The sequence below is a fragment of the Dendrobates tinctorius genome, unplaced genomic scaffold (assembly GCF_039654945.1).
Source record: "Dendrobates tinctorius isolate UK_male_01 unplaced genomic scaffold, ASM3965494v1 ptg000512l, whole genome shotgun sequence".
Taxonomy (NCBI): Eukaryota; Metazoa; Chordata; class Amphibia; order Anura; family Dendrobatidae; genus Dendrobates; species Dendrobates tinctorius.
Window position 1 is genome coordinate 389,763 of NW_027362171.1, and position 144,179 is coordinate 533,941.

The 144,179-nt window shown below is 45.2% G+C and overlaps 1 protein-coding gene across 1 annotated transcript; it reads right to left on the reverse strand.

Annotated features, from left to right (window-relative positions):
- Positions 1 to 6,726: 6,726 nt before the first annotated feature.
- Positions 6,727 to 109,606, reverse strand: LOC141078144 (vomeronasal type-2 receptor 26-like). The gene is made up of 5 exons (XM_073564974.1): positions 109,602 to 109,606; positions 109,038 to 109,329; positions 30,421 to 31,449; positions 20,903 to 21,014; positions 6,727 to 7,631 (listed from the first exon to the last, which is right to left on the reverse strand). The coding sequence occupies exons 1-5, from the start codon at positions 109,604 to 109,606 to the stop codon at positions 6,727 to 6,729; spliced, it is 2,343 nt and encodes a 780-aa protein (XP_073421075.1).
- Positions 109,607 to 144,179: the final 34,573 nt, after the last annotated feature.

A 144,179-nucleotide genomic window follows, 5' to 3' on the forward strand; every position in this document is an offset into this window, starting at 1 on the left:
CAATTCTCTCCTGCTATTGAGTACCCTAGGATTTGCGGTATGGCTGGTGATTCTGTTATGAATGAGTCACCGAAGGTGGATAAAACAAAAATACAAGCTAAGTCCAGAAAACCGGAGAGGTTGGTAGCTATCGGATTGCAGACCCCTGATCCTATCCACAACAACTAACAGTAGCCGTGGGGGGTTCCTACGATGCCCTAGACCCCTTGATCACAGCCGGAGAACTATATAGGCCTAAAGAAAGAAAAGGGAAATCTAAACTGCCCCAGAGCAGACCCCAAAGCAATAGGCAGCCCCCAACATATAATGACGGTGAAGCAAGATGAAAACACCAACACAGATAGAAAGATAGGTTGAACAAATGATGGGACCCAAGCTAACTAAAAAGGACATGAAAGAAAAGCTGCTGTCTGCAATCCGTGAGAAACCCTGCCAAAAAATGTCCCAACCGTCTGATAGGAAAAAAAGGCCCTGAAGTCGCTAGGACTTCAAAAAGACTATATCAACACTCAGGTAAATTCTGAAGACAGAGCAAAGAGACAAACTGATCAGAGACAAAAATGGAACTCAGCACACCCCCGACCGGGGATGGCTGAACTCCAAAAAACAAGGTAAACAAAACAAAACTAATAAGTTCAATAGCATAGCAAAAACTTATCTTTGGGAAGCTGTAATCAGACTGGTCTCCAAGAATCCAGCAGAGAAATCACCAGCAACTCAGAAGGGCGTCGGCTGCCTTTTATCCAGTCAGAATTTCCTGTTACCCAGTCATCATCTACCAGATCAGGTGTTTGGTAATCAGCCTCACTACCTTCCTTCACCAGAAGAGGGAGTTCATCAGACATCGACCGTGAAGGGGAAAATGAACTCACAACACCAGGGGAAATACTAGAGACAGTAGAGCCAGAGGCCTAAGTGGACCACGGTTACAATCAGTAGTAGTGTATAACCGATCTAAAACTTGCTCCAAGTAGGCCTTAGCCTGCTCCGTGATTGAACCTGGGCTCTAACAATGCCAGTTGCTGCTCAGAAGTGTCTTTGGCACGGGTACTCCCTCCTGCCCAGCCTGGTTCCAGCGCACCTGCTTTTTCCGGGTAGTGTCAACGTCACTTTGCCACCAATACGTTGTCCTGTCGTGTTGCGGTCGGGTTAGCCGAGTCTATGGCACCTGCAGTTTCGGTGCTTCCTATGTGGGCTGCGGGTTCTGGTAATAAAGGCTGGTACTGTAGTGCCAATAGGACAAGCACCCCCTGTTGGATTGTGGGTTTCGGTAACTGCGTCCTGCTCGCGGCCTTGCAACTTTGTTGATTATGGGTACCTTGTGCTACCCATATGGGTTCCAGCACCGTCATCCGGTTCTCGGCAGAGCCTTTGGCCTAAGTGCCTCCTTCTCGGTATCCGAGTTCCAGCTACGTCTGCTTGTCCTTGGTAGTGCTTTGTAGCACAGGTACCTCCTGCTTAGTAACCATGTTCCAGCACCGTCAGCTGGTCCCCGGTTGTGCCATTGGCTATTGTTCCTTCTGCTGCCCCTCCGGGTTCCAGCACCGTCAGCTGGTCCTCGCTAGTTTCATTTGCTCTTGCAGCTTCTGCTACCCATCCGGGTTCCAGCACCGTCAGTTGGTTCTCGACAGTGCCTTTGGCCTAGGTGCCTCCTTCTTGGTATCCGAGTTCCAGCAATGTCTGCTGGTCCTTGGTAGTGCTTTGGAGCACAGGTACCTCTTGCTTATTAGCCGTGTTCCAGCACCGTCAGCTGGTCCACGGTTGTGCCATTGGCTCTTGTTCCTTCTGCTGCCATTCTGGGTTCCAGCACCTTCACCTGGTTCTCTGTAGTACCATTGACTCTTGCAGCTTCTGCTACCCATCCAGGTTCCAGCACCGTCAGCTGGTTCTCGGAAGTGTCTTTGGCATGGGCACTCCCTCCTGCCCAGCCTGGTTCCAGCACGCCTGCTGTTTCCGGGTAGTGTCAATGTCACTTTGCCACCAATACGTTGTCCTGTCGTGTTGCGGTTGGGTCAGCCGAGTCTATGGTGCCTGCAGTTTCGGTGCTTCATATGTGGGCCGCGGGTTCTGGCAATAAAGGCTGGTTCCGTAGTGCCAATAGGACAAGCACCCCCTGTTGGACTGTGGGTTTCGGTAACTCCGTTCTGCTCGCAGCCTTGCAACTTTGTTGATTATGGGTAACTTGTGCTATCCATACGGTTTCCAGCACCGTCAGCTGGTTCTCGGCAGAGCCTTTGGCCTAGGTGCCTCCTTCTCGGTATCTGAGTTCCAGCAACGTGTGCTTGTCCTTGGTAGTGCTTTGTAGCACTGGTACCTTCTGCTTAGTAACCGCGTTCCAGCACCGTCAGCTGGTCGACGGTTGTGCCATTGGCTCTTGTTCCTTCTGCTGCCCCTCCGGGTTCCAGCACCGTCAGCTGGTCCTCGCTAATTTCATTTGCTCTTGCAGCTTCTGTTACCCATCCGGGTTCCAGCACCGTCAGCTGGTTCTCGGCAGCGCCTTTGGCCTAGGTGCCTCCTTCTTGGTATCCGAGTTCCAGCAACATCTGCTGGTCCTTGATAGTGCTTTGGAGCACAGGTACCTCCTGCTTAGTAACCGTGTTCCAGCACCGTCAGCGGGTCCACGGTTGTGCCTTTGGCTCTTGTTCCTTCTGCTGCCCCTCCGGGTTCCAGCACCATCAGTTGGTCCTCGCTAGTTTCATTTGCTCTTGCAGCTTCTGCTACCCATCCGGGTTCCAGCACCGTCAGCTGTTTCTTGGCAGAGCCTTTGGCCTAAGTGCCTCCTTCTCGGTTTCCGAGTTCCAACAACGTCTGCTTGTCCTTGGTAGTGCTTTGTAGCACAGGTACCTCCTGCTTAGTAACCGTGTTCCAGCACCGTCAGCTGGTCCACGGTTGTGCCATTGGCTATTGTTCCTTCTGCTGCCCCTCCGGGTTCCAGCACCGTCAGCTGGTCCTCGCTAGTTTCATTTGCTCTTGCAGCTTCTGCTACCCATCCGGGTTCCAGCACTGTCAGCTGGTTCTCGACAGTGCCTTTGGCCTAGGTGCCTCCTTCTTGGTATCCGAGTTCCAGCAATGTCTGCTGGTCCTTGGTAGTGCTTTGGAGCACAGGTACCTCTTGCTTATTAGCCGTGTTCCAGCACCGTCAGCTGGTCCACGGTTTTGCCATTGGCTCTTTTTCCTTCTGCTGCCATTCTGGGTTCCAGCACCTTCACCTGGTTCTCTGTAGTACCATTGACTCTTGCAGCTTCTGCTACCCATCCGGGTTCCAGCACCGTCAGCTGGTTCTCGGAAGTGTCTTTGGCATGGGCACTCCCTCCTGCCCAGCCTGGTTCCAGCACGCCTGCTGTTTCCGGGTAGTGTCAATGTCACTTTGCCACCAATACGTTGTCCTGTCGTGTTGCGGTTGGGTCAGCCGAGTCTATGGTGCCTGCAGTTTCGGTGCTTCATATGTGGGCCGCGGGTTCTGGCAATAAAGGCTGGTTCCGTAGTGCCAATAGGACAAGCACCCCCTGTTGGACTGTGGGTTTCAGTAACTCCGTTCTGCTCGCAGCCTTGCAACTTTGTTGATTATGGGTAACTTGTGCTATCCATACGGTTTCCAGCACCGTCAGCTGGTTCTCGGCAGAGCCTTTGGCCTAGGTGCCTCCTTCTCGGTATCTGAGTTCCAGCAACGTGTGCTTGTCCTTGGTAGTGTTTTGTAGCACAGGTACCTCCTGCTTAGTAACCGCGTTCCAGCACCGTCAGCTGGTCGACGGTTGTGCCATTGGCTCTTGTTCCTTCTGCTGCCCCTCCGGGTTCCAGCACCGTCAGCTGGTCCTCGCTAGTTTCATTTGCTCTTGCAGCTTCTGTTACCCATCCGGGTTCCAGCACCGTCAGCTGGTTCTCGGCAGCGCCTTTGGCCTAGGTGCCTCCTTCTTGGTATCCGAGTTCCAGCAACATCTGCTGGTCCTTGATAGTGCTTTGGAGCACAGGTACCTTCTGCTTAGTAACCGTGTTCCAGCACCGTCAGCGGGTCCACGGTTGTGCCTTTGGCTCTTGTTCCTTCTGCTGCCCCTCCGGGTTCCAGCACCATCAGTTGGTCCTCGCTAGTTTCATTTGCTCCTGCAGCTTCTGCTACCCATCCGGGTTCCAGCACCGTCAGCTGTTTCTTGGCAGAGCCTTTGGCCTAGGTGCCTCCTTCTCTGTATCCGAGTTCCAGCAACATCTGCTGCTCCTTGGTAGTGCTTTGTAGCACAGGTACTTCCTGCTTAGTAACCGTGTTCCAGCACCGTCAGCTGGTCCACGGTTGTGCCATTGGCTCTTGTTCCTTCTGCTGCCCCTCCGAGTTCCAGCACCGTCAGCTTGTCCTCGCTAGTTCCATTTGCTATTGTTCCTTCTGTTACCCATTTGGGTTCCAGTACCGTCAGCTGGTTCTCAGCAGTTCCTCAGCCTTCTTGTACCTTCTGCTACTTTTCCAAGTTCAAGCTTGTGGAATTGTTTTTTGATTCTCACTCTGGATCTCCCTGACAATGACCCAGAAGACAATGACCCTGAAGACCACACCGAAGAAGAACAAAAAGATGACCCTCAAGAAGATGGCCAAGAGGACAAAGAACATGAAGACAACCACCAAGATGCAGAACAACAAGAGACAGAAGACGAAGAAGCTGAAAAACCAAAAGCAGAAGAACATTAAGCATAAGACTAAAATTAAGAGACAATGATATTGTCTAAATTATAAGCAGAAGACTAATCACTGTTTGGGGTGAGTCCATTCCTCCTCATGATGCCCCTGGAAAATGCCTGCTGCTGCAGGCCAAACAGAAAGAGGACAAATCCTGTTGTAAATCTTTTGTGACAGGCAAAACGGAAGGTGTAATCTTCAAACTTTTATAGATAACAACTACAGGAATGCCTGTCACAAATAAGAATATGATGAAGAAGAAGAATAGGAAGAAGATGAAGAAGTAGAATATGAAGAAGAAGAATAGTTAAATAAGAAGAATATGAAGAATGTAAAAAAAAGAATAATAGGAAGAAGGTGAAGAAGAAGAAGACGATGAATAAGGTGAAGAAGAAGTTGATGAAAAAGATGCTGCTGAGGATGATGAAGGAGAAAGTGTGGGAGAAGTGAAAAAGAAGGTGAAGAGCATAGAAGTAGTGAAACATACATATCTGAAAAAATATAAAAGAGGTTAACATAGTCAATATCTTTGTAACTCCAAACATCTTTAAAATAAAAAAAATATTCCTGTCATTCCATTTGATTGGTCTAAACCTCTATGGCTTTAATGACTCCTACAACTCCCACAATACATTCTACATTATTATTAGTTGTTTTTCTTCATGTAGAATTAACCTACAAGGAAAGAAAGGGTTTTTTTCAATTCCGATATTTCTGTTCCATTGACTTGAATGGGACTTCCGGGATCGGAATCGGCGATACCGGATATTTTTTTAGATCGGCCGATCCAATCCGATCCGATATTTTTCAATATCGGGTGGTATCGCTCAACACTACTTATGAGATAACTCTGAAAAGCGGCAGTGGATCCCGGTGATTCTGAGACTTTTTTTTCATGACTTCATATTAGTGGTTAAATTTCTTTGATATGACTTGCGTTTATTTGTGAAAAAATGGAAATTTTGCAGTTTTCAAACTTTGAATTTTCAGTTCCTTAAATCACAGAGATATGTCACACAAAATACTTATTAAGTAACATTTCCCATATATCTACTTTACATCAGCATAATTTTGGAAGCAATTTTTTTGTTATGAAGTTATAAATGTTAAAATTTGGCCAAAGATTTATAATTTTTATTACACCAGTTTTTTTCAGGGAACGCTTCACATTTAGAAGTTACTTTGAGGGGTCTACATGATAGAAGATACTCAAAGGTTACACCATTCTAAAAACTGCACCCATCAAGGTGCTCAAAACCACATTCAAAAAGTTTATTTAACCCTTCAGGTGCTTCACAGGAATTTTTGGAATGTGGAAAAAAATTTTTAAAAAAAATATAACTTCAGATCCAATTTTATTTATTTTAACAAGAGTAACAGGAAAAAATGGACCTTAAAATTTGTTGTGTAATTTCTTCTGAGCATGCCGGTACCCCATATGAGGGAGAAAACCACTGTTTGGGCGCACGGCAGAGCTTGGAAGGGAAGGATTGCTATTTAACTTTTTGAATGTAAAATTTGCTGGAACAATTGGCAGATGCCATTCTGCATTTGGGGAGCCTCTGATGTGCCTAATCAGTGAAAATCCCCACAAGCAACACGCTTTTCGAAACTAGACCTCTCTGGAAACTGAACTAGATGTTTGATGATCACATTGAACCCTCTGGTGCTTCTTAGAAGTTTATAACGTTGAGACGTAAAAATAAAAAAATATCAAATTTTCCTCAGAAATATGTTTTTAGCACAAAATATTGCATTTTCATAAGAGTAACAGGAAAAATTGCATCGCACAAGTTTAACATGGAGAAACTGGTAAAAGATTCTCTTCAAGGAGGAAGCAGATAATTTACTAAAACCACTGAGACATTTCTACATTTCCCAAACTCTAATACAAATATGGGACGTCCTGATAAATGCATCAATTACTGGAGATAACGGGATAAGAAATGTGTAAATGTTTCTTTTATATATAGGTTGATAGAGAATCTTGCATCTTACTTTATAATGGTTTCTATGGGTCTAATGTACAGAATTAGTCATTATCAGTGGTTACTAATAGTTTGCAGTCATTCTTTTCTTTTTCCGAGCAGCTCCGTTTTTTTATTCATTCCAGATTTAAACAAAATAATAAAGCATTTAGGGAAAAACACACAACCTAAAAGTCCAGCACTGGAAGCCATCACCGCAAATATCTCCACAGCCACCATGGTCTTCCCTCTGGTGCTCAGATAAGCGGGGATCATAGAAATCCAGACACTGAGGAACACCAGCATGCTGAAGGTGATGTACTTGGCCTCATTGAAACTGTCCGGTAATGTCCTCACCAAGAAAGCCAGGACAAAGTTCACAGCTGCCAGGAGCCCCAGATAACCAAACATGGAGTAGAACCAGCTATCTGAGCCTTCATTACACTGAATGAGGAGAATCCCAGGATGAGACTCAGTGTCCAGATCTTGGAATGGGGGAGAAATAGACAACCAGAAAACACAGATTACAACCTGAAGGGAAGAACACAACACTATGGTATAGGGCAGTTTCACATTCAGCCATTTTCTCCAAGTGCTTCCAGGCTTGGTGGACTTAAAAGCAACACAAACCATGACAGTCTTGGCGAGAAGTGAAGAGACGGCTACTGAGAAGAAAAATCCAAAACTGGTTTCACGTAATCTACAAGTTACATCATTGGGACGACCAAGGAACAAAAACACAGAGAGAAAGCTGAGAAAGATGGAGACAAGGAGGAGGTAACTCAGGTTCCGGTTATTGGCTCTCACAATGGGAGTGTCCCGGTAGGAAATAAATATCCCAAATGTGAAGCCGGTCACAAGGCATCCAAAGACCGAGATACAGGAGAATACAAAAGCCATTGTGTCATTCTGGTAAGAGTTGAATTCCACCACTTTAGGCAGACATTGGTCTCTCTTCTCATTTGGCCATTTGACATTTTGGCATTTCATGCAGCTCTCGCTGTCTGTAGGAAAATTTCACGAAGTGTTACTTTTATTGTGGGAAGAATAGCTATCTATCTATTATCTATCTATTTATCTATTTAGAAAAAATGGAGCCGAACACTTTCCAAATAGGTGGGTGCACAGGCCTCCCGGCAAACAATCTGTATACTTGCCAAATATAAAGTGGGTACGCAAAGTATTCAGACCCCTTGAAATTTTTAACTCTTTGTTTCATTGCTGCCATTTGGCAAATTCAAAAAATTTCTTTTTTTTCTCATTAATGTACACTCTGCATCACATCTTCACTGAAAAAAACAGAAATGTAGACATTTTTGCAAATTTATTAAAAAAGAAAAACTGAAATATCACATGATCACAAAGAAGGTCTAGGAAGAGTTCTGGTGGCCCTAAACGTCTTCAATTTAAGGATTATGGAGGACACTGTGCTCTTAGGAACTTTGAGTACAGCAGAAATTCTTTTGTAGCCTTACCCAGATCTGTGCCTTGCCACAATTCTGTCTATGAGCATCTTGGCCAGTTCCTTAGACCTCATGATTCTCATTTGGTGTGACATGTGCTGTTGCTTTTTCTGGAAAATTGGGCTAGTGTTTGGGTTATAGTTTGTTTTTTATGTTGAGTCTCAAGAATGGCTATTTCAGCATATAACGTGTTTATCTGTTTGTGTAAATAGGAGGAGATTGAAATCAGCTCTCCTCCGATAACCAATTTGTGGGCCTCCCACAGGATCAGGGCTGATACCTCACCATTGCTATTTTGGTCAAAATAATTAAATGTCTTGGTTATACGTTCACGCATTGGGGGGTTATGTAAAACCGATTAGTTAAGTTGCCAAGATCTGCAAGGGGAAAAGGGTTTATTTAGTCAGTCATTTCTAGAGTTACTATTGAGTGATCAGAGGAAACATTGGGTAATATATTGGACCTTTTTGCACTAGAGATATTTTTTGGGAATAAAAATATAGTCTAATCTATGATAGGACCCGTGGGGGTGAGAATAGAAAGTAAAATCTCAATCATTTGGGTGCAAGTATCTCCAAATGTCAATCATTTGCGAGGAGTGGACACGTTGCTTTATTCTGCTAAGATCTCTAACGGAAATTGCGCTCTTCTTTTTCATTGTGTCTATTCACGGTTCAAGCGCAACATTTAGGTCACCTCCTATAATAAGGAGACCTTCTTTAAAATGTTCTATTTTTTTCAGCATCGCTAACAACCATTTCAGAAGTTTCTTGTTGGGGGCGTATAGGCTGCAAATCGTAACTAAGTTCCCTGCCAATAGGCCCTTGACCAGCAGAAATCTCCCCATAGGGTCAGATAATATTTTTTGCATCTGAAAGGGTAGACCTTTTGCTATCACCACCGAGACACCCCTCGAGCCTGCTTGAGTGGTGGTAGCGTGGAACTATGTGTCATAGTGAGCACGTTCAAAATTGTGGATTTTATCTGGTTTTAAAGTGAGTTTCTTGCACTAGGAGAACATCCGCTTTTTGTTTTTTGAGATGGGCCAGAGTGTGTCGTCTAGTAGTAATAATAATAATAATAAAATTTATTTCTATAGCGCCGACATATTCCGCAGCACTTTACATTTCAGAGGGGATTTGTACAGACAATAGACATTACAGCATAACAATAATCACATAGATTATAACAAATAACACAAGGAATGAGGGCCCTGCTCGCAAGCTTACAGTTTATGAGGAAAGAGGTAGACACGAAAGGTGGGTGGTAACAGTTGCCCTGATTGTATGCACCAGCCATAGTGTGCAACAGTACAGACACAGAGGGCTAATGGATGCATAAAGCTTGAGGGAACATGATGCGGGGAACCTGGTTATGGTAAAACTTTGTACTGTGTCACCCAGGGATAGTTAGGTTAATGTGTTGAGGTGGTAGGCCAGTCTGAATAAATGCGTTTTCAGGGCACGCTTAAAATTATGGGGATTGGGGACTAATCGTATTGACCTGGGAAGTGCATTCCAAAGAATTGGCGCAGCACGTGTAAAGTCTTGGAGATGGGAGTGGGAGGTTCTGACTATTGAGGATACTAACCTCAGGTCATCAGCAGAACGGAGGGCGTGGGTAGGGTGGTATACTGAAACAAGGGAGGAGATGTAGGGTGGTGCTGAGCCATGAAGTGCTTTGTGGGTGAGGGTAATAAGTTTGTTCTGGATTCTGGAGTGGATGGATAGCCAGTGTAATGACTGGCACAAGATAGAGGCATCGGTGTAACGATTGGCGAGGAATATGATCCTGGCTGCAGCAGAGTAACTTGTGAATTAAGGCCATGTGCATTGAATATGGCAAAGGAAAATACCTTATCACGAGTATCCATGAGTATGAAGGGGGGAGTTGGTGGAAGTCTGTTGGATAGGTGTCCACTGTTGCTTCAGTTGTTCCATGACGTCCAAATTAGTCAGGTATGGAGGAAAAAGAATGGGGGGTGTAGAGGGGTAGAGAGACAGAAAGGGGGAGTTAAAGAGAAACAACATAAGTTTCATCTTTGAAACAATTCTTAGCAAACTACTAAAGATTTGGTCAAACAACCTTTCAAACATATTTGTCGGCAAACAAGGGAGACGAACTGCAGCACCTATAGCCTTGATGGGCATGTATTCTGTGGTAAGATGTGGTTAGGGGATGTGAAAATGGTAGGGGAGGGGATGAGTGGGTGTTAAAAGGAAAGGTTACGGTAAAGCAACACTCATAATGTCATGGGAATAGAAATACAATAACAACAGCATCGCCAGGAATAATGCAAAAGAGGGAAGAATTTTTGTGCCTGGGTGAAGACAGTTCGCATTTTCATGTTGCTTCTGTGTCCCCCTTTGATAATGGTATCTTTGTTGACTTCCTCTTCGGTCTCTGTGCCTTGGGAGAGCCTGCGGTATTCTACGGGGATGGGGCTATAAGGTCAGGAGAAGAGAAGCCGTGTGGAAGGTCTCTAGGTCAGGATAGGTTTCCAGGATGATATCTAGAGATTTGCAAGCATTTCTAATATCGGCGGATGACCTGGCCTGAAGCCTTTTTTCACCTGCGGAAATAGAGATCCCAAAAGGGAATAGCTAGCGGAATCGGTAGCCTTTATGAATCAGGGCATCTGTGAATGGTTTAAGAAGCCATCGCTTCTTGAGAGTAGTGGTTGAGAGATCTTGAAACAATTTCAGGTGTGAGCCTTCATAGACAATCTCCTCCGACTCATGAGATCTACGCATAATCAGTTCTTTTGTATGGAAGTCTAGAAAACGGCATAGGACATCTCTTGGGGGTTCACCCTGCTTTGGATGTAGAGACCTGTGTACTTGTATAAGTGCAATGTCAGTGGGGTCTTCATCCAGCAGTAGTTTTCCAAAGATCTCCTTGACCGCCTTGGCCAGAGCATCAAATGCCACAGTTTCTGGAAGACCTTTAATTCGAACGTTGTTTCTACGCTTGCGGTTCTCGTGATCCTCCAGGGTTGAATGGATGTCATGCAGTTTGTTTTCGTGGACTTTAAGCTGTCAAGGATGCTATTAGTGTGTTGTGACATAGCTGATTGGCTTTGTTCCATGTATTCTAGTCTGTGACGCTGTTGTGATAAATCATGTTTGATTTCAGGGAGTTCTTTTCCGATAGGTTTAAGAGCTTTGGACAAGATCCGTTTAATGAAGGAACGTGTTACCAAATTGTCGCTTGATTCTCCACCTGTGTCGGTGTCGCTTTCAAGATCATAGTCTGAGCCTTCTTCTATACCATGATCCATATGGCTTGGGGATCTAGTAGGGTCTGGAAGAGCAGTTTGCTTTTTCAAAAATGTATCCACTTCGGCTTCAGTAATGGATTTTAAGGGTTTAGATGTGGAACGTTGTGTCTTCACACCAGATTTCCCCATATTTATACACAGAGAGCTATAGGTTCTTGAAATTGTGGTTTAATCAGGCATCTCCCCTTGCTTGACACTAGAGGGCAGTCTAGGCATTCATGTCAACAGAACGATATAGGCCTGGGGAAGGGAGGCACTTTTCTGAATTGAAGGGATTTTAGCCAGCTATTGGGAACCAGAGTCACTGTGTGTGAAGAAGGCTGTCCAGTGTGAGCGCGGAGCCTCAGATGATCTTATGCAGCACAGTCCGCACAGTTAAAGAAAAAGGTTGGCTATAAGCCTTGGCTGAGGGGACTGGTGGGATCTGAGAGCAATGATTTGCTAACAGCAAGGTAGAGGGGGGGGTGAAGAGTGCAGGACAAGAACTCTTTACAGAGTGACTCACTGTGCCTGTTGAATGCCCCCAGTGCTGATGTAATTCTCCCTCCCTCACACAATTCCCCGCAGCCAATTTGTATGTAAACCAGGTCCTTCCGCAGTTCAGTGTATGTGCTTTAGTCGGCCTGTAGCACCGCAGCTCTGGGCCCCTGTCACACCTCCAGTCATTCAATGGGCGTGATCTGGATTATTATGAATAAGTGCGCCCATCTCCACTCACAAGCCAGGCCCCTATATGTGGAGAGATGCCAGAGGAGATGAGGAGGTGCAGGAGGAAGATGGCGGCAGCGCTCAGCACCACGCTGCAACGCAGTTCTCACCTCGCCCGCCGTGGGTCAGGAAAGCACCAGCCAGGGGTTGAATCACAGGTCAGCCTCCCGGGGGTCCCATGCAGTTAGTGGGGAGAGGTGAAGAGATGCCGGAGGAGATGGGGAAGCGTGGGAGGAAGATGGAGGTGGCCCTCAGCACTACACCGCGGTGCAGCTTTCACCTCGTCCTCCGTGGAACAGGGAGGCACCAGCCGTGGCATGGATCATGGGTCCATCTCTTGGGGGTCCCGCGCGGTCAGCGAGGAGAGGAAGTAGCCCTCCGGTGGTGTCAGGTGCATCTCCCAGCACCAGGCAGTATCTTATTTGCAAGGAAGGCCCAGCGGGGGAGGTAGCCCAGGCCGCGGGTCCACGAGGCAGCAAGTGAGTGGGTAGGGCTGGCAATACGCGTCTCAGGTGAGGTCCGGCCATGGGGGGTTGATAACAGGGCAACCCGGTTGTATGGAGGGGTTGGAAGTGGCTGGATGAGCCGGATGGGGTCTTGGCTAGACAGAGCTCCCTCACATGTGTCCTTCCCCGTCGGTGGCCATCTTGTAACTGTGACATGTACTGTGAGCTGTGACGTCTTAGGCTACTTAGGCTACCTCAAGTACCCTCACTTGTCTTCCCTTCTTTTGAGGTCCATGCCGTCAGACTCTACACCCCCTTCTCCATGCGAGTGGCGGTGGTGTATCGTCCTCCCGGCCCCTCCCATCAGTTCCTGGATCATTTTGCCACTTGGCTTCCACATTTTCTCTCCTGTGACATCCCTACCCTCATCATGGGTGATTTCAACATCCCCATTGCTCTTCCCCTCTCCCCATCTGCTACTCACCTTTTATCTCTAACCTCCTCATTTGGCCTTTCGCAGCTTACTAATTCTCCAACGCATGAAGACGGAAACTCCCTCGATTTGGTCTTCTCTCGGCTTTGTGCAGTGGATGATTTTGCAAACTCCCCTCTCCCGCTCTCTGACCACAATCTTCTTTCATTCTCTATCAAGAACTGCCAGGCTGCTCAGGTCACCCCCACTGTCCAGACTTATAGAAACATACAGGCCATTAACACCCAGAAACTTCTGAAGAACTTGCAGTCTTCATTGGCCCCTATCTCCTCCCTCTCATGTCCTGATTCTGCATTGAAGCATTACAATGAAACACTTCAAAGTGCCCTGGATGAATTTGCACCCCCTATAAATAGAACACCACAACGCAGACGGCGACAACCCTGGCACACGGTGCAAACACGTTTCCTGCAGCGGTGCTCCAGGTGCGCCGAACGTCTGTGGAGAAAATCCAATCTACCCGAAGATTTCATCCATTTTAAGTTTATGCTTAGAACATACAACACTGCCCTTCACCTCTCCAAACAAACCTATTTCAACACCCTCATCACCTCACTGTCCAATAACCCGAAACGTCTCTTTGACACTTTTCATTCTCTACTCAATCCAAGAGTACAGGCCCCAACCACGGAGCTCCGAGCTGACGATCTGGCCAATTACTTCAAAGAAAAAATTGACCAGATCCGACAGGAAATTATCTCCCAATCACCTCATACCATGCACTGTCCTCCCTCCCCCACTGCATCTAACTCACTCTCTGATTTTGAACCAGTCACAGAAGAAGAAGTAAGCAGGCTCCTTGCATCTTCTCGCCCAACTACTTGCACCAGTGACCCATTTCCGTCACAGCTCCTTCAGTCCCTCTCCCCTGCTGTCACCCCTCACCTAACTAAAATATTTAACCTCTCTCTCTCTTCTGGTATTTTTCCCTACTCATTTAAGCATGCCATCATACATCCACTACTTAAAAAACCATCCCTCGACCAAAACTGTGCCGCTAACTATAGACCTGTCTCTAATCTTCCCTTCATCTCTAAACTCCTGGAACGCCTGGTCCACTCCCGTCTTATCCGCTATCTCTCAGAAAACTCTCTTCTCGACCCTCTCCAATCCGGTTTCCGCTCTTTACACTCCACTGAAACTGGCCTCACTAAAGTCTCTAATGATCTGCTAACAGCTAAATCAAATGGTCATTACTCCATGCTAATTCTCTTGGATCTCTCTGCAGCATTCGACACTGTGGATCATCAGCTCCTCCTCACTATGCTCCGTTCCATTGGCCTCAAGGATACCGTTCTCTCCTGGTTCTGCTCCTATCTCTCCGACCGCTCCTTTACTGTATCTTTTGCCGGTTCCTCCTCCTCTCATCTTCCCCTTACTGTTGGGGTCCCCCAAGGATCGGTTCTAGGTCCCCTCCTCTTCTCCTTGTACACTGCCCCTATTGGTCAAACAATCAGTAGATTTGGTTTCCAGTACCATCTCTATGCTGATGACACCCAATTATACGCTTCTTCTCCTGACATCACGCCAGCCTTTCTAGAAAACACCGGCGATTGTCTAAACGCTGTGTCTAATATCATGTCCTCACTATATCTGAAACTGAACCTGTCAAAGACTGAACTCCTGGTGTTTCCTCCCTCTACTAATGTACCTATACCCGACATTGCCATTTCTGTGTGTGGTTCCACTATTACTCCCCAGCAGCAGGCCCGCTGTCTTGGGGTCATACTTGATTCCGAGCTTTCCTTTGCCCCCCACATTCGATCACTGGCTCGCTCTTGTCATCTGCACCTCAAAAACATTTCTAGAATTCGACCTTTTCTTACCTTTGACTCTGCAAAAACACTTACTGTTTCTCTTATTCATTTTCGTCTCGACTATTGTAACTCTCTTCTAATCGGTCTCCCTCTTACCAAACTCTCCCCCCTCCAATCTGTCTTGAATGCTGCAGCCAGGATCATATTCCTCACCAATCGTTACACTGATGCCTCTACCTTGTGCCAGTCATTACACTGGCTACCCATCCACTCCAGAATTCAGTATAAACTTATTACCCTCACTCACAAAGCCCTCCATGGCTCAGCACCACCCTACATCTCCTCCCTTGTTTCAGTATACCACCCTACCCGCGCCCTCCGTTCTGCTGATGACCTGAGATTAGCATCCTCAATAGTCAGAACCTCCCACTCCCGTCTCCAAGACTTTACACATGCCACATCAATTCTTTGGAATGCACTTCCCAGGTCAATACGATTAGTCCCCAATCCCCACAATTTTAAGCGTGTCCTGAAAACGCATTTATTCAGACTGGCCTACCACCCCAACACATTAACCTAATCTATCCCTGTGTGGCAGAGCCAAAAGTTTTACCATAACCAGGTTCCCCGCATCATGTTCCCACATGCTTTATGCCTCCATTAGCCCTCTGTATCTGTACTGTTACACACTTAACATTATGACTGGTCCATACAATCAGGGTAACTGTTACCACCCACCTTTCGTGTCTCCCTCTTTCCTCATAGACTGTAAGCTTGCGAGCAGGGCCCGCTTTCCTCTTGGTATTTGTTATAATCTACTGTATGTGATTATTGTTATGCTGTAATGTCTATTGTCTGTACAAATCCCCTCTGAAATGTAAAGTGCTGCGGAATATGTCGGCGCTATAAAAATAAAATTTACTATTATTATTATTATTACTTTCACACATCAGTTTTTTGCTGTCAGGCATGATCCGGCTTTTTTTAGAAAAAACGGATCCGGCATAAATTTTGGAGAACTGTAGAAACGGATCCGTTTTTTTGCTGGATCCGTCTCTGTTCCTGGAGGCTGGCCAATTGGATCTGAGCATGCGCAGACTTAAAAAACCGGATCCGGTTGCTGGATCCGTCTTTTTCTGGATCTGGCGCATTCCGGCGCCCATAGACTTTCATTGTAGCAAAAAGCTGGAAGCGCCGGATCCGGCGCTTCCGGCTTTTTCGCCGGAGACAAAAAATGTTACAGTAGACGTTTTTTCAAGACGCCGGAATGAGACAAGTTGCCGGATCCGGCAAAAAACGGATGAAACGCAATGCCATCCGGCACGATCCGGCGCTAATGCAAGTCAATGGGGAAAAACCGGATCCGGCATTGCATTTTGCCGGATCCGTTTTTTCCAAAAAAAGCCGGATCGCGCCTGAAGGCAAAAAACTGATGTGTGAAAGAGGCCTTATATAGACAGGTGTACGCCTGTACACATCAAGTCCTATCAGTTTAATTACACACAGCTGGATTCCAATGAAGGAGTAAAACCATCTCAAGGAGGATCACATGGAAATGGACAGCATGAGACTTAAATATGAGTGTCTGACCAAAGGGACTGAATACTTATGACCATGGGATATTTCAATTTTTATTTTTTAATACATTTGTAAAAATTTCTACATTTCAGTTTTTTTCAGTCAAGATGGGGTGTAGAGTGTACATTAATGAGAAAAAAATGAACTTTTTTGAATTTACCAAATGGCTGCAATGAAACAAAGAGAGAAAAATATAAAGGGGTCTGAATACTTTCCGTACCCACTGTATAAAGACCACAAATAGGGAGCAGCACTCTAAAAATTACTTGACACTTTTACCCCCAAGGGTGGTTTCCATGTTAATGCCCAGGCCAATTTTAACAATTCTGACCACAGTCACTTTATGAGGTAATAACTCTGGATTCCATGGAACCTGGAACATATTAACTTTTTTTCACAAAAAAATTATTTCAGGTCCAATTTTTTTTATTTTACCAAGGGTAACAGGAGAAATTGGACTGCAAAAGTTATTGTGCAATTTGTCCTGAGTACTCTGATACCCAGTGGCGTAACTACAAAGTTATGGGCCCCGTTGCGAACTTTCAAATGGTGCCCCCCGATGCCAAACTATCTGGTACCCCATCCTGTTATATACTTATCCCCCATACTGTCATTGTTCTGTAATGTATAAAAGAAAATAAACCATTATACTCATCAGGGGCTTACATGGAAGTCATGTGGATCCATAAAAGAAGTATAATGCACCCCCATAGTCCTCTATGCAATATACTGCACAGTTCATAGTCATCCATGTAGTATAATCAAGTGCACCTCCATAGTCATCCATAAAGTATAATGTAAAGCCCATAGTACTTCATAGTAGTAAAATGTACCTCCTAGTCCTCTTAAATCCGAGCCCCCTGGATCAGATTACACTGCTGGATTACAGATTCATTCATTTCCATCCTTTAGCACAGTATATACATGTATTTATATATATATATACCGTATATACTCGAGTATAAGCCGACCCGAGTATAAGTCGAACCCCCTAATTTTGCCGCAAAAAACTGGGAAAACTTATTGACTCGTGTATAAGCCGAGGGTGCACAGTGAGTGGCCTCAGTTATCTACACAGTATGTTGCCCCAGTTATGATGCACAGTATGTGGCCCCAGACTATGCTGCACAGTGAGTGGCCCCAGTTATCTGCACAGTGAGTGGCCCCAGTTATGCTGCACAGTGAGTGGCCCCAGTTATCTGCACAGTGAGTGGCCCCAGATTATGCTGCACAGTGAGTGGCCCCAGTTATCTGCACAGTGAGTGGCCCCAGTTATCTGCACAGTGAGTGGCCCCAGTTATCTGCATAGTGAGTGGCCCCAGATTATGCTGCACAGTGAGTGGCCCCAGTTATCTGCACAGTGAGTGGCCCCAGTTATCTGCACAGTGAGTGGCCCCAGTTATCTGCATAGTGAGTGGCCCCTGTTATCTGCACAGTGAGTGGCCCCTGTTATGCTGCACAGTATGTGGCCCCAGACTATGCTGCACAGTGAGTGGCCCCAGTTATCTGCATAGTGAGTGGCCCCTGTTATCTGCACAGTGAGTGGCCCCAGTTATGCTGCACAGTGAGTGGCCCCAGTTATCTGCACAGTGAGTGGCCCCAGATTATGCTGCACAGTGAGTGGCCCCAGTTATCTGCACAGTGAGTGGCCCCAGTTATCTGCACAGTGAGTGGCCCCAGTTATCTGCATAGTGAGTGGCCCCTGTTATCTGCACAGTGAGTGGCCCCAGTTATCTGAACAGTATGTGGCCCCAGATTATGCTGCACAGTGAGTGGCCCCAGATTATGCTGCACAGTGAGTGGCCCCAGATTATGCTGCACAGTGAGTGGCCCCAGATTATGCTGCACAGTGAGTGGCCCCAGATTATGCTGCACAGTGAGTGGCCCCAGTTATGCTGCACAGTGAGTGGCCCCAGTTATGCTGCACAGTGAGTGGCCCCTGTTATGCTGCACAGTGAGTGGCCCCTGTTATGCTGCACAGTGAGTGGCCCCAGTTATGCTGCACAGTGAGTGGTCCCTGTTATACTGCACAGTGAGTGGCCCCAGTTATGCTGCACAGTGAGTGGCCCCTGTTATGCTGCACAGTGAGTGGCCCCTGTTATACTGTACAGTGAGTGGCCCCTGTTATACTGCACAGTGAGTGGCCCCTGTTATACTGCACAGTGAGTGGCCCCTCTTATGCTGCACAGTGAGTGGCCCCAGTTATACTGCACAGTGAGTGGCCCCAGTTATACTGCACAGTGAGTGGCCCCTGTTATACTGCACAGTGAGTGGCCCCTGTTATACTGCACAGTGAGTGGCCCCTCTTATGCTGCACAGTGAGTGGCCCCAGTTATACTGCACAGTGAGTGGCCCCAGTTATACTGCACAGTGAGTGGCCCCTGTTATACTGTACAGTGAGTGGCCCCTGTTATACTGCACAGTGAGTGGCCCCTGTTATACTGCACAGTGAGTGGCCCCTGTTATACTGCACAGTGAGTGGCCCCAGTTATACTGCACAGTGAGTGGCCCCTGTTATACTGCACAGTGAGTGGCCCCTGTTATACTGCACAGTGAGTGGCCCCTGTTATACTGCACAGTGAGTGGCCCCAGTTATGCTGCACAGTGAGTGGCCCCTGTTATACTGCACAGTGAGTGGCCCCTGGTATACTGCACAGTTTGTGGCCCCAGTTATACTGCACAGTGTGTGGCCCCAGTTATGCTGCACAGTGAGTGGCCCCTGTTATGCTGCACAGTAAGTGGCCCCATCATGTTGCTGCTGCCCCTGACTCCCTTACAAAAAAAACAAAAAACCTGTATGCTCACCTCCGTCGCTGCCCCCTGCTCATCAGCGTTGCGCTCTGCAGTGACTGTGCAGGCAGAGAGCGATAGCGCTCTCTGACCTGAATGTCACTGCAGAGGATGCAAGACAGCAGAGCGCAGGGACTGGTGACTATGCCTCCCAACCCCCCCGTTCATACTCACCGGGTCCTGGCGCTTGTCTCTTCTGCAGCTCCCCTGCTTGTTCCATGTTTGTCGGCGCTGCTCTCTTCCTGGTTCAGCGGTCACGTGGTACCCACTCATTAAATATGCGCATATTTAATTTATCCTGTGGATTTCACACTCTATACATACATTTGAGGATTTCTTCTGTCACAGAGTGTGCCCGATTTGTAGTTCTCCCCTCTCTGAGTACTGTTTAGGATTAATTGAGGCTAGATATAATTATTTACATGTGACCATATTGTATATTGATCTAATAACATATGGTTTATATCTATATATATGATTACCTGCACAAGGTGTAGAAGCAGGGTTTGTGCGGGTTGCTTGATTGTTTTTAAATGTTTTTATTCATGTTGTCAATAAAGCTTTTTCCCTTTTATAATGTATTGGTGTGCACCTCATATAGTGGTCTTGTTAATAAACTTGTCAACTCTTGATCTGCCTCCTGTTTGTGACGACATCCCATATTCCTGCGATTTCTACAACAGCGGCGGTGACCACTGCAGACAGTGCTGAGTGGTGACTGGTGCAGACAGTGCTGAGTGGTGACTGGTGCAGACAGTGCTGGGCGGTGACTGCTGCAGACAGTGCTGGGCGGTGAACGCTGCAGACAGTGCTGGGTGGTGACTGCTACAGACAGTGCTGGACTGTGACCACTGCAGACAGTACTGGTCGGTGACCGATGCAGACAGTACTGGGCGGTGACCACTGCAGAAAGTGCTTGGCTGTGACCGCTGCAGACAGTGCTGGATAGTGATGGTGGCAGTGAATAGTGACCGCTGCAGACACTGCTGGATGGTGACCGCTGCAGACACTGCTGGGAGATGACCGGTGCAGACAGTGCTGGGCGGTGACCGCTGCAGACAGTACTGGTCGGTGACCGATGCAGACAGTGCTGGGCGGTGACCACTGCAGAAAGTGCTTGGCTGTGACCGCTGCAGACAGTGCTGGATAGTGATGGTGGCAGTGAATAGTGACCGCTGCAGACACTGCTGGATGGTGACCGCTGCAGACACTGCTGGGAGATGACCGGTGCAGACAGTGCTGTGTGGTGACCGCTGCAGACAGTGCTGGGCGGTGACCGCTGCAGACAGTACTGGGCGGTGACCGGTGCAGACAGTGCTGGGCAGTGACTGCTGCATACAGTGCTGGGAGATGACCGGTGCAGACAGTGCTGGGCGGTGACCACTGCAGACAGTGCTGGGCGGTGACCGCTGCAGACAGTGCTGGGTGTTGACCGCTGCAGACAGTGCTGGGTGGTGGCTGCTGCAGACAGTGCTGTGTGGTGACCTCTGCAGACAGTGCTGTGTGGTGACCGCTGCAGACAGTGCTGTGTGGTGACCGCTGCAGACAGTGCTGGGTGGTGACCGCTGCAGACAGTACTGGGCAGTGACCGGTGCAGACAGTGCTGGGTGGTGACCGCTGCAGACAGTGCAGAGGCTGAATTCCCTCACACCGATCCCTGAGTGACGTCCTGCTCTGCAGTGTGTGAATGAGGACGATGCGGAGCCCATCTTCTATAAGAAGGTGCCGGATGCCGGTTACACCCCTCAGACTGTACATACCGGTTATATTGGAGATCTCGCCTTCTGGACACGGGACGCAGTCATAGCAGCAGGTGTGAATTGTCGGTTTCCCCTTTTTCCAGCTTCCAGGTGAGCAGCGGGATACTGGGACCTGAGAAACAGAAGAGAACGTTACCGAGGGACAAAGACTGAATGCTGATAAATGAGACCAGTGAAGGAGCCACAGGGTGGACAGGCCGCAGGACAATTTAGAGGGTGGGAGTGAAGGGGTTAACTTGTGTGACAATCAGGAGGGGAGGGATTTGTGGTGGTGTTCTGGAGTCTGATTGGTGGGAGGGAGTTTTGGAGGTGGGGTTATGGGGAGATATATAAGGGATGGGGAAGGTTCCTGCCTTCTCTTGCACCCTGGATCCTGCTGCCCACCCTCCCTTCTTCCTGTCACATCGGTGGGGGATAGGTCCAGGTTAGAGGCTGGTCCAGTGGTGATGGCATTTGGTGGGAAGGTGCTAGTAGGGTATTGTGGCTTCTGTGACAGTCCAAGGCCATTTGGGGGCGTAAGTCCTGTGAAGTTAGGGGAACTAATTTAGTGCTATTAATACCTCATTCTCTGGGCTGGTGCGGTGCGACCGATGAAGATTAGGAAGATTGTGGGTTCTGCCTCTGCACCAGACCTATCAGCTGGGTAATGTTATATAATGTTCGGGGTGCCAAGGCTGTGAGCGCCCCAAATTTGTGGCAATGTTTAATAAAAGGCTGCTGCGGCCATTTTACCCAAGTCGCAGGAAGTCAGGGGTTTATTTCATGGATATTAGTTATACAGGTAAGAATTGATGGTTACATTTAACACGGCCAATAATCCCTCTTTAATTTGTCATGAGTAGAGACAAATGAATTAATCCTGAGAAATCAAATTTGTGATGAATGTTAAGAAATCCGCAGATCCCAGACAGTGCAAATGATTTGTGATTTTATTCATTCAAACCCCCCGAAAAAAATGCTGCCTCCATTTTACACATTGCACAAGATTACATTAGTCACAAAAGGGTCAAAAGACTTGAGGTGCAAACATGCAGTTACCTCATCACATGGTATAACTCAGGCAATGAGGTCAGACTATCACAGGCAGTATAAGAGCTGAGGCAGGGAATGCAGCAGACATTTTACAATTATTTAGAGTAGTGAGAGAACAGCAACACTCACAGCTCAGCAACAGATATCAGAAGAGAAAGCTCTAAACTATTGGACTAAAACTCCAGACAGTAACATGTTGTGTGGAGCTCTGCAGGCAATGAGAGTAGTATTCTGTAAAGAAAACAGAAATTCAAATGATAGGTGGGAGAGATAGGAGAGGAGCCAGCAGAAGCAGTGTCATACGCACCCGGTGTCCTTTAGAAAAGCCGGCAATTCAGTGCGCGATACAGTGAAATCATACTGACAGGTTTAATAAAGAACCGAAACAATAGATATAGACACATAGAAAACACACACACACACATATATATATATATACACATGTCCTTGAGACACATATATATATATTTATATATATTTATATTACATAGGGTTTATTTACATAGAGTTTCATAGATTTTATTTATTTAGATTATATAGAGATTATTTATATAGTTTCATAGAGTTTATTTATATTTCATAGAGTATATTTCATAGAGTTCTACATGAATCCAAAGGGAGTTTGTAGCTATATTCCGCGCTGCCGCTTTAGACAAATTCCAGGAGAATGCTGTATGATTGCAGTGGTTTTATTCTACGCGTTTCAGGGGTCTCATGCCCCCTTCATCAGGAAATACCACAAATACATACAGGTATCACAGACATAAATAGGTTTGTAAGGATGCTGGATTTCAAAAAAATGAGCGCCAACAAGTCAGATGATGCAGTGTCAAAGTTCAATGACACCACATGGTTAACAGTTAACCTAAGATATATTACAAAAGAATACGTATTTTAAAAGATTTTTTGATTAAATTTTCGTTTACAAAACAGATAATAAAGTCAAATTTACGATTTAAACAAAAAAAAAAACAAAAAAAAAACAAAAAAAACAAAAAAAAAAAAATATAGCTACAATATAGCTACAAACTCCCTTTGGATTCATCATTTCTTTGGTCACTGAAGACCTGTGGATCTGCAGCAGCCGCTACCTACACGCTCTTATCTCATCCTAACCAGGTGAGCATATTTCATGATATACTGTCTTTTGTAACGTGGATAAGACCCTATTGCGCTTTTTTGTCTCCCCCTTTTTTTGCAATAATAGAGTTCTACATAGCATAATAGCCGCAAAATCAATTGCCGGCTTCTATAAAATCATTCCCCAACCCGACATGAAATGACACATGGTTACATACAGTAAACCATTTCATTTCATGCATTTTATTAAATGTCCCTGACTAATAATTAAATTAGGGTTTGTGTGTAAAATTTGGGACGTCTAGGTGTTAAATTAAGGGGTTAATTCGTTGGGAAAAAATGCGTGGGCTCCTGCGGCAAAATCACAACCAGAGAGGTAAATCAGGTGAGTGAGAGCAGATTTTAATTGCCTTGAGAGAGACCATTGTTTTTACCCCCCGGCTACATGATCGCAGTGTACTGGGGATTAGGAAAACATCTGAAGTGATGGCCGGGGGACCACCACAATGCAGGGAGACTACGGTACACAAGATGAGGTGCAAAGAACAATGGGTTAATTTATTTACAGGCAAGGAATGTAGTGTTAGGAAAGTGTAAACAGGGGTATGCAATGACATAAAACAATTTACAATAGTGATATTCTCTAGCTGGACTGTACAAATGACACAGTGCACCAACTATGACAGATCAGTGTATTCTTTCAAAAGGCAAAACAATACAATAAAGTACAGTATTCTGCTACTCTAACTATAGCCTGACTCGCCGCTGCTATTTCGGCCACATGGCTACCGTGCTCTGACTATTTCAGTCTATCCTAAGCCCTAAACATGTGCTCACATGGGGTTAACACTCACGGTAAAGTTGGTGTCTCAGTTCCTTCCTGGGGGCCCCCTGCAGTTCTCTGCAAGATGATGCGATGTCCTCCCTGGCAGCTCTGTGCAGTGTGGTCCTGTCCTTGTGTGAAGATTCCAAGCCTGTTCCTAGAAATGGTGAACTCCATCTTCTGAATTCCTTCCTTGTAGATCTTCATGGCTCCTCACAGTATCACAAGAAAACCACCTTCGTTATCCCCAGAAGGGTATACACAATCCACAAGTTCAGTCAGTTACAAGCTGCACGTTTTTCTCCTCACGTCAGTCTCCTGCAGACTCCCAGCTCCAAACACTCACTGGCAAAACAGCCCCTCCCCTCTCCATAGCTGGAAGAGCAAAACAAAGCAGTCTTTTGAAGGGTAGAATAGAATGTACCATCGCATCAGCCAAGGGGGTGCTGTCTCTTAAAGGGGCAGCGTGTCTCTGCTGTCCATAGCAATGTCAGCCCCTTACACATCGGCAGGGAGGGGGCTCCCTGTGTGGATCCCTGAGACCGCTGGAGCAGTGCAATGTGCTGCGCTGCTTCAAGAGTCTCCATCCCTGCAAACCCCTGGATCCAAGATGGCCGTGGGGGCTTTCGGGGGCCGGCCTGCAGGGAGGCGGCTTACTCAGTGCCTGATGAGGGTCTAGTTTCCAAAATGGGTCACTTGTGGGGGGTTCAACAGTTTAGGCACATCAGAGGCTCTCCAAATGCAACATGACACCGCAGACCATTCCATCAAAGTCTGCATTCCAAAACATCACTACTTCCCTTCCATGCATCGATGTGTGCCCATACAGTAGTTTTCTCCCACATATGGGGTATCAGCATACTCAGGACAAATTGGACAGCAAGTTTTAGTGTCCAATTTCTCCTGTTACCTTTGGGAAAATAAAAAAAATGGGGACTAAAAGATCATGTTTGTGGAAAAAATATGATTTTTCTATTTTCATGCCCGGGCGTTAAAAACTTCTGTGAAGCACTTGGGGGTTCAAAGTGCCCACCACACTTCTAGATAAGTTCCATGGGCAGTCTAGCTTCCAAAAAGGGGTCACTTTTGGGGGGTTTCCAGAGTTTAGGCACATCAGGGGCTCTCCAAAGGCAACATGACACCCACAGACCATTCCATCAATCTGCATTCCAAAACATCATTACTTCCCTTCCAAACCCTGACGTGTGCCCATACAGTAGTTTTCTCCCACATATGGGGTATCAGCGTACTCAGGACAAATTTCACAATAACTTTTGGGGTCCAATTTCTCCTGTTATCCTTGATAAAATAAAAAAATTGGACCTGAAGTAATTGTTTTGTGAAAAAAGTTAAATGTTCGTTTTTTTTAAACATTCAAAAAATTCCCGTGAAGCACCTGAAGGGTTCATAAACTTCTTGAATATGGCTTTGAGCACCTTGAGGGGTGCAGTTTTTAGAATTGTGTCACTTTTGGGTATTTTTTATCATATAGACCCCTCAGTGACTTCAAATGTGATGTGATCCCTAAAAATAAAATTGTGTTGTAAAACTGAGAAATCGCTGGTCAACTTTTAACCTTTATAACTTCCTAACAAAAATAAAATGTGGTTCCCAAATTGTGCTGATGTAAAGTAAACATGTGGGAAATGTTACTTATTAAGTTTTTTGTGTGCCGTATCTCTGTGATTTAAGGGCATAAAAATTCAAAATTGGAAAATTGCAAAATTTTCGCCAAATTTCCATTTTTTCACAAATAAACGCAAATTATATGAATTAAATTTTGCCACTAGCATGAAGTACAGAAATGTCACAAGAAAATAATGTCATAATCACCGGGATCCATGGAAGTGTTCCACAGTTATTACCTCATAAAGGGACAGTGGTCAGAAATGTAAAAATTGGCCTGGTCATGATTGTGCAAACCACCATGGGGGTAAAGGGGTTAAATAGGATATGTTTTTATTAAACACTAGCTGAAGAGCCCGGCGCTGCCCGGGCTTTGTAACTAACAGTGGTTAGTTATAACAAATTATAATTATCCTCCATCCCATAGTCCCATGTCAATATACCCATCATACATATCCACGATCCCATAGGCCCGTGCCCATATACCCATAATACATATCCTCCATCGCATAGTCCCATGCCCATATACCCATCATACATATCCTCCATCCCATAGTCCCATGCCCATATACCCATCATACATATCCTCCATCCCATAGTCCCATGCCCATATACCCATCATACATATCCTCCATCCCATAGTCGAGTGTCCATATACCCATCATACATATCCTCCATCCCATAGTCGAGTGTCCATATATCCTTCATCTCATAGTCCCATGCCCATATACCCATCATACATATCCTTCATCCCATAGTCCCGTGCCCATATACCCATCATACATATCCACCATCCCATAGTCCCGTGCCCAAATACCCATCATACATACCCTCTATCCCTTAGTCCAATGCCCATATACTCATCACACATCCTCCATCCCATAGTCCCGTGCCCATATACCCATTATGACATCATCATCATCATGGCAACCGTTATGACATAAACAACCCCATTGCAACCTATGATGAATCAGTGTCGCCATGACAACCATTGTGACATCATAATGAAGGGCGGGGCTTGATGCGCACACACTTTTTCCCCATTATGTAGATAGGGGCAAAATTGTTTGGTGAATTGGAACACGCGGGGTTAAAATTTCGCCTCACAACATAGCTAAGGACACTCTCAGGGTCCAGATGTGTGACTGTGCCAAATTTTGTGGCTGTAGCTGCGACGGTGCGGATGCCTATCCCGGACATACACACATACATACACACATACATACATACACACATACATACACACATACATACACACATACACACACACACATACATACACACATACATACACACACATACATACACACACAAATTTAGCTTTATATATTAGACTAGTGTTGAGCATTCCGATACTGCAAATATCGGGTATCGACCGATATTCACGGTATCAGAATTCCAATACTGAGTTCCGATACTTTTTGCATATCGAATACCGGAATCGGAAGTTCCCATAATGCTATGAGCCAGTTTGATTTGATTCAGTCAATCAGGAATCCTAAGAAGTGTGGGCACATCCTGTTATGCATGTTAGGCATGTTAACTAATGGCATGGCTGTGACTGGCTGCGAGCAGAACACCCAGCCGCTCCTCCCCCAAACATACGCTGAACAATGATCTATGGAAATTGAAACTATTGAGGGAGGAGGAAATGACAAGTTCTTATTTCAATGCCAGAACACCCCCCTGGACGTTTATCTTAGAAGCAAGAGATGATATCTTGGAAACCGTGCAGACTAGCCACAGAAGGTAAATTACTTTTTGTCAGCATTCTGCAGCCCAGATATGCACTGAGATTATGTGAAAAGCCTGGACAGCCTGTTCTGTTATGTATTTCCGCCAACTTGGATCGCCCGCCAGGGCTGGTGGGGTACTCGGTACCGGGCCCATTGGTTTCAATGGAAGATGTCACGGTAGCTGTGACCCGGTCCGTGACCCCACCGGTGGTGTTTGGCAATGAAGATGTTAAGCCGACGCTGCAGACAGATCATCTGGGACAGATGGTGTGGTGCAGCAATGATGTTGTGGCCCTCCACAGGTAGGGCTGTAGTCCCAGGGCAGTGTAGATGGAGAGGTAGTGAAGAGACGTAGATGGTACCGTGCCAGGCACAGAGATGTAGCAGTGCTGAGTGTGTTGGCGCAGGAATAACTGGAGGACACCAGGGCTTGTAGTTCCAAAGCTTTACTCACTGTCTGTTGTGCATACAGGTGCCTGCATCCGTGCCGTGTCCTCCAGGTCAGGGGCTCAGTCAACCTCCAAGCTAGATGAAGCACTCCGTTCCAACACTCCGCCAACATATGCCTTTTCTGAACGTCTCCCTCTATTGCTACACAACCCCTTTAACATAGTCAATATCTTTGTAACTCCGAACAACTTAAAAAAAATTAACTCCTGCTATTCCATTTGATTGGGCTAAACCTCTATGCCTTTAATGTCTCCTCCACCTCCCCAATACATTCTACATTATTCTTAGTTGTTTTCCTTCATGTAGAATGAACCTACAAGGAAAGTAAGGGTTTATTTTAATTCCGATATTTCTGTCCCATTGACTTGCATTGGTTTCCGGTATCGGAATCGGCGATATCCGATACTTTTTGGGTATCGGTCCGATCCAATCCGATCGAATATTTCCCAATATCGGAAGGGATCGCTCAACACTATTAAACACCCCATTTGACTTGCATACACCCTGTTTGTGTTCCAGTGACCGAAAGTTCGGGTCACGTGACTGACGCAAACGCTGTGGTGCCTTTTACATATTGAAGGGGTGATAACAATTCGGACTAAATGGCCTGGAAAATCATGTGACGTGAGCTCCAGGAACCGGAAGCACAATGCACAAGCACTGGGCGCATCGAACAAATTGAGGCTGTATGCCCACGATGCGATTTTGAAGCGTTTTTGCCTCGATTTTCAGTGCAAAAACGTTGCGAAAACATTTTAAAAACTCGTGCAGAACGCACCCCATGCGTCCCTATGACATCCCGCACATGCGGTGCTAATGCTGTGCTTTTTCCGTGGCGAAATCGCATCATGGAAAAAGTTGCAGCATGCTCGTTCTTTTTGCGGAATCGCAAAGAATTGCCGCGATTCTGCGCCCATAGGAATGCATGAGAACCGGTTACTTCCCGCATGTGGCTATGCCCACCATGCGCAAAGTTAAGCGTCTCATGTGTGGATGGGACCCACGGTGTGGAGGAGAGGAGACTGTCCTCCAGGCCCTGGGTACAATAACTGTAAAAAAAGAATAAAAAATAAAAAATCGGGCTATATTTACCTTCCGGCGTCATGCGCAGCCTTCCCGGGCCTCAGTGTTCCCAGTAATGCCTTGCGGCAAGGACCTATGATGACGTAGTCTCGCGCTACTCTAGCGGTCTCGTGAGATCACTACAGCACCGCGAGACCAACGTCATCACAGGTCATGCAAGGCATCACTGGGAACGGGAGCGTCGCTGAGACTGCGCGGGACGTCGGAAGGTAAATATACCCCGATTTTTTTTTTATCATTTTTAACATTCTATCTTTTACTATTGATGCCTCATAGGCGGCCTCAATAGTAAAAACCTGGTCACACTTGTCAAACACTATGTTTGATGAGTGTGACCAACCTGTCAATCACTTTCCAAGCGATGCTTCAAATCACTTGGAAAGTGCTTGAATTTCGCACGCGAAAATCGTGGCAAAAACGCGAACATAATCGCGGTAAAATCGCGCTGGAAAAAAAGGCGCGGTTTCTGGGAAGGAGTCCGGTTTTGAGTGTCCGGTTTAAAACGCTACTTGGGCACATAGCATGAAGGAGTTTTTTTCATGTGGGTTAGAAGCCCGGTAACCACCGCAGTGTGCGTTCCATGGACCGGAAGCGCCTTATATCAGCCTGAAGTGCCTGCCTGCATCATAGAGGAGATTATACTATACCATGTTATGTCGAGGGCTTTCTTAACAGAAAGTGGTGAGTTTTTTCTGAGCACTATCTCCTTTTTAATTCAGCCCTGTCCTTCCTTTCACTCTCTGCAGACTGGCATAGACAGTGGAGGGACCACGTGTCTCTATAGCACTTAGCACTTTATCTCCTATTACAAGCGAGTCTCCTGATGATTATGAATGAAACGCGTTGGGACACCACCTGAGGGAGAGTGCAGGGTATGTTTAGCACAGGGGTAGTTGTGGACTGCCCTTGTCAGGGCAGAGTCTGGGGAATAGGCCATTGTTAGCCCCATAGGGACCGACAGGGTATTTTCTATTCCACAAATTGACTGAGGATCAATCTGCGACACAATATTTACTACTCCCCCTTCATACGGTCATCTGATTGATTTCTCTGTATGTGACCATTACTGGCAGTGACATCATGCTGCCACATATGTTATACTCCTCAGATTACATGCAGATACGATTATACTGCCGGTATTTGGTGACTAGGTGCAATCTATCGGAGCACAGGTTTTTCCCTCATGACAGTATTTCTTGTATTCATATAGATTCTGATCCCGGCTACTGCAGGTTGAATCCTTTTCATCCTGGGTCGGGGTTTTTCCCGCAGTTGTTGTCTCATTGACCATAATCTGCTGTGGATAAAACCCCACCTTTTTGCACATTAATAGGTGGCACTTATTGTTTCCACATTTTAATAGGTAGATTAATAGCGCCATAGCTTGAGAATAAGCAGGGACCCGATCATATTCACTCATCTCCACTCTCTATCCCTATTCCCATCACTTGGGCTCCTACAGTCTCCATCTTGCTTTTATCTTTATCTTCAGTTTTATTTGGGGTTTATGATTTTCATTTTGGATTTGTTCTGTCAGACTAAAACAGGAATACAGATAATGAATTACAAAGTAAGAAAATTATGTAGATGAATTCAGTATGTAAAATATATTATGCAGAATTCATATTGATGGTTAGGGGAATGACAGAGGCCGTGTATGATCACATCTGTAATATAACGCTTCTCACCTCTGCGTGTTTCCATGTTATAGACTGGGTGCTCATGTAAAGCTCTTGGCCACTGACCGCCCATGGTGTAAAATGTCCTACTTCAATATTTTGTACAACCTTAAGACCAGTATTATGAGTAAATCTCCAGTTTGTTATCATATATGAATGTACAGCTTCCCCGTGTTCATTGAAGTAATTTATAGGCTTCGCTGTATCCGGTGAATTCTTCGTCATTTGGATGAAGCGCTGTAACTTCCGTGTGTATTGTACAAATCCGGGTGTGGAATTTTCTTGATATTTGTCTTTTACAAATAAGAACATTTCATGTAGAGCTTTAGCCAGAACTTCTACTGCGTAATATAATCTCGGAGAAAACCCTGATGAGAGGTAATTCCTTATACTTGGCACAATAAACTCAATCGAATCAATATCATCGTCCACTGTCCATTTAACTGAAACAAAGGAATCTTTATCTCCATTATCTAATAGAGAATCTAATATTTTCCAAAATTCTTTATTTTTGGTTATAGTGTGAATTTTCGTGTAGTTTTTCACAATGTCTTCCACACCAGGAAAAGTTTGTGATGAAATGTCCACTGCTAGACTTCCGTTCAATAATGGAAAGTCTTCATTTCTAATGAAGTAACTGGAGACCCAGAATGGTGGAAAGATGAAAGTTTTGTCAATAAACAGAAAAGTTAAGCGCCCTATTATATCAAACTCATAAGAGAAGCTTCCACAAATGATAATGATACTGACTTCTCGATGCTTAAAAATCGGTAAAATATTATACAAATCTATAGCCGTTTTAAGTTTTATGGTGAAGGCCACACAGATCCCATGTTCTCTCATGAGATTTGTTAGTGTCTGCAGTTCATTCTCTCCATTATCATCATCTGATACTAAAATCCCAACCCAGGTCCAGCCAAAATGCTTCAGCAGTTTGGTGATTACCATGTTGTGGATGTGGTGATTTTGGACTGTTCGAAAAACATGTGGATAGAGGCGTCTGTCAGATAATGAGCGATCGGTGGATCCATAACTGATCTGCAAAATCCAAAAAAACATTTTGGGGGCGACTGATTAATGTGATGGAAAAACACCTTCATAAGTCGCAATATTTTTTAGCAAAAAGGCAACAAACAGGTCTGGGGGCTGAGAAAAAAGCTGGAATGGATGGAAAAGAGTGAAAACTAAATAAGACCAGCATGGAGATGATGCCGGCATGACTTTCTGGCTTGCATATGGGATCTGGGAATAATGTTGTCAGACTATTGCGCTGGTTTTATAGATTTTAAAAAAGACCTACCAAACCAAACCAAAAATCTTTTTTAAAGGGAAAAATGCTAAGAAACATTATTTCAGTCATAATTATATATTTATAGGGCAAAATAATATATATAATATATATATATAAATATAAATATATATATATATATATATATATATCTCCTTTCACACATGTTCACAAGGAGCGTTTTGACTTTATTTTTTACTTTAACATTTGTGAGGGCGCTCAATGCTATATTTGGGAGGACCCTCCCTTATGCCAAATAGCTATCAATAAAGTGGAAAAAATATTCCCCATCACTTTACAATGCCAGATAAAACATGCCCAAACCACAACCATCATGTCCACCGCCATGTCATTATGTGGCCCTCGCTGACAATTAGCAGACCGCCTGTCGATGCCATGGAACCTGAGTTTGGTAAGGGCCCTCAGGTGGACCTGTATCATACGTTTGGGAGAGTTCTCACTCCTACATTTGGGAGGACCCTCCCTCATGACAAATACTTACCAGATAGCGGAATACATATTCCCCATCACTTTAGAATGCCAGATCAAACAAGCCAGTTTGCATTTTGGGTTTTGCCCGCCACCACCATGTCCCCCGCCATGTCATTATGTGGCCCTCACAGACAATTTTCAGAGCGCCACCAGGTGCTGTGAAACCTGCATTTTGTGAGCTCCACAGCACATTTTGGCTCCCGTATCCCAGTGGAGCCGCTGTCATAGTGGGTGAAGCCGCTGTAAGGTGACTATAATACAGGAGTTGGGGAGCTGTATGATCAATGTCAGGAAATTGTATTCTACCAGACACCAAAAGCATTAGAATTAAATTCTGAATCCAGTGTAACAAGTGAGGGCCGGTATTGTGCTCAGTCTGTCAGGCCTGAGACCCATGTCAGGAACATGGACAAGCCTCATGTTACTTGGAAGCAGCCTCCTCAAGGGGAAGAGTCAGCAGCGCCATTGACAAATCTGCACAAGACCAAGCACTTCTTCTGGAAACTTCCCAACCAGGCAGAATGTATATTTTGCATGGTGTTGAGCAACAATGAAGTAATTACAGGATACAGTATGTCCCAGAGAGTGATGAGGTCTGTGGAGTGTATTACTCAGGTGACAGGCAGTGCTACAGAGCTCAGGTAAAGGCCTTAGTTTGGCAATGACAATAGTCCAATATGTAGATAAGGAAAACAGCCACACTCAAAATAGTGTTTTTCTTGAATGCAAGTGAAAACGTTTATTGAATACACCACAGAAAGGTATGACAAAATATTAAGGTAACATTTTGACCCGATCACGGGTCTTTAACAAACCTCACTTAGGTAAGAAAAAGAATGGCTGAGATGAGCAAGGAATAGGCCAAGGCAGAAGAAAATAGAAGTCCCAGCTGTGGCTTAATGTTATTGAAGGGCAAGCACCGTCTGTGGTGGTATGTGTCATTTAGATGCCTGGAAAAGTCAGCAGTGGTCTTTGTCCAGCACCAGACAATGTAAAGTGCTAATGAATGTGTATGCCCTATCTAACTAACAAATTGTGAACAGACATGTATGCCGACAACTGACAACTGAACGCTGCGCTGGGACAATGAACTGGACGTGGTTGCTGACTGTTGTGTCTGTTCATGCTGCAGGATGTGGATAGGAGACCTCATTGCCTGCTTCATGGACAGCAGATTGGGAAGGGCCAGTGGTTTCACCATCAGACACAGATTTTGCACCCAGGCGTTCCACCCTCCTACTGGGGTGCTGCGTATATGAGGTATTATGTCAAATTTCCCTTTATAAAGGGATGTGTGGGTAAGATTTTAGAGCTAGCAGCATATATAGAGAGCATGTTTCATTACTCAAATTATTATTCTGTGTAAGGCTGAAACCTGAAGAATTGTGTGGAGCATATTAATGAATTCATGTTCCAAAATGCCCAAGTGCAGACGCAAAAATCAACATCAGGCTGCCAGATACACGCTTAAAGGGACTATGAGAAGGACAACACAATAAAAAAAAGTATAATAATAGAATATAGAGAGATTGAGAGAAGAAAGTGACAGCACATGTGAAAAAGACTTGGGTATACTAATAGATCACAGACTGAATATGAGTCAACAGTGTGATGCAGCAGCAAAAAAGGCAAATGCAATTCTAGGATGTATTAACAGAAGCATACAGTCTAGATCACGTGAAGTAATTATTTCCCTCTACTCCTCTTTGGTCAGACCTCATCTGGAATATTGTGTCCAATTTTGGGCACCACATTTTAAAAAAGACATCAACAAACTGGAGCAAGTTCAGAAAAGAGCGACCAGAATGGTGACCGGTCTGCAAACCCTGTCTTATGAGGAAAGGTTGCAGGATTTGGGAATGTTTAGTTTGCAAAAGAGAAGACTGAGAGGAGACTTAATAGCTGTCTACAAATATCTAAAGGGCTGTCACATTGTAGAAGGATCAACTTTATTCTCATTTGCACAAGGAAAGACTAGAATCAATGGGATGAAGCTGAATGGGAGGAGACACAGATTAGATATTAGAAAAAACTTTTTGACAGTTAGAGTGATCAATGAGTGGAACAGGCTGCCACGAGAAGTGGTGAGTTCTCCTTCAATGGAAGTCTTCAAACAGAGGCTGGACAGACATCTAACTGGGATGATTTAGCGAATCCTGCTTTGAGCAGGGGGTTGGACCAGATGGCCCAGGAGGTCCCTTCCAACTCTACGATTCTATGATTCTATGAAATTTGACCATTGCACAATGTACAAAGGTTTCCAAAAATTACCCCAAGGGGTCTGTATCATACACGCTGAAAAAGAACATGATGGGGACCTCACAATACTTTTTGCAGTTATTACAATAGGTGGAAGTAGGGAGAACAAGTTTCACCATTTCACAATGTGCAAAGGTTTAAAAAACTAGCCAAGGGTAGAGATGAGCGACTTTGCCTTTTTTAAGGACGAATCAGGTTTTCATGAAACTCAACTTTCTTAAAATTCGAGTCGAATGAAATCGGCCGACTATAGGGAAAAGTTGGGGCCAACTGAAACACGAAACCCAATGCAAGTCAAAGGGGAAGCAAAGTCGTCAGGGAGTGGAGGACAGTAAACTCATTTACAGTGCCCATTTCAATGCCAACAACATCAATTCTTATTACTTAAGCTTGTCAACTTTAATTTACTTTATAATAATAGTTAGGCATTGAAAACTGGGGGTTATTTGGCTAAAGTTGTGGGGGGTAGGGCTGGCTCCAGGTTTTCCTGTGGCCCGGGCCAAAGAGTGTCAGTGCGTCCCTTTAACACATACTACAATTCAAGATGCTCCGATACGGCAGAGAAATATTGGTATATTACCATGTAAAATACTTCACTTCTTATATGACATGACTGATATCTATTTTAAATTCTCCAATAGCTCAAAAAATGGACAGTATATTACTCCATACAGTATTATGGCCACCACATAGTGCGCCATACAGAATAATGAGCCCCATATATTTCTCCATACAGAATAATTGGTCCCATATAATGCTCCATACAGTATATGACGAGCTCCACATAATGCTACAGTATATGTTTGGTCCCCATGGATGATGCTCCACTGTCTTATGAGCCCAAATAATGCTCCATATATAATGGGCCCCATTTCTAATGCTCCAGTGTATAATGTGCCCCGTAAATGCTGGTCCAGTGTGTGATGTCCCCCATTTGGAATGCTCCAGTATATGATGGGCCTCATGGATGATGCTCCAGTGTATGATGGGCCCAAATAATGCTCCATATATTATCTGCCGCATTTAGAATGCTCCAGTATATGATGAGCCTCATGGATGATGCTCCAGTGTATGATGGGCCCAAATAATGCTCCATATATTATCTGCCCCATTTAGAATGTTCCAGTATATGATGGGCCCCATGGATGATGCTCCAGTGTGTTATGGGCCCAAATAATGCTACATATCTAATGGGCCCCATTTCTGATGCTCCAGTGTATAATGTTCCCCGTAAATGCTGCTCCAGTGTCTGATATGCCCCATTTGGAATGCTCCAGTATATGATGGGCCAAATGGATGATGCTCCATTGTATGATGGGCCCCATATCTCATTCTCCAGTGTATAGTGCTGCCCAAATATTGCGGCCAACCTTTAAAAAAGTTAAATACCTCTCCTTGCTGGGCACTGCTCTACTCTGGACTCCTCAGTGTCAACATCTTCCAGCTCTCTGCACTTGGACTGTTTAGGCAGAGGGCATACAGACGTGATGTTACCGCACTCTCTGACCTGAATGTCACTGTCAGGAAACACGGAAGATGTCACGGCGGTGGAGCAGGGAGAGGTAAGTATTTCAAGTGCTGTGGCCATGAGCAAGCGGGGGGCACTCGTGGGCTGCGGCACTGGCACAGGGCCCCTCATAATACGCCAGTGTGTCTGATGGCGAGTGGGCTCCCCCACCGGCAGAGACACTTTTGCGTACTATGAGGGGCCCTGTGCCAGTGCCGTCGCCCAAAAGTATGCCCCCCCACCTGCTCAGGGAACCGGCATAAATTTCCTGAGTCACATACAGACAGTCAGCAAGTATTTCTCCGTGATACCAGCCAGGACGCGGTACTGTGTGAGGAGCGTACAGCTCTATACGGTGTGTGAAATAATGAACATTCGTTCGCTGTGCCAAAAAAAAGAATAAAAGTAGGAGTGCTGTGTAAAAAGCAGTCTGCACAGCAGTGTACACACAGCAATAGTGCTATAAGGCAGGCTAATACCACGCTGCTTCACACAAGAAAATCCTCCCTGTCACTGGCAGGCAGACTAATAACTAGTGCTGCTTCACACAAGAAAATCCTCCCTGTCACTAGCAGGCAGCTTAATAACTAATGCTGATGCACAAAAGAAAATCCTCCCCCTGTCACACCACAGTAACTGTACACAACAATTGCGTTCTGCACAAGAACATAATAACTTCTTTTTACAGGCCTAAGTGTCTCCCTAATGTTAAACAGCGTCACCAACCTCTCCCTACTGTAAAGATGGGCAGAAGAAAAATGGCTGTCGGCTTTGAGGGCTTTTATACACACTCTGTATATACAGTATTTCAGGAGTCACCCTCAGACGCTCAGTCAGTATGGATTTAACCGTAATCCAAAATGTTGAAAAAAGGTACTGTATCATCAGATACCAGGTGTATCCAGTCTAGGGCTAATTGTAAATCTCCGTCTATATTTCCAGAGTCAGACACAAACACTCACAGGCTCAGTATGGATTATATAAAAAAGAATAAAAAGGGAAATGTATTTGAAGCGTACACCAGTATACAGTGTTGATGTACTTTTAAATGTTCGCATATATTTCAGTAACAATAATCCAGTCCAGACTCTCTGCTAGGAAACTAGATGGTTACAAGTACAAACATAAAGTCGAGTGATTGCTGAAATTTGGGAATTACTAATCACGGGAAAACCTCCCGGGAGATTTCGCAGAGGCGATGCTGACCCGCAATTACTTTGTCTGCGGAGACAGCGAAAACGGTTCTTTGTTAAGAAAGGTTTGCTGTATCGCAGTAATGTGGATCCCATCACTGTAACTCGTCTCCATCAAATAGTGATCACAGGGAGAGATGTAGACAAAGTATCTCATACAATCCTTATTGAAAAATGACTAAGTATGGAATGGACAAGGCAACTGTTAGGTGGATCCATAACTGGCTTAGTGATCAGACCCAAAGAGAGGTCGTAAATGGCTGCACATCCAGTTGGAAGAATGTCTCAAGTGGGGGAGCACAGGGCTCTGTCCTGGGCCCTGTATTGTTCAAAATCTTTATCAACGATTTAGATGAAGGAATTGAGGGTAAACTGATTAAATTTGCTGATGACACAAAGCTAGGAGGGATAGCTAATACTAGAGAAGAGAGAGGATTCAAAAAGATATAAATAGACTGGAGCAGTGGGCAGCAACTAACAGAATGGTTTTTAACAGGGAAAAATGCAAAGTACTACATCTGGGCAATAAAAATGAAAAAAGCATATACAAAATGGGAGGAATAGGGCTAAGCAACAGCACATGTGAAAAAGACTTGGGTATACTAATAGATCACAGTCTGAATATGAGTCAACAGTATGATTCAGCAGCAAAAAAGGCAAATGCAATTCTAGGATGTATTAACAGAAGCATACAGTCTAGATCACGTGAAGTCATTATTGCCCTCTACTCCTCTTTGGTCAGACCTCATCTGGAATATTGTGTCCAGTTTTGGGCACCACATTTTAAAAAAGACATCAACAAACTGGAGCAAGTTCAGAAAAGAGCGACCAGAATGGTGACCGGTCTGCAAACCCTGTCTTATGAGGAGAGGTTGCAGGATTTGGGAATGTTTAGTTTGCAAAAGAGAAGACTGAGAGGAGACTTAATAGCTGTCTACAAATACCTAAAGGGCTGTCACATTGTAGAAGGATCATCTTTATTCTCATTTTCACAAGGATAGACTGGAAGCAATGGGATGAAACTGAATGGGAGGAGACACAGATTAGATATTAGAAAAAACTTTTTGTCAGTTGGAGTGATGAATGAGTGGAACAGGCTGCCACGAGAAGTGATGAGTTCTCCTTCAATGGAAGTCTTCAAACAGAGGCTGGACAGACATCTGACTGGGATGATTTACCGAATCCTGCTTTGAGCAGGGGGTTGGACCAGATGGCCCAGGAGGTCCCTTCCAGCTCTACGATTTTATGATTCTATGACATGTTCCTCACTGCCTATCATGATGTGTTTGGTCACTTTGGATTGCAAAAGACAGAAGCCACAGGCCGTAGGCGATTTGATTGGATTGGCATGAGAGGAGACATTGTAAAATGGTGGTAGGAATGTCACATGTCTGTGACTAGGAAAACTGTCAAAGCTGATCATAAAGCACCACTGCATCCGATTGTGAGTCGATGTCCATTATGAATGGTAGCCATTGATCATCTGAAGGTAGAGGCCAGCAGGAAAGGCCATAGCTACGTATTAACCATCATCGATCAGTTCACCAAATTTGTTGTGGCCGTCCCTGTGAAGGATTTCACTGCCCAGACTACACAGTGTTGGAGCAGGGAGAGATAAGTATTGCAAGTGCTATGGCTGCAACAAAATTATGGCCGTTATTACTGACTACCTTGCTTGCCTCAAGATGTAGACTGCCCAGCCATGATGCAGTTTGTCGCTGCAAGTAGTTGGCCAGTACCTCCGTGTTGAGTCTGCTGTCGCCCAAAAATTCGGTCTTTCACATGCAGGAGGAGGGCAGGGATGGCTTTTCGAGAAAAGAAGTGCCGACTGGGTAGGTCATAGCGTGGGACAGAATAGGCCATGAGCTCTCGGAATGCTTTGCTTTCAAAGAAACGTAAGGGCATCATCTCTAATGAGATCAGTTTGGCAGTATAGCCGTTCAAAGCCAGTGTACGCAGGTGAGAGGATGAGTACTTTCTTGTCCTACTCAGAGTGTCTGATATGGTTAGCTGGACTTGAGAGCTGCATATGGAGGAACTAGCGGTGGACCTGACGGATCAAGAGGGGGTTTGTGATGGTGATGGTGGTGGTGGTGGTGGCCTAGATTCAGTCTTTCGTAGCCAAAACATAGTGATTCCCCGACTGCTTTGCCATTGCGACGAAGCCTCAAGATTGCTGGTGGTGTGCTTACTGGTGGGCTTTCAGTGGGGGAAGCGATGGAGCGTTGCTCAATACCTTCAGATGGAGCAGGTGCAGATGTGCTACCTGAGGTTTTGTAGTCCACCCATGCTTGCAAGTGCATGGTAGTTAAATGTGTAAGCATGCAACTGGTATTCAAATTTCTGAGATTTTTACCTCGGCTAAAGTTCCTTCTGCACTTCTTACAGATAACCTTTGCCTCATCAGGATTTTGGTTAAAAAAGTGCCACACTGCAGTCTTCGTACTATAGTATAAATTTGCAGGCCTTGCACGCTGTGCTAATTTGACCGTCTGGCCAAGCTGTCCTGCAATTCTTTTTTTTAAACAAGATTTTGTACAGCTACGGTCCTGCCAGATAACCACTGCTGCGATGTCGATGCCTGCTGCGGATCCTTCTCCTCTTGTGAGCTATTGCCAGCGCTGCCCTCTTCCCCCAGTGGATGCCAATCCGGGTCAACAACTGGGTCATCCATCACCTCCTCTTCAATTTCATCTGCACTTTCCTCTGTGTCACCGTGTAATGTGGTATAGTATGCGGGAAGAGGCAAATGAGTTTCATCATGGTCTGATTCAGGCTCACTAGACTTCGAGGAAAATGTATTGCTCTGGGTCAATGTACCAGCAGAATAATCTAGCAGTGGCTGTGTATCAGTGCACTCCATGTCAGATTCATCTTGGACTGGGGAATTCAGGATTTGACTTGATAACCCAGGCATGGTATGTGAAAAGAGCTCCATGGAGTTTTCTAAAGTGTGGCCTGCCGCATTCTTCACTTTTGGTGGGGGTGAAGGACACAAGGAAAAAGGTTGTTCCTGACATTTTTTTGAAACTTCAGAAGAGGAGGCAATAGAGCTGGATGCTGCTTTGCCAATGTAAGCCAAAACCAGTTCCTGATGCTCTTGCTTTAAATGCGTCTTACGGGGCTTGGTTTGCAGGGGAAGAGAGCAGACCTGTTTATCACGTGCGCCTGGTATTCCCCTGTTTAATCCTGCAAAAGCGTACTAAAAGCGGAATTTTGGAATTAAAATCTTGTTGGAACATGCCTGGAGTAAGAAAGAAGGAAGAAATTCAGGACCCGATGAAGACAAACTTTATTGATGGCCAAAGAAGTTCACTGAGAAGATCCGAGGTAGACCTCCTCTCCCCCAGAGCAAAACAACTTAACCAGCTGTCTGAACAAGCGAGATGGAAGCCGATGGCTCAGGAGGCTCTGGGAAATCCCCAGGCTGCGGGCGCGAAGAGGAGTCTAAAGGCCACAGCAAATGTGCCAGAGGAGACGTGCTGGCATCAGCGTCGGGAGACAGTGGAAAGGCGCGACTCAGGAAGACTGCCGATTAAAGCTGTAATGGCATCGTTGTCGGGGCTGGTCCTGAGCGGTGGTAAGCCTGCTGCTGGGCATGACACAGGGAGCTGTGTTATCTGCAGCGGCGGGGAAGGAAGCAGGCAGTAGCCCGGGGAAGACGGCGGTATACACTTCAAAGCCAAAGCCAGTGACAGCGCATGCAGGCAGGAACCCGAGAGAAGCAGCGGTAAACTCTTCAGAGGATGCAGGAGCAACCAGGAGCCCAGGAGAAGCGGCAGTGGTCTCATCAGCGGCTGCATGAGCGACTGGGAATCCAGGAGAAGTGGCAGTAAATTCATCAGGGGTGCATGAATAATCGTTGACAGCTGCAGGGATAGGCTTCAGGTTTGCGGTGGAGATGGGGAGTGAAGGCATCGCGTAGCAGCAGAGGAGACAAGGTGGCGGAGACGCTGTGGATCAGAGGAGGGAGAAACTGCATCCTCCATACTGTGCAAGATTTGTCACATATTGGACTTAGCAGTGCTTAAAGAGGAAAATCATTATGATCGTAACAATTTCTGTATGACAAAACCCTGGCAGATCCCTTTCACCCAAATTGATTGCTGATGGCAGGCTCATGTACAATGCGCCGGTGTTTCTCCCAGGGAGGAATGGGGAGAAAGATAATAGGATATGGGAAGGAGAGAAAGAAGAAGGCTGTAATCTTCAACTTCTAAAATGGCATAATAACAAAGATAAATTATCAGTCCACTCATATAACTTCAATTCACTTGAAGATTTGCATACTGTACATTCGGCGGAAGTTATGGAGGGTATAGGGGTCATCTGAAACGGCGGGAAGTAACTTACAGTATCTGCTGACACGGATTATGAGGAATCTAATTCCTCAGGCTCAATCTGTGACGATATTGTCAAACATGACAGCTGTAACTATGATTATGAGTCCCGAGAAAACTATACCACCCAAATCGATATAGATTATTGGGATCATGAGAAGCCATACAACAATGGAAGGCATAATACTTCTAAGACATCATTAATTGATGAAATACCTGCTTCAGATGAATACCCTACAGTGGGGTTTAGGGCTAGAATGCTCTAAGCTTTGTAAAAATCCAATTTTTTTTTTTTTAAATATTAGAGATAATGTTTCCGAAACACTGATTGATTTAAAAGCAAAAAACACAGGCTCTAAGCAAGCTAAGGCCTCCGAAGCTTTAATAAAAAAGCTATTCCAAAAGACACCATTACTATTTTTAGAAGATTTTCATTTGAATGCTATCGAAATTTCAGACACTCCTTCTCATGACAACAATAGGTTTAAATCTCCTTATTCAGAATATGCGTCTCTATCTGCTGGGGTAATTAAGATTTTAGCTACAGTTACAGAATCCGGGTTGAAAATTCAAAAGGACATAGATTCCTTTGCAAACAGTTTGGTGGCATATGAAGATTTTAAAAGGAGAACCGATATCAAGATTATGGATGGTCCATGAAAAAATCCCGTCCTTCCACTTGAAAAGCTCCATTTCTTCTATGATTCACCCCACTATTCCAAACATTGAAGAGAGAAATCTAATCGAGAAAGCTTTTAGAATTCGTAGACACCCTTATCTTCTACCTGATGTAGCCATGGACGTTAGCATCTCATAGAATCATAGAATCATAGAATCATAGAATCATAGAATCGTAGAGTTGGAAGGGACCTCCTGGGCCATCTGGTCCAACCCCCTGCTCAAAGCAGGATTCGCTAAATCATCCCAGTCAGATGTCTGTCCAGCCTCTGTTTGAAGACTTCCATTGAAGGAGAACTCACCACTTCTCGTGGCAGCCTGTTCCACTCATTGATCACTCTAACTGTCAAAAAGTTTTTTCTAATATCTAATCTGTGTCTCCTCCCATTCAGTTTCATCCCATTGCTTCTAGTCTTTCCTTGTGCAAATGAGAATAAAGTTGAGCCTTCTACAATGTGACAGCCCTTTAGATATTTGTAGACAGCAATTAAGTCTCCTCTCAGTCTTCTCTTTTGCAAACTAAACATTCCCAAATCCTGCAACCTTTCCTCATAAGACAGGGTTTGCAGACCGGTCACCATTCTGGTCGCTCTTTTCTGAACTTGCTCCAGTTTGCACATCTCATTCTCCCCCAACTGGGTCAGGAACACGGTTCTAAAAATCTCCAAGGAACCAACATTTATTTCATCTCCATATAGCCACTTATCCTTTTACAAATACCATTCGCAAGACACTTGGATAAAAAGGAAATAATTTCAAACTACAACAAAACAACTCCATCGTGCAGGCCTTCCCTACAATTGGACTCAACACTCTATTCTGCAGGTCCAATTTTCATCATAAATGACTGTTATATCCTCACTAGAGGAGGGGGCTGAGTTCTTGTAAAATATAGGAATATTATCTTCTATGGCTTCTCCTGGACTCTCCAGACTATCTAAATCGGATGTTCACCCTAATTGAAAGCACTTGAAGATTGTAAGGATTCCGACATTAATGGCGGCTTTATTTCTTCTTCTTTCTTCAGGAGTTAACTATTTGTGTCTAAACTATATAATTCACTTGATTAGTATTATATTTATGTAGAGTTGAAGAAGATTATTTCGCTTTTGTAGTGTTTGAATGCACAATTTTTTCTTTTGCCTCCACATCGGTCCTAGAACCACCAACGGTGTTCACGGACGGGACGGGGAATCTTACATTTATAGGGAATATTTTGTTTTTTAGTTTAGGGATAGGTAATCAGTACGTGCGCTATGTCACAATTTTTTATATTACAATGCTTTCTAAGGTCCTATATACAATATAAGGCTTAGGTGACAGTTTGTTTATTTATAGCTGATGGTTTTAAGCAGCGTAAATTTTATGCTTTGTGATCTTTGCATTCGGATGACAAACACGCTCATGAGACAGGTTGTTTATTTTTTGAATATGATACTAAGCAGTGGACTAAAACAATCTTAGGGAACTGAATGCACTGAATTTAAAAATTGTAACATTATTGTTTATATAATTATGTCATTACTTTGTATGTCTACCTGTCTATCCACCATCTGAGGGGCTCCCTGTCTTCACAAGGGGTTTTCATTCCTAATCCTAACCCTTCCCTTTCTTTCCCTTCCACTTAATATTTTAATGTAATACAAAATTTTTAAAATAAAAGCGGTTTACGAATCCCTGAAAAGGTAGCCTTCCAGGTCTTCCTGAGCCAGACCATGGCGCAGTCTCAACACCTCCTGCCTTAGCTGCTATTATGCTTTTGGCAGTAACAGCAGATGCACCACCACCACACCATCAGTACCAGCTGTCCCCCCACGTCCGCGGCCTCTTCCACCATAGTTCCAAATTGTTGTCTAAAAAAAACCCAAAATACCAACACATATATGGTACTGTATGAGAAGCGTACAGCTGTATACAGTCTAGGGATAATTGTAAATCTACGTATATATTACATGAGTCAGACACAGACGCTCACAGCCTCATTATGGATTACACAGTAATATAGTTGAGAAAGGGTACAGTAACACCAGATACCAGGTATATATATGGTATGGTTTAAACATTATAAATGTACAGATATATTTCAGGAGGCAGACACAGACGCTCTCTGGTTTATTAAGGATTACATCACAATTTAAAAAGCAGTAAAAGGGTAATGGATCTGAAGCATACAGCTGTATACAGTGTAGGGGTCATTGTTAGAGATGAGCGACTTTGCTTTTTTTAGGGTCGAGTCGGGTTTCATGAAACCCGACTTTCGCAAAAGTCTGGTTGAACGAAATCAGCCGACTATAGGGAAAAGTCGGAGGCCAACTGAAACACGAAACCCAATGCAAGTCAATGGGGAAGCAAAGTCGGCAGAGAGTGGAGGACAGAAAACACACCTACAGTGCCCATTTCAATGCCAAAAACATCAATTCTTATTACTGAAGCTTGTCAACCTTAATTTACATCCATAATAATAGTTATAGCAATGAAAACTGGGGTTTATTTGGCTAAAGTTGTGGGGGGGTAGGGCTGGCTCCAGGCTTTCATGTGCCCTGGGCCAAAGAGAGTCTGTGCGCCCTTTTAACACATACCACAACTCATGATGGTCCGATACAGCACAGAAATATAGGCATAGTACAATGACAAATACTTCACTGCTTACATGACATGACTGATCTATTTTAAATTGTGCAATAGCACAAAAAAAGACAGTATATTACTCCATACAGTATTATGGCACCCACATTGTGAGCCATGCAGAATAATGAGCCCCATATATTTCTCCATACAGAATAATTGGTCACATATAATGTTCCATACAGTATATGATGAGCTCCACATAATGCTACAGTATATGATAGTCCCCATGGAGGATGCTCCAGTGTGTTATGGGCCCAAATAATGCTCCATATATAATGGGCCCCATTTCTAATGCTCCAGTGTATAATGTGCCCCCTAGATGCTGCTCCAGTGTCTGATCTGCCCCATTTGGAATGCTCCAGTATATGATGGGCCTCATGGATGATGCACCAGTGTATGATGGGCCCTAATAATGCTCCATATATAATGGGCTCCATTTCTAATTCACCAGTGTATAATGGGCCCCGTAAATGCTGCTCCAGTGTCTGATCTGCCACATTTATAATGCTCCAGTATGTGATGGGCCTCATGGATGATGCTCCAGTGTATGATGGGCCCTAATAATGCTCCATATATAATGGGCCCCATTTCTAATGCTCCAGTGTATCATGTGCCCCACAGATGCTGCTCCAGTGTCTGATCTGCCCCATTTATAATGCTCCAGTATATGATGGGCCTCATGGATGATGCTCCAGTGTATGATGGGCCCTAATAATGCTCCATATATAATGGGCCCTATTTCTAATGCTCCAGTGTATATTGGGCCCCGTAAATGCTGCTCCAGTGTCTGATGTCCCCTATTTGGAATGCTCCAGTATATGATGGGTCCCATTTTTAATTAACCTAGGCATGGTATGTGAAAAGAGCTCCATGGAGTAATTTGAAGTGTGTGCTGCTGCATCCTTCACTTTTGGTGTGGGTGAAAGACACAAGGAAAGGAGTTGCTCCTGACCATAAGCTGCACTTTCGACTCAGTGCTTGCATTTTTTAAACTTCAGAAGAGGAGGCGATAGAGCTGGAGGCTGTTTCAGCAATGTAAGCCACAAACAATTCCTGATACTCCGGCTTTAAAAGCAGTCTACCTACTCCCAGAAAAGGGAGCCTTTCAGGCCTTCCAGAGCTACACCATGACGCTGGCTCAACACCTCCTGCCTTAGCTGCTATTGTGTTTTTGGCACTACCAGCAGATGCAACACCACCACCTTCAGTGCCAGGTGGCAACCCATGCCAACATCAGCATTCACGTCCTCTTCCACCATACTTCCTCATGTTTTGGAAAATAGACCTAAAATACCAGCAGATATATGGTACTGTATTAGAAGTGTACAGCTCTATACAGACTAGGGATAACAGTAAATCTCCGTATATATTTCATGAGTCATACACAGACGCTCACAGACTCAGTATGGATTACCCAATAAAGATAAAAAGTTGAAAAAGGGTACAATATCACCAGATACAAGGTATATGTAGTATAGTGTAAACATTCTGAATCTCCGTATACATTTCAGGAGGCAGACACAAATGCTCTCAGGCCCAGTATGGATTACACAAGAATATGAAAAGCTGTAAATTTGTAATGTAACACAAACGTACAGCTGTATACAGTGTTGGGGTAATCTTAAAGCTCCTAATATTTTGCCGGAGTAACAGACAGATGTTCATAGGCTCATTATAGATTACACAAGAATATAAATAGCTAAAAAGGTTACTGTATCAGAAGCGTACAGCTGTATGCAGTGTTGGCAAAATTTGAAATCTCAGTATATTTTTCTGGAGTCACTCTCACACGCTCACTCAGTCTGGGTTTGACCATAATAAAAATTGTTGTAAAAAAGGTACTGGATAATAAGATAGCAAGTATATATATTATAGGATACAATTTAAATCTCTGTATACATAGTCCCATAGTCACTCTCAGATGCTTACTCAGTATGGATTTGACCGTAATACTAAATGTCGAACAAAGGTACTGTATAACAAGATACAAGCTGTATCAAGTATGTTACACTGCTGATGACGGGAGCAAGAGTGGACCCACTGAACCGTGATGTAGAACCCTCCCCGAGCGAGCGCACCAGGTGGACCAACCCCTATACAGGGACCATTTGGGAGCAGGCTCAAGGAGTTCAAACGTCACGGCAGCCAGGACCAGGGGTCGGCTCGAGAGGATGAGCAGCTGATGAGCGGTGGGGATTCCAGAGAGATGTCCGGGATAACCAGAGTCCAGGGGATGGAGAGAGAGTTGCTGATGGAACAAGGGAGGACAGCGGGAACCTGGTGGAGGCAGGAGGACAGCAGACTGCAAAAGGAAACAAGACACAGAAGGGTTAGCAGAGACTCAGGCAGCAGAGACATGGGAACCAGGAGAGCGAGCTGGAGCATGGGACTAGCAGAAGCGAGCAGGGCCTGGACGAAGCGAGAACTAACTCTATAGTCAGGCGCCTCCCCTAAGGGAGGGTGACCTGAAATACCTAGTGGTAGCCCCTGATTGGCCAGGAGGTGGGTCCGGGTCAGGTCACGCTGGTGGGCGTCCGTACTGCAGGGCTGAGCGGTCTGACACCCTGGCGCGTGCACAGAGGCACAGTGCGCGCGGCCGAGGGCAGAGGAGGAGTGCGCCGGGAAGCTGCCCGCTGGAAAGGAGGAAGACCAAAGGAGCGCGCCGGAGCAGAGAGGAAGGAGGAACCCAGGCTGGAGGGAGAAGCGGCGGGACCAGCGGTGAGTACCGAGGCCGCAGCAGCAGCGGGACCAGCGGCGGCGGTGCTGACAGTACCCCCTCTCTTACACCCCCCTCCACTGTGCCTGGATAAAAATCTCTTAAGGATGCGTGGGGCATTGATGTTCTCTAGCGGCTCCCAAGACCTCTCCTCGGGACTGAAACCCTTCCAATCGATGAGAAAAAATGTTTTACCCCTCACCCTTTTCGAGGCCAAAATGTCTCTCACCTCAAAGACATCATCAGAACTGACAAGAGGAGGATAAGAGTTCGGAGCCAGATGGAAACGATTCAAGACAACCGGCTTAAGGAGAGAGACGGGGAAGGTGTTGGGAACTCGGAGCGAGGCGGGCAACTCCAACCGGTATGACACGTTAATGCATTTGAGAATTTTGAAAAGCCCAATGTAGTGAGGTCCCAGCTTGTAGGAAGGGAGCTTCAGCCTAATATACTTGGCCGATAGCCAAACTTGTTGTCCTGGACAGTAAATCGGCGAATCCAAGCGTCTCTTGTCAGCGTGTCTCTTCATGCGCTCCCCGGACTTCTCGAGAGCTTTTTTAGTCTCGGACCAGATCTTGGGAAACTCTATGGCAAGGGAATCCACTGCAGGCACACAGGAAGTAGTGGATATCGGTAGCAGAATACCAGGATGCATCCCAAACAACACAAAAAATGGAGACTTGGCCGAGGACTCGCTGGAATGATTATTGTAGGAGAATTCTGCCCAGGGGAGGAGACGGACCCAGTTATCTTGGTGAGCATTAGAGAATAGGCGTAAATATGATGCTAGCACCATATTAACACGTTCCACTTGCCCGTTAGACTGAAGGTGGGATGCGGAAGAAAAGTCCAATCTGACCTCTAGAAGTTTGCATAAGGCTCTCCAAAATCGAGAAGTGAATTGTACACCACGATCAGAGACAATATGTTGCGAGAAGCCATGAAGGCGGACGACATGCTGGATAAAAATCTTCACCAACTCTGGAGCGGAAGGCAGTGCTGGAAGAGGAATAAAATGGGCCATCTTGGAGAAGCAATCGACCGCTGCCAGGATAGTAGTACATCCGGACGAGTTCAGCAAATCCGTGATGAAATCCAAAGCTATATATTGCCATGGAACCGAGGGGATCGGCAGAGGAAGCAGAAGACCGGAGGGTGGCCGTCTAGGAACCTTGACCTTGGCACAAGAGGAACAAGAAGCCGTGAAGTCAATCACATCCTGGCGAAGTCAAGGTCACCAATAAAAATGAGCAATGAGATCCAGAGTCTTTTTGACTCCGACATGTCCAGAAACTTTAGAGGAATGTCCCCAATGCATCACCTTTTTTCTGTCTGCCTCAGGAGCATAGGTCTTGCCTGGCGGAGGAGTGATTAGTCTCACAGGGGCCACCGTGATGATCTTGGCTTGATCGATGATGTGAGTTGGTTCTTCCACCAAATTAGGAGACTGCAGAGACCGGGACAATGCATCTGCCTTGACGTTTTTAGGCCCAGGATGAAAACGCATCTCAAAATCAAAGCGGCCAAAAAAGAGCGACCATCTGGCCTGCCAGGGGTTAAGTCTGTGGGCTGACTGGAGATACGCCAGGTTTTTGTGATCGGTAAAGATGTTAAATGGGTGGACTAACCCCTCCAGAAAGTAGCGCCACTCCTCCAGTGCCAATTGCATGGCCAGCAACTCGCGATCCCCGATGGCATAGTTACACTCTGCAGGAGAGAAGGCCTTTGAGAAGAACCCACAGGTAACCAGTTGTCCAGACGGGGACCTCTGAGAGAGCACTGCACCAGCTCCCTTGGATGAGGCATCTACCTCCAAAATGAATGGCTTGTTAGCCTCAGGTCGGCGTAGCACAGGTGCCGTCGCAAAGGCTTGTTTCAAACTGTAAAAGGCCTCTTCAGCCTCTTGAGGCCAGAGAGATGAGTTGGTGCCCTTGCGAGTGAGACTGGAAATGGGATGATGACTGATGAAAAATGTGGCACAAATTGATGATAGTAATTGGCGAAGCCGAGGAACCGTTGAATCGCCTTGACCCCCACTGGACGGGGCCAATGAAGAATTGCTGACAATTTTTCAGGATCCATCTCCAGCCCAGAATCCGAGACAATGTAGCCCAAGAAGGGCAACGAAGACTGCTCAAAGAGACACTTATCCAGCTTCGCGTAGAGGCGATTCTCCCGCAGGCGCTGTAGAACCTGATGAACACTCCTCCTGTGGGACGCCAGATCTGGGGAAAAAATAAGGATGTCGTCCAGATACACTACCATGCAGGAGTACAGCAGGGCTCTGAAGATGTCAATAACGAACTCCTGAAACACCGCGGGAGCATTGCAGAGGCCGAAGGGCATAACAAGATATTCATAATGCCCGTCCCGGGTGTTAAAGGGAGTTTTCCATTCATCACCAGAGCGAATGCGGACGAGATTATAGGCTCAGCGTAGATCCAACTTCGAGAAGACACGGGCTCCACGTAGCCGGTCGAAGAGTTCAGGGATGAGAGGCAAGGGATACTTATCCTTTATAGTAATGTTGTTTAGTCCCCAGAAATCAATGCAAGGACGGATTGAACCGTCCTTCTTTTTCACAAAGAACAACCCAGCCCCGGCAGGAGAAGAAGACTTCAGTATGAACCCACTGGCTAAATTATCCCGAATGTACTCGGACATGGCCGTAGTCTCGGCTGGAGACAAGAGAAAAATTCTTCCACAGGACAATCATACGGGCGATGCGGGGAAGTGTCTCTGCCTCCTTCTTATCGAACACGTCAGAAAACGATCAATATGCGGCAGGTAAGCCCGCAGGACCCGAGGAGACTGGAGGAGGAGTGGCAGGAAGGACGGACCTCAGGCACCTCTCTTGCCAAGGATGCCCCCAGCAGAGGACTTCACTGAAACTCCAATCCAGAATGGGTTCATTTGTCCTAAGCCAGGGAAGACCAAGTAGCAGAGTGTGGGATAGGTTGGGTAGGACATAGAACACGATCAGCTCCTGCTGCAAGGCCCCGACTTGCAGACGCACCTCCTCCATAACCAAGGACACAGACACTTATAAAGGTCTCCCATCAACCGAGGCGATAACACGTAGAGTCTTCAGAGAAATAACAGGAATCCGGTACTTCCTCACCTCCTTCAACCGGATGAAGCTCCCCGCCGTGCCCGAGTCCACATAAGCCACCTCCGAACCACGTCCCCGACCAAAAACCAGCTGAACAGAAAGGGTAACAGGGTGAGAGGAGTGAGACACACCTAGGACGGCCTCTCTTACCTGGCCTAGGTGGAGGAGTTTCCCGGCCTCTCAGGGCAGGAACGCAGAAAGTGAGACGCGCTGCCACAATACAGGCACAAGCCCTCCGTCAATCTCTCCCTCTGGCGTTGTTCTGCCAACTTGATCCGATCTACTTGCATCGGTTCTGGTGTCGGACTGGAGGATGACCCAAGAGGACGTGGACTGGATGGCCTGTGAAGAGAAGAAGATGGTCTAAGCAGTCTCCTCTCCCTAGCAGCCTCACGGGTGCATTTATGTGACCGGAGGTCAATCCGTGTGGCCAAAGAAATGAGGTCCTCTAGGGTAGTTGGGGTATCTCGCCCCGCCAGTTCGTCCTTAATTTTCCCGAGAGACCACGCCAGAAGGCCCCAACCAAAGCCTCATTATTCCACCCCAACTCAGAGGCCAAGGTACGAAACCGGAATGCACATTGTCTGACCGTAAGAGTACCCTGAGTGAGGCAGAAAAGGGACTCTGTTGTGGAAGCTAACTGACCGGGCTCGTCAAACACTTTGCGAAAAGTGTCCATGAAGGTCTGGACACTAGAGACTATGGGATCATCTTGCTCCCACAGGGGATTTACTCAGAAGAGAGCCTTTTCCTCCAAGTGGGACACAATGAAGGCTACTTTAGCCCGGTCCGAGGGATATTGCTGAGGCAGGAGTTCGAAGTGCAACCTGCACTGATTCAAGAAACTCCTGCACAGCTTTGGGTCACCGCCATACCACAGCGGTTTTCCAAGCCTAGGAGGACGGGTCAGGTACAGAGTCTGGACTGCGAGATGGGTCTCGTGCTACAGCCGACTGGAAGGAGAGCAGCTGTTCGTCGACCAAAGCCATATAGGAGAGAATATGGGTCTGGGTATCTCGTTGTTGAACCAGCTCCTGCTGAAGGCTGGCCAATTGGGAGGCATTGCCGGGATCAGCGGCCTACAAGGCCAACAGGTGGGAGACCATAGTCTTCATAAAAGACATTATACGGGTTTGGTTCTCCAGTAAGAAGACTAGCTCTTTTTGGGCAGCGGCCCCGGCAGGGTCCATGGCCTGGCTATTCTGTTACACTGCTGATGACAGGAGCAAGACTGGACCCACTGGACCGTGATGTCAAACTCTCCCCGAGCGAGCGCACCAGGTGGACCGACCTCTATACAGGGACCATTTGGGAGCAGGCTCAAGGAGGTCAAATGTCATGGCAGCCAGGACCAGGGTCGGCTCGAGAGGATGAGCAGCTGATGAACGGTGGGGATTCCAGAGAGATGTCCGGGATAACCAGAGTCCAGGGGATGGAGAGAGAGTTGCTGAAGGAATGAGGGAGGACAGCGGGAACCTGGCAGAGGCAGGACAGCAGACTTCAAAAGGAAACAAGACACAGAAGGGTTAGCAGAGGCTAAGGCAGCAGAGACACAGGAACCAGGAGAGCGAGCTGGACCAAGGGACTAGCAGAAGCGAGCAGGGCCTGGACGAAGCGAGAACTAACTCTATAGTCAGACGCCTCCCCTAAGGGAGGGCGACCTGAAATACCTAGTGGTAACCCCTGATTGGCCAGGAGGTGGGTCCGGGTCAGGTCACGCTGGCGGGCGTCCGTACTGCAGGGACGCGCGGTCTGACACCCTGGCGCGTGCACAGAGGCACAGTGTGCGCGGCCGAGGGCAGAGGAGAAGCGTGCCGGGAAGCCACCCGCCGGAAAGGAGGAAGACCGGAGGTGCACACCGGAGCAGAGAGGAAGGAGGAACCCAGTCCGGAGGGAGAAGCGGCGGCGGGACCAGCGGTGAGTACCGAGGCAGGAGCTGCAGCGGGACCAGCCGTGGCGGTGCTGACAGTGTATAGGGTAAAAATTGGTATCTCCGATTCACCGTATATATAGTAGACATAAACCACACACGCTCATTCACTATGGATGATAATGTAATACAAAATTTTGAACAAAGGTACTGTATCAGCACATACCCTGTGTATCCAGTCTAGGGGTAATTGTAAATTTCCGTCTATACTTCCGGAGTCAGACACAGACACAGGCTCACTATGTATTACACCAGAATTTAAAAAGTAGAAAAAGGGAAAGGTAGTCGAAGCGTACAACAGTATACAGTGTTGTAGTACTTTTAAATCTTCGTATATATTTCAATGTCAATAAGTCAGTCCAGACTCTCCGCTACTGCAAACTACATGGATACAAGTACAGATGGAAAGTCGAGTGTTAGCAGAAATTTGGGAATTACTTATCGCGGGAAAACCTCCCGGTAGATGTTGCAGAGGCGATGCAGACCCTCAATTACTGTGTTTGTGGAGACAGCGAAAACAGTTCTTTGTGAAGAAAGGATTGCTTTATCGAAGTAGCGTGGATCACATCACCGTTACTCGTCTCCATCAAATTATGATCACATGGAGAGATGTAGACATGATCCTCACTGCTTATCATGATGTTTCTGGACCATTTTGGACTGCAAAAGACAGAAGCCACAGGCCGTAGGCAATTCTATTGGATTGACATGAGAGGAGACATTGAAAAATGGTGGCAGGATTGTCACACGTATGTGACTATCACAACTATGAAAGGTGATCATAAAGCACCACTGCATCCACTTGTAAGTTGACATCCATTACAAATGGTAGTCATTGATCATCTGAAGGTAGGGGCCAGCAGGACAGGCCATAGCTACATCTTAACAATCATCAATCAATACACCAAATTTCTAGTGGCCGTCTCTGTGAAGGATTTAACTGCATAGACTACACAGTGGTGGAGCAAGGAGAGGTAAGTATTGCAACTTGCAAGTGCTGTGGCCATGACCAAACAGGGGGGGCACACTCATGGTTGACTGTACTGGCACAGGGCCCCTCATAGGACGCTGGTGTGTCTGACGGCAAGCGGGCCCCCCCACCATCAGAGACACTGTATTGTACTCTGAGGGGCCCTGTGCCCGTGTTGCTGGCCATCAGTGGGCCCATCCACCTGTTCAGAGCAACGGCACTTGCCCGGGTGCACCAGGTGTTGACTCCAGCCATTGGGGGGTGGGTGGGCAGCCAACTTAGGGAGGTTTAAAAAAATGTCATATGTTGATGTGTTGGCTGGACATTCAGCTGCTGCAAAGGGCGGAATTGGGCAAGTCTGAGGAAGAGGAGGACAAAAGCAAGGCAGTTTTCTGGCAACCTATGTGTCATCAGGGGAAGGTGGGACAAAATCATTTGAAACCCATGCATGGTTCATTTTAATAAAGGTTAGATCATCAACATTTTGGGTCGACAGAAGGGTCCTTTTTTCTGTCAGGATTGATCCAGCAGCACTGAAGACTTTTTCAGGTAACACACTAGCAGCAGGGCAAGCAAGCTCCTGTAAGGCATATTGTGCTAATTCAGGCCAGGTGTCCAGTTTAGAGGCCCAATAGTCAAAGGGGAATGACCTGTGTGGAAGAACATTGATATGGGAGGAGAAGTAGTTTGTAACCATAGTTGACAACTGCTGTCTCCTGTCACTTTTAATCGATGCAGTATTAGCAGTCGTGTGAGCGGTAGTTGAGAAATCATTCCAAAACATGGTCATTAAACCCCTGTCTCCAACGCCACTTTGGCTGTGTACACCACAAACAACTCTTCCATTGTGCCCACTAAGGCTCGTGGGAGAACCAGCACTGCTGCTGTGTTCTGAGAAAGCCTCAAACGGTTAACCAGAGTTGCTTGTTTGTTAGCCAATAATATCTCTAGGTTCTCCTGTGGCATGATGTGTAATTTGCCTTTGTAGCATGGACTGAGGATGCTGGCCAGCCAGTAGTCATCATCCCTCATCCTTTTTGGCAATGCGGGGGTCCCTTTTTAGGATCCGCAAGGCATAATGTCACATGTGGGCCAATGTTCCAGGTGTCAATGCTGCACTGCCACTGTTGGGTGGAGGAGCACTTTCTGGCAAATCCACATCCCTACAGTCACGCACAAACACTGTACCTGACCTTGGAATGCCAACATTTTCTCTTGCCCCCTGAGAAGCATCCTCCTGCCCAAAATAATCATCCCCTTCATCCTCCTCCTCTTCCTCTTCTTCCTCCACCTTATCCAGGACTGTTCCCTGACTGACTGTCATCAAGGCTTCCCTCCTCCTCCTCCGCTGCAGATGCCTGATCCTTAATGTGCATCAAACTTTGCATGAACAGACGCATAAGTGGGATGCTCATGCTTATGATGGCGTCCTCTGGGCTTACCAGCCATGTGCATTCCACAAAATACTGAAGGACTTTACAGTGGTCTTTCAGCTTTGACCACTGCATACCCGACAATTCCATGTCTTCCCTCAAACTGACTGCCCGTGTATCCACCCACAAATGCATTACAACATGCCTCAGTTCGCACAGCCTCTCAACCATGTGCAGGGTGGAGTTCCACCTTGTTGCAACGTCTATGATTAGGTGGTGCTTGGGGAGGTGGAGCAATCGCTGCAGCTTCTGCATACGAGTGGAGTAGACGTTTGAGCGATGGATGTGCGAGCACAGTCTTCGCACCTTATGTAGCAGGGATGTTAACTCCGGATAATTATTAAGGAAGCACTGCACTACCAGGTTCAAAGTGTGAGCCAGGCAAGGTATGTGTGTGAGTTTTGCATGGGTTATGGCTGCCACAAAATTACAGCTGTTGTCACTGACTACCTTGCCTGCCTCAAGATGTAGACTGCCCAGCCATGATTCAGTTTGTCGCTGCAAGTAGTCGGCCAATACCTCCATGGTGTGTCTGTTGTTGCCCAAAGACATCATCTTTAACACAGCCTGCTGATGCTTACCACTAGCTGTTCGATAGTGGGACACCTCGTGTGCAACACTGCCAGCTGCGGATGGAGTGCTCGTGGACGAGCTTTCGCTGAAGGACGATAAGGAGGAGGATCGAAAGCCAAGAGCGAACTGATTCCTATACCGTGGGCTAAGCAGCACTGTTCCACTGCCACTGTCCCCTGTGGAGCCTGCATCCACCACATTAACCCAGTGAGCAGTGATGGACACGTAACGGCCCTGGCCATGCCTACTGGTCCATGCATCTGTTTTGAGGTGCACCTTTCCACTCACTGACTGTGTTAGTGCATGGACAATGCCGTCTTTCACATGACGGTGGAGGGCAGGGATGGCTTTTCCAGAGAAGAAGTGCTGGCTGGGTAGGTCATAGCGTGAGACAGCGTAGGCCACGAGCTCGTGGAAAGCTTTGCTTTCAACCAAACGGTGGGGCATCATCTCTAATGAGATAAGTTTGGCAATGTAGGCGTTCAAACACAGTGCATGCGGATGAGAGGATCAGTACTTTCTTGTCCTACTCCTACTCAGAGTGTCTGGTAGGGTGAGCTGGACTGGAGAGCTGCATATGGGGGAAGTAGCGGTGGACAGGACGGAGTGAGAGGGGGTTGGTGATGGTATTGGTGGTGGTGGTCTAGATTCAGTGTTGTGTTGCAAAACCATTGTGATTCCCCGAGTGCTTTGGCATTGCAATGACTCCTACACATTTAGTGATGGTGGTGTGCTTAACGGTGGCGGTGGACTTACAGTGGTGGAAGCGATGGAGCATTGCTGGCTACCTTCAGTCGGAGCAGGTGCACATGTGCTACCTGAGGTTTTGTAGTTCGTCCACACTTGCAAGTGCATGTTGATTAAATGTGTAAGTATGCAACTGGTATTCAAATTTCTGAATTGTTTACCTTGGCTAAAGGTCCTTCCACACTTCTTATAGGTAATCTTTGCCTCATCAGTAGGCTTTTGGGACAAAGAAGTGCCACACTGCACTCTTCCTACTATGGTATACATTTTCTGGCCTTGCACGCTATGCTAAGTTGACCGTCTGGCCAAGTTGTCCTGCAAATCTATTAGTTTTTGGTCCACGTTTTTGGACAGCTATGGGCCTGCCAGATAACCGCTGCTGCGATGTCAATGCCTGCTGCGGATTCTTCACCTTATCTGGACTATTGCCAGCTCCACCCTCCTCCCCCAATGGATGCCAATCCGGGTCAAGAACTGGGTCATCCATCACCTCCTCTTCAAAGTCATCTGCACCTTCCTCTTTACCTTCCTCTGTCACTGTGTAAGGTGGTATAGTAAGCGGAAGGGGGCACCTGAGTTTCATCAGGGTCAGATTCTGACTCAATAGACTGCGAGGGCAATGTAGTGCTCTTGGTCAATGTACCAGCAGAATCATCTATCAGTGGCTGTGCATCAGTGCACTCCATGTCAGATTCATCTTGTACTGGGGAATTCAAGATTTGACTGGATAACCCAGGAATGGTATGTGAAAAGAGCTCCATAGAGTAATCTGAAGTGTGGGCTGCCCCATCCTTAACTTTTGGTGGGGGGTGAAGGACACAAGGAAAGGTGTTTTTCCTGATCAGAACCCTGCACTGATGACTCTGTGCTTGCAGGTTTCGAACGTTCAGAAGAGGAGGCAATAGAGCTGGTGGCTGTTTCGGCAATGTGCACCAAAACCTGTTCCTGATGCTCCGGCTTTAAAAGCGGTTTTCCTACTCCAAGAAAAGGGAACCTTACAGGCCTTCTTGGGCCAGACGATGATGCAGGCTCAACACCTCCTGCCTTAGCTGCTATTGTGCTTTTGCCAGAACCAGCCAATGCACCACCACCATCAGTACCAGCTGCACCCCCCTGCCCACGTCCACAGCCTCTTCCACCATACTTCCTCATGTTTGGGAAAATGTACCAAAAATACCAGCAGAGAGATGGTACTGTATGAGGAGCGTCCACCTGTGTAAGGTGTATTTAAAATTTTTAAATCTACGTATATATTTTGTTAGTCAAAGATGCTCTCACAGTATGTATTTGACCATAATCCAACAAGCAGATATACGGAACTGTATCAGAAGTGCACAGCTGTATACATTTTTTGCGTAACTAACAATCTCCGTATATGTATTTACGGAGTGTCACACACACGCTGACTCTGCATAGATGTGACTGTAATGCGAATGGCATATATACAATACTGTTTGAGAATCAGACAGCTGTATATGGTGTGTGTATGGAAAATTGTCAGTCTCCATCTATTTTTATACGGACTGACACACGCTGTCCCTGTCTAGTTTTTACCGTGATCAAACAGCAGATATATGAAAATGTTTGAAAAGCAGACAGCTCTATAAGGTGTAGGTCTGGAAAAATGGAAAATCTCCTCAGCTTGATTTTCCAGAGTCACACACAGATAGCGCCTATTTGTCCATGATACAAGGCGGTACACGGTAGTGTGTGAGGAGCGTACACCGCTATACGGTGTCTCTATGGAAAATTGTCAATCTCCGTCTATTTGTATATGGACTGACACACGCTGTCTCTGTCTAGCTTTGACCGTGTTCAAACAGCAGATATACGAAACTGTTTGAAAAGCGGACAGCTCTATAAGGTGTAGGTCTGGAAAAATGGAAAATCTCCTCTGCTTGTTTTTCCAAAGTAACACCCAGATAGCTTCTATTTGTCTTCTGATACCAGCCAGTACACGGTAGTGTGTGAGGAGCGTACACCGCTATATGGTGTGTGAAAAAATTAATGCTCAGTAACTCACCAGAACAAAATAATAAAAGTTGGAGTGCTTTGAAAAAAACAGTTTGAACAGCAGTGTGCACACAGCAATGAAGCTAGCAGGTAGCCATAAAAGGCAGCCTAATCACCACCAGCGCTGCTGCACACAACAAAAATATTCTCCTTTCACTGCACACTAACTGTACAGTGAAAAGCTCTATCAGCAGAAGCAATTTTTTTTTCTTCTTCCCTGCCTAACGCTCTCCCTATTCAGAATCAGCAGCAGCACCTCTCCCTATTCTAAGATCGGCAGAAGTAAGATGGCGGTTGGCGGTCACAGCCTTTTATACCCACTGTGATGCCACACAAAGCCAGCCAATCACTTCAATGCCCTTCTCTAAGATGGTGGTGGCCGCTGCGCATGTGATCGTGTTGCCCCCATTGTGCGTCCTCCATCATTGGCTGAGAAAAGGCACTGGAAGCATTATTTGAAACAAGACTTTGGCGCTCGGCTTGGCCACCTCATGGCCGACCTCACACTATGGTCGGGTTTCAATCGGCGAAATCCGACTTTAGCTAAAGTCGGCTATTTTTGAATTTGACCAACCCGTTTCGCTCAACTCTAGTCATTTGAAATCTCAGTATATATTTCCATAGTCATAAACAGTCATAAACAGACTCTCACTGGCTCTGTATGCATTAGACCAGAATATAAACAGCAGTAAATGGGTAATGTATCACAAGCTTACAGCTGTATGCAGAGTTGGGATAATTTTTAAATCTACATATATATTTCAGAAACCACAGAACAAAACACAGTGTAGACAGTCCAATGTATATAAAGATAAAAAATGTTTTTGTTAATTAACAGGTAAGGCAAAACAAGGCTAAAAAGTGACACTGTAACACAAGACATTGTATTACCAAGCAGCACATCCTATATTAAGAATGGATATCGTATTCCACTGGAAAATGAATCACACTATACAGAAATGATAAGAAACCATGGAACACACTGTATATTTATGTATAAAGGATAATTCCCAGTAAACCATGTAGAATAACATACTGTCAAAGTGAGAGAAACATACCAGGGAGGAGGTGCAGCACGGTATACACTGGCAGACCCCGACGCGTGTTTCGGATGTAGTTCCTTCCTCAGGGAGCGTGTGCTACTGGCGGTGTCAGAACCCTTTATGTGAATTCCCAGGAAATGATCACTAATTGCCCCGGTGTACAGAAACCCTCCCCCACAACCCAGCATGGCAACAGTCGCTTGCGCTGACATAACACGGGGCCCCACATCCCAGCATGGCAACCGTCGCTGGCGCCGACATAACACGGGGCCCCGTGATGTCAGACACACAGACGGCGGGCGGGAGGGAGGCAGGGAGTGGTTAATCTGTGGCGCATCATCAGCGCATGCGCAGAGCACATAAAATGGCAGTAACCATCTTTGTTGAGGGAAATCACAATGGGCAAATATAGGGAAAAGTAACAATAGAGAGCCACATGTAACAGTGCGAGGTTAAATGCAAAGGGCGCAATACCAATTACATGAATATAATTATAAAAATAAGAATAAGCAAAATCGTGACACGCCTCCCTCCCTCCCGCCCGCCGTCTGTGTGTCTGACATCACGGGGCCCCGTGTTATGTCGGCGCCAGCGACGGTTGCCATGCTGGGATGTGGGGTATGACACAGATAGAAGGTATATATAGTATAGTGAAAATAAAACAAATTCCGTATGTCTTTCATGAGGCAGACACAGATGCTCTCAGTCTCAGTATGGATCAGGCAATAATATACAATAATATACAAAGTTGTAAAAAGGGCACAGTATAAACATATCCCAAGTATATATAGTAGAGTTTAGATATTCTAAATCTCCCTATATATTTCAGGAGGCAGGCACAGATGCTCTCAGGCCCAGTATGGATTCAACTAGAATATAGAAAATTGAGAAAGGGTACAGTAACCACAGATACCAGGTATATATATGGTATAGTTTTAACATTCTAAATCTACGTATATATTTCAGGAGTCAGACACAGATGCTCTCAGGCTCATTATGGATTACACCACAACAAGTTAAAAGCAATAAACGGGTAATGGGTCAGAAGCTTAAAGCTGTATACAGTGTAGGGGTCATTGTAAATCTCCATATATATTTCCATAGTCATAAACAGACTCTCACTGGCTCTGTATGCATTAGACCGGAACATAAACAGCAGTAAATGGGTAATGTATCACAAGCTTACAGCTGTATAAAGTGTTGTGTTAATCGTAAATCTACAAATATATTTACGGAGTAATAGACAGACAATCACCGGCTGAGTATGGAATACAACAGAATGTTAATTGCAAAAAATGGTACTGTATCAAAAGCGTACAGATGGATACAGTGTTTGGCTAAATGTAAATCTCTGTATATATTTCCAGAGTCACACTCAGACGCTCACTCAGTCTGGATTTAACCATAATACAAAATGTTTAAAAAAGGTACTGGATAACAAGATAGCAAGTATATGTATTGTAGGGTACAATTTAAATCTCTGTATATATTTCCGTAGTCACTCTCAGACAGTCACCTGGTATGGATTTGACCACAATACAAAATGTCAAACAAAGGTACTGTATCACAAGATACGAGGTGTATATAGTATAGGGTAAAATGCTTTTCTCCGTATATATTGAATGAGTAAACCACACCTGCTCACTCAGTATGTATTATACCGTAAGCAAAAATTAAAAACAAAGGTACTGTATCATCCAATACCAGGTGTATATAGTATAATAGAAAATGTAAATCACCCTTTATATTTCCGTAGTCTCATACAGATAGTCAGCATGTATTTCTCTGTGATACCATCCAGTACACGGTAGTGTGTGAGGAGCGTACAGCTTTATATGGTGTGTGAAATAATGAACGTTCTTTCACTGCAGGAAAACAGAAGAAAAGTAGGAGTGCTGTGTAAAAAGCATTCTGCACAGCAGTGTACACACAGCAATACTGCAATAAGGCAGGTTTATAATCAGCGCTGCTGCACACAAGAAAATCCACCCCTGTCACTGCACACTAACAGAACACAACAATTGTGTTCAGCGCAAGCACATAACAACTTCTGATTACAGGCCTAAGCGTCTCCCAAATCATAAACAGCATCAGCAACCTCTCCCTACTGTTAGGCTGTGTGCCCACGATGCGATTGTTAAGCATTTTTGCCACGATTTTCAGCGCGAAAACGCTGCAAAAACATTTAAAAATCTTGAACAGAACGCCCCCATGCATTCCTATGGCATTCCGCACATGCTGTGCTAATGCTGCGCTTTTTTCCGCGGCAGAATCGCATCGCCGAAAAAATCGCAGAATGCTCATTCTTTTGTACGGAATCGCAAAGAATTGCCGCGATTCCGCACCAAGAGGAATGCATGAGAACCGCTTACTTCCCGCATGTGGCTATGCCTACCATGCGCGAAGTTAAGCGTCTCATGTGCGGTTGGTACCCACGGTGTGGAGGAGAGGAGACTGTCCTCCAGGCCCTGGGTACCATACCCCTGTAAAAAAAAATTAAAAATTAAAAATCGGGATATATTTACCTTCCGACGTCACGTAATGCATTCCCGGGCCTCAGTGTTCCCAGTAATGCCTTGCGGCAAGGTCCTATGATGACGTAGTCTCGCGTGACTCTAGCGGTCTCGTGAGATCGCTATAGCAACGCGAGACCAACGTCATCACAGGTCTCGCAAGGCATCACTGGGAACGCTGAGGCCCGGGATGGCAGCGCCGGACGTCGGAAGGTAAATATACCCCGATTTTTTATTTTTTTATTATTTTTTACATTCTATCTTTTACTAGTGATGCCGCATAGGCCTCAATAGTAAAAAGCTGGTCACACTTGTCAAACACTATGTTTGATGAGTGTGACCAACCTGTCAATCACTTTCCAAGCGATGCTTCAAATCACTTGGAAAGTGCTTGAATATCGCACGCGAAAATCGCGGCAAAATCACGAACATAATCGCGGTAAAATCGCGCGATTTCTGGGAAGGAGTCCGGTTTCAGTGTCCGGAATAAAACACTATGTGGGCACATAGCCTAAAGATGGGCAGAAGAAAAATGGCGGCCTGTGGTGAGGGCTATTATACACACTCCGTATATACAGGGGTTGGACAAAGTAATGCAACCAAACACCTAACGTGTTGTCATCATAATCTTCAAACATGTTATAAACATGCAAACCATGACATATGGTTATGTTTTGTAGTTGATTACTTGTGTTATGTGATGTGTGTATGTAAATTAACTGTTTGTTTTGCATAATTCTAATAACATTGAGGAAAAACTTATACCAATTGCAGACCTCTCTGATTTTCAAAGAGCCCAAATTGTTGATGCTGGTATGGCAGGCGCTAGTGTAACAGAAATTAATGACTGCGTTTGAAAGAGAAGGATAAATGTCCATAGCAAAGCACAGGTCCGGCCGAAAGTCATAGTTGACAGAGAGAGTTACTGTCAGACTGTAAAGAAAATTTGGATAGAGGATCGCAAGACCACTGCTCGGAAAAACAATGCAGAGCTCAATGAACACCTACAGAACCCAGTTTCCACGAAAAAAGTTTGTCGCAAGTTGCGCAAATCTGGATTCCACGGAAGATCTGCAATTGTAAAAACTCTTCTCTCAATGACAAATGTTTCCATGCATTTAGAGTGGTGTAGAAACCTCCAGAAAATGACTATTGAGCTGTGAAAACATTTTATATTCTCAGACGAATCATCGTTTACCCTATTTACTACCTCCGGCCGAGTGCACGTTTGGAGACAGCCTAAAGAAACATTCAATCCAGACTGCCTTCTCCCAACCGTAAAACATGGCGGATGTTCTGTGATGATCTGGGGTGATATTTCGTGGAGATCCGCCGGGCCAATGACATCCCTTAAATGAAGAAGTAACAGCCGCAATTTTTTAGGCATTTTGGGCAACCAAGTGCATCCTGTGGATCAAGCACTGTTCCTGGAGGGGATCGCCTTCTTTCAGGGTGATAATGCACCAATTCATACAGCTGGAATCATTAAAGCATGGCACGAGTAACTCTGTAATGAAGTTGAGCATCTCATCTGGCCCCCACAATCCCCAGAGCTATACATTATTGATCATTTATGGCAGATTTTTTAGATTATAGTTTTACATCGATTTCCACCACTATTGTTGCTCAAAGAACTGTTTGGTGTTTTAACTGAAGAATGGACTACAATTCCTTTGGAAACAATTCACACCTTGTATGAATCCATACCTCGGATAATCGAGGCTGTTATCGCCACAAAAGGTGGACCTACACCATATTAACCTAAGTTTGGTTGATGTTTCCATGTGTTTCCATTATTTTTTCCAACCACCAGATTTCATGAGTCAATCACACCCGCTCACTCAGTCAGTATGGATTTAAACGTATTCAAACAAGTTGAAAAAGGTACTGAATCAGCAGATGCAAGGTGTATCCAGTCCGGGGTAATTGGAAATATTCGTCTATATTTCCAGTTTGTCTCTGCAGCCTTCTCTTTGTTTTCTATTAGGCGGTGACCCGTTTTTGTACCCAGTCCTTAGATCTTTCAGGGACCCCTGTTCTCCTATCTATAGGTCTTCACATGAGATTAACCTAGGATCATCGGTGGGTCTATTCACAAGGAATGGGTCGCCCACTTCATCGTAGGGTATCAGCCTAGTCGCAGTGCAGGGTCAGGTTCCCCCCCTCCTACCTTAGCCCTGTGCTACAGAACGGTAAACGGGAAGAGGACTGCACATAGCAAGGCTAGACCTGCAATACAGCGGTGAGGCACCACCAGATGACAGCAGAGTAGTCAAACAAGCCAGGTCGATATAACACACTGTAGTGCAGTACAAAAGGAATTAGCAAATACAGAGTCAAAAACAAACCAAATGCGTCAGTACCAGTGAGGAGCAGATATGTCAAAGACAAGAGACAAAACAGCCAGTCAGAGTCCAAGCCAAGTCAAAACCAGGGAGTCAATATACGAAAGAGAAACCCAGAGTCAGGAAGTGACAAGGGGATAAACAGACACGGGTTCAGTAAGCTAGCGGCAGGATAAATTAAGGTACATGGGGTCAGCTACACATGCCATAGGCAGAAGCTATAACTGACATGATCTGCAGGCCGCAACGGAGATAAATAGCAAACCTGAGACCAGACAAAGGCTGAGACAGTTAACCCCTGGCATGATCAGACCGGCAAAAAAGGAAGACAGTACCCAAAATCTCATCTGGATTATGACACTCATGCAGCCTTTAACTACCCATCAATTCATCAAGATGGTTGGGCCATCATTGTAAATAAGCACCTGTACTTTGGGTCACCCCATCACATTATAGATTGCAAGCTCAGAGGAGCAGGGTCATCATTATTGTAGCTTTAACACCCTTCTGACATCAGTCATAATGATCCGACCATGTTGACCTGGCACAAATTGACCATGGACGGATCATTATGTCTAAGCGATTGGCCGCACTCACGGGGGGAGCATGGCCAATTGCCACCAGGTGTTAGCTGTTTCTGATAGCTGACATCAGCACTAGGTGCCAAGAGCGGTCACAGACTACTCCCAGTGCTTAAACCCCAAAATACTTCTATCAAAAAAGATTGCAGCATTCCAGGAGCCGACACAGGGACTGACAGCCCCTCTGCCTTTGGATTAGAGAACCCGCGGTGTGACTTGGGATCGAAATCATTGCCATGGTGAGTGCATGTAGTCATGATGACATCCGGCTCACCAGAGGTATTAAACTTGCTGATCATGTGCAGTGCATGATCAGCAAGTTCCCCCTGTCAGTGCAGCGCTGACCGTTTCTATAGCATGCAGATGGTGCTTTATCTGCATGCTAGAGAAGCGATCAGCCTGCAAAAATGATTGTCCCATAGTAAGTAAAAGAGTTAGTAAAAAGTAAAAAAAAAAAAATAAGGAATTTAATTTTTAAAAAAAAAAATAAAAAATTATAATAAAAAATCAAATTATATTCCATCTCTAAATAAATATTTGAATACAAAAAAATTAGACATATTTGATATCGCCATGTCCATAACGACCTGACCTATTAAATGGTTCCATTAGTTAACCCCTTAAGTGAACACTATAAAAAAAGCAAAAAACAATGCTTTATCATCATACAGCTGAATAAAAAGTGGAATAACACGCGATCAAAAAGTCGGATATAAATGAACATGATACCGCTAAAAACATCATCTTGTCCCACAAAAAAGGAGCCACCATACAGCTCCATCAATAGAAAAATATAAAAGTTCTAGCTCTCAGAATAAAGTGATGAAAAACCAATTATTTTTTCTACAAAATAATGTTTTTTTTATATAAAAGCACCAAAACATAAAAAATGGGTTATCACTGTCATCGTACTGACCCAAAGATTAAAACTGCCTTATCAATTTCACCACACATGGAATGATATAAACCATCCCCCCAAAAAAAAGAAATTCATGAATTGCTGGTTTTCGCTCATTCCGTCTGCCAAAAATCAGAATAGAAAGCGCTAAAAAAATATCATACGCCCGAAAATTGTATCAGTAGAAACTTCAGCTCCTCCCGCAAAAAACCAAGACCTGACGTGACTCTGTGGGCCAAAATATGGAAAAATTACAGCTCTCAAAATGTGGTGATGCATAAACTATTTTTTGCAATAAAAGGAAACTTTTAGCATGTGACATCTGGCAAACATAAATACCCGCTATAAGGCCTATTTCACACGTCCTGATATTTCTGGTACTGGAGATGTCAGTGTCCCTAATACATGTGTTAGGTGTTGAGTTAACCCCACTGCACAGTGGGAATCCCAAGGAATGTCCTTTGTGGTCTCCCATTCTACTGCAGCCACAAAGGTTCCTGCTCAGCAGACACCTTGGTCCCAGCATCTTGCTCAGGCTAATGCTAAGCATCTGGTGGCTGCTGCTCCAGGTTCAGCTATAGCATTCAGCACTAGTCAACGGCATGCAGACACCCCTGGGACTAAGTCCTGCTTTTCTCCATCAGAGAATGCACATGAGACAACTGCTCATTGGTGGTCGGAGGTCACATGCTCAGGTCCTCAAGCAACTCAGATTGGGCCATCAGGAAGACCCTGGTTATTAAAGGATCGCATTGCCACGCGCTTGTATAGACAATATGGAGTGTGTGCTGTATGCATGTCTCCGGTGACTGATTCATTAAGAAACCCCTACCCTTTCTTAGGCGCCGAGGTTCTCCCACTGCACAGGGGGAATCTCAAGCCATGCCCTTTGTAGTCTCCCAGTCCTCTGTGGCCCCAGAGGATCCCGCTCAGCAGAGACGTCGGTCGCGGCATCTTGCGCAGGCTAATGGTATGCGTCTGGTTGCTAGTACTACTCCAGGCTCAGCTATAGCATCAGACATTAGTCAGTGGCGAGCAGACGCTCCTGGGACTAAGTCCTGCTTTTTTCCAACTGAGCATGCCCGTGGGACGACCTCTCATTGCTCACATGCTCAGGTCCTATTGCAGCTCAGATTGGGCCATCAGGAAGGTCCCGGAAGGCTGTGTCTATAAAAGGATTGCACGGCCGTGCGCTAATAAAGGCTGAATTATCAGACTATGTGGAGTGAGTGTTGTATGCACATATGTATGTCTCAGGTAAATGACTCATTATGAAACCCCTACCCTTGGTTTGCATGTGTTGTGTAGCCTAGCCTGATAAGCGCCCAGGCTGAGGTGCAGGTAGGAGGCAGAGTCGGAGACTAGCATCAGCGTCAATTGGTGGCTTTGTCTGTACGCCACGGTGCTCGTGCTCGGCACTCCATGTTAGCCAGCATATATTAGTGGCGTCCGCAGGTGCGATGCCACACGCTTAGTAGGTCTAGAGAGACTCTAACCCCATGTCCTTGGGTCTGAGTTCTGTGACCGTTTACTGAGCGCTCCCTTTGCCGAACTCTGTGAGCTTAAACAGGCTCCGGCATTAATGTTCTGTGGTAGTGCGGCTCTGTGAGGTAACAGAGTTTGCCCTGTACACACCGGGTGATGCTAACCCACGTGTATTCTTCCTTTATACCTCCATATAGCGTCCGCTATTACCGGGCAGCAGTTAACCATCTCTGCACGGTGGACACCGGGCTGCGAACGCACCTTATTACCATGTTTTTATTATTTGGTGCATTCTGCCAGCCCTAACATTATATTAGCGCCAGGGTCTGACTAGTAATGGCAGACAAACAGTGACTGCGGCGGAACATACAGCAGCTAGAGGGCAGGTTGGCGGCTCTCGAGCGCACAACCGCAGCTGTGGATGTTACCGCAGTAGCTGTTCAGGATGCTAGTGTGGCTGCAGCTAGTTTGTCTACTAGTTTGCAGGGACTGGAAGAAAGAATAGCAACATTGAAGGTAACTAAAGAACATGAGGACTTCTTGTATGAAGCAGAAGCAAAAATTCAGGATGGGGAAAGTGAGAAAAGCTTCAGAGCACATACAGAGGCTGAAAAGTGGAGCCATGTGACGAAAAGAAACAAACGGATCAAGTGGTCATCACCACCCACACAGCTTAGTAACCAATATGAAGACCTCATGCTGGAGAATGAAAATGGTACAGCTCAGGATGATACCGCATCTACAAGAGAAGACACACTATCAACAAAAGAAGTTACTGTGTCAACAAAGGCGGAAACAAATGACACTCAAAAACACTCACGAGCAACAAGCAGTGCGTCCAGAAAGAAAAGAAGAGTGGTAGTTATGGGCGACTCACTACTAAGAGGCACGGAGGCAACTATCTGCTGGCCGGACATAACCGCACAAGAAGTATGCTACCTCCCAGGAGCAAAAATCAAGGATTTGGCCAACAGGATACCAACTATCCTCAAATCCAAGGACGACTACCCTTTCCTACTGATACATGTAAGTACAAATGACATGGCAAGAAATGACCTACCAACTATCTGCGAAGACTTTGAAATTCTGGGGAAGAAAATAAAGGAACGGAACGTACAGGTTGTTTTCTCATCAATCCTCCCAGTCGATGGTCATGGCATCAGAAGATGGAATAGGATACTATAGGTGAACAACTGGCTACGATGGTGGTGCAGGCAAGAAGGATTTGGATTCTTGGACCATGGCATGAATTACCTCTACGATGGACTTCTCGCAAGAGATGGGATACACCTCACAAAACCTGGGAAACACACATTCGCCAGAAGACTTGCCACACTCATCAGGAGGTCTTTAAACTAGAAAAAGAGGGGATGGGAGGAAAAACAGCAGACAAAAACATGCATCAGAAGGACAAACTAATCAAGGATACTGGATGTGGTAAAGAGGACCCAAGACAGGGTACTCAGAAGGAAGCTAAGAAAAATGAAGCAAAACTTCTTTCCTGCATGCTGACCAACGCAAGAAGCCTGACTAATAAGATTGAAGATCTGGAGTTGGTACAGTATGAGGAAAAATATGACATAGTAGGAATAACTGAGACATGATTAGATGACAGCTATGACTGGGCAGCTAACTTGCAAGGATATGATTTGTTTAGGAGGGATCATAAAAAAAGGAAAGGGGGTGGAGTCTGTCTATATATAAAGTCCACTTTAAAGCCCACACTAAGAGAAGATATACAAGAGGGAAATGAAGAGGTGGAGATACAAGAAGGGAAAAGTTATAAAATCCTCATAGTGGTTTGTTATAAGTCACCAAATATAACAGAAGCCACTGAAAATGCATTATTGAAACAAATAGACAAAGCAGCAAATCCCAATGAGGTGATTATTATGGGGGACTTCAACTACCCCGACATAGACTGGGAAAATGAAACCTGCGTATCTCAGAAAGGAAACCAATGTCTGTCAGTGACCAAGGATAATTATCTGTCACAACTTGTGCAGGGCCCAACAAGAGGGACAGCCCTTCTGGACTTAATTTTAAGCAACAGGCCAGATAGAATAACAGAAGTCCAAGTCGATGGGCACATAGGGAACAGTGACCACTAGAGTTGAGCGAAACGGGTCGAAAAATTACAAAAGTCGCCGACTTTTGGCAAAGTCGGGTTTCATGAAACGAAACCCGACCCTAGGATGAGGTCGGCCACGAGGTCGGCGACTTACGCGCCAAAGTCGCATTTCAAAAGTTTGTTTTGCGCTCTTTTTCAGCCAATCAGGATCCACGGACACTGTGGGCAACGTGGTGACATAGGCAGGGGTCACCACCATCTTTCAGAAGGGCATGCAAGTGATTGGCTTGCTTTGGTGGGCGTCACAGGGGGTATAAAAGGGCATGCACGCCGACCGCCATCTTACTTCTGCCGATCTCAGTATAGGGAGAGGTTGCTGCTGATTCTGTAGGGAGAGCGTTAGGCAGGGAAGAAGACAAAAAAACTGCTTCTGCTGCTAGCGATTTGGCCTGCACAACACACCAGTCACTGTGTGTGCAGTGCAAGGGGAGACTATATAGTGGTGTATCAGTGGTGTTGGTTGTTGGGCTGCCTTCTAAGGCTTCCTGACATTCCTGCATTGCTGTTTACCCACTGCTCTGCAAACTGCTTTTTTAAAAGCAATCCCAATTTTTTTTTTTTGTCCTGCTGAGAAGAAAAAAAAACTGCTTCTGCTGCTAGCGATTTGGCCTGTACAACACACCAGTCACTGTGTGTGCAGTGCAAGGGGAGGCTATATTGTGGTGTATCAGTGGTGTTGGTTGTTGGGCTGCCTTTTAAGGCTTCCTGACAGGCTGGCATTGCTGTTTACCCACTGCTCTGCAAACTGCTTTTTTAAAAGCAATCCAATCTCCCTTATCCTCTAGTCACTTTTGTCACAGCTGTGCCATCGAGCCTGTGACATAGCGCTCAGATATCAGTGGGCCTCACACAATCCAAAAGTGTCCAGTGTCCACAAGTGTCTGCAGAAATTCAAAATCTCCCTTATCCCCTAGTCACTTTGGTCACAGCTGTGCCATCGATCCTGTCACATAGCGCTCAGATATTCATTGGGCCTCACACAATCCAAAAGTATCCAGTGTCCACAAGTGTCTACAGAAATTCAAAATCTCCCTTATCCTCTAGTCACTTTGGTCACAGCTGTGCCATCGAGCCTGTCACATAGCGCTCAGATATTCATTGGGCCTCACACAATCCAAAAGTGTCCAGTGTCCACAAGTGTCTGCAGAAATTCAAAATCTCCCTTATCCTCTAGTCACTTTGGTCACAGCTGTGCCATCGAGCCTGTCACATAGCGCTCAGATATTCATTGGGCCTCACACAATCCAAAAGTGTCCAGTGTCCACAAGTGTGTGCAGAAATTCAAAATCTCCCTTATCCTCTAGTCACTTCTTTGGTCACAGCTGTGCCATCGAGCCTGTCACATAGCGCTCAGATATTCATTGGGCCTCACACAATCCAAAAGTGTCCAGTGTACAAAAGTGTGTGCAGAGATTCAAAATCTCCCTTATCCTCTAGTCTCTTTGGTCACAGCTGTGCCATCGAGCCTGTCACATAGCGCTCAGATATTCATTGGGCCTCACACAATCCAAAAGTGTCCAGTGTCCACAAGTGTCTGCAGAAATTCAAAATCTCCCTTATCCTCTAGTCACTTTGGTCACAGCTGTGCCATCGAGCCTGTCACATAGCGCTCAGATATTCATTGGGCCTCACACAATCCAAAAGTGTCCAGTGTCCAAAAGTGTGTGCAGAGATTCAAAATCTTCCTTATCCTCTAGTCACTTTGGTCACAGCTGTGCCATCGAGCCTATCACATAGCGCTCAGATATTCATTGGGCCTCACACAATCCAAAAGTGTCCAGTGTCCAAAAGTGTGTGCAGAAATTCAAAATCTCCCTTATCCTCTAGTCACTTTGGTCACAGCTGTGCCATCGAGCCTGTCACATAGCGCTCAGATATTCATTGGGCCTCACACAATCCAAGAGTGTCCACAAGTGTGTGCAGAAATTCAAAATCTCCCTTATCCTCTAGTCACTTTGGTCACAGCTGTGCCATCGAGCCTGTCACATAGCGCTCAGATATTCATTGGGCGTCACACAATCCAAAAGTGTCCAGTGTCCAAAAGTGTGTGCAGAGATTCAAAATCTCCCTTATCCTCTAGTCACTTTGGTCACAGCTGTGCCATCGAGCCTGTCACATAGCGCTCAGATATTTATTGGGCCTCACACAATCCAAAAGTGTCCAGTGTCCAAAAGTGTGTGCAGAGATTCAAAATCTCCCTTATCCTCTAGTCACTTTGGTCACAGCTGTGCCATCGAGCCTGTCACATAGCGCTCAGATATTCATTGGGCCTCACACAATCCAAAAGTGTCCAGTGTCCACAAGTGTCTGCAGAAATTCAAAATCTCCCTTATCCTCTAGTCACTTTGGTCACAGCTGTGCCATCGAGCCTGTCACATAGCGCTCAGATATTCATTGGGCCTCACACAATCCAAAAGTGTCCAGTGTCCAAAAGTGTGTGCAGAGATTCAAAATCTTCCTTATCCTCTAGTCACTTTGGTCACAGCTGTGCCATCGAGCCTATCACATAGCGCTCAGATATTCATTGGGCCTCACACAATCCAAAAGTGTCCAGTGTCCAAAAGTGTGTGCAGAAATTCAAAATCTCCCTTATCCTCTAGTCACTTTGGTCACAGCTGTGCCATCGAGCCTGTCACATAGCGCTCAGATATTCATTGGGCCTCACACAATCCAAGAGTGTCCACAAGTGTGTGCAGAAATTCAAAATCTCCCTTATCCTCTAGTCACTTTGGTCACAGCTGTGCCATCGAGCCTGTCACATAGCGCTCAGATATTCATTGGGCGTCACACAATCCAAAAGTGTCCAGTGTCCAAAAGTGTGTGCAGAGATTCAAAATCTCCCTTATCCTCTAGTCACTTTGGTCACAGCTGTGCCATCGAGCCTGTCACATAGCGCTCAGATATTTATTGGGCCTCACACAATCCAAAAGTGTCCAGTGTCCAAAAGTGTGTGCAGAGATTCAAAATCTCCCTTATCCTCTAGTCACTTTGGTCACAGCTGTGCCATCGAGCCTGTCACATAGCGCTCAGATATTCATTGGGCCTCACACAATCCAAAAGTGTCCAGTGTCCACAAGTGTCTGCAGAAATTCAAAATCTCCCTTATCCTCTAGTCACTTTGGTCACAGCTGTGCCATCGAGCCTGTCACATAGCGCTCAGATATTCATTGGGCCTCACACAATCCAAAAGTGTCCAGTGTCCACAAGTGTCTGCAGAAATTCAAAATCTCCCTTATCCTCTAGTCACTTTCGTCACAGCTGTGCCATCGAGCCTGTCACATAGCGCTCAGATATTCATTGGGCCTCACGCAATCCAAAAGTGTCCAGTGTCTACAAGTGTGTGCAGAAATTCAAAATCTCCCTTATCCTCTAGTCACTTTGGTCACAGCTGTGCCATCGAGCCTGTGACATAGCGCTCAGATATCAGTGGGCCTCACACAATCCAAAAGTGTCCAGTGTCCACAAGTGTCTGCAGAAATTCAAAATCTCCCTTGTCCTATAGACACCTTGTACCTTGTTTTACATTACTATATAGTTTGTTGGATTTTGTCTACATTTCTACCAAAAATGAGGAAGGCTGGTGGAAGAGGCCGTGGAATTGGGCGGGGGTTGGCAGCTGGTAATGATGGTGTTGGTGGTGGATCTGATGGTAGTGGCAAGAGCAAAATAGGACCGAATGCAGGAGGTGTTGAGCCTGCGTCATCGTCTGGCTACATAAGGCCTCGAACGCTTAGTTTTCTAGGAGTTGGCAAACCGCTTTTAAAGCCAGAGCATCAGGAAAAAGTTTTGTATTACATTGCTGACTCAGCCTCCAGCTCTATCGCCTCCTCTTCTTCAGTTGTAAAAAGTAAAAGCACTGAGTCGTCATTGGAGGCTCATGTTCATGAACCACACCTTTCCTTGTGTCCTTCACCCCAACCAAGATTGAAGGATGACGCAGGCCATACTACTGATTACTCCATGGAGCTGTTTTCACATACCATGCCTGGATTATCAAGTGAAATGGTGAATTACCCAGGCCAAGATGAATCTGACATGGAGTGCACTGATGCACAGCCGCTGATGGATGATTCTGCTGGTACATTCACTCAGAGCACAACATTGTCCTCGCAGTGTACAGAGCCAGATTCTGACCCTGATGAGACTCAGGTGCTCCTTCCCGCACACTATATCACCATAAACGGTGACACAGAGGAAGGTGCACATGACATTAAAGAGGAGGTGATGGATGACCCAGTTGTTGACCCAGATTGGCATCCATTGGGGGAAGAGGGTGCTGCTTCCAATAGCTCAGATGAGGAGGATCCACAGCAGACATCGACATCGCAACAGCTGTTATCTGGCAGGCCCGGAGCACTCCAAAGACAGGTTCCAAACATCAAAAGAGTTGCTGGACAGCTTGTCCAGAGGGTCAAAAGATCACAGCATGCTAGGCCGCAAAATGTCTGCCAAAGTAGGAAGAGTGCAGTGTGGCACTTTTTTGACCAAAATCCTCATGATCAGGCCAAGGTTATCTGTAAAAAGTGCACAAAGACCTTTAGCCGAGGGAAAAATCTGAAAAATTTGAATACCAGTTGCATGCTTAGACATTTAACCAGCATGCACTTGCAAGCGTGGACACAACACCAAACCTCAAGTGCCACATGTGTTACTGATCACAACGAAGGTAGTCAGCAACGCTACATTGTTTCCCCCACTGTAAGCCCACCGGTTAGCACAGCAGCAAATGTTGAGGTGTCGTTGCAAGGCCACAGCAGTCAGGGAATCCCACTGTTATATCAACGAAAGACTGATTCTAGGCCATCAGAAAGAACACCAACTCCATCACCATCATCAACCCTCTCTCAGTCCGCCCTGTCCACCGCTACTTCCACCATATGCAGCTCTCAAGTCCAGCTCACCCTCCCAGACACTATGAGTAGGTCAAGAAAGTACTCAGTCTCTCATCCGCGTACACTGGGTTTGAACGCCCACATTGCCAAACTAATCTCGTTTGAGATGATGCCCTTTCGGTTGGTGGAAAGCACAGCTTTCCGCGAACTCATGGCCTATGCAGTACCACGCTATGACCTACCCAGTCGCCACTTCTTCTCTCGCAAAGCCATCCCAGCCCTCCACCATCATGTGAAAGACCGAATTGTCCATGCACTCAAGTAGTCAGTGAGCGGAAAGGTGCACCTCACAACTGATGCATGGTCCAGTCGGCATGGCCAGGGCCGTTACGTGTCCATCACTGCGCACTGGGTTAATGTGGTGGATGCAGGGTCCACAGGGGACAGCGGTGGTGGGACAGTGCTGCCTAGCCCACGGTATAGGAAACAGTTGGCTGTAGGCGTTCGACCCGCCTCCTCCTCCTCCAGAAGCGAAAGCTCGTCCACAGAGCGCAGTCGTACAAGCACTCCATCTGCAGCTGCCACTGTTGCACATGATGTGTCCCCCTATCGAGCAGCTAGTGGAAAGCGTCAGCAGGCTGTGTTGCAGATGATGTGTTTGGGCAACAGACACACCGCCGAGGTGCTGGCCGAGTACTTGAAGCGACAAACTGAGTCATGGCTGGGCAGTGTACATCTTGAGGCAGGCAAGGTAGTTAGTGATAACGGCCGTAATTTTGTGGCAGCCATAGCCCTTTCAAAACTCAGCCATATACCTTGCTTGGCTTACACCTTGAACCTGGTGGTGCAGTGCTTCCTCAAAAATTATCCGGAGTTAACAGCCCTGCTCCAGAAGGTGCGAAGACTGTGCGCGCACATCCGCCGGTCGCCTGTACACTCCGTTCGTATGCAGAAGCTACAGCGATTGCTCCACCTTCCCAACCACCGCCTCATTATCGACATTGCAACAAGGTGGAACTCCACCCTGCACATGGTGGAGCGGCTGTGCGAGCAGAGGCAGGCCATAATGCATTTGTGGGAGGATACACAGCCAGGCACTTTGAGAGAAGACATGGAGTTGACAGGTGTGCAGTGGTCGAAGCTGAAAGACCTCTGTAAAGTCCTTCAGTGTTTTGAGGAATGCACACGGCTGGTAAGCGCAGACGACGCCATCCTAAGCATGAGCATCCCACTTATGCGTCTGCTCATGCAAACTTTGACGCACCTTAAGGAGCAGGCGTCTGCAGCCAATGTTGATGAGGAGGAAGAGGAGGAGGGAATCCTTGATGACATTCAGCCATTGTCTGCTCAGTGACCTCTCCTGGACGAGGTGGAGGAAGAAGAGGAGGAGGAGGAGGATGATTGGGATGATTACTTAGGGGAGGAGGATGCATCTTGTGGGGCAAGTGAAAATGTTGGCGTGGCAAGGTCTGGTACAGGGTTTGTGCGTGACTGGAGGGATGTGGATTTGCCAGAAAGTGCTCCTCCAACCAGCACTCGCAGTGCATCATTGACACCGGGAACATTTCACATGTCAGATTATGCCTTGCAGATCCTAAAAAGGGACCCACGCATTGCCAAAATGATGAACGATGACGACTACTGGTTGGCCAGCATCCTGGATCCACGCTATAAAGGCAAATTACAAAACATCATGCCACAGGAGAAACTTGACCTAATATTGGCTAATAAACAAGCAACTCTGGTAAATCGGTTGCTTGAGGCATTCCCAGCACACAGCAGCGGTGATGGTTCTCACACGAGCCGTACGGGCCGGGGGCAGCTTGGCAGAGGTGTTCGTGGTGCACACAGCAGAAGTGGCGTTGGAGACAGGGGTTTCATGACAATGTTGTGGACTGATTTTTCAAGTACCGCTCACACAACTGGTAATACTGCATCGATGGAAAGTGACAGGAGACAGCAGTTGTCAACTATGGTTACAAACTACTTTTCCACCCATATCGATGTTCTCCCACACAGGTCATTCCCCTTTGACTATTGGGCCGCTAAACTGGACACCTGGCCTGAATTGGCACAATATGCCTTACAGGAGCTCGCTTGCCCAGCTGCAAGTGTGCTATCGGAAATAGTCTTCAGTGCAGCTGGATCAATCCTGACAGAAAAAAGGACCCGTCTGTCAACCCAAAATGTGGATGATCTAACCTTCATTAAAATGAACCACGCATGGGTTTCCAAGGATTTTGTCCCACCTTCCTCTGATGACACATAGGGTGACAGAAAAATGCCTTGCTTTTGTCCACCTCTTCCTGGGACTTGACCTATTTCATCTTTTGCATCAGCTGAATGTCCAACATCAACATATGCCACTTTCTAAAACTCCCTAACTGTGCTGCCTCCCCCCCCATGGCCGGGGTCACCACCTAGCGCACGACACCGTGCGAGTGCCGTTGCCCTGGACAGGTGGGTAGGCCGACTCTTGGGCGCGGGCACTGGTACAGGGTCCTTCATAGTGCAATCAAGTGTCTCTGATGGTGGTGGTGCACACCCGCCGTCAGACACACCGCCGTACTATGAGGGGCCCAGTGCCAGTACCGACGCCCACGAGTGGGCCCCCTTTGCTTGGGCAGGGCCCCAGCATTTGCAAACTTTACCTCTCCCTGCTCCTCCACTGTGTAGTCTGGGCCGTCAAATCCATACTGTGCCTGACACCGTCTGAGCCTGCCTCCTGATGTATAGACATATATTTTGAATGTGTACGCTATCCATACATGTTATCGGGGGAAACGGTACCCTTTCTAACCTTTGTGCAATCACGTGCAATCCATACTGGACCTAACACCGTCTGAGCCTGCCTCCTGAGACATATATTTTGAATGTGTACGCTATCCATACATGTTATCCGGGGAAACGGTACCCTTTCTCACCTTTGTGCAATCACGTGCAATCCATACTGGGCCTAACACCGTCTGAGCCTGCCTCCTGAGACATATATTTTGAATGTGTACGCTATCCATACATGTTATCCGGGGATACGGTACCCTTTCTAACCTTTGTGCAATCACGTGCAATCCATACTGGGCCTAACACCGTCTGAGCCTGCCTCCTGAGACATATATTTTGAATGTGTACGCTATCCATACATGTTATCCGGGGAAACGGTACCCTTTCTAACCTTTGTGCAATCACGTGCAATCCATACTGGGCCTAACACCGTCTGAGCCTGCCTCCTGATGTATAGACATATATTTTGAATGTGTACGCTATCCATACATGTTATCTGGGGATACGGCACCCTTTCTCACCTTTGTGCAATCACGTGTAATCCATACTGGGCGTGAGAACGGCTGGCGAGCTGTTAAGCAAGCTACAGCACCTGTGGTTTGCACACGTAAGTTTTTCATTTTTCAGGAATGACGGTTAGGCCTAATTCCGGAACTGCGGTTGACCTGCACTTACTGGGAAATCATTGTTCGCGGGTAATAATTGTAATCAGTGATCCCCATCACTAACGTTGTTCAGCGGGTTATCTGCACCTGTAAGCGACAAACGCTGGCCTTTTCAGTGTAGCGCACATGCAGCCACGGACATGTAAGGGCATGACACACCAGTTATTGGCCAATCTCATGTGCCAGAGCCTCACGTGTCCCTCTAGTAAGCCGGACTCGGACCGCGGGGCATGACGGAGTCTCGTTCATTAACGGAATTAAGCTTGCAATGTGTGAATCTGTTCTGTAGCTGGCATGGTTGAGGTTTCCCAGGTGGAGTCGAATTTAACCGTAGGCTCCACTCCTGGTGGTGCCCTTCTGGACATTCCTTTTAGGTTCAGCTTTGCAACCATACTGCCCACGTAAAACAAACACTTTGCCTTCATGAACGCTGTTTGGAGGGTCATGACTTTTGGGAATAACGCCGCCCAATCAGTTAACCTGCTAGAAAGATCCTTCGTTGCTCCCAAGCATGACATCACACTCCCTAGGAAGAAGGTAATGCCACTGTGGCGACCGTACTCCTGGGGGCGACACAAGTGCACTGATGCCCAGCCACTGCTCAATGAATCTGCTGGTACATTGACCCAGACCACTACATTCCCCTCGCACACTACACGACCTGAATCTGACCCTGATGAAACTCAGGTTACCCTTCCCATATACAGTTCCATCTTACACGGTGACAAAGAGGAAGCTGCAGATGAAAGTGCAGGTTCGGCCCACCCGCCATCAGACACACCACCGTACTATCAGGGGCCCTGTGCCAGTGCAGTCTCCAACGAGTGGGCCCCCCCTGCTTGCTCAGGATCACAGCACTTGCAAAGTTGAAATACTGTGCAGTGAGATGGAAGATGGGGACGACGAGGAATCCAGACAAGTACAGGGATTCCCTAGCGAGGAGACTTATTTGATTGTTTTCAATGTTGGGACAGCAATTTTTGGGGAGCACTATACTCTGGAGAATGATAGATGGGGCCCACCATACAGTGGAACATTCCAAAGGTGGACATCAGACACTGGAGCAGCATTTACAGGGCCCATTATACACTAGAGCATTAGAAATGGGGCCCATTATGTTTGGAGCATTATTTGGGCCCATAAGACAGTGGAGCTTCATCCATGGGGACCAACATATACTGTAGCATTATGTGGAGCTCATCATATACTGTTTCAAACATTATATGGGACCAATGATTCTGTATGGAGAAATAGATGGGCCTCGTCATGAGATGTAAAAAGTGAGGTATTTTTCATTGTACTATACCGCTATTTCTCTGCCGTATCGGAGCATGATGAGTTGTGGTATGTGTTAAAGGGGCGCTCTTTCGCCCAGGGCACATGAAAACCTGCAGCCAGCCCTCCCCCCCCACAACTTTAGCCAAATAACCCCCATTTTTCAGTGCGTAACTTGTATTATGAAGTTAATTAAGGTTGACAAGCTTAAGTAAGAAGAATTGATGCTTTTGGCATTCAAATGGGCACTGTAGGTGTGTTTCCTGTCCTCCTCTCACTGCCGACTTTTATTCCCCATTGATGAACATTGGGTTTCGTGTTTCGGGACGACCCTGACTTTTCCCTATAATCGGACTATCTTGCTCGACCCGACTTTTGGAAAAGTCGGGTTTCACGAAACGAAACGCGACCCTAAAAAACCAAAAGTCGCTCAACTCTAGTGACCACAATATAACACAATTCCACTTGTCCTTCAGTAAGGTGCCCTGGAAGGGGGTTACGAAAATGCTGAATTTCAGGAAAGCAAAGTTTGATCACCTTAGAGAGGACCTTCGCCGAATTGATTGGGACAATGTCCTCAAAAATAGGAGCACAGAAAATAAATGGGAAATATTTAAATCAGTTTTACACCCCCACTGCGAGCTAGCCATACCGTACAGAAATAAAAGGGCTAGGAACAGGAGAACACCAATGTGGCTAAATAAGGATGTAAAAAGGGCAATAAGTAACAAGAACAAGGCATTTAGGAAGCTAAAACAAGAAGGCAATGAAGAAGCATTAAAAAGTTATAGAGAAAAAAATAAAATGTGTAAAAAACAAATACATTTAGCAAAAGTGGAAACTGAGAGACTCATTGCTAAGGAAAGTAAAACAAACCCCAAACTATTCTTTAATTATATAAACAGTAAAAAGATTAAAATTGATGGTGTCGGCCCTTTAAAGAACAATGAGGGTGAAATCATAGAGAGCGATGTGGAAAAAGCAAATGTTTTAAATACTTTTTTCTCAACAGTGTTCACACAGGAAAAGGATTTGCCAGGGGAAAGGCAGAGTGATAATGTAAACTCCCCACTAAGTATTACCTGCCTAACCCAGGAAGAAGTGCAGAACCGCCTTATTAAGATTAAAATTGACAAATCACCAGGCCCTGATGGCATTCACCCTCGGGTATTAAGGGAGTTAAGTAATGTGATAGACAGGCCTCTATTCCTTATATTTAAAGACTCTATAGAAGCAGGGTCTGTTCCTTTTGATTGGTGGCAAGCAAATGTGGTACCAATATTCAAAAAGGGGTGTAAAAGGGAACCTGGAAACTATAGGCCGGTAAGCTTAACATCTGTTGTGGGTAAAATTTTTGAAGGGTTTCTAAGGGATACCATTATGGAATATCTCAATGTTAATAAATGTTTAACTCCATATCAACATGGATTTATGAATGATCGCTCCTGTCAAACTAACCTGATCAGCTTCTATGAGGATGTAAGCTCTCAAAAGGACCCAGGAGAATCATTGGATGTCATTTATCTCGACTTCTCTAAAGCATTTGACACTGTCCCACATAAAAGATTGGTAAGTAAGATGAGAAAGCTCGGGCTAGGGGAAAATGTGTGTAGATGGGTAGGTAGCTGGCTTAGTGATAGAAAACAAAGAGTGGTTATTAATGGGGCATCCTCAGATTGGGCCAGGGTTACTAGTGGGGGACCACAGGGTTCTGTTTTGGGCCCCCTGCTATTTAATATATTTATTAATGATCTAGTGAATGGCTTACACAGTAAAATATCAGTAATTGTAGATGATACAAAACTATGTAAGGTAGTTAACACAAAGGAGGACAGTTTGCAAGTACAGACAGATTTGAGTAAATTGGCAAATGATGTTTCACATAGATAAGTGTAAGGTTATGCACATGGGAAGGAGAAACAGAAGCTACAATTACTTACTAAATGGGAAACTGCTGGGGAAATCAGACATGGAAAAAGACTTAGGCATCTTAGTCAATAAGAAGCTAAATTGGAGTGCCCAGTGTCAGGCAGCTGCCACCAAAGTAAATAGGGTCATGGGATGCATTAGAAGAGGTCTGGGGACACGAGATGAAAACATAATTCTCCCTCTGTACAAATCACTCGTCAGGCCACACTTGTGTATTGTGTGCCATTTTGGACGCCGGTGCTCAAGAAAGACATTACTGAACTTGAAAGGGTTCAAAGGCGGGCTACTAAAATGATAAATGGAGTTGGTTCACTACAATACCCAGAAAGGCTATCAAAATTAGGTCTATTTACTCTAGAAAAGAGAAGACTTAGGGGAGACCTAATATATATGTACAAGTATATCAAAGGGCAATTCAGAGATCTCTCCAATGAACTGTTTGTACCAAGGACTGTGCCAAGAACAAGGGGGCATTCTCTACGTTTGGAGGAAAGACCCATTTCTGCACCAGCATAGAAGAGGGTTCTTCACAGTAAGAGCAGTGAGGCTCTAGATTTCTCTTCCTGAGGAAGTGGTGATGGCCAACTCACTGAATGAATTTAAGAAAGGAATGGATGCTTTTCTTGTAACAGTATAGAAGGTTACGAATAGCATAATATTATAGGTAGATGATTGACCCAGCTTAGGGGAAGGAATTTTTTTCCCTATGGAGAAAATTGGCTTCTACTCTGTGGGTTTTTTGCCTTCCCCAGGATCAACAATGCAGAACAGCTGCACTAAAAATAGGCGGAACTAGATGGACATAAGGTCTTCCTTCAGCCTTCAAAACAATGTTACTATGTTACTATGTTACTGCCACCCCTGTTCCGACCTTATCCCGCCTCCTGCTGCCAGATAAGTATTCTGGCAATAGCAAGTCATGTAGGGATTCGAGAGCCAGTGTGTGATACACCTGGAGCTCCTGGCTGCATGTTTCCCCTCAGAGCGGGCTAAAGTAGGATTTATCGTATCTCTTTTGTCGGATAGGGTGTTGGAGAGGGCTACACCATTATGGGAGCGCGACGATCATGTGGTGCAGAGTGCTTCACGGTTCCTGAGCACTCTGAAACAGGTCTTTTTGGGACCTCAAGTCATCCATGATACGGCGCTCCAGCTGCTGGCACTGTCACAGGGTTCATCCATGGTTAGGCACTTTTCAGTCCACTTCCGGACGTTAGCATCTGAGCTGCAGTGGCCAGATAAAGCCGTTATCCCTGTAGGGTGCTGGCTGACCATGTGAGGGATGCTTTGGCCACTTGGGAGATTCCCGCCACACTGGAGGAGCTAATAGCGGTCTCCACTTGCATCGACCTCTGTTTTCACGAGCGAGGGTTGGAGTGAGCCCAGTGTAGAGAGAGGTTTCGGCTGGCTCCCATCTTCGCCAGAACTCTGGAATCTCCGGTTCAGGCATCCGAGCCCATGGAGGTTTCTCGAGTGAGGTCTAAGTCCGGGGTTGCTCGAGTACCCGTGGCCTGTCCTGTTTGCTAGCAGTCTGGACATTCTTCCAGGAGATGTCCCCAGTGACATTTTCTCTCAAATTGTCCTTCAAGGGGACAATTACTATAGGCCCATCCACTCACACGGTTGAGCTTTGTGTGGATTCCAGGGCGGAGGGCAACATCATGTCTTCGGCAATACCCCTGGTGATGCTTGCCAAACCAGTGACCGTACGATTGGTGAATGGGGCGACACTGCCCTCACAGATAACACATCACACCATCCCATTTACTCTTTCCATGTCGCCATCCCATCAGGAGATGATCTCTCTTCTTGTCATTCCCAGGGAATTGATGAGATCCTGTTAGGGATACCTTGGTTACGGTACCACTCCCCAAATATAGAGTAGTCCACAGGGAGAATTTTGGGATGGAGTGAATCTTGTGAGGGTAGATGTCTGAGGGAGTGCGTTCAGATTGCCACTACGGAAGTACACGCAGATCTTTCCTCTCTCCCTAAGCACTATTGGCCCTATGCAGATGTGTTCTCCAAGAGGGCTGCGGAAACCCTTCCACCTCACTGCCCCATGACTGTCCTATTGACCTCTTGACTGGTGCAGAGCCTCCCTGGGGTCCAGTGTATCCCTTGTCTCTCCCAGAGACAAAGGCAATGACCCAATACATCCAGGAGAATCTGGCAAGAGAATTCATTAGGAAGTCAGTGTCACCTGCAGGGGCGGGATGCTTCTTAGTGCAGAAGAAGAATGGAGAACTGCGTCCATGCATAGATTACAGGGGTCTTAACGACATCACTGGTAAGAACAAGTATCCTATGCCCCTGATATATTAGCTCTTTGATAGATTGCGGGTAGCGAGAGTATTTACTAAGTTGTATCTGCGGGGCGCTTACAACCTTATTAGCCTATGTGAGGGGGACGAATGGAAGACTGCATTTAACACCAGGGATGGGCACTATGAATACCTGGTGATGCCCTACGGGCTTTGTAATGCTCTGGCTGTCTTCCAAGACTTTGTGAATGACATCTTCAGGGATATGCTCACCACCTCAGTTGTAGTCTATCTGGATAATATTCTCATCTGCTCTCCAGATATACACTACCGTTGAAAAATTTGAGGTCACCCAGACAATTTTGTGTGTTCCATAAAAACTCATACATTTATTGATCAAATGAGTTGCCAAATGAATTTAAAATCTAGTCCAGACATTGACACGGTTCGGAAAAAAGATTTTTATTTGAAATAATAATTTTCTCCTTCAAACTTTACTTTTGTCAAAGAATACTCCCTTTGCAGCAATTACAGTATTGCAGACCTTTGTCATTATAGCAGTTAATTTGTTGAGGTAATCTGGAGAAATTTCACCCCATGCTTCCAGAAACCCCTTTCACAAGTTGTTTTGGCTTGATGGGCACTTTTTGCGTACCATAGGTCAAGCTGCTCCCACAACAACTCAATGGGGTTGAGATCTGGTGACTGCCCTGGCCACTCCATTACAGATAGAATACCAGCTGCCTGATTCTTCCCTAAATAGTTCATGCATAATTTGGAGGTTTGCTTTGGGTCATTGTCCTGTTGTGGGATGAAATTGGCTCCAATCAAGCGCTGTCCACAGGGTATGGCATGGTGTTGCAAAACGGAGTGATAGCCTTCCTTATTAAAAATCCCTTTTACATTGTACAAATCTCCCACTTTCCCAGCACCAAAGCAACCCCAGACTATCACATTACCTACACCATGCCTGACAGATTGTGTCAGGCACTCTTCCAGCATCTTTTCAGTTGTTGTGTGTCTCACAAATGTTCTTCTGTGTGATCCAAACACCTCAATCTTGAATTCGTCTGTCCATAACACTTTTTTCCAATCTTCCTCTGTCCAAGGTCTGTGTTCTTTTGCCCATATTAATATTTTCCTTTTATTAGCCAGTCTCAGATATGGCTTTTTCTTTGCCACTCTGACCTGAAGGCCAGCATCCTGGAGTCGCCTCTTCACTGTAGATGTTGACACTGGTGTTTTGAATCATAGAATCGTAGAGTTGGAAGGGACCTCCTGGGCCATCTGGTCCAACCCTCTGCTCAAAGCAGGATTCGCTACATCATCCCAGTCAGATGTCTGTCCAGCCTCTGTTTGAAGAATTCCATTGAATGAGAACTCACCACTTCTCGTGGCAGCCTGTTCCACTCATTGATCACTCTATTTTATGAAGCTGCCAGTTGAGGACCTGTGAGGTGTCAATTTCTCAAACTACAGACTCTAATGTACTTGTCTTGTTGCTCATTTGTGCAGCAGGGCCTCACACTTCTCTTTCTACTCTAGATAGAGCCTTTTTGTGCTCTCCTCTGAAGGGAGTGGTACACACCTATGAAGGAAATCTTCAGTTTCTTGGCAATTTCTCACATGGAATAGCCTTCATTTCTAAGAAAAAGAATAGACTCAAGTTTCACATGAAAGTTCTTTTTTTCTGGCCATTTTGAGAGTTTAATGTAACCAAGAAATGTAATGCTTCAGATTCTCAATTAGCTCAAAGGAAGGTCAGGTTTATAGCTTCTCTAACCAGCCAAACTGTTTTCAGCTGTGCTAACATACTTACTTGCACAAGGGTATTCTATCCATCCATTAGCCTTCTTACACAGTTAGCAAACACAAAGTACCATACGAACACTGGAGTGATGGTTGTTGGAAATGGGCCTCTATACTATATATATATATATATATATATATATATATATATATATATATATAATATGAACATATTGCATTACAAACCAGACATTTGCAGCTAGAATAGTCATTTAGGACTTTAACAATGTATAGAGTGTATTTGTGAATCATTTAAATTAGCTTCACTGGAAAAAACAGTCGTTTTCTTTCAAAAATAAAGAAATTTTTAGTGACACTAAACTTTTGAAAGGTAGTGTACACTCCCACCGTACAGATGTTTGCAAAGTCTTCGACCTCCTTCCGGCAAACTCCTTCCATGCCAAGTTGGAGAAGTGAGTGTTTGAGCAGAAGTCCTTGCCTTTCCTGGGCTATATCATCTCCGCCCAGGGATTGGCAATGGATCCTGCCAAGCTACAGGCGGTGATGGATTAGCAGGAGCCTCATTCCCTTAAAGCGGTGCAGCATTTTATGGGATTTATCAACTACTACCGCCAATGTATTCCCCACTTCTCAACTTTGGTAGCTCCCTTGGTTGCCCTCACCAAGAAGGGAGAAAATCCTAAATTGTTTTCGGAGGTGGTCTCCAAGGCCTTCCTCTCTATTAAGTCCCACTTAGCTAGCGCTCCCATTTTATATTGCCCCGATGTGGATAAACCATTTATTATGGAGGTGGATGCCTCATCTGTCGGTGTTGGAGCAGTCCTGTTCCAAAATGATGCTCAAGGTCGGAAGCATCCTTGCTTCTTCTTTTCCAAGACCTTTACACCGGCGGAGAGGAGCTATTCCATCGGGGACAAGGAGTTTCTAGCCATGAAGTTGGCCTTTTCAGAATGGAGACACCTCCTAGAGGGGGCTCGCTATCCCTTCCAGGTCTACACTGACCACAAAAATCTGGTGTACCTACTTACCGCCCGGCGGTTAAATTCTTGACAGGCTAGATGATCCTTGTTCATCTCCTGGATCCACTTCACCCTCCACTTTCTTTCCGGGGAGAAGAACATTTGTGCCGATGCTCTCTTTTGTTCCGTAGTGTCATCAGAGGAGGAGGACGAGCCTCGGATAATTGTCCCTTCAAAGAGCTTGAGAACTGTGGCCCCGGGCAAGACTTTCCTTCCACCTAATTTGCGACCAGAGGTTCTCTCTTGGGCTCACTCGTCCAGGGTGGGTGGACGTTTTGGGACCAAGAGGACATCTGAGCTCCTGGAGAGGACGTACTGGTGGCCACATATGGCCCGTGACATTGGAGACTATATTCAGACGTGTGTCTCCTGCGCCAAGAATCGGTCTCCTCGGCAATGGCCTGCTGGGTCACTTTACCCTCTGCCGGTGGCAGACAGGCCCTGGGAGATGGTCGGGATGGAATTTGTGGTGGGCTTACCCAAGTCTCGTGGCTGCACCGTTATTTGGGTAGTCACCGACCATTTCTCCAAATTGGTGCACTTGGTGCCTCTTCCGCGGGTGCCTTCTGCACGGGCCTTGGCGGCGTTGTTCATCAGGAACATCATCAGGTGAGAAGGTGTCAAAACCTGAAGTATGTGGCATGGAGAACACAGGCAAGAGTTTTTCTGCAGTCTACCCCTTACCCCTCAAAATACACTACAAAACCTGATGCATCGGCAGGACCCCGGTATTCAGTTGTATTTAAACTGCAAATTGGTTGTATAATGCCAAGGGAAAGACATGAATATACATGCATGGCTGCTCATAGTGCCAGTAACAAAACAGAAGGAAAATTATAATGCCGGCATGAGGGAAAGAATAATATATTCACAATAGAGATATCTAACCTCGTTGTATCATGTATTATACATCCAGAGAAATAAAAGATGGTTTCATTTCAGAAGGCAGAATAACCCTGAATTACGTATGAGCTATAGGCCTTAAATACGCTCTGATGTATAGGTATAAGTTTATTATTTTGTGAGCCCTTAAGAGAATAATACATTTCAGCTGAACAAGTGATAAACTCAGCCAAAAAGTAGCCCAAACACGGTCCCCTTAATATGCCAACAACTTAAAAAATGGACATAAGTGTATAGGATACCAAAACTATTACAAGACTGTATAGTGCAGAATATTATTATTCAATGGCCACACAGAAAAGAATTCCTCCAAAAAGGAAGAAAGTATGGCCAGAAACCCCAGGTAAGTAAATAACTGAGATCTGAACATGCACAAATAAACATATAAAATTGAAAACATAAAAAATAAAGAAAAAATGATATGCTGTTTATGACACTCAAAAAGAAGAACACAGACTAAATACCAGGTAATATAAGCGAGCGGGATCCAGTATACAGATGACAACAGTAAAAATAAACTATTTTGACAAAAGCAAAATGGAACAAAGATGGCAGAAATCATGTTTGTTTATAGAACCCAGTAAGCAATAGATCTTCATTGAGACCTGAAGGAACTAAACATTTGAGATCAAAAATCCACTTAGCCTCGCGTCTAAGAAGTTCCAGAGTGATATCTCCACCTCTAAAGTTTGATTGAACTGATTCAAGTCCCAAAACCCACAATATTCTCCATGATTGCTTTATGTTCTTGTGCATATAAAGAGGGTGTTATACATTTGTTCTATCCTAATAGCGGCCTCATAACCAGTAGATAACCGGATTACTTACCGGTAATACTCTTTTGTAGAGTCCACGACAGCACCCACTGAGAGAGGGGATCCGCCCCAGGAACAGGAAACCTACAGAGAGATAAATGGGGCGGTCCCCCTCGCTCCCTCAGTTTGTATTACCGAGAACAACGGAGGAACCGCCATACATGTTTTAGTCATTTTGCTTGGGCGATTCATATATCTTACCCATATAGCCTTTAGATTCGCTAAGTTTAATCACATATTAAATTCTAATTACAATCTCCACCACCAAGGAGACCCATGTGTGAAAAATTTTTACGGGGGGGAAGTGAGCGGGTAATGTCGTGGACTCTACAAAAGAGTATTACCGGTAAGTAATCCGGTTTTTCCCCTTCGCCACGACAGCACCCAGTGAGAGATTTCCAGAGATAATCACTTGGGAGGGCATACCGTGTTAAGGACCGATCTACCAAAGGTCAAATCCTTTGTAGAGGACAAATCTAGTCTATAGTGACTATAGAAGGTAGATGGAGAAGACCAGGTTGCAGCCTTACATATTTGTTCAATTGGGACGTTTGCCCTCTCGGCCCAGGAGGATGATATGGCTCTAGTAGAGTGCGCCTTAATCCCCAGCGGAGGTTCTTCTCCTTTAGCCAGATATGCCATTGTGATCGCATCTCTGATCCATCTGGATAATGTGCCTGTTGTGACTCCAGACCCCTTTCTGCTGCCCTGGAAGGAGACAAAAAGAGACCTACTCTGCCTCCAGGGACTGGTCCTATCAAGGTAGGCTAGTACCGCTCTTCTTACATCTAAGGTGTGATATTTCACCTCGTCCTGGTTTGACGGGTTCTCATAGAAGGAGGGTAGGCATATCTCCTGAGACCTATGAAACTTAGTTGCCCGTTTGGGAAGGTAGGCCGGGTCTGTCTTCAAAATCAGTCTGTCTCGAGTTATTGACAGGAACGGAGGGTCTACTGATAAAGCATGAAGATCACTTACTCTTCTAGCTGATACTAAAGCTACTAATGTAGCAGTTTTTAATGAGAGGCACTTCACCGATGTCGAGCTTATGGGCTCAAACGGGGCCTGAGTAAAGGCATCCAAGACCAGAGTAAGGTTCCATGCCGGAAGCCGAGGAATATGCACCGGTTCTGACCGTTGACAAGCTGAAACAAAACGGTTTACCCATCTATTTGCTGCCACGTTATAGTTAAATAGAGCTCCTAGGGCCGATATATGGACCTTTAGAGTATTAACTGAGAGGCCCAATTCTCGGCCTCTTTGAAGAAACTCTAAGATGGGCGTAATGGGTACTTCACCGGCTAGCTCTGATGGGTGAAAGGCTAGGAATTTCCTCCACACCTTAGCATATATTTTTGTAGTAGACTCTTTCCTACTTTGTAGCAGGGTATTAATTAGGTTTTCAGAAAAGCCCTTCTGCTTCAATAGTTCCCTTTCAAATTCCAGGCCGCTAGGTGTAGGGCTTTGGCCTGTGGATGGTAGCAGGGTCCCTGCGAGAGAAGGTCCTGGTGCAGCGGCTGGATCCACGGGTCGGTTATTGACATGGCTCTCAGCCATGAAAACCACGGCCTTTTGGGCCAAAACGGGGCTATCAAGATGACCCTCGCCCTCTCTTGTCTTATTTTCCTGATTACAGATGGAAGTAGAACCATTGGAGGAAAGGCATAGGCTAGCCGGAATGCCCAGGGTGCTTGGAGGGCATCTAGAATGTCTGGGTTGTCTGACCTGTAGAGCGAAGCGAACCTCTTTACGCGTCTGTTGGCTCTGGTAGCAAACAGGTCTATTTCCGGTCTGCCCCATTCTGTCGCTATCGTCTCGAAGACGTGCCTGCTGAGGACCCACTCGCCCTGATATAGGACCTGGTGATTGAGATAGTCTGCTTGAGAGTTGTCCACTCCTCTTATGTGGAGTGCCGACAAGAAGTGAAGATGTACCTCGGCTATTTCTAGGATCTCTTCCGCGATAGACATCAACGGTCCCGACCGCGTACCTCCCTGTCGGTTTATATAGGCCACCGCGGTGGTATTGTCTGTTTGGATTCTCACGTGGGTTCCTCTTAACTGCGGGAGAAATTGAGATATCGCATAGTAAATTGCTTTTAGCTCCTTTAAATTAGAGGAGGTTTCTATCTCATGTTTACCCCACCGGCCTTGTGTCATGTGCTCCTCCAGGTGGGCCCCCCAGCCCCAGGGGCTAGCATCCGTGGTGAGCACCTTGGAGGGAGTTACCCACCATTGCACTCCCTTAGACAAATTGGTAGGATTTAACCACCACTTTAGGGATTTAACAACTTCTGGCGATAGGGACATCCTCCCTTCCAACCGCCCCTGCAGTCTCTCTGTTTCCTGCAGAATAGTCCACTGTAGTGTTCTAGAGTGGAACTGGGCCCATTGCACCGCTGGGATGCACAATATCAGGGACCCCAGCAAAGACATACCCTGTCTTAATGATATTACGGGTCTTTCTGTAGTATTCTGTATCTTATTGATTATGGCCACTGCTTTAGCGTCTGGCAGAAAGCATTTCTGACTTACAGAATCTACTTGCAGGCCTAGGAACCTCTGACAGGTAACTGGTTCTAGTCTGGACTTCTCCCAGTTGATTAGCCATCCTAGCGTTTGTAGCGATGAGATAATCTTGGTCATTCTTGTTTTGCACTGAGAAACAGAATTCCCCACTACAAGCAGGTCGTCCAAGTAAGGGACCACTAGTGTGTCATTCAGCCTTACATACGACATCAATTCCAGCATCAATTTGGTAAATACCCGAGGAGCCATGGATAGCCCGAATGGCATTGCCACAAACTGGAAATGCTGAACCCGACCCTTGAACCAGACCGCTACCCGCAGGAACTTCTGATGCTCTTGGTATATGGGTAGATGGTAATAGGCATCCTTTAGGTCCAAAACTGCCATGTAACACCTGGGAAACAAAAGTTTTATTGCAGAATTTATTGACTCCATCTTAAATGGCCTCGGCCTTAAGAAGGTATTAAGCTTCTTTAAATTTATTATGGTCCTAAAAGAGCCATCTGGTTTTGGGACTAAAAATAGAGGAGAATAAAAGCCCATTCCTTCTTCGTCCCCTGGGACCTCTATTAGAACCTGTTTAGTTAGTAATACTGCAATCTCCATCTCCAGTGCTTCCTGCTGTATCTGGGACTTCATGGAAGTCAATAGGAAGAAGTTCGGTGGATGCCGAACAAATTCTAGTTTTAGGCCTGATGAGACTATATCAATGGCCCATGGGTGTGATGTTACCTTCCCCCATTGGTGGCTGAATTTCAGTAGTCTGCCACCTACCGGTGTACTGGTATTAGCGGAACCTGTCTCCTCTGAAGGGACGCTTCCCGAATAGATTGCCCCTCTGTTTGGGGTCCTTATTTCCCCAGCGATCCTGGGGTTTAAAGTCCTTCTTTTTGCCAAACGGTTGCTTTCTGTAGGACCTCCTATTGAAGGGAACATACGGGTTAGGAAAACCTCTTTTTCTCTCTCCCGCTTTTGTTAAAATCTCGTCCAGTTCCGTGCCAAATAGGTACTTACCCTGGCAGGGTATAGCACACAGTTTAGTTTTTGTCTGCGTGTCCCCTTTCCACCCTTTCAACCATAAGGCCCGCCGGCCTGCATTGGTTAGCCCCGCTGCTCTAGCCGATAAACGGAGAGAGTCCGCCGAGGAATCGGAGAGGAAGGCCGCTGCTCCTTTTATGAGGGGCACAGAGGACAGGAGTTTATTCCTGGCCACTCCGTTTTTAATATTGTCCTCTAGGTCATTTAGCCATACCAACAATGATCTTGCTGTGCACGTGGCTGCTATTGCGGGCTTAAAAGCTGCCGCACATGCTTCCCAGGATCGTTTAAGGAGTGTATCGGTCTTACGATCTGATGAGTCAGCCAAAGTTCCTGAATCCTCTACCGGCAGGGAGGATCTTCGAGAGGTAGAGGCCAAAGCCGCATCCACTTTGGGGGCTCTCGACCAAGCTGTCAATTCCTCATCGTCAAACGGATATTTACGCTTTGACGTTAAGGGCAGGAAGGTTTTCTGCCCCTGTTTTTCCCACTCCCTTTTCACCAGCTCTTTTATAGCTGGGACCACTGGGAATGCTCGGACCTTCCTACGGGAAATGCCTGCGAACATTATGTCTTGTGGAGTCTTGGGGTCCTTACTCTCAGGTAGCCCCATGGTATTTCGGACAGACTTAACTAAGTTACTGACGCTGTCCGTAGGAAAACACGCCTACTCCTCACCCTCTGAGGAAGGGTATTCCTGTGATCTATCAGAGTCTAGCTCCCCGGATTCTGATGGTGACCTTGACGCCGGCGAAGCTCCTCCTCTTGGTGAACTTATCTGTCTCATGGAGGAGTGACCCCCCAGACTACTGGTGCTGCCCAAGGCCCGTAACTCTTCCCTAATTATCGCTCGGATATCCTCTTTTTTCCGTGAGGATTCCTCTTGTAAGGCCTCCTCAATACACGCTTGGCATAATCTTTTAGGGTGGCCGTCTGGGAGGGGCTGAGAACATAAGGCACACTCTCTATTTTTCGCCTTCTCTGTTCTTTTGGCCTAAAGGGGGGTATGGACCAGAAAAAAGAGGGCCATCAGTTATTTATCCTGACTAAATACACTCACCCGTGAGTCTCGTCAGCAAACTACCGGCTGCGGGGTCCGCGCCTCAAGCTGAGGCGAGGCGTGGGATGATTTCTTCTCCTTCCGTTTTTTCTCCAGGGGCTCAATTTGCCTGGAAGGTCCACTAGATTCCTTCCTGGAGCTGCCACTTCTTCTGGTGCTGCTGCTTCTCCTAGTAGCACCGCTTTGTCTGCTGCCATGTGGGGATTCCACTGGCTGACTTAGCGGGAGCGAAGCTGGGTCATCTATGGATGACATGACTGCGCACTGGTGCTGCCTCCGTGGCTTCCTTTTATAATCTTACCATTTTTTTTTTCATCCTCCATTTTTTTTTTTTTTTTAGCCTCTTCTGCGCATGCGCGGGCGTTCTCTCGCGAGCGCCGCCTCCTGCGCTGATCCCGGAAGTCTTCCATGCTCCTACTTCCAGGTTGCCTGCCTGGGAGCGCCGCTGGAAGCGCTGATGCCGCGGCCCCGACAGTGACCCACGCACACGGCCCCACGTTAACCCCTGCAGGTATGACCCCCGGTAGCGCTGCCTGGCACAACGCTCAGGCTCTTCTGTCTCTCTCGGGGGAGGGGGGGGGCGCGCGGCCACCATCCGTGACATGCCTAATGGCACTGTGTAATGCGATTCGTCCCCTTCCTGGGGGGGATATACGCCCCTGTCCCCTTAGTGAGCCTTGGCACCATCTTACCTCCGGCCTCACCTGCATTACCAGCTCTGGGGGGGGAACCATCACCTCTCCGCCCGACACTGCCTCCGGTCCTGGGGCCCCTGCTGCTCATATTATGCAGGCAGGCGGCTACCAGACCAGGTATCCTCTTCTGCGGGTTCCTTCCTAGGAACAGGAAACCAAACTGAGGGAGCGAGGGGGACCGCCCCATTTATCTCTCTGTAGGTTTCCTGTTCCTGGGGCGGATCCCCTCTCTCAGTGGGTGCTGTCGTGGCGAAGAGGAAAATAATCTATTACATTATGTACAATATGTGTTTCACTGGGCTTGACGCCACTTGTAGTAACCGCCCTCTGTGGGGGCTGGAATGTATCATGCATGCGTCACATCTCCGGACACTTTTTTGCCTTAATCTATTACTATCATCTGAGCTTACCAGGTGCATGACTAATAAACATCTTTATTGCCCACATTAAGTGTGTACCGCTAAGGTCTATGTGATTTCCTGCTACCTCACTATTATGCATTGCCTTTTTTTTTGCATAATTATTAAACGCCCTCCTAGTATTTGTTTTTATTCTAGTTACGTCCTACCCTGGACTATATATGCATCTGGCGTGGTTTATACCTTTTGGATTGCACTTTCTTAACCTTTTCATGTCTAAGATTTTGGTATGTTTCTCTAGTTTGTATTTATATTGCGTCTCACCTTGGACTATATATATATATATATATATACACTCACTGGCCACTTTATTAGGTACACCATGCTAGTAACGGGTTGGACCCCCTTTTGCCTTCAGAACTGCCTCAATTCTTCGTGGCAGAGATTCAACAAGGTGCTGGAAGCATTCCTCAGAGATTTTGGACCATATTGACATGATGGCATCACACAGTTGGCGCAGATTTGTCGGCTGCACATCCCAGATGCGAATCTCCCGTTCCACCACATCCCAAAGATGCTCTATTGGATTGAGATCTGGTGACTGAGGAGGCCATTTGAGTACAGTGAACTCATTGTCATGTTCAAGAAACCAATCTGAGATGATTCGAGCTTTATGACATGGCGCATTATCCTGCAGAAAGTAGCCATCAGATGTTGGGTACATTGTGGTCATAAAGGGATGGACATGGTCAGCAACAATACTCAGGTAGGCTGTGGCGTTGTGACGATGCTCAATTGGTACCAAGGGGCCCAAAAAGTGCCAAGAAAAAATTCCCCACACCATGACACCACCACCACCAGCCTGAACCGTTGATACAAGGCAGGATGGATCCATGCTTTCATGTTGTTTACGCCAAATTCTGACCCTACCATCCGAATGTCGCAGCAGAAATCGAGACTCATCAGACCAGGCAACGTTTTTCCAATCTTCTACTGTCCAATTTCGATGAGCTTGTGCAAATTGTAGCCTCAGTTTCCTGTTCTTAGCTGAGAGGAGTGGTACCCAGTGTGGTCTTCTGCTGCTGTAGCCCATCTGCCTCAAAGTTCGACGCACTGTGCGTTCAGAGATGCTCTTCTGCCTACCTTGGTTGTAACGGGTGGCAATTTGAGTCACTGTTGCCTTTCTATCAGCTCGAACCAGTCTGCCCATTCTCCTCTGACCTCTGGCATCAACAAGGCATTTCCGGCCACAGAACTGCCGCTCACTGGATTTTTTTTCTTTTTCGGACCATTCTCTGTAAACCCTAGAGATGGTTGTGCGTGAAAATCCCAATAGATCAGCAGTTTCTGAAATACTCAGACCAGCCCTTCTGGCACCAACAATCATGCCACGTTCAAAGGCACTCAAATCACCTTTCTTCCCCATACTGATGCTCGGTTTGAACTGCAGGAGATTGTCTTGACCATGTCTACATGCCTAAATGCACTGAGTTGCCGCCATGTGATTGGCTGATTAGAAATTAAGTCTTAACACACAGTTGGACAGGTGTACCTAATAAAGTGGCCAGTGAGTGTATATATATTTATTTAACGCAGTGTTAGGGCTGGCGGAATGCACCAAATAATAAATGATAGTAAGGTGCATTCGGTGCGAACAGGAGTGGACTCTTACATCACAAAGCCGCAGTACCGCGGAACATAAATGCCGGAGCCAGTTGAAACTCAACAGCACTCGGCAAGAGAGCGCTCAGTGTATGGTCACAGAACTCAGCCCCAAGGACACGAGGTCTGAGTCCCTCTAGACCTACTGAGCGTGCAGCGTCACACCTGCGGATACCTCTAATGAATGCTGACCACTGAGGAGTGAAGACTGTGTGCAACAGGGCGTACAGACAAAGCCACCGGTGTATGCTGATGCTAGTCTCTGACTCTGCCTCTACCTGGACCTCAGCCTGGGCGCTAGCAGGCTAGGCTACACAACACATGCATACCAAGGGTAGGGGTTTCATAATGAGTCATTCACCAGAGACATTCATACATGCATGCAACACTCCACATGGTCTGTATCTTTCTCTATATTAATGCATGGCCGGGTGGCCATGTGAGCCTTTTATAGTTGCAGCCTTGCGGGACCTTCCTGGTGGTCGAATCGGAGCTGCAATAGGACCTGAGCATGGGACCTCCGACTTCCAATGAGAGGTCGTCCCACGGGCATGCTCAGTAGGAGAAAAGCAGGAGCGTCTGCTTTCCACTGACTCATGCATGGTAGAATAACTAAGCCTGGAGGAGCAACCAGACACCTAGCATTAGCCTGGGCAAGACACTGGGACTGACGTCTCTGTTGAGCAGGAACCTCTGCGGCTGCAAACGAATGGGAGACCGCAGAGTACATGACTCGAGACTCCCACTGCGCAGTGGGAAAAACTTGAGCCTTGCTTTGTTCAAAAGCTGCAATGAGCTGAGGAGCACGAATGTGCTCCCCAGGCCCTGTCCTCTGGACCATGAAGCTTCCAGTCCACTGGATAATATTTTTTGCCCTGAACCACCTTACAGCCCACGATGGCATTCACCTCGTACTTGTCCGAGGACAAGCTTGATTTCCTGGTAGATGGCTCCGAAAACTGGGACATATGAACCGGTTTAAGGAGGGCCACGTGGAAGGTGTCAGTGATACCCAGGTGTGGAGGAAGGGCCAGATGGTAGACCACAGGGTTAACCTGCTCAAGGACCTTGAAGGGACCTATAAAGCGAGGCACAGTCTTAAAGGGCTCAATGCGTAGCCTGATATTACAGGTGGAGAGACAAACTAGGTCGCCAGGAGCAAAGGTTGGAGCGGGGCGCCGGTGAGCATCGGCTGAAACCCTCATTCTATCCTTGGAGGCCTGGATGGCATCCTGTGTGCAGTCCCAAATGTCACGTACCTCCACCGCTCAGTCTGCCACCCTAGAGTTGGTGGAAGACATGGGCATGGGCACAGGAACCCGCGGATGCTGGCTGTAGAAAAGGAGAAATGGGGTTTGTCCGGTGGAATCGGCTACGGCGTTGTTCAGTGCATACTCTGCCCATGGTGGCAAGGACACCCAGTCATCCTGCCTGGTTGAAACAAAAAGCCGCAGGTATGTAACCAAAGTCTGGTTGGCCCTCTCTACCAACCAATTCGTCTCTGGATGGTAAGCTGAAGAGAGATTCAGCTCAAGGCTGAATAACTGACAAAGCTCTCTCCAGAACCCAGACGCAAACTGGGGACCCCGATCGCGGACAATTTTGTCTGGCATACCATGTAAGCGGAAAACATGCTTTATAAACAACGCCACTAAGGCCCGTGCAGACGGTACCTGAGAGAGAGGTACTAGGTGCACCATTTTGAAGAAATGGTCAGTGACTACCCAGATGACGGTGCAGCCACGAGACTTGGGTAAGCCCAACACGAAGTCCATTATGACCATTTCCCAGGGCATGTCTGCCACCGGTAGAGGGTAAAGTAACCCAGCAGACCGTTGCCGAGGAGACCGATTCCTGGTGCAGGAGACACACGTCTGAATATAGTCTCTGACGTCACGGGCCATATGCAGCCACCAGTATGTCTGCTCCAGGAGCTCAGATGTCCTCTTGGTCCCAAAATGTCCACCCACCCTGGACGAATGAGCCGAAGAGAGAACCTCCGGCCGCAATTTAGATGGAACAAAAGTCTTGCCAGGGGGCATAGACTCTAGCGAAACCGGGGCCACAGTCCTCAGGCTCTCTGGAGGGACAATTAACTGAGGCTCCTCTGATGATGATGATGTTGATGACACTACGGAGCGGGAGAGATCGTCGGCCCGAATGTTCTTCTCCCCAGAGAGAAAACGGAGGGTGAAATGGAACTGGGAGAAGAACAGAGACCATCTAGCCTGGCAGGAATTTAGCCGCTGGGCAGTTTGCAAATAAACTAAATTTTTGTGGTCAGTGTAAACTTGGAAGCGATAGCGAGCCCTCTCAAGGAGGTGTCTCCTTTCAGAAAAGGCCAATTTCATGGCTAGCAACTCCCTGTCCCCAATGAAATAGTTCCTCTCTGCCAGTGAGAAGTTCTTGGAAAAGAAGAAGCAAGGATGCTTCCGACCTTGAGCATTCTTTTGGAACAGGACTGCTCCAGCAACGACGGACAAGGCATCCACGTCTAAAATAAATGGCTTATCCACATTGGGGCGATGTAAAATGGGAGCTCTAGCGAAGTGAGAATTGATGGAGAGGAAGGCCTTGGAGACCTCCTCTGACCACAATTTTGGATTCATTCCCTTCTTGGTGAGGGCAACCAAGGGAGCTACCAAAGTCGAGAAGTGCGGGATGAATTGGCGGTAGTAGTTAATAAATCCCATAAAGCGCTGCACCGCTTTGAGGGAGTGAGGCTCCTGCCAATCCATCACCACCTGTAGTTTGGCAGGATCGATGGCCAACCCCTGGGCCAAGATGATATAGCCCAGCAAAGGCAAGGACTCCTGCTCAAACACACACTTCTCCAACTTGGCATAAGAGGGAGTTTGCCCGTTGGAGATGAAAGACTTTGCCAAACCTCCCTCCGGTGGGAGCCTATATATGTTTTTAAACAGTTTTTTTTGGATTTTTCATTATATTAGTTGGAAAGGTTGAGGGAAAGAGAGGGGGAGGGAAAGAGAGGGAGGAGGGGGAAAAGAGGAGACTGGGGAAGAAAGGGAAAAAGAGGGGGATAAAAACTAGAAAACCAGAATAACATTTTCAAATAGACCTATTTGGTCAAAATAACAGTCCAATCATTTAATCATACAGAAGGATCAGCCGGTCCGGAATTGGTCGTTCCACACTTTCCATTTCTTGAGGTATCTCTCGATACCGTTGTTACTGATAGCTGATCTCCTCTCAGTATTGCTATGTTGGTGTATTTTTTCGAGTACATCGACAAAACTGGGAGAGTCCTGTTTCTTCCACCATTGCGCTATTTCATTCTTTATTACCAAAAAAAGTGTATAATTATGTACTTTGTTTTGGGGGGTTTTCCACCCAAGTCCAGAGAGAGCAAAGCTCTCTGTGGAGTAATAAGGAAGTCTTCTTCAAATGACTTTATATGCCTTGAGGCTTCAGCCCATAGGGTTTTAAATTTAGGACATCCCCGAAACAAATAATACAAGTTTCCAATTTGAGTACATCCCCTCCAACACAACGGGGAATGTTCCTTATTTATGTGCGAGAGCCTTGATGGAGTATAATACCACCTGGATAATATCTTGAAATAAGATTCTTGCAAAGAGGCAGATATGCTAGACGAGTAAGTGGATCTGGTAGCGATGTCCCATTGCTCTGTAGAAAGGCTTACCTGAAGTTCCGATTGCCATCTCTTCATGTAGGGATTTTTACGATTAATGTTATCATTATTGAGACATCTGTATATGCTATTTAGACACCACCTAATTTTTTGTGTTACATAGTAACAAAGTCAGATTCTCGACATTCAATGAGTAGCCTTTCAGTAGTTTATGGACGCCTTCCTTGATTAAGAGAAAGGGGATCAGTTCTGATGCAGGTAGCTTATATTTTTGCTTGATCTTACTGAATGTCAGAAGCTTTGATTCATTGAAGATGTTATGGGGGGGATGCATTTCCATATTGGGTTCGGATTTTGTGAGGTATTTAAGGCAAATTTGGCCAAGACCGGACAATGGTCTGACACAGATTTTTTAATATTTCAATTTTTTTAATTTGTTTAGCGTAAAGACGTTGGTAATAATAAGATCTATTCGTGATGATGTCATGTGGACGTCAGAATAGTGAGTGAATTCAACGGAGGATGTGTTGAGGCATCTGATGATGTTGTAATGTTCATTCTGGATTAACCAGTTCCTGAGTGTGGGGGGGGCCTTGTGGCGAACCAACGATGAGGAATCCAACTGGTCATCGGGTACGATATTAAAATCTCCTGCCCAAATGGTGTCTCCAGATCTGACTTTCTCAACCTTTTTATTTAGTCTATTCAGAAATGAGATGGTTTTTTTTGGTGCATATACATTAACCAGTGTACAAAGTCTGTCATTTATCTTACATATGAGGATGTGGAACCATCCAAGTTCATCCGAAACCTTTTATGAGCTTAAATGGGACATCGCTAATTACCAGGGTCACCACCCCTGCCTTACTGGATGAATATAGGGATCTGAAAGTGTGTGCGTATTTCTTGTGTTGAAGGTTTGGGCACCTATCCTTTGCGAGCTTCACCTCCTGCAGACAGACGACATTGGCGCGTAAACGGATTAATTCTCTCCGTATATAAGATCTTTTATTTGGACTATTAAGTCCTCTCACATTGTATGTTAGGACTTACATGTAACTTCTGCAGGAACAAGCAGATAAATATAATTAACAAAACAGTACGAACAGATCAATAATGAATTTTGACCTAATAATTGCAGTCAAATACTAACTGCAGTTTCTCCTGGAGGACTTAATATAAGATTAAGTCTCAACTAGAACAGGGGGAAAAAAAAGAAAGTTTATGGCATAGATCTAGTCAAGACTACATAAGTATCGAGGCAGGTCTTGTTTTGTTTCCTCAGTCTTTGTCTCTATAGTCGAGCTCCTCTTCTAGGAATTTAATAAATCTGACACCCTCTTGAGGAGTAAGGATTGGATTATCTTTACCTTTATTGCGAACTATTATTTTAGTGGCGAAGCCCCACTTGTATAAAATCCGATATTCTCTCAATTTGGTCGTAACATCTTTAAATGCCTTTCTGGAGTCAATCGTAGCTTTAGAGGAGTCAGCAAATATTTTTACATCTTTGAAAGGATCAGGAAGGGATCCTTTCTCTCGGGCACTCCTAAGAACCCTATCCTTTGTTTCAAAAAAATGCACCTTCATAATTGTGTCTCTAGGTTTATCTGGGGCTACTCCTCTGGGTTTTGGGAGGTGGTGAATACGATCCAATTTAAGATCTAGCTCCGAAAGGTTCGGAACCAGTTTTTTGAAGAGATCCTTAGTATAGTTTGGGAGTTCCCCTTGTGGAACGGACTCAGAAAATCCACTTATTTTGAGATTCTTCCTCCTGCTTCTGTCTTCCAGATCAGTCACTTTATTTTTGAGCAGGAGAAACTCCGATTGGAGGCAGAAATTTTGTTTGGTAAAGAAGGAATTATCTCTCAATTTTTTTGAGGCCATTCTCAATTTTTTCCATTTTTTTATTAATATTGGCACAAGTTTCTTTAATAATTTTGTTCTGTTGTTCAAATCCCAGTTTAACTGATTCGTTAAAGGATATAAATAGGTTAGCAAGGAAATCTTCTTTGACAACTGTATTAGAGCCTACAAAGGCTTTTAGGTCTGGAGAAGAAAAAGGGATATCAGTATTTTGTGCCGTTTCTGTATGAGGCTTTTTTGCTATTTGTCTATTGGGACTCAGATTGGGGGAATAATCCTCCGATTGGTCATCTGAGTCACTGTTAAGGAGATCTGTCTTTTTTCCCACATAATCTGTTCCTCTTCTTTTATGTGAAATAGAGGTGTCAATGTTGTCACCTATGGGCTTGTTTAGTTTTAGCGTTCTGGCAGTACCCTTATTGTTTTCTTTGAGAGGAAATGAGGAGATGGGTAATTTTGAAGGAGGGGTACCCTTATTGGACCCCTCCTTCGAAACTTTACTATTTAATGGGGTATGTTTAGTTAGTCTTTGATCTTGAGCTCCTGGTTTCAAAGGGGATCTGCTTCTGCCTGGGCTTAGTAGATCGGGCAGATCTTCTATAGACTTGGTCTGTCTAATTTGGAAGGATCTCAAATTATTTTCTCGTTTTGATGTACTCATTTTGTGACTGGATAATATGACCGGAGTTTAAATAGTTAGCAACAATTTAGAGTTCAAGGCAATGTTATGTTGATAGGGTATATTAACTATCCTATTACACTGTCTACCACACAGCTATAGGTACCTAAGAGTTAAATACATAAAATTTAAATTCTGTTGAGAAAATGATTATATACAGCTATTCTTAAACCGAGGGCTAAGGCAATTATATGATGAACAAATGACAACAACTTGCATATACGCTACTATAAAACAAATAAGAAGTTCTCTTCCAGGAGAATAATTCTTTTCCCCTACATCCTAGGGGGGTGACAGGTATTCCTAATGACTCTCTTTGAGTGTCCCACTTCAGTTTCTTCTGGTTCCTTTTTAGGCGTAATCAGGCAGACCAAATCTACATTTAAACCTTTAATGTATAGATTGGATGTGTCTCCAATAGAGCTTCTTATATTCAATAGAGGCAGATATAGAAGGACCCCTTATTAAGAGTTAACAAAACTGCAAATGAAAGTCAGGGAAGTCTCTCCTTCAGACGATATCCTTTTGCAGGTCTCAAGCCAGCCTCAAGCTGATTTATAACACCGCAAAATCCTATGTTGCTTGAAAGTACTTGAACTTTGTATAATTCCATAGGGTATCTCTATAAGAACCAGGACCCCTAGGAACTTCCATGAAATAAGCAGCAGAGAGGCCACAGATAGCCTTTTTGCTGAGGAGCTATTTAAGCATGCAGGGGAAGGATCTCTGTCCAGCAACCAGAGACCACCGACTCTTTCCTTGCTTTAAAACTGGTAATATCCGTGATTTCTCTATAAGGCAGGGTTTTCTGAAGAGTTTAGGGGTTATTAACATTCACCCCTGACCAGCACTGGCCTAAAATTCGGCTCTTAGAGCTATTCAAAGCTTCAATACCTGCGGCGTCGCGCTGGATCCCTCCGCCGGTTACTGATTCAAAAGAGTCCCAGTGGCGTTCCTTCTGCAACGTCTAGTTGCGATCAGCCGGTTATGTTCTCAGAAGAGTCCTGGTGGCATCTCAGTAGCGTCACCGATTTGTGATCCTAAGTTGCGATCGCGGCTTGAACAGAGAAGCAGCAAAGATCTCGGAGGTTACAAATTGACCCCAAATACATAGAGGGATGCTGGCATACCTTATTATCTTCTCTGCTTTGTCCGCAGGTCCTATTTATTTCCTCTGTTTTGTCCGATGATCCATTGAGGCAAGGAAGTTAGGCATCGGATCCTCTTGAGGCCTGCTTCTCTAGGCAATATGCCTCTGCCAACAGGCTCCCTCCTAGGCCTGAGTTCTGAGGCGAGGAAACTACAGATTTCTTTTGTTTATTTTCCCAAAATTGGAATCAAAGGTGACCGGATTGGTCACAAGGCATTCCTATATTAGTGGGAAGCTAAAAGGTTGGCTTCCAGTTGCTTTTAAGTCGCTTTCTGTGTAGTGTTCACTGGAGATCTATACTCCTGCTGCCTACATTACAGGAGTCCAAGGCCACGCCCCCAGGAGTCTATATCTGGAGAGTAGATGAGGATATCATCCAGATATACTACAACCGAGGTGGTGAGCATATCCTGGAAGATGTCATTCACAACATCTTGGAAGATGACAGGAGCATTACAGAGCCCGAAGGGCATCACCAGGTAATCATAATGCCCGTCGCTGGTGTTAAAGGCTGTCTTCCATTCGTCTCCCTCAGCACCCCGCAGACCTATCAAAAAGCTCAGATATCAGGAGCAGCGGGTACTTGTTCTTAACTGTGATGGCGTTAAGACCTCTGTAATCAATGCATGGCCGTAGTTCTCCGTTTTTCTTCTGCACAAAGAAAAACCCCGCCCCTGCAGGTGACGCTGACTTCCTAATAAAGCCCCTTGTCAGATTGTCCCGGATGTACTGAGACATAGCCTCTGACTCCAGGAGAGGAAGAGGATAAACTCGACCCCGAGGAGGCTCAGCGCCAGTCAAGCGGTCAATAGGGCAGTCAAAGGGGCGATGAGGCATAAGGGTCTCCACTGCCCTCTTGGAGAACACATCCGCATAGGGCCAATAGTGCTTGGGAAGAGGGGAAAGATCTGCAGGTACCTCAGTAGTAGCAAACTGAATGCACTCCCTCTGACATCTACCTACACCAGATTTACTCCATCCCAGAATTCTCCCTGAGGACCACTCTATATGAGGGGAGTGATCTCCTGATGGGGAAGACATGGATAAAGTAAAAGGGACGGTCTGATGGGTTATCTGCGATGGTAGTGTCAACCCATTTATCACCAAAATGGTCACTGGCTTGGCGAGCATAACTAGTGGAATTGCGTGCCGTCGGGTGAAGGTAGAAGACATGAAGTTGCCCTCTGCCCTGGAATCCACGCAAAGCTCTACCATATGGGTGGATTGACCAATGTTAACTGTCCCCTTAAATGTATGTTTAGAAGAAGGCGCCGCTGCGTCTAGTGAACCAGCTCAAAAGGACACTAAACGAGGACGTTCCTCCAAACGCCGAGAACATCTGGAGGTGAGATGTCCTGACTGCCAGCAGATGTAACAAACCATGAGAGCACGAGCGGTCTGGGACTTAGAACCCACTCGCGACACCTCCATGGCCTCATGTGATTCGGACGCCTGGCCAGGAGATTCCAGTGGTTCGGCGAAGGAGGGAGCCAGCCGAAACCTCCGCTTACACTGGGCTCGCTCCAAACCCCCGTTCACTAAAACGAAAGTCGATGTGAGTGTAAACTGCTATAAGCTCCTCCAGTGTGGTGGGAATCTCCCTGGTGGCCAGGGCATCCTTCACATGATCAGCCAGTCCCCTCCAAAAAAACAGAATGAGGACTTTATCCGGCCACTCCAATTCAGATGCTAGGGTCCGGAAGTGGACGGCAAAATGGCTGACCATCGACGTACACTGTGTCGATGCCAGCAGTTGGAGAGTTGTATCGTGGGTGACCCGAGGTCCCAAAAAGACCTGTTTCAGCGTGTTCAGAAACTGCGGAGCACTCTGAACCACACGATCATTGCGCTCCCACAACGGTGTGGCCCACTCCAATGCCTTGTCCGACAAGAGGGATATTATGAATCCCACCTTGGCCTGCTCTGAAGGAAAACGTGCTGTCAGGAGCTCAAGGTGTATTGCACACTGGCTCACGAATCCTCTACAAGACTAGCTATCGCGAGAAAACTTATCTGGCAGCGGGATGGGGGATAATGCCGGAACAGGGATGGCAGTGGACAACGCAGCTGCAGCCACGCTAGCGGCCTGAGCAGCAACTGTGGTAACATCCACAGCTGTAGTTGTGCACTCAAGAGCCACCAACCTACCCTCCAGCTGCTGGATGTACCGCTGCAGTCGCTATTCATCCGCCATAACTAGTCAGGCCCTGGCGCTAATATAATATTAAGTACACAAACTAAGATAACCAGAGTGTAATGACCCTAATGGCCACCGGGGGGAAAACTACAACTGAAATCACCACAGTGCAATGACCCTAATTGCCACCGGGGGGCAAAACCACCTTTGGCACACAGCCAAGTGGAAATAAAAAGGTTACTTTGTGCATTTACTCTCTCAGATCCAACCTGGATCGTGACAGTACCCTTCCCTTAATAAGGGGCCTCTGGACCCTCAAGACCACAAGTCATCAGGGAACCACCTACAGTGGAGATGCCTATGGTGTTGGACCCGGTTGGAGGAAAAGATGCACGCAGGTGATAAGCTCTGTTGCTAGGAGCGTACGCAACAGAGCAAAGCTAAGTGGTGTTTCCCCTGTTTTGTCACTTTTCCTTATGTGTGTTTAGTGCAGTGGTGGGATTAGTTTCCGCACCGACCAATTCCGTAGTGAGGGTTTAGGTGCTGGGCGAGCTAGGGTTAAAAGGTATCCTGATCGTCGCCCGGTGCGTAACCGCCCTAGGGAATGTTAGGAGTGTAGAGACACTGACTCAGGGGAGTGCAGGAGGTCTCCACGTCCCTATTCCCTATCGCAGGGCCACCATTGTTATTGTTACCCAGGTTTTCCCTTTCCCTTTGTCTTATTGTATTAGTTACCGGCCTGCGGGTCGCGTCACATAGGACAATCACACGTGCCGCGTCCTGTTGTATCAGTTACCAGCCGGCTGCCCGTGTCACTCAGGACGGGGCACGTGACACTGCCACCACCAGAGGGAGCCCAGAAAGAGAACTCATAACTCCTCTGTCAGCACACCCAGCTCCCTCACTATAAACCAGAGGCAGACCAGAAAATGTGTTCACAACAGTGAGCACTGGTGTATAGACACAGGACTCTACCTCTGAGACACAGGGTTAGAGTCCGTCTAGTCACACTAGTGCTCAGCACCACAACAGTGGTGCCAAAAAGAATCAAATTAAGTAAACAAAAGTGCACTATGTGCAAACAGCACTGCTCTTGTGGACACCACTAACCACCCGGATCAAAGGAGGAGAGCGCTAGACTAGCGCACAGCGTCGCACTGGCGGATGCAGTGGCTTAATCTGGTACTGAAGGAGCCCAGCTCTGGACTGCACCATATGGCGCTGAGTGAGGTGCTGAGATATTGAAGCACTGTGGTGCAGACCAAGCCACTAGTAGGCACTGACTCTCACCAGATACATGCACTCACACAATGTACAATAAGAGTCTATACTAGCTCATGGCCGAACAGCCATGTGGCTCTTTTATAGCGACGTCCTTCGGGGACCTTCCCAGTAGTGGATCAATCCGAGCAGGAACGGGACCTGCGCATGTGACCTCTGGCCTCCAATGAGAGGTCGTCCCACCGGCATGCTCAGTACCCAAAAGACAGGACTTAGTCCCAGAAGTGTCTACTTGCTGCTGACTCAAGGATGGAGTTATAGCAAAGCCAGAAAAAGCAACAAGATGCCTAGCATCAGCCTGGCAAGACGTCTGGACTGAAGTCTTTGCTGAGCATGAATCTGCGACTGCAGAGGACATAGCTCAAGATTCCCCCTGTGCAGTGGGCAAAATTTGTTGCTTAAAGGGAAGGTGCCACAATTTTATATAGTTTGCAAAAAAATAGTAAGTTACAAAACATGTTGTTAAAGCAAATGTTGTACTAACCAGGATTTATGGTTTGTTTGTAATAATGTTTTCATGTAGCCACTGGGCGCTGACATCTTGATTTGCAGATCTGTGGAGGACTCATACAGTCTGCAAATATGGCCGTCCCTGCACATAGGAAACTGCGGTCAGCTTCCGACCCCACATTGCAGCCTCAGTAGCAGAGAACTGGGCACCCCCTGTGGGCTGCACCATTCACTGCTGTAGGTGTGGCTGGGCGCCATTTTACTGTAGCCCACTGCTATCTGCTGAGCTCCACTTACCCTCTATCACAGGACCACTTGTGGCATAACGGGTCCTGTGTTGTGAGGAGAGGCTGAAGATATGGAGAAGGTGGTCAGCAGAGGAGAGAAGCGCTCACTGGAGCCGGAGGATGGAGAGTGGTGAGTGCGGGTGACTTTCATCTATGCTCCTCTGTCCTGCTTACTCCAGGCTCAGCCCTGTGCTTCCTGCTCCAGCGTCCTCCTGCTCTGTCTCCGCCTCCTCACTCACAGCCCCAGTGATCTCCGGTAATCTGACACCTTTGCTTTTATGGCTGTCTGAGGAGGACAGTGACTTATACAGCCCATAGTCTTGTGTATGGGGGGCTGGAAGTTTCACCAGTGTGGGCATATCTGTAATACTGTATGCTGAGCCATGTATCTAATCCTCTCCTGTGTGATACTGCCTGCTGAGCCGTGTATCTAATCCTCTCCTGTGTGATACTGCCTGCTGAGCCGTGTATCTAATCCTATCCTGTGTGATACTGACTGCTGAGCCGTGCATCTAATCCTCTTCTGTGTGATACAGCCTGCTGAGCCGTGTATCTAATCCTCTTCTGTGTGATACTGACTGCTGAGCTGTGTATCTAATCCTATCCTGTGTGATACTGACTGCTGAGCCGTGTATCTAATCCTCTTCTGTGTGATACTGACTGCTGAGCTGTGTATCTAATCCTATCCTGTGTGATACTGACTGCTGAGCCGTGTATCTAATCCTCTTCTGTGTGATACTGACTGCTGAGCCGTGCATCTAATCCTATCCTGTGTGATGCTGCCTGCTGAGCCGTGTATCTAATCTTATCCCGTGTGATACTGCTCTCCTGAAATACTCTGTGCTGCTGTCACCCTGCTCCCAGAATCCTTGCTGCCTGCCATCCTCGGTGACCGAAGACCCCATTCCTCTCCTCAGATCCCGTCCTGGCGATGTGTGAAACCGAGGGGACAGGGGCCTGATGTATGGTGGAAGGAGCAGGGCGACAGCAGCACAGAGTATTTCAGGAGAGCAGTGTGCTGGTCTGTGGGGGGCGCCCTGTTCGGTGCCAGGGATTGTACAAAGAGCGCTGTGTTTTATTCACATGGATGGACCGTCTGCTTGTCTGCTCCATAGAAATCCAGGAAACATTTCTGCTGATTGATGGCCTGTTCTGATCCAGACTTTACATGCAAAGACAGTCAGTAACTTTGCAAGCCCCATCAAAATGGCTGCTCACTGTGTCTATAGATGTCATAGGTTTTTGTGCCAGATTTCAGTAGCTGCTCCCCCTAGTGTTAACAAGTGGAAATGCCAAACTTTTTAAAATTATTTTTCATATTTTGCAAAATTAAAAACAAACGATAATATTTTTTAAGAAAATGTAAACATTAATTCTTTACATTTTTTCAATTGCTGAAAAAAAATTTTTTGGATGGCACCTTCCCTTTAACAGAGGGTATCTTGGTTTTCTCTAATTGTGGCAGTTTTTATGGCATTCTTTACATGACTGTTCCTCTGCCCTTCAGGGTATGTTATCTCCAGGATCTTTGACCCCCTGCTGCCTTGTGTCTCTGGCTCTCTATTAGCATTTACTTTGTTCTGTTTCTTTTGTTCCAAATTAACATTTTCCATTTTTATAATTCTAATTCTTATTTCTGATAATTTTAAGTTCTAGCAGTGTGTTGAGGCTGAGGATGGTCCTACCTGAAGGTTCTTGCTGTCTTCTGGATGTCAGACCTGGTGCTGCCTGGAGGTTGCTGTCTGTCCTCCAGGAGATTCTTGTTTTGTCCCTTAAAGCTTATTTTTCCTCCTTTTTCATAAAAATCTTTAGTTCGGCTCGTCCTGCTCACTTCTGTATTCCACGGGGATGAATTTTTTCAAGTTGTGTCCTAAAGTTTCCTCATTACAAGGTGTAAAGTGATGAAAATTCAGGAGCTCATGTTCAGTGCTGCTTACTCCTGGAATGGTGGGCGGGTACATTATACTAATTTCAGTAGTTATACTATATTGAAATTGATTTCACTTTGTCTGCCACTAATTTTTGGAAATGTGTAGACTCCTTGTTGGGTCTCCTTCATGTCTGTTGCCTGTAGCAGTAGGCCTCTGAGACCGGCAATCCTCCACCTCCTTTGAGTTAATTGCTCATGTTATTATCCTTACATTTTTCTGACAATAGTAGTCTATGAAACTGATTTTGTGCCATCTGGGAGTGGATGAGCATAAAAGCAGGTTGAGCTGTTGCATGAGGTATCGGGGCTCCCAGGACAGCAGGCCTACACATACCTCACCCACCTCGTAGATGATCATAATCCCAACCAAACACTGAAATATTCGCTCATCTCCAGTCTCCACACTCTGTAATGTCTGATATTATTTGTACATGCACCACTGAATTATAAAGAGCTGTGAATTTTATTGGTGCCATATAAATAAAATCATTATTTTCATGTTTGCTTATTTCAATCACTTTCTCCTTTACATACTGGATGAATAAAGAACCAATATTGATGTTTCCATATGTAACAGATAACTTTACATGGGGAATCTTTCCTTTCTCTAATGACTCCACAGAACATGAGATGATGGTGTAGAAGGTGTGCTGTGCTTACTAAGATTACTGATTTATCACACATATTACAGATATTATTAGAGAATAATTATTCAATCACATTACAACACTTGTACTAAAGAAATGCAGAGAGTGTCCAGTACCTGAGGGTATCCGTATAATCCAAGGATTTGTGCTGCTGCCATAGTGGGAGCTGAGGACTGATCACCAACGACACCAACCAGCCGACCACGGCCCATAGAAGAGTAATTCGGTATTATCCCACCCGGGCCAGACAGAAAATGTAACACATGTCGTGCTGCCAGTCGTCCATCAGAGCACGAGTCATAAAGATGATATCCCAGAGTAATATTGGGCAAAATGTCAGGATTCTTGTTGATATTATCGATGGCAAAAAGAAAAATCAGATAAGATAATATTCTTTGAAAGCTGTCCCTATAAAAGAAGAAAAAAAATCTTTATATATATATATATATATATATATATATATATATTTATTATGTGGTGTGACGGGTGGTCGCATGGTGAATGGGAGGTATATGTCACATGGATGGATGCTCCCTGCAATGGAACCCAGAGTATTTTGTTGTTAGTGTACATGAGCACTAATGTGCCTTTTGGTGCACTGGGTCTGGGTTGCGGGTAGCTATGTGAGACGGGAGGGTCTGGCTATCCATATTGCCATTTAGAGAGGATGCGGACTGTACCCCATTTTGCCTGAAGATATGTGTATGTTCTGGACCTGTGGTGAGGCCCTGACCATGTGACCAGCTCATGTGATCCATACCTCACCTATGGGTGTGGTTACAGGGCTATGTAATTGAGGTGTTTAGCAGATGTGAGAGAGTGTGAGGGAGTCTGTCAGAGTGTGGATAGCCTTCCATGTATCCAGGTGGGACACTACAGAGTGGTCTGTGTTCTAAAGAAGGAGAAGCCTTCCTGTGTCTGCAGCTGCAGATAGAGCTCTGCTATGGACATTGCCCTGACCTGTGTGTGCACAGGACCTGAGGGCACGAAGCCCAGCTAAGGACTGTTTTTGTGTTGCAGTAAGTCTGTTTGCCTTTTGTTCATGCTTCAATGGTTTATGGAGAAAATAAACCAAATGGACTCGTTTTAACCCTGCGTGTGCCAGTGTTTACCTCCAAGACCTGCAAAGTGAGTAAACCCCGTCAACAGACAATGTGGAATGTTACAATTGGTGGAGCATGCTCTGAGCCAGGAGAGCGTATGGTCTGACAGCCGTGTAATGCTGATCGGGGTCAGAAAGAGACTGTATTGGTTATTTGTGGGATACCACTGAGTAGAAGAGGCGTCCGGGAACCTGTGTGGCTGTCACCAACAGGGAGCAGACAGGCGTCTGTGGTATGCTGACCGGGGTCAGGGAAAGACTATATGAGAAGTTGCTAAAGGGTGCCTCTTTAGATAAGAGGTACCCGGGAACCTGTGTTGTCAACACCAGCAGGTAACGGACAGGAATCCATGTTGTACTGACCAGGGTCAGTGAGAAACTGTGTATGTGTGTTTTATTTTTCCTTTTTTCTCTTTTTCTCTGTAAGACCTGAAGGCGATTGCTGTGGCTCAGAGGGGTCATGAAGGTTTTTCCAAGATGGCTTGTGGTGGCTGGGCAGGGCCACGATGGTGACAAGCAACTGGTTGTAACTCGGCGGGGTTACAAAGCTTGCAGTGGATCGGCGGGTACACGAAGTCTGTGGTAGCGGGAGCTGCAGTTGCATGTTGCAGCAAGAGGTTCTGCAGCAGCAGGAGCTGCAGTAGCAGCGGCCTATGAGCGGCATCTGGAAGTGCCAGTGGTTTGTGAATGCAACAGGATCAGTGGCTGTGCCAGTAGGAGCTGGTGATGTATCGTAGGAGGACAGTGTGAACCAGGTCACACAAACTATTAAAAGGCCAGTACAAGCCCAGAAAGTCCTAATTGTACTGTGGTACTGTTGGGGCAGATAGACTGCTGTGTACAGACCTCTAGAGGGGACATGGGGAAACCCTGAAAGGGGGTGGTGACCCAAACAGGGGTGGTGGCCCAAAAGGGGTGGAGAAAACAAGGGGAACAGCTACCTTAGATCTAGTCCTTATAAACAGGGAGGAAATGGTTGAGGAGGTAAAAGTGGCTGGGACCCTAGGAGGTAGCGACCATGCTATTTTAGAATTTTGGATAACTAGAGGAGGAAGACCTGTGAAGACTCAGACGTCAAGGTTAGATTTCAGAAAGGCAGATTTTAAGGGATTCAGAAAGAGAATTGGAGGGATCCAATGGCTGAATATCCTTAAAGACAAAAATGTCCAAGAAGGATGGGAAATCTTGAAAAATGAAATTATCAAAGCACAATTGTTAACAATTCCAAAAAGAGGGAAGAATGGGAAGCATTTAAGGAAATCAGGATGGATGAACACAGAACTTAAGCACATGCTAAAAAGGAAGAAAAAAATGTTTATAAAATGGAAAGAGGGATGCATATTTAAAGAAGAATATAATGCTAGCTGCAGAACCTGCAAGGCACAAATCAGATTACTAAAGCTGACAATGAATTGAGGCTTGCAAGAGATGTCAAAAGCAATAATAAAGGATTTTGGGGATATGTCAAAAGTAAAAGAAAAGTCAAAGATGCTATAGGATTTTTACAGGATGAAAATGATGAAATGGTAAGACAGGATGTTGAGAAGGCCGAACTTTTAAATTCCTATTTTGCATCTGTTTTCTCTCAGAAAGGAAATGTAACATCATCTGTTCTTCACTGTCCTATTAAGGGAATAGAAGAATCCAGGATATCTATAAACAGAAAGATAGTGAGGAAACACTTAGCTAACCTAAATGAATTCATGTCTCCAGGTCCAGATGAATTGCACACCAGAGTACTAAAGAAGATAGCAGAAGAAATTTTTGAACCCCTCTCCATAGTCTTTGAGAATTCTTGGAGAACAGGAGAAGTCCCAGAAGACTGGAGAAGAGCAAATGTTGTTCCTATCTTCAAAAAGGGGAAGAAGGTGGACCCAGGCAACTATAGGCCGGTGAGTCTGACTTCTATACCAGGAAAGATCTTTGAACAAATTAATAATCAACATGTATGTCAGTACCTGGATAAGAATGAAGCGATTAAACAGAGTCAGCGTGGGTTTGTAACTAATACGTCATGTCAGACTAACTTAATTTCCTTCTATGACGGAATCACTGATTGGGTGGATCAAGGAAATGCTGTAGATATAGTATATCTTGACTTGAGCAAAGCATTTGACAAAGTATCTCATACAATCCTTATTGAAAAAATGACTAAGTATGGAATGGACAAGGCAACTGTTAGGTGGATTCATAACTGGCTTAGTGATCGGACCAAAAGAGTGGTCGTAAATGGCTGCACATCCAGTTGGAAGAATGTCTCAAGTGGGGTACCACAGGGCTCTGTCCTGGGCCCTGCATTGTTCAACATCTTTATCAACGATTTAGATGAAGGAATTGAGGGTAAACTGATTAAATTTGCTGATGACACAAAGCTAGGAGGGATAGCTAATACTAGAGAAGAGAGAGGATTCAAAAGATATAAATAAGCTGGAGCAGTGGTCAGCAACTAACAGAATGGTTTTTAACAGGGAAAAATGCAAAGTACTACATCTGGGCAATAAAAATGAAAAAAGCATATACAGAATGGGAGGAATAGGGCTAAGTGACAGCACATGTGAAAAAGACTTGGGTATACTAATAGATCACAGACTGAATATGAGTCAACAGTGTGATGCAGCAGCAAAAAAGGCAAATGCAATTCTAGGATGTATTAACAGAAGCATACAGTCTAGATCACGTGAAGTCATTATTTCCCTCTACTCCTCTTTGGTCAGACCTCATCTGGAATATTGTGTCCAGTTTTGGTCACCACATTTTAAAAAAGGCATCAACAAACTGAAGCAAGTTCAGAAAAGAGCGACCAGAATGGTGACCGGTCTGCAAACCCTGTCTTATGAGGAAAGGTTGCAGGATTTGGGAATGTTTAGTTTGCAAAAGAGAAGACTGAGAGGAGACTTAATAGCTGTCTACAAATATCTAAAGGGCTGTCATATTGTAGAAGGATCATCTTTATTCTCATTTGTACAAGGAAAGAGTAGAAGCAATGGGATGAAACTGAATGGGAGGAGACACAGATTAGATAAAAATTAGATATTAGAAAAAACTTTTTGACAGTTAGAGTGATCAATGAGTGGAACAGGCTGCCACGAGAAGTGGTGAGTTCTCCTTCAATGGAAGTCTTCAAACAGAGGCTGGACAGACATCTGACTGAGATGATTTAGCAAATCCTGCTTTGAGCAGGGGGTTGGACCACATGGCCCAGGAGGTCCCTTCCAAATCTACGATTCTATGATTCTATGAGTCCCAGAGGGAGGCAGAGTCCCAAAGGGGTTACTGGCCCAAAAAGGGCCAGAGCTTTCAAAAGGGGCAGCGCTGGTTACCTCAGTGGAAATGACTGGGGAACAGTGGTGTTTGTGTCTGACTTTTTCTGAGTGTGGCACATTCTTTCGGGATAATGACGGGCCGCAGGTGTGTACCGTGATGCTACACCGGGAAGGAGTCTCTGGACAGCAGGACTCAAAGAGTCAGGTGACTCTGACAGGAACTCCTCTCATTTTCTGTCTGATCGAGAAAAAGGTCAAGGTTCGCTGCTTGGCAGAGGAGCGAGATGGAGTTCTCCGAGAGCTCAAGATAAAGGAGACTAATACACTGCTCCAGAAATCCACGGATGACCGAGAAATCAAACTGTTGCGCTCTCCCGAGCTGATCACAATGAAGGAGAGTAGGGTCCTTCACGGAGGAAGAAATCCAGCTGGTGAAGTGCCACGCAGATGGCCATACAAGGGATGCTGATGTCTTGGAAAACTACGCTGACACTCAGGATGAGGAGGTCCAACAATATATCCAAGAAGGGGAGACTTCACTTTTCAAGTGTATAATAGAGGTACCCGAAGACATGCGAGAAGCGTGTGCCGTTGAGGATGTGCATGAGGCCTTTCTATAGAAGCATGTAGTGTGAACTGGGCACCAGAGACGAAGCAGTTGGTCATTCTGTCAACTACGGAAGTCACAAGGAAGCGGGTGGCTATCCTGAAGGATATGCATCTACAATGCCTCTGTACAGAGCAGATGATCCTGTTGAAGAAAAAGGAAGCCGCTCAATGTCTAGAGCATGCGAGAATAGTTCAAAGTCAGCGGGGCATTGCAGAAGACATCATTCAAGTGCCCAGAGGTCTGGTGAGGAAAGTCATTGGAAGGTTTGGGAAAGTGATGCAGGAGATGGTGAACAGGTCCGGCATGATGAGAGTGAGGATTCCGGCTGATGACAAAGCCCAGGACATGGGTGAAGATGGGATGGTTCCATTCCTCATTGTTGGATCCATGAAGAGCCTTGGGAATATCCGGATGCTCCTGGAGTATCGTATGGCCTACCTGAAAGAAGTAGAGCAGCTAAGATTTGAGAGGGAGCAGATCAACAGAGAGCTGCAGGAAATGGAAAGAAGATGGCTGTCACCTTCAACTCGTGGTATAGAAAGGTGAAGAGATTCACTTAAGACTGGGAGTCCTCAAGCTGGAGATAAAAGAATACATAGAGATAAATGGAAGGGCTGCTTTCGGGACCATATAGACCATAGGAGAAATGGCCAGCAGAGAGATGACAGTAGGTGGCCTGATGGAAGTGGAAGAAGTGATGCCTCAGCTAGCTCAGGGCTGAGTGACCTAGGCAGGAGACCCTGTAGAAGATGTGGTGACAAAGAGTCAGTTCAGACAAGAGGTATGGGGGCAAGGGAGTCGCAACACCACACTGACCGCCGGGGATGCGGGTGGTCTGACATGGGCCCATCTGTATCAAAGAACAAGACAGAGTCAGATAATGGACACCTACTGAAGGGTTCACTAGCAGGGCCTGACTTTGATAGATGATTTGACTGGCAGAGACGACCAAGAAGGATCTCTGGTCGAATAATAGAAAGTGCCAAGCCCCACAGCTTTAGGCAGAGGGGGGAATATGTGGTGTGACGGGTGGTTGCGTGGTTAATGGGAGGTATATGTCACATGAATGGATGCTCCCTGCGATGCAACCCGGAGTATTTTGTTGTTAGTGCACATGAGCACTAATGTGGCGTTTAGTGCACTGGGTCTGGGTTGCGGGTAGCTATGAGAGATGGGAGGGTCTTGCTACCCATATTGCCTCACCTTTGGGTGAGGGTGCGGACTGTACCCCATTTTGCCTGAAGATATGTGTATGTTCAGGACCTGTGGTGATGCCCTGACCATGTGACCAGCTCATGTGATCCATACCTCACCTATGGGTGTGGTTACTCAGCTATGTAATTGAGGTGTTTAACACATGTGAGAGAGTGTGAGGGAGTCTGTCAGAGTGTGGACAGACTTCTATGTGTCCAGGTGGGACACTACAGAGTAGTCTGTGTTCTAAAGAAGGAGAAGCCTTCCTGTGTCTGCAGCTGCAGATAGAGCTCTGATATGAACATTGCCCTGGCCTGTGCAAGCACAGGACCTGTGGGAACCAAGCCCAGTTAAGGACTGTTTTTGTGTTGCAGTAAGACTGTTTGCCTTTTGTTCATGCTTCAATGGTTTATGGAAAAAATAAACTGAATGGACTCGTTTTAACCCTGCGTGTGCCAGTGTTTACCTCCAAGACCAGCAAAGTGAGTAACCCCTGTCCACAGACAGGAACGTTACAATATATATATCTAATATATAAAGCTCAATGTGTGTATGTATGTATGTATGTTAGTATGTATGTGTGTATGTATGTGTGTGTGTGTGTGTATGTCCGGGATTGGCATCCGCACCGTCGCAGCTACAGCCACAAAATATGGCACAGTCACACGTCTGGAACCTGAGATCGTCATAGGCTATGTTGTGAGGTGAAATTTTAACCCCGCGCATTCCAATTCACCAAACAATTTTGCCCCTATCTACATAATGGGGAACAAGTGTGCGTGTGTCAAGCCCCGCCCCTCATTATGATGTCATAATGGTTTCCATGGCGATGCTGATTCATCATAGGCTGCAAGCCCTGCCGCTCATTATGATGCCATAATGGTTGACTATGGGATGGAGGATGTGTATGACGGGTATATGGGCACGGGACTATGGGATGGAGGATATGTATGATGGGTATATGTGGGCATAGGACTATGGGATGGAGGATGTGTATGATGGGTATATAGGCACTCTACTATGGGATGGAGGATATGTATGATGGGTATATATGGGCACGGGACTATGGGATGGAGGATGTGTATGATGGGTATATGGGCACGGGCCTATGGGATGGAGGATGTGTGATGGGTATATGGACACGGGCCTATGGGATCGTGGATATGTATGATGGGTATATGGGCACGGGTCTATGGGACGGAGGATAATTTTAATTTGCTACAACTAACCACAGTTAGTTACTATGCCCGGGCAGCGCCAGGCTCTTCAGCTAGTATATATATATATTTATATATATACACTCACTGGCCACTTTATTAGGTACACCATGCTAGTAAGGGGTTGGAGCCCCTTTTGCCTTCAGAACTGCCTCAATTCTTCGTGGCAGAGATTCAACAAGGTGCTGGAAGCATTCCTCAGAGATTTTGGACCATATTGACATGATGGCATCACACAGTTGGCGCAGATTTGTCGGCTGCACATCCCTGATGCGAATCTCCCGTTCCACCACATCCCAAAGATGCTCTATTGGATTGAGATCTGGTGACTGAGGAGGCCATTTGAGTACAGTAAACTCATTGTCATGTTCAAGAAACCAATCTGAGATGATTCGAGCTTTATGACATGGCGCATTATCCTGCTGAAAGTAGCCATCAGATGTTGGGTACATTGTGGTCATAAAGGGATGGACATGGTCAGCAACAATACTCAGGTAGGCTGTGGCGTTGCAACGATGCTCAATTGGTACCAAGGGGCCCAAAGAGTGCCCAGAAAAAATTCCCCACACCATGACACCACCACCACCAGCCTGAACCGTTGATACAAGGCAGGATGGATCCATGCTTTCATGTTGTTTACGCCAAATTCTGACCCTACCATCCGAATGTCGCAGCAGAAATCGAGACTCATCAGACCAGGCAACGTTTTTCCAATCTTCTACTGTCCAATTTCGATGAGCTTGTGCAAATTGTAGCCTCAGTTTCCTGTTCTTAGCTGAGAGGAGTGGTACCCAGTGTGGTCTTCTGCTGCTGTAGCCCATCTGCCTCAAAGTTCGACGCACTGTGCGTTCAGAGATGCTCTTCTGCCTACCTTGGTTGTAACGGGTGGCAATTTGAGTCACTGTTGCCTTTCTATCAGCTCGAACCAGTCTGCCCATTCTCCTCTGACCTCTGGCATCAACATGGCATTTCCGGCCACAGAACTGCCGCTCACTGGATTTTTTTTCTTTTTCGGACCATTCTCTGTAAACCCTAGAGATGGTTGTGCGTGAAAATCCCAGTAGATCAGCAGTTTCTGAAATTCTCAGACCAGCCCTTCTGGCACCAACAATCATGCCACGTTCAAAGGCACTCAAATCACCTTTCTTCCCCATACTGATGCTCGGTTTGAACTGCAGGAGATTGTCTTGACCATGTCTACATGCCTAAATGCACTGAGTTGCCGCCATGTGATTGGCTGATTAGAAATTAAGTCTTAACACACAGTTGGACAGGTGTACCTAATAAAGTGGCCAGTGAGTGTATATATATATATATTTACACAGAACTTTGTATAAGTATTCCTTTCCTGTGAACTTTTCCACATTTTTTCATGTCACACTCGTAAACATAAAGCGTAACCTTCGTTATAATTTTTATTTCATAAATCGATAGTAGATGTGAAAATAAGCGGCTTTGTAAGATATCTAATCCAAGGGGGCCACTTCTTTCTCTTCCAAAACTGATTAGAGTTTAAGTTCTTATCTCTAAGGTAACACTGGAGTTCAGTAAATACTTTCCCATTGCTGAGATAGGAGATGGCAGTAACTGACTGACTGTGACTGTCTAATTCAGAGCATGTGCGCAGCGCAGACAATGATTTTTGCCCATCTGTATTGCTAGTTACATTTTACCGCCATAATCACTGGGCCAATACCCAGTCTTCTAGCAGGTCCTGTTTCATGGTATAATCCTAGATTTTCTAATTTTTACATCTACCTGTACACAGGGCCACAGCTATAATGAGGCGATTTGAGCCAGCTGCTCAAGCGGCAGGCAGCAGGGGGCGGCATTATGTGCTCCTCTACCCACAGCACCTACAATTTAGCCTCTGCATGCTGGTGCTGCGGTTGTGCAAGAGGCTTGTAATTGAGGGAAGGAGTCAGGGCCCCCTGATCATGTGACCTCTGACTCCTCCCCTCCTGAGACCTCATCACAGGTCCTGTGCACATCAGCAATTGGTTTATGTAGGACTCTGCTGTCTGTCATCGTGAGTGAGCTACTTGTGTGTGTGAGCTGTGATACATGCGTGTGTGAGCTGTGTGTGTGAGCTGTGTGTATGAGTTGTGTAATACATGTGTGTGTGATACGTGTGAGCTGTGTGCGTGAGCTGTGTGTGAACAGTGTGTGTGTAAGCTGTGTGATATGTGTGTGAGTTACTTGTGTAAGCATGAGCTGTGTGAGCTACTTGTGTTTGTGAGCTGTGTGTGTGATACGTGTCAGCTGTGTGTGTGATAGGTGTGAGCTGTGTGTGATACGTGTGAGCTGTGTGTGTATGTGTGATACGTGTAAGCTGTGTATGAGTGTATGTGTGATACATGTGAGCTGTGTGAGCTACTTGTGTGAGCTGTGTGATACGTGTGTGTGTGAACTAAAGCAAAAGTTGGCACAACCTGCCAGTGTTCTCTGATTTGGGTGAGGACATTCATTGTATGTGGGCTGGTGAATTTTTTTGTGTGTCAGGGCTGCTTTTTGGTCTCAGCCCGGCCCTGTGTAAGGAGCAGAGCCGTGTGTGTGTGTGAGGTGTACGGAGCAGAGCCGTGTGTGTATGACGTGTAAGGAGCAGAGCTGCACGTGTACGAGGTGCACGGAGCGGAGCCGCGCGTGTTTGAGGTGCACGGAGCAGAGCCGCGCGTGTGCGAGTTGTATGGAGCCGCGTGTGTATGGAGCGGAACTGCGTGTGTACAAGGTGTATGGAGCAAAGTCGCATGTGTACAAGGTTTACGGAGTGGAGCCATTTGTGTACAAAGTTTACAGAGCGTGGCCACGTGTGTACAAGGTGAACGGAGCAGAGCCGCATGTGTACGAGGTTTACAGAGTGGAGCCATGTGTGTGCAAGGTGTACAGAGCAGAGCTGTGTGTGTACAAGGAATAAAAAGCGGAACCGTGTGTTTATGATGTGTGCAGAGCCATACGTGTACAAGGTGAATGGTGGGGAGCATTCAAACCTCCCAGTGGGACAGTCCCGATTTTGAGAGAGATTCTGCCCCAATGATTCGGCTGGGAGCTTACTTTTCCCTCGGACACAGGAGTACACGGCGGAGCCCCGAGGAGTACTTTAAAATTCACACGTAACGTTCCACCGGAGGTGACGTGCTAGAGGCTGACCAGAAATTATGTAATTTCGGGAGGAGATTGTGACGGAACCATGTTTCAGATCCATCACCGTGTCCTTCTCCAACAGCGCGGACAGCAGGATTGCCTTGGACTCGGGGTTGCCGGCCATGTAAGCGGATCATGATGTGTCCTGCATCGGGAGGCTCAGGTGGGCACTACAGTGGGAGCCGGGCTGCTATAATATCTTTATAGAATCTTTCTCTCGCTGTATCTTTATCTCTCTAATCTTTCTATTTTTTCTCTCTCTTTGTTCTTTCTTTCTCTCTCTGTTTCTTTTTTCTTTCTTTCTTTCTTTCTTTCTTTCTTTCTTTCTTTCTTTCTTTCTTTCTTTCTCTGTTCTTTCTTTCTTTCCCCTCTTTCTTTCTCTCTTTGGTCTGTCTTTCTTACTTTCTTTCTCTCTCTCTCTGTTTTTTTCTCTCTGTTCTTTCTTTCTTTTCCTCAGTACCAGTCAGTGTGCCCACAGTACAAGTAGAATAAGAGGGGTAGGAAACTAGGTAGCACTGGTCACATTGAGCCTCTCATACTTTTTACTGGTGTAAAATCATATGCCCTGCGCACCCCCATAAAGTGGGCCAGCCCCAGACAACAGGGTACAAATAAATCACTATTACTATCAGTCCAAGTGGACAATTATATACATAAAGTTAATGATGTCCCTGTGCCAAGCAGTGCGAAGGATCAGAATACACTGAGGAGAACAGAGCAGTGGGGTTTGGGGAGAAGAATTATATGGGGCCCATTATACTGTATGATGTAATATATGGTGCCCATTATGCTGTATGAAGTAATATATGGTGCCCATTATACTGAATGAAGCAATATTTGGTGCCCATTATACTGTATGCAGTAATATATGGTGCCCATTATACTGTATGAAGTAATATATGGTGCCCATTATACTGTATGGAGCAATATATGGGGCCAATTATACTGTATGAAATAATATTTGGGGCCTATTATACTATATGAAGTAGTATATGGGGTCCATTATACTGTAAGCAGTAATATATGGTGCCCATTATGCTGTATGGAGTAATATATGGGGCCAATTATACTGTATGAAGCAATATATGGGGCCCATTATACTGTATGAAGCAACATATGGGGCCAATTATACTGTATGAAATAATATTTGGGGCCTATTATACTATATGAAGTAGTATATGGGGTCCATTATACTGTAAGCAGTAATATATGGTGCCCATTATACTGTATGAAGTAATATATGGTGCCCATTATACTGTATGAAGCAATATATGGGGCCAATTATGCTGTATGAAATAATATTTGGGGCCTATTATACTATATGAAGTAGTATATGGGGTCCATTATACTGTAAGCAGTAATATATGGTGCCCATTATGCTGTATGGAGTAATATATGGGGCCCATTATACTGTATGCAGTAATACATGGTGCCCATTACACTGTATGAAGTAATATATGGGGCCCATTATAGTGTATGCAGTAATATATGGTGCCCATTACACTGTATGAAGTAATAAATGGGGCCCATTATAATATATGAAGTAATATATGGGGCCCATTATTCTGTATAAAGTAATATATGGGGCCCATTATACTGTATGCAGTAATATTTTATATGGGGGACATAATACTGTATGGAGCATTATGTGGGGATTGGGGATGACTTTGTGTTTGTTGTGGATCTGACCGCTGGGACCCCATGATTCTGGGAAACGTAGCTTTGAAGAGCACCATATAAATGGAGCTGTGGTCAATCATATGCAATGTGGCGTCATTCACATGTGGCTCTTCAAATAACTCCTTAAAGAGAGCGATGAGGGGACGACAAAGTATAGCAAAAATTCACTGATCGGGCTGATGAGTGCTATAGTTTGTGGGCTTGTGGGGTTTGTGGCAGGGCTGCTTTTTTGTCCCAGTCCGGCCCTGTGCCAGGCCTACCATTGCCATTAATGACCCTTTTTCTGGATACTTCTGTGTTGTTCTTGTATGTGCGGGGGGTGTCATTTTGCTGTTCACCTCAGGCAGCAGAGAGGCTAATATATAACATGTGAAGAAAGAGAAAAACGCGGACGGCACCGCTGTTACCATGTAACTTCTGGTGGTGTGCGGTATCCGGAGCACTTGATGCTGGCAGCTTCTGGTGCTGGTCTGGAAATCCACAATGCGAATATATCCAAAAGGAAAGAGAGACCGCACTCCATGAGCTGGTGTGAATAAAGCTTGATTTATTGGCACATGCGGTACATGTTGGCCGGGGGAGTGATATCAGGAGAGGAAAAACAGCTGACAACGGCCGTTTCGCGCTATCAAAGCGCTTCGATGGGACCCGGCGAGACTCACACTGAGAGCTTGTGACCATTACCTCTGATTCCCGGTCAGATTGAAGCTGCCGTCACAAGATAGTGCGGTGCTGTTAAATATTAATAATCCGTTAATTTCTTATAAGACCCAGTTCTGTACATTGCTTTAGCTTACACGACATAGGCTATTTTTAAGCTTGGCTCATGGTAGAAAGACAGCTCCATATATGTAGAGACCATGTGCTTTAGGAGACGTATATAATTCATGGCTAACTGTAGAGGTCGCTCTCTTCTTCCCTCACCATCATGAGAGACAGACGCAAGATGACATAACTCAACAGCTGGTATGTTACTTTAGTACGAAGAAGTCGAACAGAGAGACAGACGCCATTTGCCATGTGGGTTCCCGGAGAGAAAGAAGAATACATGCTGCTAGAACAATGGACAATTTCTCTTTCACCTATTTTTATTCACCTGTTTTTCTGTAATAACCTTTCTTTGATGGAAGAATCCAAATAAACCACTATATTTTTATCTGGTAACTAGTCCTGAATATTTTACAGGATATGCATTATTTTACATTGGAGAGCCAGCCAGATCTGAATTTTTGTACTTTTTTGCGGATTTCCCTCGACTTGCACACACGGGGGATTGGACTTTGCTAACGTCAAATCATATGTGCAAGTTATCGCGAATTCCACTACTTACAAGAATCACATAGAACCTAGAAGTAAGAAGTACCAGATAGATTGAGAAGTACTACAAGTGCCAAAAGTACCAGACGTAAGCCAGACGTGTGAAGACAGGAACCCAGCGTTGTCCATCAAAGGAGCTGAGACATTTCAAGGTAAGATAAAATGGATGTCATTAATTGTCTTGCTAAGCAGAGTAAATTGAAATTTAAGTCTGTAGACAATTCTAATTCAGAAGTTTTATGGTTAAGTTTATATGCCGAGTGTGAACTCGAGAATCAGAGGTTAGATTCTAAGTTTTTCAATAGAGAAAGAGAGAGATTAAAAAATATTCTACAGATGGTAGATATATTTCATAGATCTGTGTCAGAGAAATCTAAAAATGATTGTGTAGAGGATAGTGATATTCCCGAGATTCACTGTAATGTGGAGAAACAGTTACAAGTAGTAACAGTCATTGAAGGTGATCTTGCAGACGTGGAACAAGATGGAGACGTAGGAGGAGACTTCAGAACTGACGTAGAGGACGTACAAGGGAAAGACGTACCACTAAAAATAGAAGACTCACAGGCCCAAATCCGAATTAGTGTGAGGAAGGATTTGATAAAGATATGCCAAATAATTCCTGCTTATGACAACAAAATAGATGTTTGTAGAAACTCTGAGATCTTTGAAAGTTGTACTGATAACTTTGATTTATCTAACGAGGAGAAGAATCAGTTGTTCAAAATGTGGATCCCTGTAAATTTTGCTAGGAGATTGTCTTTAAAGTTATCTGGTGAGACACATGAGAATTTAACTGATAAGGACAGATTAAAAATTCTCATTTTTTGTTCATCAAATGAAAATCATCCAGATATTGATATTCTTCAAAAATTAAGGATTGGTCGGAAGGAATGTATTTTTACGTTCATGTCCATATATGAACGTTTGTACAAAATGCTGAGTGAGAATGTCAAAACACCGTCCCTCATAAGGAGTTTTGTAAGCAAATTTTGGTTTCTAAATCCTGCATCACGTGTTATTGCGTCACAAAAAGATTCTTTGTTTGAATGTGCGCAATTCCTTGATTTCGCCAGAAAACACAAGAATCGTGAGAGGAAAGTAAATTGTGCTAATTTTGGGAAGACAGGCAGAGTAAAATCTTATCAGAAGCCTGTATTAGCAAAACCTTCTAAAATGAGATTTCCCCAAAATCAAATCTACGAAGAAAGAAAAAGAAAATCACATGTTTGTTATAAACCATATGGAATGATGCAAAAGAACACCGAAAAGACACAAATTGAATTAAGAAAAATGATGAGTTCTGATTTTCTTTCTGTAACAAAGATGGCCGAATTTAACAGACAGAAACAGGTGGTGAGTGACATCATGGCCTGTAAACTGAATACTCTGCTCCAAGAATCTATTAGCTTTAAAATGGCAAGAACCTTTCAGGATATTTTTTGCAGAGAAATAAGTATGGGTGTAGGAATTGGTTAGAAAAAGTAATATATATATTGTGTAACAGTGTTATACAATTAGTGAGTTATATGTAATTATTTTATAGAGTATAATCCTGTAGTTTTATGGTTTGTGGATATATACATAGTCATACAGTATATATAGAGTGTTTGTAGAAGTAGAAATAGTAGAACTGTATTTTTTAATGAAAATTAAAATCTACATCAGTAATAATATTTAGAATTATATGATATTAACCTTATTTTTTATGTTTCCTTAGAATTTTCATTTCAAAGCAGGACTTAATCGAGAAAAATTCTCTTCCAAGGATTTATGTCTTTATTTACACAGGAAGTTGCAATAATTGCATGATTTTATATATATCTAACCCTTAAAAGGAAATAACCAATTGCTTTTTAAAATGTTCTGGGTGTGTGTTTTTTTTTACTGCATGGTTTGAATGACAACCACAGCAGGGGAATTTGAACCTTGTTCTAATAATACAAGTATACCAGTATACTATGTCCCTGTTCCTTAGGAAAAGAATTTTAAAGGGGGAATATTCAAAGAAATATTAAGAGACTAAATTGAAATAGTTTACAATGCATTGATAATTAGGATAATTTGGGTTAAAATACGTGTATTAAAGTTAATATGTGACACAGTCTGAGTGACAGTGACTGAGTGTATGAGCAGCTGCTGAGCGAGTAATGTGATACGTTTGTGAGACCTCAGGATCCTGAATGCATGAGAGAAAAAAAAAAAAACCCCAAAGCTTTTATCTTTAGGAAATTAGAATATTAAGATACATAATGAAATATTATCTACACAACATATATTTCTGTATTTCTATAGTAATTATTTCTTGATTTAGTTAATTGTGGATAAGTGCAATCGCACAACAAAATAGAAAATAGTTTAGGAAGAAAATCTATTCTTTCCTTATCAGCTTTAGCTCTTTTAAACAGGCACCAGCACAGAGCCTGGTATTCACCAGCTGCATCTGGGAATAGTGGACCTTCCTTCTCTGTCCAAGTGTGTTACATTTAAATTAATTTTTCCAAAGGATAATTTTATGATATTCAAATTAATTTTGATGGTTACACATCTTCAGACAAATAATGGTATAAGCAAGTATAAATTCACATAATTTATACATTAATTATTTTTAATTTTGGTTTTGATAAATGAATTATTTCATGAAACAATATTTTTTGGTATTAAGGGGGAAATATGTTTTTATCCTGACTACATAATCACATTTGATTAATACCTCTTCTTCACACATTTTAATAGAAAAAAATATTAATAAGGTACAATGGTATAAGTATTGGGTATAATAACAAGTATTATAAAGAGTCATTTCTTTACACTAAGAGGAATTATATGCAAAGTTGCATGATTTGAATATTTTGATAACACAAGTTTATGACAATTATGAAATAATCCAGATCATGGAAATATTAAGGGTATATGTTACTGAAGACATAACTACTCTGCATCAACATAAAGGCCTTATTCTTATTCTTATTTTTCATTCTTATTTTTCATTATTTTTAATTCTTTCACCAATATTTAGTAAAGTAATATCTACTGAGAATATTGCTTCATTAAATATAGCAATTATATGGTTCTATTACTAAGGAAAATGTTTCACTTCTGAGTTATATGCAACAATTCTTTTATTCATTCATTCGCTCACTCATATATTCTTATTTTGGTTCATGGCTATACATTCCTACATATTATTAGTATAATAAATATATTCCTTATTAATAAAGATGAAAACACTGGTTACATAAAACACAGTGACACCTATGGGTTGAAAAAGGTAATTACACCTATGACATAAAAATGTTCTATCACATGAAAAAAATGGATAATAATGTATTATCACTTATTATTGGTTTATTATTTCAAATATTGAAATCCATATACAGTACAAATTCTGATAATAATTATATGGATATTACTGATTGCTATGGTACGCTGTGATATTATGGGATAGGGAAATTACCAGATTTGGTATAGAATAGGGAATGAAGACTTCAAGCAAGATACTGAAATTATGTTAATAAAGACTTTTCACATTTCTAAACTTCATTGATTTTTATCAGTTGCAAGAAGAAGAATGCCGCGATCCAGAAATCCCAGAAGGTAACAAAGCTATGATTACTGAGTAATAGACTGTGTTAATTACAAATGCAGTATCCACCACTGACAGTCACAAGTGCAGTATCCACCACCGACAGTCACAATTAAAGTGTCTAACCTGACAACCAGAGGACGATGATCCTATGATGCTGAGATGAAAGGTGTTATCACGTTCTTATCAAGTTCCAGAGGTTTTCAATCACCTGAAAAGCTTCGATGAAAGCTGGTGAACAATGAAGGTAATTGTCAGGAAGCTACAACCCTGACATATGTCCTGTGCATTAGGACAAGGACTGGTTATGGTGCTATGTTTAGCAAGGAAGAGTCATTTTAACCCTTGCTTTGCTGACCAAAGACGTCACACCTGTTCAAAGACCAGTACCGATGGAGGATTCCAGAATATCCAAGGCGAGCCAATGTAAGCCCAGGTTTTTAAAGATAACAATGCACAGATATTAAAGCTGCATAGACTTTGTTTTCGTATTAACATTTGAAATTATGGACTTTGATTTGATACACAACACATCTATATGCTATAAGAAAACTGTATTTTTAAAAGAACCAAGAAGAAGACAGAAGACATCAAAATGAAGACCAGATGACATCAGATGATGATGACTGGACCTGAGATGCTTCAATTTAGACTTAGGGAAGTATAATTATACATATTTTATATGAATATTGTTCACGACTTACCATAACATGAATTCACATCAATTATGTCATTGAGTACTTATAACGGTAATCTAATATTATTATTATTATTATTATTATTATTGATATTAAATTATTTTGTCAAAGAAGAAGAAAAGAAGAAAGAAGATCTTGTTATATTTGAGGGTTCCAATTAATGTCTGTCTCCCTCAAAAGGGGGAATTGTTAAATATTAATAATCCGTTAATTTCTTATAAGACCCAGTTCTGTACATTGCTTTAGCTTACACGACATAGGCTATTTTTAAGCTTGGCTCATGGTAGAAAGACAGCTCCATATATGTAGAGACCATGTGCTTTAGGAGACGTATATAATTCATGGCTAACTGTAGAGGTCGCTCTCTTCTTCCCTCACCATCATGAGAGACAGACGCAAGATGACATAACTCAACAGCTGGTATGTTACTTTAGTACGAAGAAGTCGAACAGAGAGACAGACGCCATTTGCCATGTGGGTTCCCGGAGAGAAAGAAGAATACATGCTGCTAGAACAATGGACAATTTCTCTTTCACCTATTTTTATTCACCTGTTTTTCTGTAATAACCTTTCTTTGATGGAAGAATCCAAATAAACCACTATATTTTTATCTGGTAACTAGTCCTGAATATTTTACAGGATATGCATTATTTTACAGGTGCAGATGAAGATGGAGGGTGGTGTGTATAATACTAGGTGCAGGGAGCTTAGATTATTAGCAGCACTCCAGCGCTGCCTTAAAAAATGCTGGAGTGTTGTTTTAATTGGACAATGATACACACCACACATATATTTCACACTGGTGCCACGATCTGTTTTCTATATGTACAGTTGTGTGAAAAAGTGTTTGCTCTTTCCTGATTTCCTATTCTTTTGCATGTTTCAGATCACCAAACAAATGTAAATATTAGACAACGATAATACAAGTAATCACAAAATGCAGTTTTTAAATTAAGGTCTTTATTATTAATGGAAAAAAAATCCAAACCTACAGGGACCTGTATGAAAAATTGTTCCACCTTCCTTAACGCATAAATTATCTGTGGCCTATCACATCTTTGGGAAAGGAAGCTGCGCTCACATTCCTTAGCCACACCCAGGCCTGATTACTGCCACAACTTTTCTTAATCAAGAAGTCGCTTAAATAGGACCTGCCTGAGAAAGTGAAGTAGACCAAATGCTCCTCAAAAGCCAGAAAAGTGAGAAACAAAGTAACTGAGATCTATCAGGCTTGTAAAGGATATAAAGCAATTTCTCAAGCTTTGGGACTCCAGCGAACCACAATGAGAGCCATTATCTACAAATTGAAAAAACAGTGCTGAATCTTCCCAGGAGTGGCCAGCCGACCAAATTTACCATAAAAGCACAACGACAATTTATCCAAGATTTTACAAAAGTCCCAAAATCTAAAGAACTGCAGGCCTCACTCGACTCAGTTAAGGTCAGTGTTCATAACTTCACCATAAGAAAGAGACTGGGCAAAAATGGCTATATGGCAGAGTTCCAAGATAAATATCACTGCTGAGCAATATGAGCATAAATACTCATCTCAGTTTTGCCAGAAAACATATTTGGATTCCCAAGACTTTTGAGAAAATACTCTTTGGACTTACGAGACACAAGTTGAACTTTTTGGAACATGTATGTCCCATCACATGTGGCGTAGAAGTAAAACAGCATTTCAGAAAAAGAACCTCCTGCCAACGGTAAAATATGGTGGTGGCGGGGGTGTGGCCTGAGCTCTACTTGTGTAGGACACAGGGGCACTCTTGTACCTCATTGAAGCGACCTACAAAGCACACAAGAGGTTCTTTTATCCAGAACTTTATCTGGCTTTTTTCCCCTAATCCATACTGATCATTCTGACACCTGGATGGTTGAATTGGGATAAAGACATCAGAAGTTAAAGCCCCTCAGAAGCTGTAGCTGAAGCTGTGAGGTGAAAGGCAGAAGGATACACTGCCACACAGCTTCTCAAAAGAACCAGCCTCAGCCCTAATCCACTGGCTCACCCTGAAAGGTATTTCAATAGAGACCCTCTTCGGGGTGGAATAAATCATAAGGGGCATATTACAACACCCTGTATCAGCCCAAGAAACTTATGCAAGACTAAGAAATTATGATTGGTATACAGCAAAGACACGGCAGCATAGCAGAGCCGAACCTGTAAGGCCAGATACTATAGGCCTATTAACACTAGTGTTAAGCAGCAGACCATCATAACTGTACCTGTGTATGCACCTGAATTCTGCACGGTGGTAGGAGATATAAATGATAATCTCTAACCATATATAAATGCCTGTCACGTGCCCCATCCTGTGTGACACGGCCAGCAGGCCGGTAACTAATACAACGAGACAAAGGGGATAGGGAAACATTAACAACGGTGGGCCCTGCGATAGGGAACGGGGGACGAGGAGACCTCCTGCACTCCCCTGAGTCAGTGTCCCTAACACTCCTAATGTTCCCTATACAGGCTCCTCACCTGTCGCCGATCAGGATATTTGTCACCCTGGCACACCCTACACCTATCCCTTGCTAGGGAGCTGGGTGGCACAGGCACTGGCCCCACTGCTGCACTAACACCAACATGAGGAAAAGTGACAAACAGGGAAACACTTAGCTTTGCTCTGATGCACTTGCTCCTGGCAACAGAGTCAAACACCTGAGTGCATCTTCCTCCCACCGTGTCCAACACCTGGGTGCAGCTCCCCAGCCACAGCGTCCAGCACCTGAGTGCCGCTTTGGAGCAACAGAGTCCAGCACCTGAGTGCAGCTGTCCAGCAACAGTGTCCAGCACCTGAGTGCAACTGTCCAGCAATGGAGTCCAGCACCTTTGCAAAGATTCTTCACTGACACCATTGCTGCCACTCCACCATGCTTTACACTAACTCCTCGCTGACACCATAGCTGCCACTCCACCATGCTTTACACGAACTCCTTGCTGATACCATAGCTGCCACTCCAGGACTCTCCTAGCTCCTTCCTTCACCCAGGATGGTTGGAAAAGTCCAACAATAATATCACCAACATCAGTGAGCACAACTGACTCACCTTTATTGAATAAACACACCTGTTAGTGATTCCCGTGCAATTACACTAACCATCACCGGGGGCAAAACTATCTCTAAAAACACCAGTGCAATGACCATACTGGCCACCGGGGGCAAAACTATCTCTAAGCACAAAGCTTAGAGAGGGAAAAAAAAGGTTACCAGTGCTCTTATCTGACATGATCCCGCATGGATCATGACAATGCCCTTTACCAATTAAATTCCTACTCCGCACAAGAGACCAATATAAATAAGCATACTCAAATAGAAGTGCTAGGCTGGTGGAACGCACCAAGTAATAAAGGAGTTAATGAGGTGCGTTCACAGCCTGGAGTCCACCGTGCAGAGATGGAAACTGTTGCTAGACAATGACAGATACGATATAACAGGTGAAAAGTCGGACACTGGCGGGTAACCACAGACCCGTTGCTTGCAAGAGCGGACTCTGTTACCACACAGAGTATGCACTAGCCGGCATATAACCGTGCCCTGTTAAGCTTCACAGGACGTGACTGAGAGTAGTAAACCGCACAGAACGTATGCTACCACTACTCTGGTGGTCACCACCAACCAGTGCTGTATAGCAACTGAGCACAGCGCCTCACGGATAGCCGCTGCGGTAACTGCGGAGTTATGATGTCTGCACTGCCTGGAGCCCACTGGCACTAATAGAACCAGAGCTAACTGCACTGCAGCGCTAAGCAGTACTAGTGCTAAGTGCTGAGACTGACTCTAAGACCCAAACTCATACACAACCGAGGAAGGGGATCTTAATGAGTCAGTCACCAGAATCATACATCCATCATCAGACACACATAGAATCATAGAATCATAGAATCGTAGAGTTGGAAGGGACCTCCTGGGCCATCTGGTCCAACCCCCTGCTCAAAGCAGGATTCGCTAAATCATCCCAGTCAGATGTCTGTCCAGCCTCTCTTTGAAGACTTCCATTGAAGGAGAACTCACCACTTCTCGTGGCAGCTTGTTCCACTCATTGATCACTCTAACTGTCAAAAAGTTTTTTCTAATATCTAATCTGTGTCTCCTCCCATTCAGTTTCATCCCATTGCTTCTAGTCTTTCCTTGTGCAAATGAGAATAAAGTTGATCCTTCTACAATGTGACAGCCCTTTAGATATTTGTAGACAGCTATTAAGTCTCCTCTCAGTCTTCTCTTTTGCAAACTAAACATTCCCAAATCCTGCAACCTTTCCTCATAAGACAGGGTTTGCAGACCGGTCACCATTCTGGTCGCTCTTTTCTGAACTTGCTCCAGTTTGTTGATGTCTTTTTTAAAATGTGGTGCCCAAAACTGGACACAATATTCCAGATGAGGTCTGACCAAAGAGTAGTAGAGGGAAATAATGACTTCACGTGATCTAGACTGTATGCTTCTGTTAATACATCCTAGAATTGCATTTGCCTTTTTTGCTGCTGCATCACACTGTTGACTCATATTCAGTCTGTGATCTATTAGTATACCCAAGTATTTTTCACATGTGCTGTCACTTAGCCCTATTACTCCCATTTTATATATGCTTTTTTCATTTTTATTGCCCAGATGTAGTACTTTGCATTTCTCCCTGTTAAAAACCATTCTGTTAGTTGCTGCCCACTTCTCCAGTTTATTTAAATCTTTTTGAATCCTCTCTCTCTCTTCTCTAGCATTAGCTATCCCTCCTAGCTTTGTGTCATCAGCAAATTTAATCAGTTTACCCTCAATTCCTTCATCTAAATCATTGACAAAGATGTTGAACAATACAGGGCCCAGGACAGAGCCCTGTGGTACCCCACTTGAGACATTCTTCCAACTGGATGTGCAGCCATTTACGACCACTCTTTGGGTCCGATCACTAAGCCAGTTATGAATCCACCTAACAGTTGCCTTGTCCATTCCATACTTAGCCATTTTTTCAATAAGGATTGTATGAGAGACTTTGACAAATGCTTTGCTGAAGTCAAGATATACTATATCTACAGCATTTCCATGATCCACCCAATCAGTGATACCGTCATAGAAGGAAATTAAGTTAGTCTGACATGACTTATTAGTTACAAACCCATGCTGACTCTGTTTAATCACTTCATTCTTATCCAGGTATTGACATACATGTTGTTTAATAATTTGTTCAAAGATCTTTCCTGGTATAGAAGTCAGACTCACCGGCCTATTGTTGCCTGGGTTCACCTTCTTCCCCTTTTTGAAGATAGGAACAACATTTGCTCTTCTCCAGTCTTCTGGCACTTCTCCTGTTCTCCAAGAATTTTCAAAGATTATGGAGAGGGGTTCAAAAATTTCTTCTGCTATCTCCTTCAGTACTCTGGGGTGTAATTCATCTGGACCTGGAGACTTGAATTCATTTAGGTTAGCTAAGTGTTTCCTCACTATCTTTCTGTTTATAGATATCCTGGATTCTTCTATTCCCTTAATAGGACAGTGAAGAACAGTTGATGTTACATTTCCTTTCTGAGAGAAAACAGATGCAAAATAGGAATTTAAAAGTTCAGCCTTCTCAACATCCTGTCTTACCATTTCATCATTTTCATCCTGTAAAAATCCTATAGCATCTTTGACTTTTCTTTTACTTTTGACATATCCCCAAAATCCTTTATTATTGCTTTTGACATCTCTTGCAAGCCTCAATTCATTTTCAGCTTTAGCTAATCTGATTTGTGCCCTGCAGGTTCTGCAGACAGCATTATATTCTTCTTTAGATATGCCTCCCTCTTTCCATTTTATAAACATTTTTTTCTTCCTTTTTAGCATGTGCTTAAGTTCTGTGTTCATCCATCCTGGTTTCCTTAAATGCTTCCTATTCTTCCCTCTTTTCGGAATTGTTAACAACTGTGCTTTGAGAATTTCATTTTTCAAGATTTCCCATCCTTCCTGGACATTTTTGTCTTTAAGGATATCCAGCCATTGGATCTCTCCAATTCTCTTTCTGAATCCCTTAAAATCTGCCTTTCTGAAATCTAACCTTGATGTCTGAGTCAGGTCTTCCGCCTCTGTTATCCAAAATTCTAAAATAGCATGGTCGCTACCTCCTAGGGTCCCAGCCACTTTTACCTCCTCAACCATTTCCTCCCTGTTTATAAGGATTAGATCCAAGGTAGCAGTTCCCCTTGTTTTCTCCCTTACCTTTTGGAAAATAAAGTTGTCAGCAAGAGAGGATAAGAATTTCCTTGACCTGTTAGTTTTGCCTGAGAGAGATTCCCAACAAATGTCTGGATAGTTGAAATCTCCCATGACAACTATGTCATATTTTTTGGAGAACTTGGCCATTTGATGCATAAAGAGTTCATCCATATCTTCAGCTTGCACAGGCGGCCTGTAGTAAATGCCTACAATGGTGTCCTTTCCATTGTTCTGTCCTTGTATTCTTACCCAAACAGTTTCCACAGAACTCCCAGTCTCTGAAGCTTCAATCTCTGTGCAGATATACGCGTTTCTAACATACAATGCGACACCCCCTCCTCGTTTATCAAGTCTGTTTCTTGCAAATAAGTTGTATCCTTCTAGTCTTGTATTCCAATCATGTGTATTGTCCCACCAAGTTTCAGTGATTCCAATGACATCATATTTCTTTTCCTGTGTTAGTAGTTCCAATTCTCCTTGTTTGTTGCCCATGCTTTGTGCATTAGTATAGAAACATTTTAGTTTGTGATTGGTTTCTCTTTCTCCAATATTTTTATTAATTAGATTCTTTTGTCTTTGTTCTTCCTTTCCACTTCTAATAGCAGAGTTCTCAATAGCATTTGTCAGATGTATGGCTTTTTCTGGTCTTTTGCTTCACTTCCCATATTGTTCTAGTTTAAAGCTCTCCTTACAAGTGTAGCAAGGCGACTTCCAAATACATGCTTTCCAGTCTTCGTAAGGTGCACCCCATCTCTAGCAAGTAGTCCATCGTATAAGTAGTTCACTCCGTGATCCAGAAATCCAAATCGTTGCTGACGGCACCATCGACGTAGCCAGTTGTTCACCTGCAGAATCTTATTCCACCTCCTTGTTCCATGGCCATCCACTGGGAGGATGGAAGAGAAGACCACCTGCGCTTCCAGTTCTTTCACTTTCTTGCCTAAGTCTTCAAAGTCTCTGCAGATGGTTTCCAGGTCGTTTCTTGCGGTGTCATTTGTCCCTACATGTAGTAGCAGGAATGGGTAGTCATCTGTAGGTCTGAAGAGTCCTGATATCCTGTCAGACACATCTTTAATTTTTGCACCTGGAAGACAGCACATTTCTCTTGAAGTTAAATCTGGTCTGCAGATAGCGGCCTCTGTTCCTCTCAACAGGGAATCCCCCATGACCACGACTCTCCGTTTCTTCTTCACAACATTTTTCTTTCTCCATCCAGGAGGACTCTGAAGGCGTACAAGGTTGCTGTTTGTGGGCAAAATCTTATCCTGATGTATTTCTTCATCGTTTTCCTGCGTGAGAGCCTGGTACTGGTTCCTGAGCAGTATGGGTGCTGACTGCCTCCTGATCCTCCTGCTTCTCTGGGTCACATGTCTCCATTCCTCTGTTTCTTCAGGTGCACTTCGAATTTCTTCTCTTTCTGTAACATGAAGAGATAACTCTGCTCTGTCCAAGAACTCTTCACCTTCCTTAATGATCTTCAACGTAGCTAACCTCTCTTCGAGATTTTGCAACTTTTCCTCCAACAGGGACACAAGCTTGCATTTGTGGCATGTGAAGTTTGGCTTTTCCACTGGTAAATCTGTGAACATGTAGCAAGAAATGCAGCTCACCAAATGGCTCCTGGCCTCTTCCATCTTGAGATTTCTTAAAAACGATGAAAGATGAGCCAAAATTTTTCCGATTTCCTCTTTTCAGCTGCAACGGCCAAAACCCAGTGATCGTTGAGCTCGCGGAGACTCTTCACTTATCCCAGAAGGCACTGGGAATATGCAAATGATCTCCTCAAGACTCTTCCCCTACTCTTCCACTAAAGCAAAACAGTTAATGTCTATCATAGCGCATGGCGGGGTGGCCATGAAAACCTTTTATTGCAGCGTCCTTCCAGGACCTTCCTGATGGTCCATTCCGAGCTGGAGAAGGACCTGAACATGTGACCTCTGATCTCCAATGAGAAATCGTTCCACGGGCATGCTCATTGGACCAAAAGGAGGACTTAGTTCCTGGAGTAGTTCACTGCTGGCCAGCATGCGTTGCTATAGCTGGACCAGAGGTGGCAGCAGCAACCAAACCTACAATGCTGGTCTGAGCAGAGCGCCGGGATCGACGAGACTTCTGAGCAGGCTCCTCTGCGGCCGGAGAGGAATGTTAGACCACGGAAGGAAAAGCTCAGGATTCCTGCTGTGCAGCAACAGGAACCCGACGCCTAACAGAAGAGCACCTGTATTTTCTGTGTTTATATGAGTTTCTATATCTTCTTGCTGATCCCTGTGTTAGAAACCTAAAGAGACACACATAACATAAGGTTATCCACCTCCATCACTGCACCCAATGTGTCGGCAGAGGGGCACAGAACATCTAAATAAACTTTTCCTGTGATTCACATAAATAGGTAAACACAGGAGACATACGCATAATGTCTAGTGTGTGCGCAGTAGTGTAATGACAAAAAAATTATTACTATTTATGGCGGTTTTTATGTTTGGCGGCTGTCACACGCTAAAAGACGCTTTTCATTGTAAAAATAGTTTTTGCATCACCACATATTGAGAGCTATAATTTTTCCATATTTTGACCCACCGAGTCATGTGAGGTCTTATTTTTTGCAGGACGAGTTGTCGTTTTTATTGGTACCATTTTCGGGCACGTGATATTTTTTGATCGCTTTTTATTCCGATTTTTGGGACGCAGAATGAACAAAAACCAGCGTTTCATCAATTTCTTTTGGGGTGGTGCGTTTACACCGTTCCGCGTGCGGTAAAATTGATAAGGCGGTTTTATTCTTTAGGTCAGTACGGTTACAGCGATACCTCAGTTAGGTCTTTTTTTATGTTTTGGTGGTTTTATGCAATGAAAACTATTTTATATAAAAAATAATTATTTTTGTATCGCTTTATTCTGCGAGCTATAACATTTTGTTGCTGATGATGCTGTGTGGCAGCTCGTTTTTTGCGGGACAAGATGACGTTTTCAGCGGTACCATGGATATTTATATACGTCTTTTTGATCGCGCGCTATTACACTTTTTGTTTGGCGGTATGATAATAAATCATTATTTTTTGCTTCGTTTTTTATTTTTATTTTTTAAGAGGTTCACTAAAGGGGCTATACCTAATATGTGTACTTTTATTGTTTTTTTTTTTATTTCCAAGAAATGGATTTATTGGGGGAATATTTTTTTTTCTAATTTATTTGGCGATTTTTTAAAATTATTTTAACACTTTTTTTTATTTTTTTAACTTTATTACATAGTCCCAGGTGGGACTTCACTGTCCTGTGACAGATCGCTGATCTGTCACATCACAGATCACTGTGACAGATCAGCGATCTGTCACAGGCACTACTGCAGACTTCCTCATGCCTGCGCTTTGCAGGCACTGAGGAATCCAGCTCCCTGCAGGCCCCCGAAGGCCCCCGTCGCCATCTTGGATTCGGGGGGCCTGTAGGGAAAGAGACTCCCGCAGCAGCGCTGCACATTGCGCTGCCGTGGGGGGCTCAGGGAAGCACGGAGGGAGCCCCCTCACTGCCGATGCTTCCCTTTAAACCCCGGTACACCGCGATCGTGTTTGATCGCGGTGTGCAAGGGGTTAACGTGTCGGGGGTGGTCCGTGACCGCCCCTGACACATTGTGCCGGGTGTCAGCTGTGATAATCAGCTGACACCCAGCCGCGATCAGCGGCGCTTACCACGTGGGCGCCGCTGATCGCGCTAGACGTACTATCCTGTCCATGGGCATAGGGGCCCGGGTCCCATGGACGGGATAGTACGTCTGATGTCAGAAAGGGGTAAAGAATACGTAAACACCTGTCACCAAGAATAAAACTTTCACCAGATGGTTTAACGCCAAATTCTCCGATAAAAAAATAAAGGTGTATCCATAATTATAAACAAGAGAGTCCCCTTTGTACTTCAAAACGCCATATATGATACAGATGGGAGATATATATTATTAAAGTGTATGATTTATAACAAAACATTTTCTTTATTCAACATATACGCTCCCAACAGCAACCACCGCCCCTTCTTTAAGAAGGTATTCGACACTCTAACTTCATTGAAAGACAAAAAATATTAGGAGGCGACCTCAATGTGCCGTTATATCCCCTTTAGACAACTCAGATAATCACTCCACAGTACCAATTAAAACAGTTAAATACATCAAACAATCATTATCATCCAGGCTACTGATAAATGCATGGAGAACCATACATCCTTCCACCAGAGATTATTCCTTTTTCTCCCCAGTTCATAAAAAATATTCAAGAATTGACTACTTATTCCTCCCTCACCACCTGTTAAGTACAGCAGCAAAATTTCTTACGACATAATCCTCTTTTCTGACCACGCCCCTCTATTCCTTGAAATAGCAGTGTCCTTCCGGGACCTTCCTGATGGTCCAATCCGAGCTGGAGAAGGACCCGAGCGTGTGACCCCTGACCTCCAATGAGAGGTCATCGCACGGGCATGTGTTGTGAGTTCATTCTCTGGTTTACCAGTTATGAGTTCCCCTTCTGGACTCCCTCTGGTGGTGACAGGAGGTGGTGTGGCTGGTTTGATCGGTGGAGATCTGCCACCTGAGAATGAGTATGACGATTGGATCTCAGGATTCTCAGATTGGATTTAAGACAGCGGACGCCCTATTCAGTTGCTGGTGATTCCTTCTGGCTTGTCAGCTCTTGGTTTTCAGCTCTGTTGCAGTCATCTAAAGCTAAGTATTTCTGCTAATGTTCACACTTGATTTTGTTGGTCTATTCAGTTTTTTGTGCGGTCTGTCAGTCCCGGCTGGGGGCTGAGCTGAATTTCCACTCTTATTTATCAGTATTTTGCCACTTGCTGATATAGTGGGAGAAGTCTAGTGACATCAGGGTTAATTTTGCTATCAGAAGTGTTGGACATTATTTTTGTAGGGTTTTTTGCAGGTTGCAGACAGTGACTTCCCTTTCCTTTCCTGTTTAGTTAGTTTGGGCCCCTGTTATGAATGAGTCACCGTAGGAGGCAAAAGCAGAAATACAAGCTAAGTCCAGAAAACCAGAGAAGTTGGCAACTATCAGATTGCAGACTCCTGAACCTATGAACACAACTAGCAGTAGCCGTGGGGGGTTCCTACAATGCCCTAGACCCCTCGATCACAGCCGGAGAAATACATAGGCATAAAGAACGAAAGGGGAAATCTAAACTGCCCCAGAGCAGACCCCAAAGCAATAGGCAGCCCCCAACATATAATGACAGTGAAGCAAGATGAAAGCACTAACACAGACAGAAAGATAGACTGAGCAAAGACGGGGCCCCAAAACTACCTGGATAGGAAAGGAAAGGAAGACTGCTGTCTGCAATCTGCCAAAACCCTATCAAAAACATAAGCCAACCAGCTGATATGAAAAAGGCCCTGAAGCAGCTAGGCTTCAAAAACTGAATCAGCACTCAGGTATTTTCAGAAGACAGAGCTAAATGAATTCAGCACACCCCAGCAGGGAATGGCAGAAATCCAGAAAAACAAAGCAAAAACAAAGTCAAAGCACAAAAGCAAAAGGCCGAGCAGCAAACTTAGCTTTGGAGGAGCAGGAATTCAGACTGGTCTCCAAGGATCCCACAGAGAAATCACCCGCAGGGCAGAAGGGCGTCGGCAGCATTATATCCAGTCCGTAACTCCACTCAGCCAGTCACAATCATCAGCCTCAGGTGTTTGACAATCAGGCTCATTACCTTTCTTTACCAGAAGAGGGAGGTCCTCGGGCCTCAGTAATGAAGGGGAAAATGAACTCACAACAGTACCTCCCCCTTGAGGAGGGGTCACCGAACCCTCAACTATGCCACCAGGGCGATCAGGGTGAGCCCGATGAAAGGCACGCACCAATCGTTTGGCATGAATATCATAGGCGGAGACCCAGGAATTATCCTCCTGACCATAACCCTTCCACTTAACCAAATACTGGAGTCTCCGTCTAGCCAGACGGGAATCCAGTACTTTCTCTACCTCATACTCCATGTTACCTTCAACCAATACAGGGTCTGGAGGTGCCACCCCCGGAACAACAGGTTCAACAAACCTCTTCAACAAAGATTTATGGAACACATTATGGATTTTAAATGTGATAGGAAGAGCCAAACGAAAAGAGACCGGATTAATAATCTCCACAATCTTGTAAGGTCCAATAAATCTAGGCTTAAACTTAGGAGAAGCCACCTTCATAGCAATATTTTTTGATGATAACCACACCATATCACCAACCTTAAACTGGGGACCAATGGTCCTATGTCGGTTGGAAAACCGCTGGGCCTTCTCCTGGGAGAGAGATAACTTATCCACCACTTGGTCCCAGATCTGGTGCATTCTCTCCACCACAGTGTCAACACCTGGGCAGGCAGAGGGCTCCACCTGCCCTGAAGAAAATCGAGGATGAAACCCAAAGTTACAAAAAAAAGGTGACATCAAAGTGGCAGAACTAGCTCTATTATTTAAAGCAAATTCGGACAAGGGGAAAAATGAAACCCAATCATCCTGATCAGCAGAAATAAAACATCTCAAATATGACTCCAAGGTCTGGTTTGTTCTCTCTGTCTGCCCATTGTTCTGAGGGTGAAAAGCAGAAGAGAAGGACAACTGAATTCCCAGCCTGGAACAGAAAGTTCTCCAAAATCTAGACACAAACTGCACTCCTCTGTCAGATACAATGTTCTCAGGAATCCCGTGCAAACGAACCACCTGTTGTAAAAACAGGGGCACCAACTCAGAGGAAGACGGCAACTTAGGGAGTGGTACAAGATGAACCATCTTAGAGAACCTATCACAAATCACCCAAATAACAGTCATCCTCTGAGAGACAGGCATATCAGAGATGAAATCCATTGAAATATGGGTCCATGGCCTCTTGGGGACAGGCAAAGGCATCAACAACCCACTAGAGCAAGAACACGATTTAGACCGGGCGCACGTCCCACAGGACTGCACAAAATTCCTGACATCAAGAGACAAGGAGGGCCACCAAAAAAACTGACTCACCAGATCTCTAGTACCAAAAATACCTGGATGACCAGCCAAAGCAGAGCAATGAACTTCAGACATCACTCTCTTCTTCCACTGGTCAGGAACATACAACTTTCCACGGGGACAATGCTCAGGTTTGTCCTCCTGGAACTCTTCCAGAGCACGTCTCAAATCGGGCGAGATGGCAGAAAGAACTACCCCTTCGCCTAAGATGGTAGCAGGCTTGGTCACCACAGGAGAATCAGCAAGGAAGCTCCTAGAGAGGGCGTCTGCCTTGACATTCTTTGTTCCAGGAATAAAAGAAACCACAAAATCAAAAGGTGTAAAAAACAAGGCCCACCTAGCCTGTCTAGGGTTCAAGCGCTTAGCCGACTCTAGGTAAATCAAATTCTTGTGGTCAGTGAGGACCAAGACTTGATGCTTAGCTCCCTCCAACTAATGTCTCCACTCCTCAAATGCCCATTTTATGGCCAACAGTTCCCTATTCCCCACATCATAGTTACGTTCAGACGGAGAGAACTTTCGGGAAAAGAAAGCACAGGGATTCATTTTAGATGTTACAGGATCCTTTTGGGACAAAACACCTCCTGCACCAATCTCAGAAGCATCCACCTCTACCTGGAATGGAAGTGAGACATCAGGTTGCCGCAAAACCGGGGCAGAGGTGAATCTTCGCTTCAACTCCTGAAAGGAAGAAACAGCCTCCGGAGACCAATTTAACACATCAGCAACCTTTTTAGTCAAATCAGTCAATGGCTTGACAATACTAGAAAATTTTGCTATAAATTTCCGATAAAAATTAGCAAAACCAAAAACTTCTGGAGGGCCTTCAAAGAAGTGGACTGAACCCAATCGTGAATGGCCTGTACCTTGGCCGGGTCCATTTCAATATTTGACGGGGACAAAATAAATCCCAAAAAAGAAATCCTCTGTACTCCAAAAAGGCATTTAGATCCCTTGACATACAGGGAATTCTCCCTCAAGATCCGGAACACAGTCCGAATATGTTCCACATGAGAATCCCAATCCTTGGAGAAGATCAAAATATCATCCAGATAGATAATCAAAAATGTATCGACAAAATCTCGGAAAATATCGTTCATGAAGCACTAGAAGACAGAAGGGGCATTAGTGAGGCCAAAAGGCATCACCAGGTACTCAAAATGCCCCTCCGGAGTATTAAACGCCGTCTTCCATTCATCCCCATGCTTAATGCGAATAAGATTATACGCCCCCCTGAGGTCAAGCTTGGTAAACCAGCAAGCACCTTTAACTCTGGAGAATAGATCAGAAATCAGGGGTAACGGATACTGATATTTAACAGTAATTTTGTTGAGGGCACGATAATCAATACAAGGTCTTAATGATCCATCCTTTTTGGCTACAAAAAAAAAAACGGCACCCAAGGGTGACGAGGATGGTCTAATATGACCCTTCTCCAACGCCTCATTAATATAGGATCGCATAGCCTCGTGCTCGCGTACAGATAAATTGAAGAGCCGACCCTTGGGAAATTTACACCCCGGGCTCAGTTCAATTGCACAGTCATAACTCCTATGAGGAGGCAGAGACGCAGACTCATTCTCACTAAATACATCATAAAAGTCCGCCAAATAATCAGGAACATCATGTGACTGAGGAGAGGTGGAAAACACCGGAGCCTCACTAAAGGCACACCGACAACCCCAACTCACCACAGACACAGATATCCAATCCAAAACTGGATTATGAATCTGTAACCAGGGAAACCCCAGAACAACAGTATCATGCAGATTATGCAACACCAGAAATCTGCAATTTTCTTGATGGTCTGGGGCGACCCGCATTACCACCTGGGTCCAAAACTGGGGTTTATTTTTAGCCAAAGGAGTAGCATCAATTCCCCTCAAAGGGATAGGCGTCTGCAGAGGTGTCATCGGAAATCCACAACGTTTAGCAAAATCCAAGTCCATTAGGTTTAGGGCTGCTCCCGAATCCACAAACGCCTTGGCGGAAAATGTGGACAGGGAGCAGATCAGAGTAATAGCCAGAAGAAACTTAGGTTGAACACCCCCAACAGAAAACGTGTGTGCAAAGCGTTTCTCTCGTTTGGGACAGACAGAAATAATATGCGAGGCATCTCCACAGAAAAAACACAACTTATTACGCCTTCTGAACTCCTGACGCTGCTCTCTGGAAAAAACTCTATCACATTGCATAGGTTCAGACATTTGTTCAACAGGTGGCAACACCTCTCGTGCAGCTTTGCGTTCGCGCAAACGCCGATCAACCTGAATGGCTAATGACATAGAATCGTCAAGACCAGAGGGAACAGAAAATCCCACCATAGTATCTTTTACGGCTTCTGACGACCCCTTCCGAAAGAGAGCAGCCAAGGCATTATCATTCCTGGTAGTAAGTACTGCCCACTTTCGGAATTTTTGACAGTACAATTCTGCAGAATCACGACCCTGGCTCAATGCCAGCAGGGTCTTTTCAGCCTGATCAATGGCATTAGGTTCGTCATACAACAACCCCAAACCTTGAAAGAATGCGTTCACATTAATCAGAACAGGATCATCTGGTTTCAAATAAAACGCCCAATCCTGGGGATCGCCACGCAGCAAAGAGATCACTATTTTAACCTGCTGCGCGGAGCTCCCTGAAAAGTTAGGCTTCAAAGCAAAAAATAATTTACAATTATTTTTGAAATTCAAAAATTTAGACCGATCCCCAAAAAATACATCAGGTGTAGGAATCTTTGGTTCAGCAGCATGAGAATGAGCAAGGTAGGCGGAAATTCCCCGCACTTCCGCAGCGAGCTGCTCCACACGATCAGACAATTGCTTTATCTCCATTGAGAGAAAAAAAAAATTCCCCCTACGGCCTCAGAGATATAGAGGAAAAAATATACACTTTTTTTTTTTTTTTTTTTTACAATTCTTTCCTGCTATTGAGTACCCTAGAATCTGCGGTAAGGTGGGTGATTCTGTTATGAATGAGTCACCGTAGGAGGCAAAAGCAGAAATACAAGCTAAGTCGAGAAAACCAGAGAAGTTGGCAACTATCAGATTGCAGACCCCTGAACCTATCAACACAACTAGCAGTAGCCGTGGGGGGTTCCTACGATGCCCTAGACCCCTCGATCACAGCCGGAGAAATACATAGGCCTAAAGAAAGAAAGGGGAAATCTAAACTGCCCCAGAGCAGACCCCAAAGCAATAGGCAGCCCCCAACATATAATGACGGTGAAGAAAGATGAAAACACTAACACAGACAGAAAGATAGACTGAGCAAAGACGGGGCCCCAAAACTACCTGGATAGGAAAGGAAAGGAAGGCTGCTGTCTGCAATCTGCCAAAACCCTATCAAAAACATAAGCCAACCAGCTGATATGAAAAAGGCCCTGAAGCAGCTAAGCGTCAAAAACTGAATCAGCACTCAGGTATTTTCAGAAGACAGAGCTAAATGAATTCAGCACACCCCAGCAGGGAATGGCAGAAATCCAGAAAAACAAAGCAAAAACAAAGTCAAAGCACAAAAGCAAAAGGCCGAGCAGCAAACTTAGCTTTGGAGGAGCAAGAATTCAGACTGGTCTCCAAGGATCCCACAGAGAAATCACCCGCAGGGCAGAAGGGCGTCGGCAGCATTATATCCAGTCCGTAACTCCACTCAGCCAGTCACAATCATCAGCCTCAGGTGTTTGACAATCAGGCTCACTACCTTTCTTTACCAGAAGAGGGAGTTCCTCGGGCCTCAGTAATGAAGGGGAAAATGAACTCACAACAGGCCCCATCATTTGCTCAGCCTATTTTCATGCCTGTGTTTGTGCCTTCATCTTGTTTCACCGTCAATACATGTGTGGGGGCTATCTATTCCTTTGGGGTCTGCTCTGGGGCAGTTAGTTTTTCCTTTTCTTGCTTTAGGCTTATGTAGTCCTCCAGCTGTGACGAGGCATCTAGGTTCATCGTAGGCATGCTCCACGGCTACTGATAGTTGTGTGGTAAGATCAGGGATCTGCAATCTGCATAGTTACCAACCACTCTGGTTTTCTGTGGATTAGCATGTTTTGCTTTTCTCTCCTCGGTGACCCATTCATAACAGAATCACCAGCCATACCGCAGATTCTAGGGTACTCAAAAGCAGGAAAGAATTGTTAAAAAAAAAGTGTCAGAATTTTTTTTTTTTTATATATATGTATATTTTTTCCTCTTTTTCTCTGGGGCCATAGGAGGATTTTTTTTAATAATTGAGATAAAGCAATTGTCTAATCGTGTGGAGCAGCTCACTGCTGAAGTGCG

Coding starts and splice junctions, on each gene's coding strand:
- LOC141078144 (XM_073564974.1), bottom strand. Junction 31,450..109,037: donor GATTATACGGATACCCTCAG/GTACTGGACACT, acceptor TGGATTTTGCAG/ATCAGTTATGGATCCACCGA. Junction 7,632..20,902: donor CGAGATCTCCAATATAACCG/GTATGTACAGTC, acceptor ATTTTCCTACAG/ACAGCGAGAGCTGCATGAAA.